A 142,777-nucleotide genomic window follows, 5' to 3' on the forward strand; every position below is an offset into this window, starting at 1 on the left:
GTTTCTAAGATCACAACAGGCTCGCACTGCAATCCTGTTGTGGGTTTGGAACTGGCAGTTCGGAACTCCCAACACCTGCGCCGTGCATCATCGTTATTGGGACACTCGTGTGCATTAGTCAGTCCTTGCAACATCTTCCCGAGGGTGGACACCTGAAACCAAGGGATGAGGAAACGCCATGGGCACAGGGAGGTTAAATGGTGATTCCAAGCGAAGGAGTGGCCTGGTTGCACATTGAACCTGGGGTCTCCAATCTTGGACTTGACCCCGTGATGCCATTCTTTCCAGCTAGGCAAAACAGAATTGTAGAGCTGGGGGCAAACCCTAAGTACAAAGAAGAGTAAGGTTGCCCCACAAGTTGCATGAATTGCTGGGTGTCGTGTCACTGGCTAATGGCAAAGCTACGCGTGGGACCGCGGGTCCTTTGCCTTGCTCCCAGCAAGCCTGCAGGACGGGGTCGTAACTCTGGGGAAGAAAGCACGTTTTCCATTTCAGATAACATTCAGAGCCACTGACCTGGCTTCTTAGAGACTGGGCAACACATGTAGAGGTGTTCCCAACTTTTGCTTATGGCACCATTCTTTCTGTAAGTATGGTTTCCTCTAACAAGCTTGTTTCATGGAATAAAAGACAAGTCAGACACAAAATAACTCCCGGACGTCTGATAAAGAAAATATTGAGGGCCTCCAGTGTTCCTTGTCTGACTTAAAATCTTCCTACTCAAAATCTAAAATCTTTCTGGTTATTGTACATCTTGCTTGGGCTTCTTGTGAAACATCGGAAGTTGTGATAGTTGATGACTACTGTTCTAGAGATAGCATGACTTTTTTCAACTAACTTTTTTCTGCTTCTCAAGGTGATTCTATCCTGCGTATAGAGGATTTGGAAACCAGAAAAGTATAAAGAAGAAAGTAAAAAATTGCCTATATTTCCATGATCTCAAAATAACCACTGTTAACATTCTCTTTGTTACTTCTTTTTCTTCCTTTTTTTTTTTTTTTCCCTTTTACGTAGTCTTCACTACCTCACAGCATGGAGCCCATCGTGGGGCTTGAACTCACAACCCTGAGCTCCAGACCTGAGCTGAGATCAAGAGTTGGACGCTTAACTGACCGAGCCACTCAAGCACCCCCCTCTTTGTTATTTTTTAATGCATATTCGTAAATACAGGCATAGACTTTTTGGCATGACTGAGATTACATATTCTACATGAGGGTCGGCATCCTTCTGTTGATTGTTTTTTAAAGATCGAGAAATTATCAAACCTATCTTATCAGCGAAGGATAATCCAATGTCATCAGCAATTTACTACAGCTCAGAATTTGAGTCAGATGCATTGGATTTCAAAGGTAAATAGAAATCTGGTTGGACAACTTACATCTTAAAGAAAAGGAAAAAAAAAAGAACAGAGAGAATGAAGAGGGAGAGAGAGAGAGAGATGAAAACAACAGTATGTTGCCCCAGGGGGAATCTTTTGATTTGCAGCTTTCAAAGGCAACATCTGTACTCATCAGTTTTGAATGGACTTGTGTTATTCTCTCAAGTTCCCTATAATCAGTCTTTAACACAGAAAAATAAGGAGAAATCCACCAAAAGCAGTGTACAACAGCACTCCCACTAAGGAAAGTCGTTCCCTTCCATACATCAGCCTGAAACAGCATTTAACAACCCGTGTTCGGTTCCTCCGCCTGTCCCCACACTCCCAAAGTCTCTGAAATCTACAGCTAAGCGATTACAAGTTTATGTGCCTTGACCACTGCTCTTAAAATACCCCCTGGTTACGAAAAGTGCTTCATAGACAGAATCCCGAAAGAACCCAGGTTATAAAGAATACTCTCTCTTCCTGGGAATAAAGCCGAGGGAGGAAATACTATCAGCCTGGCATAATCTCAAGCTAATTATGAATTTGGCTTTGGCTACCTAGTCCAGAAAGGTTTCTGCAGTTGGCACTGGTTACGCATTGAGCCAGCTGGAGTCTGTACAAGGGGGAACAGTCCCATCAAGTTTGGGAACCAGAAGGACCAGGCTGGCCTCGTTGGGCTGCTGTCCTCTAGCCTCTCCCAAATGATGGCCTTGGGATCTCTTTGTTGCCTAGTGTGGACACAGCCCTCATAGGATGCTCTTACCATTAGCACAGACACACCATTCCACCTGCAGGTGGCTCAGGTGGATTTTTCTAGGCTTTTCTGAGAAGAACGCAGGGAAGTTTTTCTAGAAGGACAGCTCTCTGGTGGAGACAAAGGTAAGTAGAACAGTCTGTTTCGTCAGTACCGTGTTGGAGAAACAGATTAGGCTTTGGAATTGGGCAATTGGATAAGTTACTTAGTTAGCCTGGATCAACTGCAGGCTTCCCATCTGAAAACGGGGAACGGGGGTGCGTAATTATGTCTACCTTTCAGGCTCATCCTGCGGGTGAGAGAGAGCCTGGGGCACCAAAGAGGGGGCTTGGAAGCTGTGGTGTGCTCAGCGAATGTTCCCTTGACTTCCCTCTCCCTCTGTTGTCTTAGATGTCCCATAGGTCTTTATACCCTAAGCGTGGGTGGTTATACCAGTGGCTCAGCGATGCCCAGCATATTTCCCCATGGGCTCATCTACGTCTTCCATCCAGCCAATACCCTTGCGATTCAAGGACAGCCATCAGGACGGCTTTTACTCTTTCGCTGGATAAACTAAGGCCGTGAATTCTCATGGTCTCTTTGCCCAAGTGCACGCGATTAAGGAGAACGCCAGTCTTTCTTTGCCCATTTAACCGGTTGTTATTGTTGTTTTCAGTGTCTGCAAGGCAGTGAGGGGAGCGCAAACATACATGAGAGTTTTCAGTCCAGTGATGGAGAAAAACCAGCTTGGTAAGCAGAAGTTTGAGTAGTCCCAACTCCCTATGGTCTGAATACGAAGCTCTGGGCAGGATGTGATACATGCATAAAAATGAGGTATGAGCGTTCAAGAATGCCATGATCCTCGTTTCACAGATGAAGAAACAGGCCCAGGGAGGTTAAGTGATCTAATCAAGAGCCCAGTTAATGGTAGACCTGGAACTTGAACTTCATTCTTCTACCCCTGAGTGCATATTGCTCAACAAGGTCTATGCCACCCTCCACTGCCCTGTCCCAAGAACCAGTCACTAGCATTCCATCTGTGACTATGTTCCTGGCAGTTCTACTCATTAGCTGAGTGAACTTGACTTCGGTGGGCTGCAAAACAGGGATAAAAACGGTGCCTGTCCCCTAAGGTTTTTCTGGGGACTCCATGATATGGCACAGTGACCGGCCCCTATTAAGTGATCGGTCGAGGTTGCCGTGGGTATTAGCCACGGCCAACACTCTCTGTGTCTTTTCCTTCCTTTGTCTCTCCTTTCCAAGTTCCTTTTCCCCCTCACAGGGTTCTTTTGCAAGATACCGATTCTGCCCTCTTGTAAACACATGGCTCATTTGTCACTCATGCGTTCAGTCACTTCAAACATGTCTTTGATGTAGTTAGCCTTGGAGGAAGCAGGGCACAGCAAGTGCTCCGGGACGAGGCTACAGCAAAGAGCCACGCAGGGGGTGGGGCTCTGGCTGTGGAATTGAGAGGATCTGACCTCACCTCCCAGTTCTGGCGTGTATTAGCTGTGCCCTTGCCGAGTACCCCATCTTCCCGAACCCCAGTTTCCTCTGCTATAAAATGGGGGCTCCAAGGTCTAGTTAGAGAGTTATAATAAAAATGGAATGGTGGCACCTGGGTGCCTCAGTCATTCGTCAGGCCTCCGACTTGGGCTCAGGTCACGATCTCATGGTTTGTGAGTTCGAGCCCCGCGCGAGGCTCTCTGCTGTCAGCGCAGAGCCCGCTTCAGATCCTCTGTCCCCACTCTCTCTCCGCCCCTCCCCTGCTCACGCGCGCTCTGTCTCTCTCTCAAAACTAAATAAACTTTTTTTTTTTTTTTTTTTTTTTTTTTAACGTTCTTAGTGCTGAGTAGATGCTCAGGGAATATTTTTTCGATCACCTAGAGCACGGAGCTTAAATGCCAGAGACTGCTTGGACGATCAGGGGAAGCTGAATGAGAGTTGTTCTTCCTCTTCTTAAATCTGTTCTGTTTTAGAAATTTTAAATGGTTTGAAAAGGTCACGAAGAGATAACACTGTGTGTACGCAGTGGCTATGTACGTCAAACGTGAGTGACGTCCTGCTTGCTTCGTTCGGCAGCACAAACGCTAAAGCATGATGACATCCACCGTCATTTAATTATACTCACAAGATTGAAAATTGGAGGGGCGCCGGGGTGGCTCAGTCGGTTAAGCGTCCGACTTCGGCTCAGGTCATGATCTCGCGGTCCGTGAGTTCGAGCCCCGCATCGGGCTCTGTGCTGACAGCTCAGAGCCTGGAGCCTGTTTCAGATTCTGTGTCTCCCTCTCTCTGACCCTCCCCGTTCATGCTCTGTCTCTCTCTGTCTTAAAAATAAATAAATGTTAAAAAAAATTAAAAAAAAAAAAAGATTGAAAACTGGAGACAACAGAGATGCCCAGCAAAGAGGGTTGGGTTGGGCAAACCAATAATGGTCTGATCGTGCTGCCATTGAAAATGTTTTAGAGGACAGCGAGCGACGTAGTCAAGATTCCAACTTTGTAAGAAATCACACGACAAATACCATGCATGTGCATATATCCCTTTTTAGAGGAAATAAATCAAGACGGTAGAAACAGCTATTGCTGGAAAGTAGGATGACAGGTGTCTCTTTTCCTTTGACCTTTGTATTTTCGACTTTTTAATAGTAAACAAACCATTTTTAAACTCAAGAACAATCCTGAATGATATTCAGATGGGCAGCCATCCACCCCACCAGACATCAATTGCTAAAGCGCGATAATGTCTCCACATTTTCTGCCTCCTGTTCCGAGCTCTGAAATCTCCCATCCTGTCCCGTCCCTGCCCAACTCTTCAGCTCAGAAAGTCAGAGAGAGACTGCCTTCTTTTTTCGATTTCTTTCTCCGGATCCTCATAATATTCTTTTGGGCATCTGAATATTCCCATCCTCTCTTTTAAAATTTTTTCAACTTTTTTTTTTAGTTTATTTTTGAGAGACAGAGACAGAGCATGAGCAGGGGGGAGGGCAGAGAGAGAGGGAGACACAGAATCCGAAGCAGGCTCCGGGCTCCGAGCTGTCGGCACAGAGCCCGACGTGGGGCTCGAACTCACAAACTCTGAGATCACGACCTGAGCCAAAGTTGGACGCTTAACCGACTGAGCCACCCAGGCGCCCCTGAAGATTCCCATCTTCTGTTCTTGGAAATGCAGTGTGTGATCCACATTTGATTCCAGGAGGCCGGGCACTTAGGCAATTTTTATCAGCTACATTGTTTTGTTTATTATTATTAGTAGTAGTAGTATTAAAACTTTTATTATGATTAGTTACATATTTATCTCTTGAGAGCTAAATTTTATTTTATTTTATTTTTTTTAATGTTTATTTATTTTTGAGACAGAGAGAGACACAGCATGAGCAGGGAAGGGGCAGAGAGAGCGAGGGAGACACAGAATGAATGTGAAGCAGGCTCCAGGCTCTGAGCTGTCGGCACAGAGCCCGACGCAGGGCTCGAACTCACGAACCGTGAGATCATGACCTGAGCCGAAGTCGGCCACTCAACCGACTGAGCCACCCAGGCGCCCCAGTTGAGAGCTAAATTTTAAGTGCCCTGAATTACCTTTTCCTGACTTTTCAAAATTTTATTTTATTTTATTTTATTTTATTTTATTTTATTTTATTTTATTTTATTTTATTTTATTGTCTTTCACCCTTCTGAGGAAATTAGTAAAGGCCTGGCATATAATAAACATTGAAAGCTTGTTAAGCAAGTATTTGCTATCACCAAAAAAGGTGCTCCCAGCTTTGCTACAATCTTTAAAAACATGAGGCAGAATATTCCCATCTGTTCTGTTCTTCAACCCTTCCTTTAAGCAGCTCTCTCACCGCCAGTCCAAGGCGTGCCCTCCAGGTTCTACCTCCAAAGTGCACCTTGCACCTGACCTCTTTTCTTCTCGTCATCTCCCTGTTCTGAGCTCTCATCCCCTTTACTCCCGTCTCCTGTAGTGGTTGAATCACACTTGTCTCCCAAATGTGTCCATCCAGAACCCCAGAATGGACTTGATTTGGAAAAGGGGCCTTCGCAGATGTATTCACAGATGTAATTCGTTAAGGATATCAAAATGATATCGTATTGGATTTAGGGTCGGCTCTAAATGCAACGACCGGGGTCCTTATAAGAAGAGGGGAGGAGACAGAGACACAGGGAAGAGAACCAGGCAAAGACAAAGGCAGAGATTAGAGTGATGCAACTACAAGCCAAGGAAGACTGAGGGTTGCCGGGGCCACCAGAAAGCAGGGAGAGGCAAGGCAAGGTCCACCCTAGAGACTTCAGAGGGAGCACGACTCTGCTCACACCTTGGTTTGGAGCTTCTAGGTTCTAGAACTTGAGACAACAAAGCCCTGTTGGGTTAAGCCACCCAGTTTGTGGCGCTTTGCTAAGGCAGCCCTAGGAAATGAACACATCCCCTTAGAGCCCAGAGCCGTGGTTCATAACACATATCAGATCACATCATCACATCTCTGCTCAAAAGCCTCCAACCGCTTCCCATTGCTGTTAAACTCCAAAACCCCGTTTCTCATACAGAAGGAAAAAGTTATAAATATGGAAAAGGAGAAAACTAGAAGAAACCCTGTGTTGCTCGATTGGGACTGGAGGTGTCAGTAATGAGCTCCTAGATTTTAAGGTGGGTGGATGGATGAATGGATGGATGGATAGATAGACAGAGAGACAGACAGATTCTTTCCTAGCTCTGTTCATTGAGAGAGCCTAGAAGCACTGAAAACATCAATAGTCCAAACCTTGACTTCTAAATACCGTTGTCCGTGAAAAGGAAGCAGGGAACCGGGGAGGAATGGGTGATTCCAGAGCTGGAATGGGGGGCAGCAAAGGGACATAATGTCTTCAACTTACTCTCAAACTGTTCAAAGTAATAATAACATATATATTATATATACAGATACAGGTATCTCTCTCTTTTTTACATATAGTCTCACCATATAGCTGTATCTATGGAGATTCCGTGGGCTATTCTATCATTTTGAAACCGTATTACAATAAAAAGAAAATCTCCCTTTGCAGGCCTCCAGGTCTCCAGTCGGTGGAAGTGAAGAGAGGGGTCCTGTTCCCCACCTCTACTCACAGCCTGGCCCTACTCTGTGCCCTGAGGCCACTATCCCTCTATCCCTGTTCATTGGGTCACCACAGGAAGCCAGAGACCCCCGGGTCAACGTTCCCTTCTCACCCCTCCTTCTGTCCATCTTCTTATCCCTCTTCAAGGGCTCAGCCCCTGTACCTGTGCCCCCAGAAACTCACATCCCTCATCAGCAAACCTTGGTGTTCCGACTCCTTTCTGTCTCCCTCACTTTCTTGTGCTGCCCTCAACCTGGCTTCCCCTGAGGCCGCTGTTTTCCTCAGAGCTCTCTCAAGTGGAGGCTTCTTTTTGACCCCACACCTACTAGCACGGGGTCTCTAGTGGGAAGTATCCTCTCTGCTCCTTCTTGCCGCTTCCAGCCGCTTCTTCCTCGATTCCCCCCCCCCCCCCAACACCTCTCCCCAGCTTTGAATCTCTGGGTGCCTCATCCAATGGAATTTTTCTGCGTCCAATGGAATAGAAACATTTTCTAACTGTGCTGCCTTCCCTAGGTGGTAGCCACTAGCCCTGTGTCTGTTGGGCACTTGAAATGTGGCTACTTATACTAAGGACTGGAATTTTACATTTTATTTAATTTGGGTTAATTTTAAGTTAAACAGTGACGCATGGAGGGTGTCCGCCATATTGGAAAGTGCAGCTTAGACGTACCTCCCGCTTCCACTTACCATGGTGATCTACAGACCCCCCAAGGCACATCCTCTTACTTCCTGAAGCGTTCAGTTCCTCCCCTATTCTCTCCATCTCTACTCATGTCTTAACACCTCGTGAGGCCACCATATACTGAAATGATTCTGGCCACACCCTGGTCTCTGGTTTCTTTGAACTCTTCTCCTTCGGTTGATGGTGTCCGTGCCTTTTACTCCTGAGGTCTTTAGCCTTTGTCATTACCACTGACTGGGACCCCTCACTGGTCTCAACCCCCTGTGTCCCACTCTCTGACCACTGTAAAAGCCAACGGTAAAGGGTCTGAACTTTTCCTATTGCCCGAAGAGAAAGAAATCTTTCCCGGCCTCCCTCCCTTTCCTTCTATTAGAGCATTTGCTGGAGAAAAGTATGTGTGTAAACCCTACCTCTATCCTTTTGACACGTATATAAATCCTGTTTAAAGCTACAGAAGCCTCTGGCCAACATTACCACCCGGAGAGGCTTTTCTTAGGCTTTAGGAGCCACCTCTTTGGAATGTAAATATCAAGATACCTTTCTGTTGCTGCTTGTCGTAGAAATATGAGCAGCTTTATTTTTTTCCCTTGGATAAAGACAGTTAAGAACACAGATGGCTACCTCAGTTACCAGGTGGATTATTGCCCCCCCCCCCCCAACACTACTACCCTATTTTCCTAGTACTTTACCTGTCCACCCCACCAGGACCAAAATACATCGGTCCCGCCATTGCCTATTACCCCCCACCCCCGGTCATGCCCTCACTTCCCTCCTTAAACTTTACAGTCCATATTGTATCTACCCCCTTGCTCACCCTCTCCGTGCTCTTGACACTTCCTTGCTGTGTTTTATTTGATGGCCCCAAATCCAACCCTGGGAAAATCTACCTCTCCACCAGCCCTGTGCCTGTATCCTACAGCAGTATGTGGCTGGAGAGAAACACAGGACCACACTGATTGATCTTGAAGGAAACCCAGAACATGTCACCCCAAGATATGCCAGTTGGCTTATTGACCGTTTTGAATTAACGGGACTTAAGAAACAGCAGGCGCAGGAAAGACACTATGACCCTTCTTCTTCCTAAAAACAGGTGAGAAAACTCCCTTGTGAAAGGTGCCCTCCCTGTATCAGGAGGAAGGGAAGATATTCTTGTCATCAGAGACAGAGAGCTGGGAGCCAAGAAATCTGTACCAACAAGCTACTTAAACTAACCCTTCTCTTCCTGGTTGCTTCTTCACCGCTTATGACACCTAGTCCGTCATTTACTATACTCCCTTGATCCATTTTGTCTCCCATTCTTCCAGACACCTATTCAAACTCTCCTCTCCGCCTATGTTCAACTTCCCTTCCCCCGTCTCCACCCTCAGCAGAGAACTTTGCTAATTCTCTGAGAAAGGGAAAAGCATCAAAAGACAGCCTCCACAAGCCCCCATTACCAGCTACAGAAATTAACTCGAAATGGATCATAGACCTAAATGAATATGCTGAAGCCATAAAATCTTTAGAAGAAAACATAGCAGTAAATCTTTGTGATCTTGGGTTAAGAAAAAGTTTCCTAGATATGACACCAAAATCACAAATAACAGAAGGAAAATAAACTGGAGAAGTAAAAATAAAAATAACCTCTGTGCTTCAAAGGATGTCATTAGAAAATGGAAAGACAACCCACAGAACAACAGAAAATATTTGCAAAACACACTCAATAGGGAACCTTTGTCTAGAATTTATAAAGGGCTCTTCTTAACTCAATGATAAAAAGACAACCGTGGGCAATGGATCTGAGTAGACATCCTCCGAAGGAGATATACAGAAGGCCAATGAGCATATTAAAAGGTATTCAGTATCACTAGTCATTAAAGAAATACAAAAAAAAAAAAATCACTATGAGGTACCACTTCATACCCACGGCTATTATAAAAAAGAAAGAGAGAAAGAAAGAAAGAAAGAAAGAGAAAAAAGGAAGAAAGAAGGAAAGAAAGAAGAAAGAGAAAGAAAGAAAGAAAGAGAGAAAGAAAGAAAGAAAGAAAAAAGGAAGAAAGAAGGAAAGAAAGAAGAAAGAAAAAGAAAGAAAGAAAGGAAGAAAGGAAGAGAAAAAAGGAAGAAAGAAAGAAAGAAAGAAAGAGAAAAAAGGAAGAAAGAAGGAAAGAAAGAAAGAAAGAAAGGAAGGAGGAAGGAAAGAAAGAAAGAAAGAAAAAAGGAAGGAAGAAAGAAAGAAAGAAAGAAAGGAAGAAAGGAAGGAGGAAGGAAGAAAACCGGTGTTGGTGAGTATGTAGATGAGCTGGAACCCTCATACACTGCTGGCGGGAATATAAAAAGGTGCAGTCAGTTTGGAAAACAGTTTGTCAACTCCTTAAACATTGAACAGTTACCAGATGACTCAGCAATTCCACCCCTATGTACATATCAAAGAAGTGAAAACATGTGACCACACAAACACTTGGCCATATGTGTTAATAACAGTATTCTTCACAATAGCCCCAAAGTGGAAAGAACCCAAATGTCCCTCAGCTGATGAAGAGAAAAGCAACATGTAGTATATCCATGCCGTGGAGTACTATTCAGCAGCGAAAAGGAATATGGTGTTGACACAGGCTTCAATGTGGGTGACCTTGGAAACATGACGCTAAGTGAAGGAAGCCAGTCACACACACACACACACACAAAAGTGCATTAAATGATTCCCTTTATATGAAATATCTAGAATAGGCCAGTCCATTGGGCAGAAAGGAGGTTAGAAGTTGCCTAGAGCTGGGGGAGGGGGGAGGCGAGAGGCGGGGTGAGACGGGTTGGGGAAAAATGGAAAGGGACAATGGATACGGAGTTTCCTCTTGGGGTGATGAAAAGGTAAACCAATTGTGGTGATGATTGCGCAACTCTATGAATATACTGAAGAAAAAAAAAACCGCAGTGAATTGCACAGTTTAACTGGTGAATTGTATGGTATGTGAATTATATTTCAATAATGCTATTCAAAAAAATAATAAAGCAGCTGCAAATACCACGTGCTAAAAAAGGTAGCCTAAAAACAAACAAGCCTGCTCAAGCACGACCTGCCCGTGACACCCTTCCAGGTCCCTGTTTGGGTTCCCATACCGCCTGGTATTTCTCATCCCTCTGTGACGGTTTGCAGCGCATGAGACTGTGGCCCTTGGTTACTCACGTGTCCCCAAGGCTGCGCTGTGAGCCCCTGGAGGCCATGAATCACTCCTCACTCTTCCGTGGGTCAACAACACCCAGCACGGTGCCTGGCACAGAGTGGGTTGCCAGGAAATGTTTGTTTAGTAAAAGTGGATTCTCGTAGTTTCTCTTGAAAAACATTACATGTCATAAGTCTATCGATCAGATAGTTAATTATTTGATACACATATATTGTTCACTTGCCGCGAATCACACAGCCTCGATTCGTACACAGCTGATACACGTTGCCGGAACTATCATTCCGAGATGCACGCTGCGCTCAACCTCCGGGGTCAGGGATGTCAGTCTCGGGGTGCTTGACCTCTCTCTTGATCTCAACATCGCACAGCCAACATTTGATAAAATAGAATGAACTAACGTGCTGCCTTTTCAAAACACGTCACGGTTGTTAAGGTGGGTTCCTTTGAAAACTGAGCAGCACCACCCTAGGGAATTTTTCATTTGATCTTTTTAAATTAAAAAAAAAATTTTTTTAACGTTGATTTATTTTTGAGAGGCAGGGCGGGAGCAGGGTGGAGAGAGAGGGAGACACAGAATCGGAAGCAGGCTCCAGGCTCTGAGCGGTCAGCACAGAGCCTGACGCAGGGCTCGAGCCCACGAAGCACGAGATGATGCCCTGAGCCGAAGTCGGACGCTTAACTGACTGAGCCACCCAGGTGCCCCGATCCTGGGGAATTTTGAATGAGCATGTTCTAAAGGAACAATGACTCTCCACGAGCATGGAAGAGCAGCAGGAAATTTCCACAAGTCTCTGCTTTATGGAAGCTTGCCGAAGCCCTGCGCAAAGTAAAACGGTTCACATTCGCACACCAACTTACAAAGTGGGGCTTGCAAGGCTTTAGTTAAACTAGGGGTGAAATCTCTAGGCAAAGTCCTTGTGGTCCAGGCTGGGTAGGAGCCTGAGCCCCGTGTCCGTGGGCTTGGAGAGGCCCTTGGGGACCCTCATTTCTTTGACCAGCCCCGTCGCACCCTGCAAACTTCCTGGTCATCCCTGCTTTCCTCTCTCCCACCTTGCTCCCTCTCCTGTTCTTTCCAGAATGCTCTGCGTCCTCCCTCTGGTCCTGAAGCCTCAGGGATCCTGGGAGCCATCTTCCAAGGCAAGTAGACAAGCCGCACGTCAACCATCCTCGTTCTCCCACCGGGGCCCTCCCCTGAAAACATTCGTGGGGGAACCGCTGCTGCCACACCAGATGCTTCCAAGACTGTGACCGCGGAGAAGCCCCTCTACTCTGACATCCGGCTGACCACCCCCCCCCCCCCCCGCCCCGCCCCGTCCCTCCTAGGAAGGGACGAGAGAAAGCAGACATGTGTCCTATGATAGGTGCTCAGGGATGACGAGATCCACCAGGCAAAGACCCTTGTCTGCCTGCTTCACTGCAGGGGGAGGCTAACCAGCAGTATTTCCCAAATGAATGAATGAATGAATGAATGAATGAAATGTGATGAGTGATGAGCGAGGGAAACGTCATCATCTGGCCCCTGCCCCTGCCTCCGAGAAAACTCGGGCATCTGACTTTGGTGCAGTATTTCTCTCCAGCCCAAGACAGCGTGGCTTGAGTGTCCCCAGGGACAACGTCCACCCCCTGCGTCTAGGCTCCTGGAGCTCCCCCACCCCAAGGCTCTTCTCTTTGTGTCTTTCAGCTCCCACTCCTGTGGCCACACCCCGCCCCTTGTCATCACCTGAAACTGCCCCACCTCTGAAATCTTAGATACCGCTGGCCCACACAGCACAGCCTACGGTCCTCCCCGCTCCCCTGCCCGGCTCCCACTGCGTGTCGCACGGCACGCGCACGCGGGCACGCTCACATGCACACACATGTGCTCACACGCACGTGCGTGCACGCGCACACCTCCGCCTTCTCCTGCGCTGTCACCTTCTTGTTTTGCTTCTTTTCCTGCCAGGCCTGACTGTCTGAACTTCCGTCACGTCTGCAGCCTCGTTCTCTCCTGCTCTGCTCTTGCCATGGATCACTCCCTCCTCCCCCCCCTCCTCCCCCCCCCCCCCCCCCCCCCCCCGGGTGCTCAGCAAACCCTTGCCTTGCTCCTCTCTAACTTCTTCACCGTCTCCACCTGGCCGCTAGGTGGCGCTGGAAGGGGCCACACAAATCTGACCCGCGCTGCCTTTGGCAGCCCGGAGGTCCTTTTCCTCGGCTCGCTGGCCCCTTCATTTATTCCACAGCTATGCACCGAGCACCTACCACGGGCCAGGACAGGTGCTGGGGACCGAGTCGTCAACAAGACAGGCCTGGTCCCTGCTCTCAGGGACCTTACCCGGTTGGGGCGGGGGGGGGGGGGGGGGGACAGTAAATCGATACATAATTGTCAAGGAGATTCAGCCAGGCTAGGATCTCCGCTCTCCGGGAATCCCTCCCTTGGGCTTTGCAGCCTTCGTTGTGTACATGACCTTGCCTCTTACTTCAAGAAAAGTGACACCTATCCCTTCTAATTCTCCCAGCCTGTGGATGTTTCACCCCGCACACCCCTTGCTCCCCCCCCCCCCCCCCCGTTTTTTCTTGTCTCCGAGGATGTGACACGTCCCTCCTCTCGGGAGGCCAGTGCCATCACCTGCCCAGTGACAGACCATCTCCCCCAGCAGTTGCCCCCCCCACCTTTCCTTATCCTCACATGCTCCTTGAACCATCCTACATGCTTGTGAGATTCTGTGTTCTTGGGCGTAGCGATGGTTTGTTCGTCTCAATTGACTGTGTTCATTGTCAGTCATAGACATCGCGTGCCGGTGACCTCGTTTCAGATTTGGGGTTATTATGAAGAATGCTGATGTGAACATTCTTGTAAGTGTCTTTTGGTCCCCACATTGCACACGTTGCATCGAGTATGTGTCTAGGAGTGAAATTGCTGGGTCCTCGGGTTTACACGGGTTCAGCTTACGTAGATAATTCTAGATGGTTTTCCCAAAGTGATTGCACTAATTCCCACCTCCCCCCCCCCCTGCCCCCCAGCAATGTGTGAAACTCCCTGTGGTTCCACATTCTCCCTGATACTTGTCAATGAGTATTGTCAGGATTTTTAGTTTTAGCCATTTGGGTATGTGTAGGAGGACAGCTCATTGTGGTCTTAACCTGCATTTCCCTGAGGAATAGATATATAGAGGACACTTTCCTGTGCTTATCGGTCATTATTATACTAATATATTTTTATTAGATTTTTTTCATTATTGAATTTTAGGCGCTCCATAAATATACTAGATACCCATCCTTTTTGGTAAATGTGTTGTGAATATTTCCTCCGAACTTGTATTTTGCTTATTCATTTCAACTATGTCTTTTGACGACCAGAACTTTCTAGTTTTGATGATGTCTAACTTATCGACTTTTCTTTTATGATTACAGATTTTTTTTGTGGCCTAAGAGAGCTCTGCCTATCCCCCAGGTCACAAGATATCCTCCTGTGTTTCCTTTTAAAATCCTAATGTTTTAGCTTTGATGTTTAGCTATATGATCTATTTTGAATTCATATCTTTTGTATGATGTGTATGATATGAAGTAGGACTCAAAGTCCATTTTTCCCCATGTGGAGATCCAGTTACCCCAACACTGTTTGTTGAAAAGATTCCCTCTCCTCATTGGCTTGTTTTGGTGCCATTGTTGAAAATCAGACGATTCTATAAATCAGGGCTTATTAGTGGGTTTTCTGTTCTTTTCCATGTTCTGTTTGCTGATTCTTACTCTAGGAGCTATCTTGATTACTATGGTACATCCTGAGATAAGGTAGTACAAGTCCTCCATCTCTGTGGTTTCCCCCCAAAGTCCTTTTTTAAAATGTTTATTTATTTATTTATTTGGAGAGCAAGGGAGCGTGAGTGGGGGGAGAAGGAGGGAGACAGAAAGAATCACAAGCAGGCTCTGCACCGTCATCGTGGAGCCTGACACGGGGCTTGGTCCCATGAGCTGTGAGATCATGACCTGAGTCAAAATCGAGGGTCAGACGCTCAACTGACTGAGTCACCCAGGCACCCCTTGCCCCAAAGTCTTTTGAAGAAAACACTTCGCACTTCTACACATTTTACACATTTTGCAATCGGGTTGTCAATTTCCACTAAAAAAAAACAAAAACGAAAATGAAAAAAACAAAACCCAAAACCCGAAGACTCCGCTGGGATCTTGATTAGGCTTTCATTGAATCTATAGATTATTGTGATGACAGTTGACATCTTAACAAAAAATTCTCATCTTGAATTATTTATCTATCTCTCCCATTCCCCCCCCCCCGATCTGTTCTTATACTACATACTACATACAGAAAAGTGGAGAAAACAGTATTTTCAACAACTCACATACCCATTCCAGAGATGAACAATTGTTAACATCTTTGGGTAAATTTCTTTTTTGCAAACCTAAGTCTCATCTTCTTCATTTGTAATATTGGAAAAAATTAAAAAAGATTTTTTTTCTTAATGTTTATTTATTTTTGAGAGAGAAAGAGAGAGTGAGATCAGGGGGGGGGCAGAGAGAGGGAGACATAGAATCCGAAGCAGGCTCCAGGCTCTGAGCTGTCAGCACAGAGCCTGATGTGGGGCTTGAACCCACAAACCGCGAGATCATGACCCTAGCTGAAGTCAGAAGCTCAACCAGCTGAGCCACCCAGGCACCCCTGTAATATTGGAAAATTTATACTGCCTCCGCCATAAGGTTTTTTTTTTTTTTAATTTTTAAGGTTTATTTAGTTTTCAGAGAGAGAGAGAGAAAGAGAGAGAGTGCGAGCAGGTGAGGAGCAGAGAGAGACACAGAATCTGAAACAGGCTCCAGGCTCTTCGCTATCAGCACGGAGCCTGATGCGGGGCTCAAACCCACGAACCGTGAGATTCTGACCTGATCCAAAGTAGGACGCTTAACTGAATGAGCCACCCAGGCACGCCCCCCACCCCCCCCCCCCACCCGCCATAAGGTGCTGATAAAGATTAAAAGAGGAAACTTGGGTAAAATATTAAATTAGAACACTTCCTGTCCACGCAGTGAACTTAGGGATTTTATTCTTATTAATTCTCACAACCTATGCTTAGTAGCATCTACACAAACTGAGACATTTTCCATGGATCAGAGACCTGAGGCTCTGTCTTGCAGTTTAGGAATCTATGGAGATATGAATAAGTAAATAAAAAATTACAAAGTCTTCAACCTTAAATAATGTTCATTGAGGTAAGGGGAAAAGACATCTCACTCTCAATATTGGCGTAGGTTATTCTGAACATTTTATTTGGAAATAATTTCAGATGTACGGAAAAGTTGGAAATACGCCACAGAGAGTTCCCATATACACTTTCTCCAGCTCCCCCTACTCTTACCATCTTCCTCAGCCACGACACATTCATCAAAAGTAAGAAGTTAAGGGGCGCCTGGGTGGCACAGTCGGTTGAGCGTCCGACTTCGGCTCAGATCATGATCTCATAGTTTGTGAGTTCGAGCGCCGCGTCGGGCTCTGGGCTGACAGCTTGGAGCCTGGAGCCTGCTTCGGATTCTGTGTCTCCCTCTCTCTCTACCCCTCCCCTGCTCATACTCTGTCTCTCTCTCTCAAAAATGAATAAAGTTAAAAAAAAAAACAAACTAAGAAGTTAACACCTGGTACGATACTATTTACTAAACTACAGATTTTATTCAGATTTTGCTAATTCTTCCATTAACGCCGTCTTCCTGTTCCAGGAGCCAAAGCAGGACACCGCGTTGCATTTAAGACTTAATTCTTCTTAATGTCTTGCTTGAACACGTACACGTAAACCCGGCTAAAGTTTATCGTGGTTTTAGTTCTCGTGTCACTACACAGCAAAACAAACTTCCGCATTATTTTCAAGCAAAACGTTAAAAGTTCACACCAGTGTAATTCAAATTAATTTAATATGGTGGTTGATACCATTTTGATGAAAGCCATCTGCCACTTTGCTAAATGAATGAGTAGCGCTGCATGAATTCTTTTGCATTCCGGGCTGCTACCTGATGGAGTTGATTCGATTTTTTTCCATCGACGTTCTCTGTTTGAACGACCGTAACACCTTCGTTCCCACGGCAGGCCATGGCATTGTCGGACTTCTGCTTGGCTCAAACTTGTCCCTATCATGTTACTTCATACCAGCCACCTCCCCTTCTAATCACTGAGGCAAGACAATAAAAGGAGTGACACGTGGCACCAGTGAACTGTAAACTTAAATGCAAACTTGGCATTGACACTGAATGGTAGTACTCTCAGGAGATGGCCAAGCAGATAATCAGATACGCTCATGTCGGGCTGTTAAAAAGACCGTCATTGAAATACAAACCCCTCTATTTCTTTGAGAATACAACTGTAAGCCCCGGTTTAAGAAACACTGCAGTGAGATTATATACAATGTTCGATGAGAAACTTAGATATTTTAAGACCTCCTGGGGATGGAGAAGAATGAATGGGAGTTACTGAGGTTTGTAGAGGGAGGGAGTTGAAAGAAGTCAGAAGAGTAGATGTGGAGGCATAAAGAGGTAAGGGGGGAGGGTCTTGTACTTTTCAAGCTGTAAGTAATTCAGCTTGGGGAGTGCAGTGGGTGAGGGGCTGGGTAGGAGAGGGGCTGGGGAGGGGCAGTATGACGTATGGCAATAGGAAGGCCAGAGAGGCCAGCAAAGGTGTGCAGATGTGTTCTTCTAGGTTTGGGAAGAACTGAAGCGTTCTGAGTTGGAGTGTGGTAGGATCCGATTCTCCTGTTAGAGATGATTTTGTCTCCCGTGGGAGACAGAGACCAGAAAGAAGGATTACGATGGGCCAGGTGAGAGAGGATGAAGGTTTGAACTCCTACAACAACAGTGGGAGTAGAGAAGAATGGGTCTGACATCTGACAAGTAGAATTGAAAGGATTTGGGGATCGATTGGGCGTGGAGGCAAAGATTGAGAGAGGGATCTTGAACGTTACTTGCCAAGTTTCTGAAATGGCAACGAATAACAAGACATGTAAGTTATTTGGAGCCTAGATTTGGCTCCTTTTTTCTTAAACGGTTCTAAATATTTTGGTTCCCAGGACTAAGTGATAATAACTAATGCACAGTTTTTACAATGTCAGGCACTGTTCCAAGTGCTTTATCTGTATTGTATTTTATTGAACCTGAAAACCCATTAGCGATAAGATGCACCATTACCTCAAGCATCACTAGAGGAGAAAACACTGTCAACTAAACGCGCATGACACACAAAACACACTGATTTCGAGGATGTTAAAAATAGGTGTCCTGGACTCAATGATTTATGGCTTATGCTCCTTTTATCTTTACAACAGCCCTCTGATGTAGGTTCTAATATTTTTCTTTAATTTTTTTTGACGTTTATTTATTATTGAAAGACAGAGAGACACAGAGCGTGAGCAGGGGAGGGGTAGAGAGAGGGGGAGACACAGAAAATGAAGCAGGCTCCAGGCTCTGAGCTGTCAGCACAGAGCCCGACGTGGGGCTCGAGCTCACACACTGTGAGATCATGACCTGAGCCGAAGTTGGCTGCCTAACCAACTGAGCCACCCAGGCGCCCCTGTGGGTTCTAATATTATCCTCATTTTTCAAATGGGGAAACAGAGGTAGAGAGAGATTAGATTAACTCTCTGTATCAAGGCTCTCTCTGGGTAGCCAGTGGTAGAATCATGATTTGGACCCGGGCAATCTGGCTCTAGAGTCCGTTCTCTTAGCTCCAAGCAAAGGCATCTAATAAGCACTTCATTCAAAATTCATCACATCCCAGGAACTGAGTGTTTGTGTTATAGATGATCCTAGAAACACCAGAGAAACTGCACAGAGCTTTGCCCTTCTGTTCTCAGTGGAAAACAACCCTAGAGTGTGGCAGGTCAAACCCTCAGGCCGGTGACTGTGGGGAAGGAGCGGTCTTGGCACTGAGGACCAAGAACACCTTGTTTTATGTTGCAGAAAACACTGTGTTCCCTCGCGTGTGGCTCCTGACTCTAAGCTCCGACATTTCTTGTTAGAGACACAAGATGTTTAATGTTTTTTTTATTTATTTTCGAAAGAGAGAGAGAGAGAGAGAGACAGAGCACGAGTGGGGGAGGAGCAGAGAGAGAGGGAGACACAGAATCCGAAACAGGCTCCAGGCTCCGAGCTGTCAGCACAGAGCCCGATGTGGGGCTCGAACTCACGAACCGTGAGATCATGACTCGAGCCGAAGCTGGACGCTCAACTGACTGAGCCACCCAGGCGCTCCGAGACACAAGATGTTTAAATGGATGTGTTTGAAACCATAATCATCTGGAATAGAGATCTGCTGTTTTTAATATTGCCAAAGGCCAAGATGTAAGGATCAAAGAATTAGGACTTTGGGTCAGGATGAGCAGTGATAAACTGATCGATTCATTTTTATTAAGGAATACTTACTGAAAGTGTGCCACCTGCTAGGCATTGGTTTGGGCCCAGAGAACCCAGAGATGAATTAGGGCTCAGGGTTGCCACCAGGTCTAGATGGAGGGGGTGGTCAGACAAGTACTTTACAGCCCGCAGAGATAATTGCCACAGAATTGCTTCAAAATTATTCAAAATAACCCAAGGATGAGGGAGTGGTGAGGGTATAAATGAAACATGATGGGTCATGTGTGCGTTGTTGAAGCTGGGTGATATATACATGCGTTTCACATACTATTACACTTTGGGGGCCCCTGGGGGGCTCAGCCAGTTGCTCGTCCAGCTCTTGATTTCAGCTCATGACCTCACAGTCCGTGGGTTCAAGCCCTGCATCGGACTCTGCGCTGAGTGCAGATCCTGCTTGGGATTCTCTCTCTCTCTCTCTCTCTCTCTCTCTCTCTCTCCTTCTACCCCTTTCCCCAGCTCTTTCACTCTGTCTCTCTAAAATGAAAAAAATTTTTGGGGCGCCTGGGTGGCGCAGTCGGTTAAGCGTCCGACTTCAGCCAGGTCACGATCTCGCGGTCCGTGAGTTCGAGCCCCGCGTCAGGCTCTGGGCTGACGGCTCGGAGCCTGGAGCCTGTTTCCGATTCTGTGTCTCCCTCTCTCTCTGCCCCTCCCCCGTTCATGCTCTGTCTCTCTCTGTCCCAAAAATAAATAAAAAATGTTGAAAAAAAAATTTAAAAAAAAAAAAAAAAAGAAAATGAAAAAAATTTTTTTTAAATCTAGCAAAAAGATATAATGGCCATCAAGTTATTTATGCAGTACAGTGAACACATAGGAGACTGAGCAAGGTGCTCAAAAGGTGAGTTTTGAGGAGTTGGTAGAATCTGGATATAAGGAGAAATGGAAGGCATTGCAGAATCCAGATTAGCGGAAGCAAAGATTCAAAACTAGAATAATGAAACCAGCACTAATGAATGAGAAGGCAAATTTAGGAGTCAGTGGGAAATCAGATTGTCTGGTGACATGGCCTCGGGCCCTTAATTATCAAAAATTAGTACAGTAGATCTATATATCTTCTATCTAACACATAGCACTAAGTGAGATACTATTGTGTTTTACAATCAATGGGCTTTTACAATACATTCTTGAAATAATAGAAGTAATCATTTTTGTACAAAAGTATTCCAGATTTCTTGGAAATCATCCTGCATATTTTGGAAAATAAGTGCTTTCTTTTTTTATGACTTGCTTAACATGCCTATTTTATGATTCTTATGAACCCATGATCTTTCTACCGTGGCATACGGCCTCCCCAAGGAGGTTTCCTGCATATTTCCTCAAAGAAACTCTCAAGCAGAAGATAGAATCTGGACGGGAACTTTGAGGACAGTTACAACAAAAACAAAATTGCTCGAGCCCCACAGAAGCCCTCGCCTTGCCATGAACTAATAAAGCCTGTGCCCCAAATGACCCACCTCAGCTATAGGTAAGGGATGTGAATACTATGTTACAATTTTAAATGGACACCTTTGACTGCTGTTAACCTACATTTTCTCCTTAAGTTTTCCTCTGAGCGGAAAATTCTGCACTTCTCACAGCTAGGCAGCAGTAAAGGCAGTTCTCTATGCAGTTGGACAATCAACAGTCTGTGAACTTTCTGAAAACGATATGTAGTGAGGGGCTGTGTCTGTCTGTCGTTGCTGTCACACGCCTGTCTCAAAAGACATCAGGTTCCAAAGCACTTCACCCTTGATGTCCACTCCTTTAAAAACAAAAACAAAACCAAAAACACACTTTTAAAAAATGTTTATTCACTTTTGGAGCCAGAGTGTGAGCAGGGGAGGAGTAGGAGAGAGAGGGAGACACGGAATCCGAAGCAGGCTCCAGGCTCCGAGCTGTCAGCACAGAGCCTGATGTGGGGCTCGAATTCACCAGCCATGAGATCATGACCTGAGAAATCAGACGCTCAACTCACTGAGCCACCCGGGCGCCCCGACCACTCCTTCTTTTATCGTTTTCTTTTTCCTTAGTTTGCCTTTTCTTTTCTTTCACTCCTTTGTGGATGAGTGTCGAACAAATCTAGACGAAAGTAACATTAAAAAAAAAAAAATGTTTGAGAGAGAGGGGGAGAGAGAAAGGGAGATTCTCCCAAGGAGGCTCTCAGAGCCGGAATCATGCATGACCTGAGACAAAATCATGACTTGGACGATTAACTGACTGAGCCACCCAGGCACCCCCGCAAGTAACATTTTTATACGTCAACTTTAAAGAGCACTTATTTGTAATGTAACATTGCTGAAAGAAACACGGTGGAGGAGAGAAGAATCCACCCTGAATACTCTGGCTTCGCCCAGGGGCTGGATGGATTCCCTTGACCCAGCCCCCCAGGCCACCGGGCGCCGGACTGCACCGCCTGCCCCGCTCGGGCGGCGACACTTCGGCCAGGACAGCGACCCCAGGAGAGTGTCAACGCACGCACTGCGCAGGGGAGACTGCGCGGCTCCCAGCCCTCCCGCACTCGGGGTGGCCTGGCCAGAGCCCCGCCCCCAGCCGCTCCGTTCCATTCGGCCACGCCCCCTCCTCCGGGAACTGGCGCAGTTCCGGCGCCGCGAGTGCGTCATCAGCCGTCGCCAGCGCCGCACGCCGCCCAGTCGCGCCGGGGACACGCTGCGGTTCGGATGCTCGCGTGTGGCGCGGGGAGAGGGGCTCGCGGGGGAACGTGGGTCGCCGCCTCTCTGTCCGGCCATGCAGGTGTCCAGCCTCAACGAGGTGAAGATTTACAGTCTCAGCTGCGGCAAGTCCCTGCCTGAGGTGAGGCACTTCGGGGTCCCCCGCCTCTCGAGGCAGCCGCCCCTCTCCTCGGCCCTGGCCTCCGTGTTAGCCTGGCCCTGGCCGGCCCCTGGCTCGGGGAGGCCCGGGGGGCAAGTGGCCGTGCCCGCGGGAGCTGGTCGGTGCCGGTCGTCGAGGACACTGCTGTCCCCGCGCCAGAAGCTGGGCGGCGGGTGATCAGGGGCGATGAGCTTCGCTGGAACTTTTGCAGAGTTCTCTAGAACAGGCGACGCGCGTCCTTTGGGGCTTCTGGGGATGTTCCCAGCTTCTGCCGCACCGAGGAGGAAAGCGCGGACAGATGGGTTGCGGGCTTTTCTCCCCCATTTTAATGTCCACGCATCAGCTGTTTGTTGGATTCCTATTGTAGGGCAAGTTCTAGAGATACAGCAAGTGAGCAAGAAAACGCACACAGAGTTTGCACCTGCAGACTTGTATGGTGTAGAGGGCAGTGTTTCTGAACCTTGCCGACCTTAACTTGATTTCATCGGGTCTTAGGACCTCAGAGTTGGAAGGAGCTGGGAAAATAGTGATTGTTTTACAGTCGTCTTCTCATGTTTAAGGTATGCAGCAGATCCAGCGATGGGAAGAGTGAGTTGTCCAAGCTCACACATCTATGATCTGCGGCTTGTTTTTTTTTTTTTTTAATTTCTTATAAGCGATGAACAAGCCTCTGTCCAGGCACTGCCAGTGGGAAGAAACTTCTAGCAGAAGCTCATTTCCATTTTAAGATTACTTGCTAGATACTGGTGTTGAAACTTGTCATTTTATAGCATGCTGGTGTTAGTTCCACTCTTGCCCTTAGAAATCTGAATAAACGAGGAGCTGTTTCTTCTTCGCTGTGCCTGCCCCGGAAAGATCTGGAGTCTGTGGTTAGAGTCTGCCTTTCTTTTCAGAATTCAGGCCAGCTAATTCCTCATCTTCCGACTATTCGTCACGCAGCATGATCTTTCTCGTTTTGGTCATTCTGCGCATTTGTTGAGAAGTAACTACGTGCCGGTAGCCCTGTTCTGAGTGTTGGGATACATGGTGATAAGTTTCCCTGTTGGGGGAAAGGCGAAGTGAGCAAACAGGAAGACAGCTTCGATGAATGGACTAGAAGAGAGCGTTGTGAATTTAAGAAACAAAATACATGAACATATGGGAGGGGGAAAAAAGAGAGAGGGGAACAAACCACAGAGACTCTTATGATAGAGAACAAATTGGGGGTTGCTGGAGGGAGGTGGTGGGGAGGATGGGCTAGATGGGTGATGGGCGCTAAGGAGGGCACTTGTTGGGATGAGCGCTGGGTGTTATATGTAAGTGAATGATCACTGAATTTTACTCCTGAAACCAATGTTACGCTGTATGTCAGCTAACTAGAATTTAAATAAAAATTGGAAAAGAAAAAAGAGTGTTGTGGCGAAAGTGGTCAGAGAATGTTTTGGATAAAGCCTTCAGGGAAGGCCTCTCTATAAGAGGTGATATTTGAGCAGAGACTTGGGTAATGAAAAGACGGGGAAAGAGTTTTCAGTGTTGAGAGAACAGAAAGCGTAAATGTCCCCAACTGGGAATGCCCTTGGCATGTTGGAGAAGCCGAAGAGGCGCGGGTGTGGCTGTGGCAAGCCAAGGGGAGACAGTGGGGGCAGGTAAGGCTGGAGAGGTGGGCCTTGTAGGCTCAAGTGGGAAGTTAGGGCGTTCCCGCCAGTGCTGTTGGAAGCTTTCATCCGAGCTGCTTTGTGCAAACAACTGTAGCCGGGGAGGCCTCACGAATGGGGATGAGGGAGCTAGGCCTCCTGAAAGACTTGGGCTTTAGAATTACGCCGTCTGCTAAATTGAGCTGCGTTAATTTCAGAAGAAAATCTGCTCCCAGAGGTGCCTGGGTGGCTCAGTCAGTTGAGCGTCTGACTCTTGATTTTGACTCAGGTCACGATCCCGAGGGTCATGGGATGGAGTGCGAGTCAGGCTCCACGCTGAGCATGAAGCCTACTTAAGATTCTCGCTCTCCCTCTGCCGTTCACCTGGTTTGCGTGCTCGCTCGCGCTCTCTCTCTCTCAAAAGAAAAAAAAAAATCTGTCAGTGAGTATGACTTAAAACCATCATTTCCGTATTATCAAGTGTCAGCTATTTGCTTAATGATCTAGTTTTGTTCTTTGTAAAAAATATGCTCGAGAAACTTTCTCCTTTTAATGGTTTGCTTTTTAATATTTGACCTAAATACAGTTGTTCCAAATATTAGTGGTAACCCTCCTAATATTTGAGGCTTATTACTTTCCCAATGAATTAGTTTTCTCTTGGGTAAAACATAGTGGTTCTAAAATGTCTAGGGGCGCCTGGGTGGCTCAGTCGGTTAAGCATCTGACTTCAGCTCAGGTCATGATCTCATGGTTTGTGGGTTCGAGCCCCATGTCCGGCTCTTTGCTCTCAGCACCTAGAGCCTGCTTTGGATTCTGTGTCTCCCTCTCTCTGCCCCTCCCCTGGCTCACGCTCTGTTTCTCTCAAAGATAAATAAACACTAAAAAAATAATAAAATGAATAAAATGTATTGTCTAATATATGTAAATATATACAAGAAAAAAAAAACCCGGGGGATATGTTAACAGGGTTGGGATTATAGAATCTTTTCACTTCCTCTGTTAATATATTCCTATAAAGTTTTAACTTTTTTAATGTGAGCACTTTGGTAAGCAGGAAAGCAAAGTAAATCTGTTTTAAAATAAAGTCTCTTCATTTTCTTTAAGTGGCTTTCTGACAGGAAGAAGAGAGCACTACAGAAGAAGGATGTCGGTGAGTATTTTTTTCCCCACCCTGGCTACGTGCACGACCTATGCAACAGTGCTTTCACACATTTGTTATCATATTTAAGTGGAGGTTGACAAAGATACAGGGCAGTTAAAAAGTGGAAAATAAACTTTTTGCCCTTTTCCTTCCTAAAAACCTTTTGTTGTGGTTGATATGTTCCTGGTGGGCGTGAGGTTGAATTCTACCTACTTAAAATGAGTTAGCCTGTTAACGATTTCACGGATAGTAGTGGAAGAGACAAGATTCCTGGGTCGGAGATGAGAACCCCAGCTTGGCACAGCAGATGGCATGAGCATCAGCGTATCTCTGCCAGCTCCCCCTGCCCCGAGTCCCACAGGGACACTCAGCACGGCCCAGGTGGCTGCAGGCACACGGGGTCTGTGTTGCAGCTGAGCCACACCTAGCTCGGGAAGTCCGCTGCTTCTGTAGCCGCAGTGAGCAAGCCTGCCGTCTGTCCAGAGGAGACACGTTCCCTTACCCGTCAGGGTTCTCGGCCGCGCAGACACCCCTGAGAGATGGCTCAGGCGAAGGCGCGACCGGGGCACGGCAGTCTTGCCGGACCTAGCAAGGTGGGCGGTGATGCGGGAGACCCGAGGAAGGCCGACTCTCCTAGCAGGGCCATGACTGCTTTGTTCGCCAGCACGTCAGCATCTTTTTCATAAAGGATAATTGCAGAAAATTTACATTCTTTAACTTATACTGGCTGGGAAGAATAGGGAAAGATAGAAGATCAGTTGTTTTTTTGAGGGAGGGGCAGATCGCAGCTCCCGGGCATCCCACCGTGTAGGCGGGTCGCCTTGTCACCTTAGGGGCGACTTTTATGCGCTCGGACGTTCGTGTCACGTTAGCTGCCAGGATTCGGGTGTCACACTGAATCGTTCTTTTCCGGATTCATAAGTTTAAGGCATTGATCAGTTTTGTTTCGAACAGATTTTTGGCAAATTTTCTCCATTACAGCTTGTCACATGTGAAAGATGATTTATCTTTCCATACATGTTGTTTAAATTAGTCTCTAAAAATCAAAGACTAAGGTGTTGGAAGGGATTTCTGTGTGTGTGAGATAAATACCCCAAGGCAAGCATCTTGGAAGAGACGGCTTTGTGTAGATAGTTCTGAAGTTAGAAAATGGAAACTTTGAATCCAAGGAAAACAAGAACTGCTCCTTTAGTAACGTTCACTGGTTCCGATTTCTTCTGACCACTCCCCCCTCCCCCACGTTCTACCCGGTGGCCTAGAGTGTAGAAAAGAGATTCAGATTACTTAGAGGAAAAACTGTTCATCAACCCTTTCTCTCAGCCCATCTCAAAACTGTCATGTGTCTTTCATATTGAGTGGGCCATTCCTACTCGGTTGGTTTGAATCTTATATTTGGGTTTAATTTAATAAGCAAGGCAGTAATGTGCCATGGAGTCATAAATGGTCCTTGCAGTAGACACATTGTGTGGATTGTAGAAGGGAGCCAGGTTTTGTGAGAGTCCGTGTTCAAGCCTTTTGATCCAGAGAGATTGCTCTAAATCTTAATCCAGCCTGGGTCCTCTTGGCTCAGAACCCTGGTGCCAACAGAGGCAAAGTCAGCTTGCCAGCAGTTTCTTACATAAACTTAGGATTTTGAAGATTTAAATTAAAAACAATTTTTTTAATGTGTGTTTTTGAAGGAGAGAGAGAAAGAGAGACACAGAGCATGAGTAGGGGAGGGGCAGAGAGAGAGGGAGACGCACAATCTGGAAGCAGGCTCTAGGCTCCAAGCTGTTAGCGTAGAGCCTGACATGGGGCTCGAACTCACAAGCTGTGAGATCATGACCTGAGCCGAAGTCAGACGCCCCACCGACTGAGCCGCCCAGGCGCCCCTAAACTTAGTATCTAGGAGGAAAAAAATGGTAAGATTTTTGTCTTAGCCGTGACTGAGTAATGATAGTGGTATAATATTTGTTGTGTTCCCCCCTTGTCTGGCTCTTGAAACTGGATGTTTGATACACCACTGTGGACATTTTTTTTTTTTTTTTTTTTTTCAATTAGTGATGATACTTTTTAAAAAGTAAAAAATACTGGGGCGCCTGGGTGGCTCAGTCGGTTAAGTGTCTGACTTCGGCCCAGGTCACGATCTCACAGTTCGTGAGTTCGAGTCCCGCGTCGGGCTCTGTGCTGACAGCTTGGAGCCTGGAGCCTGCTTCGGATCCTGCGTCTCCCTCTCTCGCTGCACCTCCCCCGCTCATGCTTGCACTCTGTCTCTGTCAAAAATAAATAAAAACTTAAAAAAAATTTTTTTAAAGTAAAAAATACTAAGCTTAGAAAGCTAAGGTATGAACTAAGAAAAAACCGTCCTGTGTGATGGGTGGGGCTGTATTCCGAGGCTTGGAGGCACTGGGACATTGTTGACCTGTTCGTAGTGACTGTTCTGCATGCTGGGCCTTAGGAGATAAAATGAGCACCTGGTCGTGAAATCAGTTATTTACTTCCTCTCTTTGCAGATGTCCGTAGGAGAATTGAACTTATTCAGGATTTTGAAATGCCTACCGTTTGTACCACTATTAAGGTGTCAAAGGATGGACAGTATATCTTAGCAACTGGTAAGCATGTTTTTGGTTATGACTTACGTACATTTCCTAGCAGGAAACGCTAGTGTGGGAAAGGTCGCTTTTTTTTAATGACCTTCACGTTTTAGTATAAAAGTTTTCAAATATACGGAAATACTGAAAAAATTGTAAGGTGAACATCCTTTTACCCACCACCTAGATTCTCAGTAGTATATTGTTGGATCATATCTGTCCATCTCTGTCCATCCATCAGTCCATCCTTTTTTTTTAATCCTGTTTTTTTTGTTTTTTTTTTTAAACATTTATTTATTGCTGAGAGACAGAGCATGAGCAGGGGGAGGGGCAAAGAGGGAGGGAGACACAGAATCCAAAGCAGGCTCCGGGCTCTGAGCTGTCAGCACAGAGCCCGACGTGGGGCTCGAACCCACAAACTGCGAGATCATGACCCGAGCCGAAGTCAGATGCTTAACCGACTGAACCCCCCAGGCGCCCCCATCCCGTTTTTTGATGCATTTCAGAGCAGGTTGCAGATACCAGTATACTTTTCCCATAAATACCTCAGCATGTGTACCATTAACCAGACTGTATTTATCTACGGCGTTTCTTTTAGGTGGATTTACATGCAGTGAAATGCACAGATCTTTTGAGGAGTTTTGACAGATGCATTCACCTATGTAGGCGAAATCCCAGTTAAGATCTAGAACTTTCCTCTCACCCAGAAACTTCTTTCATGCCCCTCACAGTCCGTCCTGATCCCACCCATGCACCGGCAACCACTGCTCTGTGGGAAACTCGATGTAACTGTAGTCATACGCTGCATATTCTTTTTATGTGAGATCTATTTTCTTAGGTCTTTGAGACTCGTCCATGCTGGCACAGGTGTCAGTGGTTTTTTCTTTTTACCAAATAGTATTTCTTCATAAGAATGTACTAGAGCTTATCCATCCATTCTCCATTTGCTGGACACCTGGACTGTTTTCATTTTTTAGTATTATTAATAAAGCACGGTGGACAATGTTACACAGGCTTGTTTTGGAGGACATTGCTGGGCCATAGGGTAGATGTATGTTTCGCTTTAACGAGCGGCCACCAGACTTTTTCCAAGGTGGTCAAGATCATTTTACATTCCTACCAACAGTGAGTGAAAGTTCCGGGAAGGGTTGCTTTTAACATAATTTTCTGTGTAATGGACTAATATTTTTTATGCCACTAACATTCTATATTAGTAATATTTATTCGTTAGTATCAAAAAGCCCTGAATATAGGTAACTTTTACATGTTATAATTTAGAAGAGCATTATCCAGTGTGTGTTTTGACTGTGATCGTGGTACCTAAATCCTGTGTATTGTGCACTTTTTTTTTTTTGCTGACTTAACATTATATCCATTTATATCTCCTTTCCAAACACTTGCTTATTTGACAGAACTTTTATACATCTATATGCCAGTCTCTTTTGTTCTGTGCTGATGATTGTCTCAGTATTAACACATTTCTTAGTCTCCAGTTCATATGTATGAATTATATATACTGTATATGGTTTAAATATGTAAACAGTTATATAATATATAACGTGTTACGTGTGTGTATATTTGTATGTTATACTGCATAACCATTAAAAAAAATTTTTTTTTGTTAATGTTTATTTTTGAGAGACAGAGACAGCATGAGCGGGAGAGGGCAGAGAGAGAGAGAGAGCGAGAGGGAGACTCAGAATCTGAAGCAGGCTCCAGGCTCTGAGCTATCAGCACCGAGCCCAACACGGGGCAAACTCACGAGCTGTGAGATCATGACCTGAGCCGAAGTCCGACGCTCAACTGACTGAGCCACCCAGGCGCCCCCTACTACATATTATTTTTAAATGAGGTCTCGGGGATTCAAGAACTACCTCATTCCTTTTTAAAAAAAAAAAATGTTTTGGCTTTGAAGACCAGTCTTTTTCTCGTTTTGATTGCAAACATGATAAACTTATAAAACATGCAAACATTACAGAATTGCAGAAGACAAAATGTGAAATGCCCTAGAATTGCACTTCACGGAGATAATCACCGTGCTTCTGCCAGCCTCTTCTGTACATAGTGCTTATGCCGCCAGTGCTGACTTATACAGACGTGGGACCCTAGGCGCCACTCTGGGGCGCTTCCCTGTGCTCTCTGCCCTGTCTCTCGTACTCGGTGGCGTGTTGTGGTGGCTTTCCCTGTTGGCACAGGCCTGGGTCATCCTCTCGTGAGCTATGTGATGATCTGCCATCATTTATTGAACCATTTCCACGTCAGTATACGTTTTATTTGCTCTCAGTTTTTGGCCAGTTGTAAACAGCGCGGCGGGAAACACCCTTTGTGTGTCTGGTACACTTGTGGGTGTGTTTCTCTAGGATAAACTTGTATCAGTTGAAATACAGATTCAAGGTGTACAAACATCACACATTTTACAGATTTGCCAGATTGTCCTCCGGAGAAGTTTATACTAATCACCAAGTGTATGAGAGTGCCTTTTTAACACTCTCACCTACACAGATATTAACCGTCTTTTAATCTTTGCCGTTCTGACGGACAGTAACTGTCTCATTGTTTTTGTCTACTTAGTCAGATTATTTGTGAAGTTTAGTAGTTATGTGTATTTCATTTTCTATGACCTGCTTGTTTATATACTTTGCTGGTTTTCTCCTTGGGATGTTGGGGAGGGCTGCTTTTAAATTCTTTTTCTTTCATGTGGTTATAATGAATCCTACTTACTTCTAAACAAAAAGTGTACTTAACCTGTCTGCAGGATATTGCCAGTGAAAAGTACCTCCTTTAGGCTTTACATCACATTAATCTTTTTTATAGGAACATATAAACCTCGGGTTCGATGTTATGACACCTATCAATTATCCTTGAAGTTTGAAAGGTGTTTAGATTCAGAAGGTAAGTAAGAGATTAAATTTGAATTCATGAAAATAGCATTTTTATATGTGGATAGTTGTCTTCTTTTTAAATTTTTTTAAAATTTATTTTGAGAGAGGGAGGGAGAGGGTGCACATGTACTAGCGGGGGGAGGGGCAGAGAGAAAGAGGGGCAGAGAGAGAATTCCAAGGAGGCCCCACACTGCTCGAACTCACAAACTGAGATCATGACCCGAGCCAAAATCAAGAGTCAGACACCTAACCCGCTGAGACACCCAGGCGCCCTAACTCTTCCGCTTTTTAAAATGGGAATGCGTTGTGTGTTAGTTTTCTTTGCTGTGTAACAAATTCCCATGAGTGTGGCAGCTTAAAACATCCATTCGTTAGCTCGTAGCCCTGTAGGTGAAGTTCATCCAGGCCGTGCCGTGTTCTGTGCTCGGCACTGACCTCTGGGTGTCAGCCAGGCCCACCTGGCTCTTACTCGGAGGCCCCGGGCAAGAATCTGCTTCGCAGCTCTCCGCTTGTGGGCAGAATGCAGTCTGTTGTGCTTGTAGGGCTGAGGCTCCCGTTTCCTGGCAGCCGCGGCCTGTGTTCCTTGCCACCTGGTTCGAGCCTCTCTCCCACTTCCCCTTCTGCCGGCAGCAGCAGCAAACTCTGATTTTAAAGGGCTCACGTGATGATAAATCTCCCCTTCGCCATCTCATGCGACGTAGTCACAGGAGGCTCCCCGCATTCATAGGCTCCGTCCACTCTGCAGAGAAGGCGACTGACTGCACCGGGGGGGGGAGGGCAGGGAACAAGCAGGTCTTTCTGTCAGGCTGCTGGGGTTTGGGGTCGAGAGAAAACAGCTAATGGGCTAAGTATTCTTCAGCTTGTTTTACCCACTCCTTTTTGAAACCAGTACAAACCCCACATGCCGCTACTAACAACTGTTTGTACTCTTTATGTTTAGTGGCTGAATGAGTAAACAGCTGCTGTTCTCTTTTTTAAAGAAATAATTTTCTTAATGTTCTTCTATGTCTGTTTTGGGCATCTCAGACAAACTGGTAGAATTTAGAAGTCGTTATGTTTTGTGAGTTTATTTAATCAGCTTCAGTTCTACAGAAAATCTGGTTGATCTGCATTGAGAAATTATAAAGCTTTTAATTTTCCATTTGGTGTTTTGGGGTCAATATAATATGGCAGCTTTCTTCTTGTTTTATGGAAGGACAAAAAAGTGGGGGGATCCGGTGTTTATATATAGTTTGTACATAGTTTTTGTGTTGAATTGGAATCTTTGCCTCAGGTTTGCATTGTTACGAAGAATGTGGATTGGTAATTGTAATTTTTCTTAACTGTTTTCTTGTTTTTCAGTTGTCACCTTTGAAACTTTGTCTGATGACTATTCAAAGGTACGCTTGATAGTATTGGGTCCTCAAGAAGTCATGAGAAGTATTTTTGTGATGTTCCTGTTGTTACATTAAAAATAGCTGTGTGGTAAAATAAAACCTATTATTTTCTATGAATATATTTTTTAGTTTGACACATGTCTGATATATAGAATATCTTTTAAAAGGACAGTGATAGCGATAGCCTTTGGTCAGTCTAATACCAAAATAAGTTTCCTGTATCGCGTATGAAACTTCGTCTGTGTTGTCAAGAATTGTTAGCGGCCATCTTTTTTAGACCATGTTAGATTGTAGATTTGTGATTTTTAATTTTTACATTGACACTGGTGTTATTTGCCAAGCCGCTTTCGTATGTGAAAAGTAAAATAACATTGTTATATGCTTAGTTTTCTTAACACTGCAAATAGGTAGTTGTGGAACAGTTCTGAGACAGCTCGAAACACAGCTAAATATATATATATTTTTTTCTTTTTTGGTCCCATTAGTCCGTCTCTCAACCCTTGGGTCGTTTTCAGTAGTTACAAAGTTGTAACTTGAGTGCCTCATTCAATTTAAAATTAAAAGTTTTTGAAAATAAAATAAAAGTTTAGTGACATCAGATGTCATCTGGAAGGAAAATTGAATTTTCTGAGCTGACGTGGCTTTATGTATTGTCCTCAGTTCGGAGACCGGAGCCCAGTTGATTCTTTTGCCTGTGGTGGTCATTAATCATGTGTTCGGGGACATGCCATTTTATAGTGTATTTTTCCCTAGATATTGATGGATTTGCTTCTAAATACCATCTGCCGTTTCTAAGATACCTTTGTAATATATTAACATTAGGTTGATACAGGGAGTTTATCAAACCCTGAGTGGTAATTGTGAGATTATTAAACTGTGTTCTTCAGGAAAGTAAGAGATTACTCTCTGAAGTTGCCAAACATTGCTCTGTGCTCTAAAGTGCTGGGGCCAGGTGCACGAAGGGCATTTGTTTTCAGTCTCTCTCAGAGGGCAAGAAAAGCTTTCCTGGGGTGCAAGAGGGCATTAAGGAGGCAGGGCAGAGGTTTGATTCTTAGTCCCGGTCCTCGGTCACCATGGACTTGTGCACACAGAGCGGGTGGGAGAGATCACAGCTTCTCCTGCTTTGTCACTTCTAGTGATGATGAAATAAATGCTTTTCCTAGAAACCTCAGCAAACTGATGTTCTTCTTTCATTTTCAGATTGTTTTTTTACATAATGATAGATACATCGAATTTCACTCACAATCGGGTTTTTACTACAAAACCAGAATACCAAAGTTCGGGAGAGATTTCTCCTACCACTATCCGTCCTGTGACTTGTACTTTGTTGGCGCGAGGTATTGGGGCTGATCACCTTTGTTTTCTCCTTTCCACCTCCAATTCTGTTCTTAAAATCGAGGAGAGGAATCAAGAGAGGGATAAGACGTGGTCCCTCAGAGGGTATAGTTCCAAAGTAACTGCTCATTTAGAAATTGACTTTTATTAGCGGCGTGCTCTGAATCTAGAGCAACATGGGTACCTAACAGCGGTCTTAGTGGTGGTGAAGTCGTTTGCGGAACCCCATCGCGTGACATTTTGAAACCTCATTTTTAAATACCACCTTCTATATGATGATAAAAATGATAAATCATTTTAGAAAATTGGGGGAATATTTTCAAAAGTATGAATAAAAAAACCCCATAATCATGTCACCTTAGTAGTGTTTTATTGTATTTCTTCTAGTGTTATATATACCTATAGATCCATTTTGGATCTTGGATTCTCTGTGTTATTTTTAAATAATATTCTTCTTAATAAGTTCATAATATTTCCTTGTCACGTGAGTTGTTTAAATCACTTTTATACATGAACAGACTCACAAATAAGGTGATTATTTTTTAGACTTAAGATACATTTTGGTGTTTTTGGAGAGAAGTAATGCCTTGTAAGCCAGAAATGTATATATGTTTGTATGTATGTATATATAGGTTTCTAAAATTTATATTTACTTGAAGCAAAGTTCATTGCCATTTACCGGATTTCTAACTTTATTCATTACTTTGCAGCTCTGAAGTTTATAGATTAAATTTAGAACAAGGACGGTACTTGAACCCTCTACAGACGGATGCTGCGTGAGTGTCTTGTCAGAATCCGGGTGTTTCTCTCGGCCAGGAGGGGGAGCCAGACGCTCAAGTTACCAGATAGCTTGTTGCATTTAAGCAGAGCTCTGGGCAACTTGGTTAAAAAGGGTTTCAATTTGTCTTGAACATAAAATTCACCAGAAGACCTGGTGGTTTCTTTAAACTTTTAATTTTTTGGCATCCTAGAAAATTTTTATAACTCACTAAGAAGTCCGGTTTATTGTCTTTTGCAGTGTTCTTTAAATTCTCATGATTTTGTTCTGTGGTATTAATCTCTCGTGGAGACATTTTGAATTAACTTGGAGTTTCATTTTTAAAATTTTATTTTTTGTGTTTTTGCTGGCAGACGTTTTCGTTTTTTCAAGTTTTCCTTTGATCATACGTTACAGTCTACATTTTTGTCTTGTTCAAAGAGAAATCCTTAAGAATACATTTGTCATAATCACGATATTGAGTAACAGTAAGGGTGATAATAGTGAAAATACTCTGTGCCAGATATTATTGAGCATTTTATATGTATTAGCTCATTTTAAACTTATAACAGTTTTACGGTAGGTACTGTTATAGACAGGACCGCTCAGGCGCGGAGAGGATAGGACCACGGTCACATAGCTGGTAAGGGGTAGAAGCTAGATTCCTTCTCCTCCAAGTGTATAAAGAACTTGTTGGGTTTTCCTTATCGCTTTGAAAAGGTTTCTAAAGGTTGGAAGGACATGTGGTGACAGAGACTAGGTGGACTCTGGCTAATTTTTTCACATTGGCTTGCAGCGCTCTTATTTTCGTTAAAAAAAAAAAACAAACAAAACTAGAGTAGCTTCATGATGTGTTGTTGAATAATAAAAAGCTAGCTGCTCTTTCGCCGCACACTTCCCTGTTTATGATGGCTATTACTTATCTGTTGAGTGTCTTGTCTGGATGCTGCGCTGCACGTTTTGTAAATTGTTTCATGTAACCCTCACACAACCGCAAGAGGTGGGTGAAGTCTCCGTTTTAAAGAAAAAGAAAAGGAAGCCTCGATGAGTCTGCCCGGCCCAAGCTAGTCTGGTCTCAGGACTGGCTTAGTGGTTGCCGGTGTTCTTTCTGCCGGGGGAGAAAACATGGAGAAAGTCGAATGAGCCTTGATTCTCATGGTGGGAGATAGTATTCCAGAGGGAATTCCTCTCCTGTCTCATCTGCCTGGCAGATTGAGTGTCCTTCATTTCTGGTGTTTTTTCACGCGCAGGTGAGTGAGGAAGAACTTGCATGTTTTCTTTCTGTACAAGACCGGGCTGTTTATGTAGAAAGTTCACCGAGTATCCCTTCCGCCTAAAATAAATAGTAAAGCTTTCCATCGTTGCTTTCCTGTTTTAGGGAGAATAATGTGTGTGACATAAACTCAGTGCATGGCTTGTTTGCCACAGGAACAATAGAGGTAAGCATATGTTGCCTTTATTTTTTTAAATATTTGTTTCACATTGGATGACGAGTGGAGTTTTACTCAAAGACAGAGTTGCTTGTGGAGCCTGGGGGCCCAGTCAGTTCAGCATCCGACTTCAGCTCAGGTCATGATCTCAGTGGTTCATGAGTCCGAGCCCCGTACAGGGCTCACTGCTGTCAGTGTAGAACCCACCTTGGAGCCTCCGTCTTCCTCTCTCACTGCTCCTCCCCCTCCCTCTCTCTCAGGGAATAAACACCGGAAACAAAAAAAAAAGACCGAGTTACTTGTTCTCAGCAGGGTGCCAGTGGAGCCACAGGCTACTGGTTGCTGCTTGTACGGAACATTGGTACCGCTCCACGGTGTTTCTGTTGCTGCAGACTGCCCCTTCGTGCATCTCGTCTGGCTTTGACATTGATCATCAGGAGCTAGACGAGCATCACCAGCTCCACGGGACCAGCGGCTGTGCGACAGCCAGCCTTTTTCTTAACTGGAGGCACTCTGTCCCGGAGTCCCAGCTCTCTGATACTTACTAGTTTTACAACAGAATTAAGTGCCCTGAGGCTTAGTTTCCTCATCGAAGAATCGGAGGTAACACCACCTTGCCAGCTTCGTAGAGGTGCTGGTGAGAACCCCGTGAGATGCGCCGTGCGGAAGCACCCTACGCTGTAGAGGCGAATGGGATTGTGATTTGTGTATCCTGCGTAGGAGCATTCAGGAAATACACAACATTTTCCTTTTAAACTGCAGTGCTTTTGAATCCATGTTCTTCATGCTTGTCAAGAATTTTCCTAGATTTGCTTTAAAAAAATTTTTTTTTAATGTTTAGAGAGCGAGAGAGAGGGACAGAGCACGAGTTGGGACAGGGCAGAGAGAGAGGGAGACACAGAATCCGAAGCAGGCTCCAGGCTCTGAGCCGTCGGCACAGAGCCCGACGCGGGGCTCGAACTCACGGACGGCAAGATCATGACCGGAGCCGAAGTCGGACACTTAACCGACTGAGCCACCCAGGCGCCCCTGGAAAAGTGGTTTTTTTTTTTTTTTTTTTAAATTTTTTTTTTTTTTCAACGTTTTTTATTTATTTTTGGGACAGAGAGAGACAGAGCGTGAATGGGGGAGGGGCAGAGAGAGAGGGAGACACAGAATCGGAAACAGGCTCCAGGCTCCGAGCCGTCAGCCCAGAGCCTGACGCGGGGCTCGCACTCACGGACCGCGAGATCGTGACCTGGCTGAAGTCGGACGCTTAACCGACTGCGCCACCCAGGCGCCCCATGGAAAAGTAGTGTTTAAATAGAGTCCTTACAGACCAGTTTACTCCTTACGATACTTGCCCTGTAAGAGAAGGTATCCACCAGAGCAGGCTACTCCCTCACCAGCTGTTTGTTAAGCGTGTCCCTGAGGGGAGACTGGACCCGCTCTTGCCTGAAGGCGGGGTTCCTGAAATCCTGGATTACCGATTACCGGGGGGCTTGACATTTGGTATGCATAGTCAGACCAGACTTCCCCAGTCACTTGTACATGAAGTTGGATATTCCATGTTGGATTTTTATTTTGTCTGTGACAGGTGTTATTACTTACTGTCAGAATCAAACAATAAGGGCTTGCGTTTTGTGCTTTTTGGAGTAGGTAAGAGTGCGGGCTTTAGCAACAAATATTCAAATTTAGGTCACACAGAGCCGTTATGGTTAAAAAAAAAAAAAGAGTTTGTATTTACTCTGGAATTTATCTGCATACCTGTTTTTTTGTTTTTGAAATGTGGTTTTTCTTTTTTCTGTCCATAAAGTCTGTTAACTCATTTTGAGAAGGCACGAAGACCAGACCACTTGGAATTGCCTGCTGCATGATTTCTAAGATTTCCTTTATTTATCTTTGTGACAGACACATTTGTAATAACACTAAATGACTCACGAGGTCAAGCCTTTTAAGGATGTTGGAGGTCTTACCTTTTTAGGGTGGTTGTTATAGTAAACAGTTTTTTAAAAAATCTTTATTTTTTTTATCATCACAAAATTGAATAAATACAGAAGAGTAAAAAGGGAGAAGTGTAGCTCCCTTTCTGCCCACCCCAATCCTGTTTCCTTATACTTCCTAAACACTGTTAATGATTTCGTTGTGTGTCCTCTCAGGGTTTTCTGTGTTAGTACAGTCATTTTTTTAAAAAAGACAGTGGGGAAAAAAAAAAAAGACAGTGGGATCATACCTTTTTTTTTTTTTTTTTTTTTTTATGAGACCGAGGGAGAGACTCTTAACCAGGCTCCAAGATGGGGGGCCTCAATCCCATGACCCTGAGATCATGACCTGAGCTGAAGTCAAGAGTTGGATGCGTAACTGATTGAGCCACCCAGGTGCCCCCCATACTATTTTCTTTAAGTAAACTTTTTTTTTTACCTGACAGATTGTGGACGTATTTCTAGTACATGCACATCTGTCATTCTTTTCAGTGATCACGTAGTATATTCTTAAATGGGTTATGCCACTTGTTCCCTTACTCTGTTGGTTGCAGTTCTCATTTGTTTTTTTTTCATGTTTTGCTTTTTTGCTATATTTGCTTAATTTTTTGCTTTTTATTTTTAAAAAAATCTGAAAACTTCACTTTCTGCAAAGTTGAAAACATAGTTCACTAATCACTTATATACATTTTGCACATTTGCTTTCTTTTGCTATAAAAACGTGCATGTGTATTATATGAAATACGTTTTTTGAGCCATTTGGAAACAAGTTGCAGACATTATGATATTTTAGCCCTAAATACTTCTGAAATGTTTTTCTTAAAAGCAGGGACTTTGGACCTCCTGGGTGGTTCCGTGGGATAAGCGTCCAATTCTTGGTTTCAGCTCAGGTCATGGTCTCATAGTTCGTGGGCTTGAGCCCCAGCACAGAGCCTGCTTCAGGTCCTCTGTCTCCCTCTCTCTCTGACCCTCCCCTTCTCACGTGTGCACTCTCTCTCTCTCTCTCTCTCAAAAATAAACAAACATTTAAAACAAAACAAAACCCAAGGACTCTCTCCTATAAATCATATTGCTGTTATCATCCCTAAGAAATTTAAATTGATACAATAATGTCACATATTAAATACTTAACGCTGATACATACAATAATGTTACATATTAAATACTTAACGCTGATACAGTATTCAGATATCCCCAGTTATATACCAAAGTGTCTTTTACGGCTCCTCCCCCATCCACCCTCCCAAGCGAACCAAGGTCCAGACAGGGATCATGCATTGCATTTTGGACTTCTTTTCTTAACCAATCCTCCATTTTCTTTTTCTTTCTTTCTTTCTTTTTTTTCTTTTTTCTTTCTTTCTTTCTTTCTTTCTTTCTTTCTTTCTTTCAATTCTAAAACAAACTCAGCTTATCATAAAACCTTTGACAGTATTAAAAAGGGTATTAAGGTAAAAAGTTAAATTCTTATCTCCCGTGAGACTGTGTTAATAAGGCCTTCTTTGGTGTTTGTCTAAAAATACTTGCCGGTAGCTATTGTGTAAAATTACCACTTTTTGTGTGTTGAGGGTCGTGTGGAGTGCTGGGACCCAAGAACTCGCAGTAGAGTCGGTCTGCTAGACTGTGCACTGAGCAGCGTCACGGCAGATTCAGAGTGAGTGGGAATTAATGTACTTTTTAAATATCCATTTGCTTATGATTTAAACGCATGTGTCAATACCAGGTTAAAATCACTAAAGGATGAAATTCTTCAGACTTATGTCTAAGGTTGTAGTTTTGTGACTATTTTAGGTAAAAATCCTTCTCTTGGAAAAGTTCACTAAGTGGGAAAGCCAGACAGAATTCCTTTCTCAGGTGCTACATAGAATGTCTTTTTTGTTAGTTGCTGTGGAATTGTATTAAAATTGATGCACTGGAGGAATTTGTATTTCCAATTCTTTACGGTCTAGTGATAGAACCGGGAGGTCGCCACTCCTGTCAGTAAGTGTAAAGGAAAGATGTACTTTGAGTTCTACCTTGGAGAGAGGCAAGTGTTTCTGAGATTTTCTTGTTCCTGTTTGCCAGTTGCTACATTTATAACAATCAGAAAAGTAACACACTTGGGCACTAAAAACTTCTAAATGCCTGAATTAAGTAAGAACTGCAAGCCCCCTGTCCTTCACTCACCAGGGAGGTTACTGTTTGGTACATGTTTTCAGACATTTTTCTGAGCTCGCATTAGTATGCAGTCTTATACTCTCTTGGTCAGATTCTTAACATGGGATTATTTGCTATAATCGGTTCAGGAACTTCCTTTCTCTGGGCTCTTGATATTTGCAGTAATGTAACTTTATTAGCGTTTATTCATTTCAGCTGGTCAAACATTTACCTGTCTGTAGCTGTATCATGTGGGAGGTGGGGTGTTTGATGAGTGGGATACAGAGAGAACGTGGACCCTCTAAATTACTGCTGATTTGTGTGTCATTTGCGTTTTTCTGGGGGAGAGAAGAATTTATATAGTTGTATCTTTTTAAAATTTTTTTTTATGTTTATTTATTTACTTTTTGACAGAGAGAAAGCATGGGGAGGGGCAGAGAGAGGGAGACACAGAATCCAAAGCAGGCTCCAGGCTCTGAGCTGTCAGCACAGAGCCCGACATGGGGCTTGAACTCATGAACCTGTGAGATCACGACCTGAGCAGAAGTCAGACGTTTAAGTGAGCCACCCAGGCAACCCTGTATAGTTCCGTCTTTTGAAAAATCAGCTTATGTAAAGCTTGACTTGGAGAAAAGTTAAGAATCACTGATCTGGAAAGACGTCTTTTTCTAATGTATATTTTTCCTGATATAAGTAAAGAATAAGTTGATTTTTTTTTCATCTGTTAATCATGACACTTAAAGGGAGTATAGGAAATTTTTGCCCTCTTGCTGAGTTTTATTAAAGTAATACTAATGAACAACTTCACTGATCACAATATGGAGTAAAGAATTTTAAAGTGGAGGGCGCCTGGGTGGCTCAGTCGGTTAAGCATCCGACGTCGGCTCAGGTCATGATCTCACAGTCCGTGAGTTCGAGCCCCACGTCAGGCTCTGTGCTGACAGCTCAGAGCCTGGAGCCTGTTTCAGATTCTGTGTCTCCCTCTCTCTCTGACCCTCCCCCATTCATGCTGTCTCTCCCTGTCTCAAAATTAAATAAACGTTAAAAAAAAAATTTAAAAAAAAAAAAAAAAAGAATTTTAAAGTGGAAAATTCACTCATTTTATATGCATTTTTTTTCTTAGAATCAGACATTTTTGTTGTGAAATATAACACACATACAGAAAATCTCTAAACGTTAACACACAGGTTACTGAATTACTGTGAAGCTCTGTTTGTCAATGGAAGGAACCAACAAAAATGCTTCTCAACATTTCATTATATTGGTATGAAAGAAAACGAATCCAATACCTGCTTATTTTTAGAAAGTAGGGAGTCAGTTGTAAGAGAAAGCTATTTACCCACTCCCTAGGAAGCAGAAAAGTTAATTTTCTCTTACTCATAAACATTAACTTGTCTTTGAATTAACATGGAGAGACTTGGTTTCTATTTATAAGCTCTGTCATCGACGATTTCTTCTTAGAAAAGTCATTTGAGGAAACAGGCCAGCGTTCTTTGTATTATGATTATGTCTTAAGGTTGTTTTTGCTTTAAATTTATGACTGTAATAGAAGTGAACACAGAAAATTTAAAGAAGGGATATGAAAAGATAATCTCTCCTGTGGTCTTTAGAAATATTCTTTTTTTTTTCAAATAGAATATTGATTCACAAATAGTTTTTAGTGGCTTCGTTTGCCCTTGGTGGGGCATTTTGTTTTTTTTTTTTAATGTTTGTTTATTTTTGAGACAGAGCATGAACAGGGGAAGGTCAGAGAGGAAGACACAGAATCTGAAGCAGGCTCCAGGCTCTGAGCTGTCAGGACAGGGCCCTATGCGAGGCTTGAACTCATGCTGTGAGATCATGACCTGACCGAAGTTGGACGCTCAACCGACTGAGCCACCCAGGCGCCCCCTGATGCAATGATTTTTTTTAAACAGAAGGATAGAAGTGTGATTTCCCCTTTAGAATTGAAGATTAATAGGGGCATCTATGTGGCCCAGTTGGTTAAGCATCCAGCTTCAGCTCAGGTCATGACCTCCCGGTTCATGAATTTGAGGCCTGCATTGGGCTCTCTGCTGTCTGCATGGAGCCCACTTCGGATCCTCTGTCCCCGTTTCTCTCTGCCCTTCCCCTGCTCTTTCTGTCTCTCAATAAGTAAATAAAAACTTCCAAAAAAGAGAATTGCAGATTAATAACGACTTTTTACTTGGAAAGTTTGACCATATATATATGGAGCATGAATATTTTGCCTTTCAGGATAAACAGTTTACCAACAATCTCTGCTTTGAAATTTAATGGAGCCTTGACCATGGCAGTTGGAACATCTACCGGGCAGGTAAACATGTTTAAATTGAGAACTTCATACTTAACGTTAGTATCTCAGAGACATGTATGTATTCTGGGAAATATTATCTGTTCGCTGTGGGAACAGGAAATGAGGCATTCTTGTTTTGGCCAGAGTGGAGTGGGTTCTCCAGAATCCTCTATTTTAGTACCTTGAGAAATCTGATTCTGGCCTTCATGGTGGGTCTGAGGGGCTGTCGAGCTGGAGGTACCGTGTGGGTATGCCTCAGGCATTCTCTTGACTGTGGTTTAGAACAACATTTTCCAGAGTGTGTGGAACAGAATTCTGTGGTCTACAGAACCTGGAATTCTGCCAGACTCCTGCTCTTGGAGGCTCACGGTGCTTTTCAATATGTATCGAAGGCTCTGAGATTCCCCTAGACAAGAAATGTGTTTAACAAGTATTTCCAAAACTTATTTGTACAAGGAACCTTTTTTCTCACCGAGCCCCACTGACCACATCCCAGGCAGTAACATACCTTAGCAGAGCTAGGCTGACAGGAATGGATTGAGCGGCTCCGGAGGGTTAATTTCATCCTTTCTTTCTTCCCTTCTTTACTTCAAGGCAGAATTCACACACTTGTAAGTTTGTTCTCCAGAGCCGGTCTGGACCCTGCTTCCAGTGGAGTTCACCTCTGTCATCAGGGTCTACAGAGGATCTGTCACCAGGGACTGGCAGCTAGCTTCCCCAGCCCTCTTGCCTCTAGTGACAAGGCTCAGAAGAGACCTGCCCACCCACTTCCCTCCCCTCCCCTCCCCTCCCCTCCCCTCCCCTCCCCTCCCCTCCCCTCCCCTCCCCCAACAGTCCTAACCTTGCCACCCCCATCTGTCGCAGATCTGCCAGGATCATCTTCATTAAGCCTTTTATTCTTATTTCTGTCAGTTGCTGCGACAGTGCTTGGTACTTAGTAGGCCTACCACATATATATTTGGTTTGGTTCACAAATGGCACAAATTCTTATGAATTTTCCTTTTTGTTCCTTTCTTAATATAGCTCAGTAGTTCTCAATCTTAGTGTGCCAGAAACTTACTTTCCAGTTAAATAAAACCATGTACTTTGGGCAGCTGGGTGGCTCAGTCGGTTGGGTGTCCGACTTCGGCTCAGGTCATGATCTCACGGTTCGTGTGTTCGAGCCCCACGTCGGGCTCTGTGCTGACAGCTCGGAGCCTGGAGCCTGTTTGGGATTCTGTGGCCCCCCCCGCCCCCCCCCATTCTCTCTCTGTCCCTCCCCTGCTTGTGCTCTGTCTCTCTCTCAAGGATGAATAAACATTAAAAAAAATTGAACAAAAAAACCGTGTACTGTACAGGTGAATTTAAGAGATTTTTCTAGAGTATTTTTGCTGTCTGACTTTAAAATCCTTGTGCCCTTTGGGGCGCCTGGGTGGCTCAGTCGGTTGAGCGTCCGGCTTCGGCTCAGGTCATGATCTCACGGTTTGTGAGTTTGAGCCCCGCATCGGGCTCTGTGCTGACAGCTCAGAGCCTGGAGTCTGTTTCGGATTCTGTGTCTCCCTCTCTCTCTGCTCCTCCCCTGCTCGTGCTCTGTCTCTCTCTCTCAAAAATAAATAAACATTAAAAAAATTTAAAAAAATAAAATAAAATCTTTGTGCCCTGAGTAAGTGTTCACTGTGCTCATAAAAAGGTAGTGAAACAAATGGTAGCCATTATTCAAAGTTTTCAAAGTTGCTTTTTAAGATAAAAATGTTTAATTTGTTGAAACAGAAATAACCTGTTTTCTTTTTTTTTTTTTTTAGGTTTTATTATATGATCTTCGATCAGATAAGCCATTGCTGGTTAAGGATCACCAGTACGGGCTGCCCATTAAGTCACTTCATTTCCAGGATTCATTAGATTTGATTTTGTCTGCAGACTCACGAATCGTCAAAATGTGGAACAAGAACTCAGTATGTACTTTTTTGTTGACATAACTTCTTAGTGTATTTTCCTGAAGATTTTTTTCTTTCTGTTGCCCGTTTTGAGTTCCGTGGGCTCTTGAGAAAGATGCCGAGTCCCTGTTTGGGAACTTAGCCGGGAGACAGGTACTTCAGCAGAGCTAATGTTCCCACTGAGATAAAGTAGTCCAGACTGCCTTCTTCCTGCTACGAAGTTTTCCCGGTTTGCTAGAACCGGCATGCCTTTTGCTTGGGTTCGTAAATCACGTTTAAAACCGTGTTTGCTTGGGTAGCGTAAATCACGTTTTAAAAACATCGCCCCATGAGAACCTCCTAGATCCTGAGGCTCTCTCACAGCCTTGGGAAAGTTTTTATGAGCAACTAATTATCTTTCCATGTCAGTGTTATTATGTATTTCAGTTTCATGCCTCTTAAAACCAATCTCAAAAGAATTGGCTTTTGGAGATGACCCCTTCACAGTAATTCCTTAGAGTGTTTTTTTAAAAAGCAGTATTTTCTTAAAACTATCTGTTGTTCTTTCCCCTCAGTTCCAAGTATCAGTGAAAAAGTAAAAGTAACAAAAGCCCCTATTTCTGGTTTTCGTCTGCCTTGTGCTTTTCGTCTTTCATTTTAAAACTTTGGAGAAACGAGTGAAAGGTTAGTTCGTCTGCAAACTGGGAGAAAATGTATTCAGTATAGCAGTTGCTTTTAAGAGCTCTTTGCATTTAATTAGTTACAAACTTTCGTGTCTTGAGTCAAAAAGCGTTACTTCCCTTTTATTTTTTTAACTCGTTTTTGAGGTGAAGAGGGTGCAGGGTCCAGAGGCTGCAGCGTTAGCGCCAGAAGACAGGCCTGGCCTGTCCCGGGGGCCCACGTGTGCCCGACACAGCGGCCCGTGACGCGACCTCATCACCCCTCAGCTACGCCCTGGGGTTCCTGGCCGCTTGGAGCGTAACTTCTGTGTCCACTCTTCATTTGGCCAACTCGCAGAGTATTGACCGTTCCTAGCTCTGTCTCGAATTAGAATTTGGCTGCAGCTTTTCACCGATGTGTGGGAGCCGTCCTCCCCGTGCCTTAACTGTCCCCTCTCCTTTGCCCTGGGAGCCTCTGGTAGCGAGTTAATAAACGTGAGAGCTGGCAGACATTTTCAACACCGGCGCTTGAAATTCTCCTGCCGTCGTTGCTGCAATAAGTTTTATTTTGGCGTTGTTGTTATGACTAAATACGCCCTCTTGACCAACACCCAGATTACTTGGTTTTGCTTGACTTGCTCTTCCTTATTTATCTTTCTCATCACCTTTTCCCATCCCCATCTTCTCCTCTCTTTTGTTTCTTTTACTTTCCCTCTCTTAATTTAAAATCTAGCACATTCCTCCCCTCTCTCCCATTGAAATAGAAGTGTGGTAGTCTTTCCTGTATAAGTAACTCATTGCGTATTTACAGGATTTCATTTTGTAAGTTATCATTTATACACATTGTCTTCCTTGATCCTCCTCAAGGCCTTATGGTATACAGATGGCAGAAAGTGTCTTCGTCCTGCCGTGTTGACTCCCTCCCAGTCTTTGGTTTCTTTGAGTACGACTTTAACTGGGGATTACGAGTTCAACGAGTTTAACTCCAGATTGTGAGAGTTTTTCTGAGTTGATGCACAACTTTATCTTAAACTTTACCCATTGCCGCTATGAAAACATTATCTGCGAAACTGTATTTATTTCCTTGGTTAAGTCGCTTTTCCCCCATTCGCCTCAGTTTCTTTGTTTCTAAAGTGAAAGCATTTGATAAATTGATAAAATGAGCTCTCTACCGTAGTTTGAATTCTTTACTTTCAATCAGGTGATTTTATTTCTTTACACAGTACCATTTACACATAACCACGTGGCAACAAACATTGCCAAAAGTTGTCTTCCTTTGACTGTTTTAATAATTCCTTTTTGCCTATTCTTTTAGGGAAAAATATTTACTTCCTTGGAACCAGAACATGACATTAATGATGTCTGCCTCTATCCCAACTCAGGTATGCGGTATGTAGCGATGGGTCATTCAGTGAGATAAATCTGAGTTGTGCTTTATTGGGTTTTAAACGCATTTCATTTCATTTGTTAAGACGGGGTTTGGCTTGGTCAGGACTGTTCTTGGATATTGTATTTACTGGAAGAATCAAGAGCAGGAAGTGGTGTGGATGATTCAGAAAATGGCACTCTCAGTGACTCAGCCCGTAGCCAGCCTAGCTATTAGTAGAAACTGGTAACAATATATAGGTAGGTGGCAGGTGAGATGCTATTTTAGTGTGCTCTTCACCCTTTTATGTGATTAGTAATAGTGTGTGGAAATTGAGGTTAGAGGTTTGAAGAAGGCTGCGATTGCCCGATAACCCACGAGGCTCATGAAGCCAGGGTTTTGGTATCTTCTGTATTGTGTACTGTTTTGCGGATTACATCGTGGATTTCAAGATTTTACAATACATTTGAGACAAGTTGGTGAAGAATTTGGGGGCAGGAGAGAAAATGGGAATAGTTCCCACTCTCAAGCAGCGTTGCGTTCTGAGGACAGACACACACAGCCCATTTTGATAGACGGATACAAGGCAGAGGAGGAGAGACCTGTCACGTGTGTACGAACAGCACTTCGCCAGCGTGTTAGAGGAGGGTTCAGCCAGAGCAACTGGGGAGGGGAGATGCCAGAGGAGATGTTTGTTCGGGTGTGTTTGGAGTGGTGAGTGAGATTTGGTAGGTGGGGCGGCGAGATGAGGCACATCCCTGTGAGGGAGCGGCGTGAGAACGGCAAGAAGGATAGGCTGTGGCAGATGCGATAGGGTCTCATTCGTGGGGCTCGTTTGGGAAAGCGATGGAGCCTTACGTGCCAGAGCCCTGGTGGCCCTCCTGGGAACCAAGGTGGAGGAGGTCCGGGAATGATGTGCTGAATGATCTGGGCTCGGTCTGTAGTCAGGACCTGTTCGGATTGTGCTGTCTGTCCTCTAAAAGTTACATTGGTTTTGAACCAAAGTTAGTAGGAGGGGATGCTCTGAGCTGATTGAGAACATAGGAGACAGAGCAGGTTTAGGGAGATTTCTTTTTTGAACATTTGAATATTAGGAGGCGATGGGACAGTGACGGTGTCTGGCAGAGGGTCTCAAACCTGGCCGCTGTCAGTATCACCCAGGGAGCTTTTTAAAAAGGACAGGTTCCTTGGCCCAGTCCCAGACGTACTGAGAGTATCCGGGCGGAGGGCCCGGAAGCGTGTTTCCCAAGTGCTCGTGAGGCCCTGCCCTGCCCCACCACCTTGCAGCGGGAGCCGAGTCAGGTGCGCGTAGAAAGTGCCGTCTCAAGAGAAGCAGGTCTGCGGTTGCAAAGCGTGGAGGCCTGTAAACAGAGCGTCTTTCAGAGGCGGGAGTGCGTGAGATCACCATGGGAAAGTGTACACGGCAGGACCCGAGTCCACTTCAGCGGGGATTGAGGAGAAGGAGGTGCCAGCTGAGAAACTGAACAGGAACGGACAGAATGGCAGTAAAAGGAGTGACCGATTTCGAAGTAGAACAGAAGCTAAGGCACAAGCGATCCAGTGGTCCCTGCTCGGCCAGCTTGAGGGCGACTGAGGTGGAGGCGGGAAGGAGAGAACAAGTTCTTAATGCTCCCGAGCTTCCGGGCTCGGTGATGACCACGCGTCGTTTAATCTTTCCAGAACCCTGTGTAGTTAGTGGCACACACGTTTTTTTCTTTTTTCTTGTCTGTCTGTCTCACGTCTTAGGAGGTGAGAACTGTTGAGTAATTGGGCCGGAGTTGGTGGCTCAGCTGGCTGTGGCAGGGCCTCGGGTAGAGCCAGCCTTTCCTGGTTCTGGAGCCCATGCCCTTTCTAGTTACGTGCTGCTCTCCCGAGAAGGATGAGGCGCTGTGTGTCTGTGGTCACGGAGAGGGTCTTGTTGCAGTGGCGGGGTGACGTCCAGTGCGGACGAGTTCAGGAATAAATTGCAGATGAGGATGCCGGGGTCCCCGTCAGAGAGTATCAGACGGTCCGAAACCGGGTCTGAGCTGCCCACGAGGAGTGAAGTCAGGTGGCACTGACGTTGGCACGAGGCTGGTGAGCGGGCGGCTGGGTTAAGGGGTGAGAGGATTTTTTTTTTAAATGTTGATTTTATTATTTTTGGAAGAGCAAGAGAGCCCGGGAGGGGCAGAGAGAGAGGGAGACAGAGGATCCGAGGCGGGCTCGGCGCTGACAGCAGAGAGCCCGACATGGGGCTTCAGCTCACAAAGCGTGAGACGGTGACCTGAGCCAAAGTCGGACGCTTAACCCGACTGAGCCACCCAGGCGCCCCTGGGAGGGGGGGTGAGAGTTTGAAGGGCAGCTAGTGCTGAGAGACGGAAGCTGCGTGGTCACGTGTGGCCGCGTGTGGCCCTTGAGACCTGGCAGGGTGACCGACCTGAACTGAGTGAGGGGTGCTCTGAGTGCAAACTGCCCGCCAGGTTTCGAACACATCGTGGAGACAAATCACGCGAAATAGACCTTTAATTTTTTATGTCAGTTACATATTGAAATGGAAACGTTTGGGGCATACTGGGTTAATAACATACATTAAAATATGTTTTACCTGTTTTTGAAATAGTTTTTTTTTTAAATGTGTCTAGTACAAAATGTGAAATCACACGTGAGCCTCGCACGCTATTTCTGTTGCACGGCTCTGGCCCAGGCTTGGGGATCTGGCCCGGTGTAGGGCACAGCTGTGGCGCGAGGGAGCTATGGAAGCCCACCGAGGGCGTGCGGCGTCCGTCTCGTCGGAGGGACTGAGGGCCGCCAGCCCGTCTAATGACTCTCGGTCTCCAGTATTGTCTTCCTTCCGGTCCGTTCCTGCGTTTCCCCGATTGTCTCCCAGACGCCGTTTGTAGTGCCTTGTTTGGAACCAGGCCATAATCAAGGTTGTGCGTTAGCTGAACTGTGGCCATCTTTAGTTTCTTTCAGTTTGCAATAGTCGTGTCCCCCCACCTGTCCTTTTTTTGTTTTGTTTTGTTTTCTTTTCTTTTCTTTTCTTTTCTTTGATTTTTCCAAGATCAGGACAGTAGTCGCATAGAATGTCCCTCACCCTGGGGGCACCTGGGTGGCTCAGTTGGTTAAGCGTCCGACTTCAGCTCAGGTCATGATCTCACGGTCCGTGAGTTCAAGCCCCGCATCGGGCTCTGTGCTGACAACTCGGAGCCTGGAACCTGTTTCAGATTCTGTGTCTCCCTCTCTCTCTGACCCTCCCCCGTTCATGCTCTGTCTCTCTCTGTCTCAAAAATAAATGTTAAAAAAAAAAAAAAATTAAGAAAAAAAAAAAAGAATGTCCCTCACCCTGGATTTGTGTGGCTAGTTGTCATAATGTCATTGACCTTGTGCCTCCAGCCCGTGTATTTTTTCTCAGATAGAAGTTAAATCTGACTGTGACGCACCGTAGGTGAGATATTGTGGCCACAAGGAATGCTGGGTCCCCTGTGTCAGACCCCTTCCCAGAAGCATCCAGGGCCAGGGAGGGGCAGCGTGGTCCCTGGGTTAAGGTGACCACCGGGTCTCCCCATTGCAGAATGTACTTTCCTGGGAGGTAAACATTGTAAGAGTGATGTTTCGAACAGAAGGACAGCTTCACTGTCAAATAACTTGTAAGAAGCGAATCAAACACAAAAAGTAGCCAAATGGTTTGTTCCCTGAGCTTTGCAAGCACAGTGAGACCAGGGCCTCGGCCGCCGTGGGGGTTGCGTGTGAGTGGGTGTGATTCACGCGCTGTGCTGCTCTCCCCTGCTCTGTTCCTCTTCCCTTTGACGCCGCTCATGATGCCTTATGCTTAATCATCAGGCGCTTAATCATATTTTAGAAAAGCTAAAACGTCCTTCTTTCTTTATCTTCTCACTTACTCATTTTGAAGTAATTAGAGCCGAATCACGGTTACTGTTTTGTAATGTTTTTCTAATACGAAGATTGCTCAGAATATTGAGAAATGGCTCCGCCTTCCTGGCTGCTGTTTTGTTCCTGCTCTTGCTCACTCGGCCGACTCCAGCGTCTCTGCGTCGGGCGCCTGCCCTGCAGGTCGGCTCCGTGACGGCGCGTCGGCGTGGTGCGGCGCCTGTCGGGCTCACGGGTGTCTGAGCCCCGCCGCCGCTGGGACCCGGGATCGCTGGGTTCGAATCACTGCTACAGAGAAAAGAAGATGGGCTTTCGACTCAGAAAGACTGAATTCAGGCTGAATGATCGTGTAAAGCACCCAATGTGGTTTCCCCAGCCGCCTTCCGGGCCCCTGTAGACGGCCTTCCCCGTTCAGTGTGCAGTCGCCTTCCCATCTGTGGCAAGTGTCCTCTCCCGACATGGGAAAGAGCAGCTCGAGCCACGTGGAAACATCCTTGGAGCCCCGTACGGTAAAATCCCAAGCTCCACAGTCACATCCGCGGTTGAGCACGTGGAAGAAGCGTCCTGGCCTTTCCTCCCTGACAGTTCTGTTCTCACAGATGCTCTGCTCTGAGCTGTTCAAGGCGGTGACCGCTGCTGTACGTTTCAGTGCAGATGTTTCTGACGGCAGAGATTTTGTTTTTCCTTTGTTTTTAAATTGCTAATCCATTTCAGACCCGATACTTTTGTAAAACGGAGTAAAAAGACATTACAAGGGAAAGGAGCACACGTGGGGATCTCCCTGCAATGTCGCGTTACTATACAGCTTTCTGAATTCTCCCTTGCCACTTCTACACTCAGCACCTGGCCGGGGGCCAGTTTGCAGGGCGGCCCTGGGAGTGGAGTGAGTAGCACTGGCAGAGCATCCAATCTGGTTTTGGAACTCTGGGCTTCAGTGAATCCTTTGGCCTCTGAAGCACGTGCACAGGAGAACCTGAATGTTCACGCTTCCTGGGAGGGGGCTGCTGATCCATCCCATCCTCTTTGGCCGCCCTGTTCGGCCACACAGGACGCTGGATACGTCACTCTACAGTGCTGTTTCAGACTGGATGTGTGTTCTTTTGACTCTAGGCACTATTGAGCTCTTCCTTCTCTTTTAAAATTTTTACTGTCGGGGTGCTTAAGTGGCGCAGTCGGTTAAATGTCTGATGTCAGCTCAGGGTATGATCTCGCGGTCTGTGAGTTCGAGCCCCGCGTCGGGCTCTTGCCGACAGCTCGGAGCCTGGAGCCTGCTTCCGATTCTGTGTCTCCCTCCCTCTCTGTCCCTCCCCCGCTCACACTGTCTTTGTCTCTCAAAAATGAATAAATGTTTAAAAAAATTTTTTTAATTGCTATTGTCATTTTAATAAGCGTCACTATAAAGGAAACTTAAAGGAAAAATAATTCATAAGCCCACAGTCTCTTCACGAGTACCATTACAATTTCCATGAGAGAAGTTCTTGTATTAATCTCATGTTTGTATGTTTTCAATCATTGACCTCATGCTGTGTGTATAGTTGTCTTTTGCTTTCCAGTTGACGTGATATTAACGTTTTTCCTGTTGCTGTATGGTGTTTATATTTGCACCTCTGAAATTTTTATTATTTGACCCCGCAAGAAGGCTTTTCATTTTATCTTAGTCGTTACTGTGGTTTTAGAGTCCTGCGTGGCACGGGCTTTGGAGTCTGTAGAATATCAGCTACTCTCCTTCCTAGCTATGTGGTGACCTTGAGCAAATTAATTTTGTGAGGCCACACTGTTAATCTGGAAATAAAGTTCTCCTCTCTTGCCCATGATCATCTTAATTTCTGCTGAACTTTCTTTCACTAGTTTGATTTTTTTTTTCCTTCTTGTTCTTGGGCTTTGTTGAGGTTGCCTGTTTCTCTCGTTCATAATCGGTTTTAGTCCTGACCTTCCCCGGTTTAGTTCGGTGGTAAGTCAGCTGGTATCGTTGTCCATATACGGCCAAGAAAGATCGTGTTCCGTGTGGAAAACGATCCGCTGTGTCCAGTCTGGGTTCTTTAGAGCAATTAGATTAGAGCCCTGTCTGTGGTTTGGTGGGTAGGTGTGATTGTGTTTCCTTGTGGAACGCTCACTGCTGAATGATCCGTGTTCAGAGTCGAGCCAGTGAAGCCAGGCTTAGGGAGTATGTTTGGCAAGAACCTTCTTTCTGGTGGTAATTCCTCAGTCCCCAGAACAACTTCTTTCACCGTGTCTAAAGGACGTAGGAGGTTTGGCTCTAAAATTCTCTGGCTTGTGACAAGGGCACTCAGTCCCTCTGGACTTTTTTCTGATCTGTAAAATAAGGATGCTGTTATCATTTCAGAGGTGTTTTGCATGTGCACCAAGATAGTATCTGCGAAGGCGCTTACCAGGTTGTAAAGAGCTCCCCGGACGGTGGCTGATTTCAGCTGCATTGAAAGTGCCGTCATTCTGGAACAGGGGCCGTGAGCACTGGAGCCGCCTCGGGAGGCGAGGGGGGGGGGGGGGGGGAGTAGGCCGCAGGTGGCAGGGGGCAGGGAAGAAAGCCTGGGACATGTGCACCCTGGTGCTGTGCCACAGAGTGACGGGGCCCTGGGGTAACAGGGGTGCCGTCGTTGAATGCCAGGACGTTTGCCCATCCGTCAGCTCTGCTTTCTTAAAATGTGCATCCCGGGAAGACTAAATGATTGACCACTCTGTTAGTTGAGGCCGTTAGGGTCCCCGACGACGGAATTATTGGGGAGAGTAAGGGCTGTGAGACCCTGGAGAGGTCTTGCTGGTGTAGCTGCACACACAGCACCCGCTCAAGTCAGTCCCTTGGTTTTCCACTCAGACGTGAGGTTTAACACAAACCTTAGGAACTACTTTGCCGTGGCGTTTGGTGGGAGATGCTTTGCCTTGGTTCTTGGATTCCTGATTAACAGAAAGAAGCCTTTGTTCTTAACTTCTTCAGTTTATTATCATAAATAGTGTACCAGAACTACATTTTGTCCATGTACTTAAATCTGAAAACTTGCACTTAAAGCTGAAAACCCCTCGGAGGATGATGGCAGGCTCTACGTAGGCCTGAGCACCCGACGGTGGGAACCGCTTGTGTACTTGGCTGGAGTGTTTCGCAGATGGGGATGTTGTAAAGAGCTTCTCGGTACTTCAGGTGCCCCATCTAGGAGGGCCGGGGACGGAAGCCCATGACCCGCCTGGTTTCCGGGTCCGGCTCTTCGCCACGCACCGTCTTCTGGGCACCTGGAGCACCGGTCCGTAGTGTAAAACAACTAGAAAAGGGCACCTTCCTTTTCCCCGCCTGTTTACGCTTCTCATTGTGCTTATTTTTAGGAATGCTTCTTACTGCCAATGAAACCCCCAAGATGGGCATCTATTACATTCCGGTAAGTAATACAAATAGGAGTTACGGTAAAAATAGGACAAGCAAAGGTAGTTTATTTTTAAACTGGGTGTACTGAGGGCCTTCGGGTCTGCCTGCGGCTGCGTAAATTAAACACAGCGGGCTCACGGGTAGCTTCGCTTTGCTTCCTGGAGCCGGGAAAAGAATGCTTAACCATCGTTTTATGGGAAACTGCTTAATATCCCATTAAAGTAGACAGGAGTTAGTCTTTGTTCTTCAGATTTACATTTGGATTTTGTTTCCAAGTATTTCGGAATCTTGAACTTTAAGCCGTTAGCGATCAGGAGGCCTGATTCTGAACCAACAGCCTGGTGCTCTTAAGTCGTGTCATTTCTCTTACAAACAAGTTACACCTAAGAAACCTGTCTCAGGTGGACCTGCTTGGTGCTGGCACACGGCCAGTCCTGGCCCTTTGTTCTTCCTTAAAGAATTCTTCTCTTGCATATGACGGAAGCTTCCCTAACTTTATGTTTCAGATTATAGTAAGAGACGGGGAAGAGGGTCCCCTACACAGAAAACAGCATAGTGCAGAGCTGGCACTCGATCACTTTATGGCCGACGAACAGCTCCGTTTCTGAGATTTGGGGAGAGGACGGGAGGGGTGAGGAGTGTGCCAGAGCAAGACTTTAGGGACGTGAATTCCGTAACTGCTGGCAGCCTCCATTTCGGAACGTTCTTCATATTTACCGTGGTTCTTTTGAAATAGCTTAACGGTGTATGTATTTCCCCCAAAAAAGTATTCTGGTGGATGTCAGCTTTTTGTGGTTTCAGGAAACCGGTAAGTTGTTGAAAGCACTTTGAGGTACTCTTGGTTGTTAGTGAAACAGGCCATTCCAGCAGCAAACTTGTCTGAGTTGTCCTTCGTTCCATTTTCCCTGGCCGCTCAGACGCCGCTTCTGTCTTCCTGTCAGTTTATCCCTCTTTCCTTGTCTTCGTGTGGTCAGGGAATACATTCATCGATTGCATCAACTGTGCGTCCGGCCCCATCTAGACGCTGGCAGTGTCACGGTGTGAGGAGGGCTGTCCCCTCCCTCAAGCAGTCCCTTGGCAGGGAACGAAGAGAGGCAGTCCAGCGTGAGGGACGCCGTAACGGGACGAAGGAGGGCGCTCTGGGGCTCGGGAGGGGAGACGCACCACCCAGCCTGGGGCTGGGAGCCGACGGGGGGCACAGAGGGTACTGAGAAACCTGCCCGCGGGGCGGACTTCCCAGGAGAGACCTGGGGAATGGTGACGTCCACGGGAAGGAGAGGGTGGGGTGCAGAGTGCGAGAGAGGTCTTGGAAGTGGAGGGAACGCTGTGCAGACATCAGGGAGAAAGTCCCCCACGTGGCCGAGCCACAGAGAGAGAGGGGTCGGGGTCAGGAGCCCGGGGGTGGGGCGTCTGGTAAGCCCGGTGGGCGTGTCGGCGGGGAGTCCTAGACAGGCGTTAAGTGGGGGAGTGATGGGATCCGATTTGCATCTGGGGAGGATTATCTTGGCTGCCACTAGGACCGTGGCTTAGACAGGCTCTAATAAGATGACGCCATAGCCACGTGCAGGAGCGACGACGGTGCCCGCGTTACCTGGGCCGGGCTTCCCTTCTCAGGGGTCGCAGCCTTTTGGGTTCTGGGATCTGAGAGGAGTCTGAACGGGCAGGCGGTCATCTCAGAGGCTTGTTGTCCTTGCGTGGCCGCACGGCGTGTCTCGGAGGCGGCTGCTGACGAGGGCTTGTGTAGATCACAGGAGATGCCTTGCCTGGATCCCGCGTGCCGTCGTCTTCCAGAGTGACAGAATACATCCGCTCAGCCCCTAAACCTTACTTGTCGTCCCGAGAGAGGTCCTCTTTGGGGTGCTTACTGTGCTTTGGCCTTTAGCACTTGCCCGGAAGGTGTTGACGTCCCGTATGCCAGAGGCATTTCCGTGTCAACCGTATGGAGACTCAACCGGTGGAGGGGGACAGAGGTCTAAGACGGAGGAGCATGGATGGCTGCATCAGGAGGCCTGCAGAAAGGACAAGGAGCTGCAGGCCGCAGAGCCCCTTAGTGCAGACCCAGGAGGGGCGGTCCTGAGCGCTCGTGCAGGAAGACCACCTTCCCGGTCTGTGCGCCGCTGGGGGCGGTGGGGAAGAATGGGAAGATAGCGCGTAGCAGTTGACGGGACGTAGGGAGTCCGGAAGAGGGAAAAGCGAAGACGGCAGCCCTGTTTCTGCTTGGGTAAGGGTGTAGATGAGGAAAAGGTTGGGGGATATTAAAAATTACTCTCCCTTTGAGGGGGGCGCCCGGGTGGCTCAGTCAGTTTAGCGTCCGACTCTTGGTTCTGGCTCAGATCGTGATCCACGGTTCGTGAGTTCGAGCCCCCACGTCAGGCTGGGTACTGACAGTGCAGAGCCTGCTTGGGATTCTCTCTCTTTCCCTCTGCCCCTCCCTTGCTCGTGTACGCGCGCTCTCTTTTCCTCTGTCTCTGAAAATAAACTTATTTTCCCCTTGGTATCATGTTGTATGCTTTATAAAGTGATCTTTCAAAGGAACAGCACACCGTTTTTTTTTTTATTAGACAATGAATGAATGTTTCTATTTATGCCAAGTGTTTTACAAAGTATAAGGAAGTAAAAACCACCCATTCTCTCTCTGTAATATTATAAACGTTGGTAGTATTGAGATGCAATAACTTTTAGTTACGATGCTATCGGTGTGAAGTCCTATTTTATGTAAAAATCTGCATCCTGGTTTCTTGAATTCACTTCAGAAGTATTAATCCCAAGGCATTAAAATTACCTACAACATTTTTAGTTGTCTCCATTGTTTTTCCTTTTATTTTAATTGCAGTGTAGTTAACACACTGTTACATTAGTTTCAGGTGGACACTATAGTGATTCAGCACTTTTACACATGCTACTCCATGTTCATCACGAGTGTACCCTCAATCCCCTTCACCTGTTTCACCCATCCCCCCTGCCCCTCCGGCCCCGTTGTCTCCACTGTTTTTCATTGCCTGGCCTGTGACATTTGTATCGTCTTAGAACTACAGGAGACCCATTCTTCACTTCTCTGTACCTCATTCTTGGGGTGGGCTTTTCTCTTCCAAGTAACGGGGATTTTAATTAGCTTGAATGATAGGGGCCAGTACCAACGAGGGGGTGACAAACTGCCTGTTAGTCTCTCTTCTAAAGCTTTTTAGTTTCAGCTTTGTAACGCAGGGTTAACAGAAGCCATGAAAAAGCCCACAGGGACCGTCCGCTCAGGGTGACCGCAGTGACAGCGGGTGCACGTCGTTCTTGCGCAGCTAAGCTCAGTGCTGGGACTTGTACTCGGCGTTCCTTCCCGACCTGCCCTTCTACCCCGCGCTGCCTGGTGTTTTACGGCGCCCTTGTCTTCACTCGGAAGATTCCGTCAGGGCAGGGAGAGAGCCCAGGGGTCTGAAAGCCTGCCATTTGTCGTAAGATTTTATCAGATTTACCAAACTGATCTTTGGCACAATGGCTTGAGGCCTATAAAAGCGGGGAAGTGTGTTTTTAATATATGATTCATGCCAAATTTAGGAGGTTTGGATTGCGATTTGTATTCATATCTTATAATAAATCAGGTATGAAAGCTCTTTTCCCCCGCTTTGGGCCTGTACTAAAAAAAGGAAGGCAGGTTAATGTTCTTTTAGCTTGTTAAGTTTTGCGTTTCTATCTGATACCATCTTTCTTGAATACTTGAAATCTTTATAGATTAAATGTAATTCCCGGTGTATACGCCGTGCCACATACAGAGCCCCTCAAGCAACTAATCTTTTACGGCCAAGGTTCCTGCAGCTCCTTCCCCGTTTTCTTAGTATACCCCTTTCTTCCCTCTCAGAGGCCAGGAAGTATTATTTTGCTTGTTTGTGTGTTTGCATTTTAAATTCCAGGGTCTAATTCAACTGCAGCTCCCGAGACTAATGCCAGGAATAGTTTTTCAGGTTTGGTTTTCCCCTGAAATGGAATTTAATCTTAGGGTAGTTCTTTATAATTAAGCCTTCGGCCTCTGTGTAGACTCTAGAGGGAATCCGAGTCTCCTGTGGCACCCCTCCCGAAACCCAGCCAGTGTGGTTAATATTGTTTCTGTTGGAAATGACCCTGAGTTCCAAGCTCCCAGTGTGTTAGGAGCTCCTGAAACCCCTCACGCCTGAATAGTTGATTACTTGTAAGCTCGAGGATATATATATATGGATGTGTCATCTTGAGGGAAAATGTAAGGGGAGGACACGTTATTATTTGTTTAGGAAGCTATTTGATTTAGAAGAATAAACGCCAAAAATGTAATTTTTAAAGCATGCAAATTGAAGCCACTATAAAGATTATATGCAGTATCACCGAACCCAGAAGTCAATATTGGCGGTTAGGTATTTTATTTTAAAACATTTCCTTAGGAAAAAAGATAACTCTATTGTTTTTATGGAAACGTTTTTACTATTTGTAAAAAATCGACCAAGCATTAAACATTTTTAGTTTCACTATTTACTTAACTTAAAATTGTGTTTTCAGTTTGGAAAGTGTTTTGGAGCCCAGTTACCTGAAAATGTGGCAGAGCGAAAACACAAAGGACTATATTTAACCTGCATTAGCACTTGTATTTTTGCTGGGAAATAGCGCTGGAACTTATCCAGCACAACGCATAAGCCCACAAAACTCTGTCTTTGCGAAGAGAGATAACGAGGTGTTAAGACTCATAAACGCTCAAGAGTACTTGCTTCACTTGAGTATAAACCACGCACGCACGCACATCCTCACCAAGGCATGTAAAGCCCTTTGCAAGGAAATGCAGACTTTTTCAGTAGCCGAACGTTGTGAAATGTAATAAAAGGCTCAGACTAAGGAAAGAACGTCTCTTCGCTTCGGCGAGTTGTCGCTCTCAGCTGCGCAAAGGTCTGTTGCAGGGCCAAGGGCTTCTGATGCCGTCCCTGGGTTCACTTGCTCCTGTCTTCGTAAGGGTTCGGTCGCTGGTTTGGGTCACACGTCCATGCGGTGGTCCTCAGAGACACAGTCAGGAAGTGCCACGTGGTTTGCGGGGGCGGTCAGGGGGGTGCTTTGGAAACAACCCGTCGCCTCCGGAAGTCGGTTTTAGGAAGTGGCATGAAACATTTTGTAGTTGCCATATGGATACTTGCATTTGGGCACACTTGGTCTGTTGCTCAAGAATTAAAAATGGGCGTAATTTTCTCATCAGTGTTTTCGTTCTCCAGGGGCTTTCGTGACCAAGACCAAAAAATTCAGTTGCAAATAATTTTGCCTGCTCTTGTCTGTGGCAAATTGGATCTTTAGCCTATTTCTGAACTCAGCCACTTTGTCAGACCGTTGTAGACGCATTTCCGGATACTTGTTCATCGCTACCTGGCTACTCTCAGATACGGCAGCATCTTTCTTTAAGTCCAGTATTTCAAATATTACTGCTCTGGGGCGCTTTGGCATAATTTTCCAGAAGACTTTTAAGAGCATAGCCATAGAGTGCTTTCTAACCATTAGTCCTTACCTCCGCCTCTTAAGAATGTAACAAATTTTTGTCAGCTATCCAGATTATAGATAAGTTATTTTACAACGGACCTGACCATGTCTGAAAAGTAAATGCCTAAAAGTCTTAGCCCTTTGCTCTTTTGCCTGTTAGTATCTTTATCATTTCCTGTATGATAAAAGTAAACGGAGGAGACCGACCAGTGGTTCTGTTTATTCAGCAAGGATACATCTTGTATGTGCTTGGAACCAGGAATGTGTTGGTGAGTGAAACCACCTTCCTGTCCTGCCTTTGTGAGTTCACGATCTGGGGGAAGATGACGGTAAACAAATGTGTAGCCAAATGCTGTGAAGGAAAGGATTGGGGTGCGGTGACAGGCATATGCTCCGGGATGGGGGGTGGTCAAAGGATCAGACCGCAATTATCAGTCTCCATTTTACATAAATATTTTATGTCTCCTTTTTTTTTTTTTTTTTTTTTTTTTTTTTAAACACTTGTTTATTTTTGAGAGCAAGAGAGAGACAGAGTGTGAGCAGGGGGAGGGGCAAAGAGAGGGGGAGACACAGAATCCGAAGCAGGCTCCAGGCTCCGAGCCATCAGCACAGAGCTCAACGTGAGGCTTAAACTCACGAACCACGAGATCGTGACCTGAGCCGAAGTCGGCCGCTTAACCGACTGAGCCACCCAGGCGCCCCATTATGTCTCCTTTCTCCTTTCTGTATAGATGTTCTCTTCCTGGTTTAATCTTAAAGTTTAGGGTTAAAGACTTGGTCTTCTTTTTGTCTCATGATCACAGCACGTATCTGTGGGCAAAATGGTGAATGACAGATCTGTGGCATGATCTCTGGAAACAAAGTGAACAGTAGAGTGAATCTGGGCCAACCGAGAAAGTGATGCATTTCCAGGAGAGCCAGCTGTACGAACAGTCAGGTGCCCTTGCTTCCTTAATATGTATATCACACACAGATCGCTTAACTTAATCTCTAAATAACACTTGGCACAGCTGACCAGTCCTCTTTGAAACACTACCTTGGCTTCTAGAACACCGTATTCTCTTGGTTTTCTCAGTCTTACTTGGTTGCTCCTTCTGTGTGCGGTCAGGGCTCGGGCCTTACCTCTCTCCTCCTGACCTCCAAATCTTAGCGTACCCAGGAGTTTAGTCCTTGTCGCTTCTGTTTACATTCTTTCCCAAGGAGCTCCTGTGTCCCTAGGCTTTCTATGACACCTGTGGGCTGATCACTTCCGAATTGCCATCTAAGTCTTTCCTTCTCGGAGCTATAGTTAAGTATCCACTAACCTACGTGGCTTCTCCACTTGGAGCTCTAACAGGCACATATATTTAATAGGTCCACAGTGGAATTCTTGATCCCAGCTCCCCACCCTCACCCCACACCTGCCAGGTGTTCCTGTTTCGGCAGAGGAATCACCATTCACCCAGTTACCGGGGCCCAGAGTGCAGGAGCCAGGAGCCATCCTTCTCCCCACCCCTTTCCACTCACGCTCCCTCCTCCATCTGTCTGCAGGCCACATCTACTCTGCTCCTGGTGGCTCAAATCCAGCCATTTCCCAGTGCTTCGGTTCCCGTGCTCTCATCTGGATTGCCAGAATGGCCTCTTCACTGCTCTTTTTTTCTTCTCTCTCTTGCAGTCTGTTTTCCATATAACAGCCCGAGTGATTTAAATATAAAACTAAAGACAAAACAAATGTAAATTGGATGATAACACTCTACCGCTTAACACCTTCCAAAGGCTTATCGCTTTGCTTGGCATAAGCCCTTTCATAACTTAAAATGACCTACATGCAGAAAAAGGCGAAAAATCCAGAGTCTCCATTTTCTCTCACCCATCGGAGAATAGAGATCTCTATAACCCATTAATCCGTTTATGGAGGTCACCAAATCCCCAGCCACTGTTGCCACCAAGGGGGAGTAACATAAATGAACCAAAACCGATACGTCAAGTTAGTAGACAGGAAAATTAAAATTAGAAAAACAGAGTTCTGCTGTACACCCCCCTGAGCTTCACCTCTGGGGGCCAAGGGGAAAGCTGTGCTCGAACCTAAGCAGCCCACGTGAGGTGCACGTCTCAGGCGGTGGGGGTGTGCCTGGCCGTCAGGTGTATCCATTGCGCTTCTTTTAAATTTTTTTTTTTAACATTTATTTATTTTTGAGACAGAGAGAGACAGAGCATGAACGGGGAGGGTCAGAGAGAGGGAGACACAGAATCCGAAGCAGGCTCCAGGCTCCGAGCTGTCCGCACAGAGCCCGACGCGGGGCTCGAACTCACGGACCGCGAGATCATGACCCGAGCCGAAGTCGGCCGCTTAACCGACTGAGCCACCCAGGCGCCCCCCATTGCGCTTCTTGATGAGACTTCCGAAACTTAAAAGATCATTTCAGAAAAACGTGAAATCATGACTCTCACGTAGATGCCAGATAAACGTGTTAAATTTTTTACTTAGCCTGTTAATTAAATGAGGGAACCGGACCCAGTTATACCAGATCAAAGGAGGAGTCTAAAGAAAGCACAGATCTACGTGGAATAGAGTTGCGTTGAATTGGGTGCGTGCAGATGGGCACGGATCGGATTTGTCAGAGGTGTGGAGGGTTAATTGTCCAGGACAGAATTCACGCGCAGGTCTGGCATTTTGCATTGCTGCCAGTTACCTCCATTTACAGACTTGGAAGACAGATTCCATAAAATCGGAATCGCATCAGCTCGAAGGGGTTTGGCAAACTAAACACCAGCACCTGCTTTTGTAAATAGTTTTGTTGGAACACAGCACACCCATTGGTGTACGTGTTGTCCTCGGCAGCTTTCGGACTAAAATGGCAGAGCTGAGTAGTTGACACAGAGACCGTATGCCCCACAGGCCCTGTAAGAATGTACCAGGCCCAGAAAAAGTCTGCTGGCCCCTGCTTTAGGCAATGCTATAGTTTTCCATGAACACATACTTTCCCGACACTTCTTTATCTACTTCAAATATTTATGTATGTCTTTCCTCCTTCTAATACAAAGCATGGGTTTCGGGGGCACATTTTGGCCTTTTTACTGCTACACTCCCAGCACCTAAAGGAGCGCCTGTTTGTTACACGGCAGGCATCCAGGTAGCACGCGGTGAAAAATGAATAAAACTAAGATGTGGGAGAGTAACCCGATGACTGTATTTGGAGAATCTTGGATAATGATTGTCGGCTTCCACAGTGGCTGGTTGGCAATGCTAATTTTTAGCTGTCCTACCAAATTCGAATTTTCCATTTGCCTTTTTCTGCTACCACTATTGAATGACAAAAGTACAAAAAGAAGAACATGGCTTCTAAGTGCCAGAGTGTAATTTTTATACAGTAGGATAAGGATCAGTTCCTTTGCTCTGACAGTGCATTCTAATCAGCCAGATCAGAACGTCTTGGAGTGATGCAATCTTTGTATTTGGGAGTGCTGACAGATTTATAAAAGTAATACCTTGTCCAAAAGGTTTAATGGTGATGCTGGTAAGAGGATAAAGTCTTTCCTAGAAGAACACAAAAGGAAAATATGAAGGTAAGGGCATTTAGCTTTTGTGGGACCCTTTTTGAAATTTGTGCAGAAGTTGGCTTTTCATCTGGGTAAGGAAGACTTATCTGTTTGAAAGATTGGAAACGGTGCCTTTGTTTTTCTTCCTGTGCATGCCCGTGCTTTGAAGTAGGAGTTGGCTGAAAGTGCTATGCAGCCTCCTGAGACGTGGGTTTGAATCTGGACCACGATTGGTCCGGTGGATCCATTTCAGTTCCAAGCCAACACTGAAAGCCCTTTTGTGTCCACTGATTGGATATTTGGAAATTCCCCAGATGTGAGATCTGTCTGGCCACCTGGTGTATGGTGAAATGGCCTTGAATATACTGGTGTCCGAGTATAGTCCTCAAAGTGGCAGATCACATTTTCACCTAAAATGCTCATTCAAGGAGAGAGCCGTTAGACACAGTGACAGAAGTAGATTTTGTTAGAAATTCCTGTCTCAGAATGCCAGTAGCAACATATTCTCTTGGTTTAGGGAGGTAGTGCCAGATGCAGAGAACACCATCCCCCGGGGAATTTGCTAGCATACAGAGGATGTACAAGACAGAACGTAAACAAGCAGTTGCTGAATTGTTTCCTCACTAAAGGAATTTTCAGCGTGCTGTAAAGGAAAAGGGAAGCTTTTGAAGCACAGAACACGACAGAAGGAAGGGAACTTGGGGGTCACCTAGTCCAACTCCTTAATTTATAGCTGAGGAATCAAGTTATTTGTTCAAGGTCAGATGACAAGGCGGTGGGCAGGGCTGGCTCTACAAGGCATGTCTTTGGTCCGAGTTACAGAGTGGAAAGACATCAGATTGTGTAATTAGTCTCACCTGACCGAATACCAGCTTCGTCACTTAAAAATGTGGTGACCTTGAGGGAGTTACTTACCCTGTCTGAGCCTCAGTTTCTGGAACTGCGGAAGGGGAATGAGGTAAGGCGGTCGTGTGGAATAGATTTATCACGTCATTCATCACAGTGCCAGGCACGTAACAGATGTCCAGTTGATGATGACTGTTACAGCTTTCCTACAGCAGCAGAATTCAAGGAGCCCAGTGGCAGAGAGCATCTGGCATTATGTGGCCTTCCTGTTGCTTTTGGAAGGAATGTGCTTTGAGCAAAACAGATATACTGAAACGTTTGTGACAAAACCGTTAAGTACAGACTAGGAAGACGAGTTCAGAAATAGGGCTTGGTATTGTTCGGTCTGTTACAGATCATATAAAATGCAGGCTGAGACAGAGCATTTGAATGCCATGAGTTTTGCTGCTGTTGAAACAAAGCAAGGGGTGCCTGGATGGCTCAGTCGGTTAAGGGTGCGACTTCGGCTCAGGTCATGATCTCACAGTTCGTGAGTTCGAGCCCCGAGCCGGGCTCTGTGCTGACAGCTCGGAGCCCGGAGCCTGCTTTGGATTCTGTGTCTCCCTCTCTCTCTGACCCTCCCCTGCTCACGCTCTGTCTCTGTCTCTCAAGAATGAATAAATGTTAAAACAGTGAAACAGAAAGCAGTGATGAAATCTGGTTGCTAAAATAAGAACTCTGATTTTTAAAAACTGAAGTCCATTCCCCTTCCATTTTATCATCAAAGCATGCTCTTTATAGAATATGGCAAATAGGGGCGCCTGGGTGGCTCAGTTGGTTGAGCGTCTGACTTCGGCTCAAGTCGTGATCTCACAGTTTGTGAGTTCGAGCCCCAACGTTGGGCTTCGTGCTGTTGATAACACGGAGCCTGCTTCGGATTCTGTCTCCTCTCTCTGCCCCTCCCCGACCCACTCTCAAAAATAAACAAACATTAAAAAAATTAAAAAACAAGAAAATGGCAAGTAAAGATAAGTAGAAAACTCAAATACCTTTCCACCACCCAAACACAAACACATTAACATTTTACTGTATTTTTCCCATTGTTTTAATCTGAAACATTGTTTCCGGGGTCTCATATCTTGCTTTCTCCCCACGTCCATATAAACCCCTGGAGATGAGTAAAAAGTGGGTTTTGTGTGTGAATATAAGAAATAATGTAGAGCTATTATTAAAAATGTTGAAATATCAGAAAAGTGAAAAGAACACTCATAGCCTCACTAGTCAGACATTCTTGCTAACATTTTGTTATATTTTCTTTGTACTTGGGAATATTTTAGTGGCCATCGATTAGGTTTATAGCACAGTCCTATAATTAAGTTCACTTAGCTTACATAAATATAAATGGAAGTCCTGTGAGGTGCGGAGGGCTAGTGTGATAGAGCACACGGTGTCACTTACGTGGCGGCTCATTTCGTGTGGTGGACGCATGTCCTGGACCGAACTGCACGGGGGAAGAGTCTTTTGTCAACTAAGAAAATTCAGTCCTAATCCCTAAGGGGTCCACTGTGTGTGATCAGTTAGTTCCCTTCTGTGCACTGAGGAAGGTACTAGTTCTGTGTCATTCTTGGGAGAATAGAGAAAGTAGTGTGCTATTTTTCATGTCACGTGGTTGAGATGAACAACGCCGTTAGAAAAAGGCTGCTTGAATCTGTCATTTGCCGCAAAAGAGGCTTCCCGGGTATCTCTCGCGGTGCTGCCACGCTGAGTGTGATCCTGATAATTGCAGGTACGGGGTTTGGGGCATGACACGGCCACCAGATGCAGGTCACGCATCGTATCTGCCCTGTTCCAACACTGAGAAGAATGTGCTCTTTCACTTACTGAAGGGTATCCCAAAGGGATTTTCAAATTTTTGTTTCTGCTCGTACTCCGTTTAGTCTTTTTTTTTTTTTTTTAATTTTTTTTTTAATGTTTTTTTATTTATTTTTGAGACACAGAGAGACAGAGCATGAACAGGGGAGGAGCAGAGAGAGAGGGAGACACAGAATCGGAAGCAGGCTCCAGGCTCTGAGCCGTCAGCCCAGAGCCCGACGCGGGGCTCGAACTCACGGACGGCGAGATCGTGACCTGAGCTGAAGTCAGACGCTTAACCGACTGAGCCACCCAGGCGCCCCCGTACTCCGTTTAGTCTTACCTGCTTGATGTTAGAGCCTGATCTCCATATAAGAGGTTAAACCAAGGAAATTGAACTTCAGAAATATTACCGTGTGGTGGATGGAGTGAGAGAAGGGAAAAGATTTTGAAAACACAGTTAGCAAGTTCAGGATGGGCAAGAGGGCTTAGCAGCAGCCTCAGTGGAAAAGAGATCTGGGAATTCTCTCCAGCTGTAAGTCCGAGGGGCGGGTGTTAAGAAGCAGAATGTTGGCCGTGACTCCACATGTGAATAGGGCAGAGGAGGACAAGGAGGTGCAACGAAGGGGTGATCTGGGGCCTCTTAATGTGGGAATGTTCATTGAGAAATCTTTTGCAGGCTGAGGGTCAGAGCAGGCTCAGAAGAGAGTCCAGGAATCGTGTTGTCATGCACATGCAGAGAAGGCGTGTTTTTAGGATGTAGGCAAAGAGGAAGATCATGGAAGAAAGGCACGTGTGTGAGGCAGAGGAAATGGTGGGGTGTCGGACTGCAGGAGAAAATGTCTATGACTCAGAGTATGGGAAGAGCTGTCGGAATGTGGGGGGAAGTGCAAAGAAGAAAACGACAAATTTGAAGGAAAAACACCGTTCATTGTACACTGAGTTCAGTTTTCAGATCAAGATGCATGTTTTTTAGGTGTCTTGATTCATAATAATGCAAATGGAACATATATTTAATTTTGTTCTCCAAGAAAAGCATTTTAAAGATAGAGCTAAGCCTTTAAGATCTAGAAGGGTAAGGTATCTTATGAAAAATAAAAGGCCTAATTTTATGGAGAAAAAAATGTGAGGCACATATAGGTTAGTGGAAGGGTTAGATCCAAAGCGTGTGTATTTTCATTACCTTTTCCCGGCGAACAAAAGGAGAGGGATGCAGAACGGATGCCCCCTTTACTGGGGGGTGAGTTTCCTTTCCAACCCAAGTTTACGGCAAATCTGTCATAATTGAACTTCATCTTATGCACGGAATTGTTTTATAAGGCGTGGTATGCTGTCTGTAACTTTTCCGTTATATATTCGTGACTATGAAACGGGAAATAAAGACAAAAGTCAGGCAGCTGGCTATAAGGTATTCTGTTCTAACACAGACAAGTTGTTTGCGTCTTTACGACGGGGAAGTGTGGGCTTCCTATTTTAATCTGAACACTTTCAGGCAGCAACATAGTATCTGAGGCATTTTCCCCGACAAGGGAAACCCTCCAAATCATTTCCATTTTTGATGACAACTTATCTGGTCGTAAGAATGGCAGACCTGTGGGAAGCATTAACGTGCATCACTCGGGAAGTCCTCTTCCGAGCGTCCCGTCACATTTGCAGAAGTTAATTGCAGTTCTGGTTGGGTTAAACGCATGTCATTTTCATGTGGACATACGTGATGTGCACGTGACATATGCTTTATTATGTTAATATGTCAGACGATGCTTAGTTTTGCTCATATAGTTACATGCCTGCATGCCCACTTTCTTGAAAATAGACGACAACTTCCTATTCAGGTGCTAGTGACTCAGCTTGAATCAGATATTGACCAAAAGGCTTGTCTCCTAGAGAGACAAGTTATGTCTCTTGGGGCTTACCACCTTGATCTCTTTGCCATACTTATTATTTTGGGCAGGGTAGAGTTGGAAGTAGATGTAGTGTGCCAGTGTCCTGTTGGTGTGGCCATGTAGGTGGTGGTGATGGGCTAGAGTGTCCACAAGCAGGGATTGATTTTAGCTTCTGAGTGTGCCTGACTCTTTAAATCATATGTCACTTTCTTCAGTTAACATGCCCATTGCCTGCTCTGGTTTTTTGGTGTGTTCTGTTTTCTCCTTAAAAATAGAAGGCGAGCCGGGGCACCTGGGCGGCTCAGTTGCTTAAGCGTCCATCTTTGGCCCAGGTCGTGATGCCACCGTTTGTGACTTCGAGCCACGCAGTGGACTTGCTGCTCTCAGCACAGAGCCCACTTGAGATCCTCTCACCCCCTCTCTCTGCCTCTCCCCTGCTTCCGTGCTTGTGCTCTCTCTTTGTCAAAAATAAATAGTAAACATGTAAAAAAAAATACAAGGTAAGTTCTACAAATAGGCAAGAATTTTGGGCCGCATTCTTTTACATTCTGTTTGCTGACATGCACAGAAAACAGTAAGAAAGGTCTAGGACTCGCGCAGTCTTTACTTTGACTTCGTGTTCTCAAATCCCAAGAAAGTTGGTCCCCTGCTGCCACGTTCTCAGATGTAAGCTCCACAAGGGCAGGACTTCTGTTGTTACTTTTTGTTGTGGCTCTCGTGCCTAGAACAATGGCTGGTGCTTCACAGGCTCTCACCGAATACGTGCTGACCTGAAGGAATGGATGGTATTGACTTGATTTTGAAAATTTGATTCTGGAAGAATTTCAAATATGCATAAAAGCAGAAGTATAGTGAACCCCCGTGTGCTTACCTCTTTGCTTCGGTATTTTCAGCTGTGAGGAGAAGTGGGGGTCGGATCGGTTTATGTTCCTAGCACTTCAGGCTGCTCCAGAAGGTAGTTGTTAAAAATTGTTAAACGGAGGGGTGCCTGGGTGGCTCAGTCGGTTCATCAGGTTATGATCTCAGTTTGTGGGTTCGAGCCCCGCATCGGGCTCTGTGCTGACAGCTCAGAGCCTGGAGGCTGCTTTAGATTCAGTCTCCCTCTCTCTCTGCCCCTCCCCTGCTTGCACTCTGTCTGTCTCTCAAAAATAAATAAAGCATTAAAAAAACATTCTTTTAAAATTGTTAAATGGAAATGAATAACTTGACCTTCACCTTGGCTCATATGTTTTATTAGGTTATGTATTTACCTGCGTGAAGAACGGAACATTATTGTTGGTTGGAGAGAAATCATGCGTAAATGATAGCGAGGCATACTGAAAGGAAGGTTCCGTCTGCCTATCCGTGTTTCTTGCGCATCTGCGCATGGCCGTGTCATTCATTCATTCACTCATAATTGTACTTTTTAGAGCAGTTTTAAGTTCACAGCCAAATTGAGTTGAAAGGACAGAGAGTTCCCACACACTCCATACACACATTCACACACGATACCCTCTCCTTCATTGTCAGCATCCTGTAGCGGGGTGGTACGCTTGTTACACTGGGTGAACCTGCGTTGACGCTACGTTACTGTCCAAAGTTGTTAGGGTTCACTCCTGGAATTGTTCGTTCTGTGTGTTTTGACAAATGTAAAATGACGCGGATCCACCATCATGTATCGTACCGTATAGTTTGCACTGCCCCCTCCCTCCCGAAAATCCCCTTGTGTTCCACCTTGCGTATCCCTCCCAGTGGCTCTCGCAAAGCCCCTGGAAACCACTGAGCTTTTTACTGTCCACACAGTATTGCCTTTTCTAGAATGTCATAAAGCTGGAATCGTAGACTACGTAGCCTTTCCAGATGGGCTTTTTAAACTTAATACGCCTTCGATCCCTCCGTGTCTTTTTGTGGCTCAGTAGCTCATTTCTTTTTGTTGCTGAATTCTGTTCCGTTGTCTGGATGAACCACCATTGGTTTATTTTTCCACCTGTTGAAGAGCTTCTTGTTGCCTCTAGTTTGGGCATTTATGAATAAAGCTGCTCTCGATATTTATATTGAGCATCTGACTCTAGATTTCGGCTCAGGTCTCACAGTTTGTGGGATCGAGCCCCGTGTCGGGCTCTGTGCTGACAGCGTGGAGCCTGCTTGGGATTTTCTCTCGTGGGTGTGCGCACGCGCTCTCTCTCTCTCTCTCTCTCTCTCTCTGCCCCTCCCCCTCTGGTGCTGGCACACATACCTGTGTGTGCATGCTCTCTTTCTCTCTCTCTCTCTGTCAAATAAATAAAAATAAACGTAAAAAAAAAAAAATGTCAAATCAGATTGTCTTGAAATTCTTTCTCCCATGTGTAGGCGTTAAAACTCTGGAGCTTCAGGTATTATTGGGCTAAAGTGCTTCCTGGGAAGAAGTTTTGATCTTTTGGGTTTTTTTGATGCATCTCCGTGGAAAGGATCAAAGGTTGTAAGTGCATTAGGTTCTTGAATTTTCTGGAAGAAAAAAAAACTCCTCAAGGTCTTATCTCCGTCCATATCACAAATACCAGTCCAGGTGTTCCCTGAGGACCTCAATCCTGAATGACGAGCTGGGCTTCGGTTCCTTTGTAAAGACTGTCAGAGTCAGTTGGTGTTTCAGTTCGCTGTTGTAGGGGGCTTGCTAACCCTTCGTACCTGTATCTGCGCCTCAAGTCCTTTGAGGGGTGCTGTTTGCTTGTCTTTAAAAAAAATGTCCTAATTAAAAAAACAAACGTAAAAATAGAGACTCTAGAAAGGAAAAGTTCTTCCCGATCACCCCTCCAAGTACCGTTATTCACAAGATGGGGTACAGCTCTTTGCGGGGTCAGGTCAGTTCTCTACCTTGCTCAGCTCCCTGGCCCTACACACGCAAGCGTGCGTACTTGAGCAGAATTGGAATCTCATTATGCGTATTATTATGAAAGGTTTTTTTGTCCTTTAACAGTGTATCATTTTGATCAGCACGCAACTCAAACCCATTCTTTTTGATCGGTGCCTGGTATGTCATTTAGAGAGTGGTGGTGGTTTATTTACTTAGCTTCCTATTCGTGGATGTTTATTTATCTCATTTCTTTCAATTTTGTAAACCAGCACGGTTCAGTAGAACATTCTGCAATGATGGAAGTGTTCTAGAATGCTCGACCCACCATAGTAGCCACTACCCATATGGGGCTCTTGAGCATTTGAAATGTGCTTAGTGTGCCTGAGGAACTGGATTTAAAATTTTATTCCATTCTAATTAAACTAAATTTAAATAGCCACACGTGGCTAGCAGCTACTATATAGGACAGCATGGCTCTAAATGATTCCGGAGTCAAGTTAGGTCGTAACACCGTTTGCTTGGATCACATAACTTTGGCCTTCATAAACACAGCTTAATGGTATTTGATGTTTAACACTCCTATGACGTGTATTTTGTAAACCTCTTTTAAAGAAATATTGTTCAGTATTGGAGTCCCTTAAAGAAAGATCTCTTACTTGCTTCTTGAGTCTAGTTCCAGGAGAGAGTTTCTATTTCTAGACACGTCAGTATCAAGTAAATGGTATCTTTTTACTTTACCCTGGGTGTCTTTCTGGCTTGGTTGGCAGGGAACCCAGAGGGAAAATTTTGGTCAGCTAACGCGGGTCGTATGTTACCCTTGCCCACTCCCCTACCAGACTGCATAGCTTTCCATTCATTCTGAGCTTACAGATTTCATGGTGGATATGGTTTTTCTTATAAAGCCTCCTTCTTTTTACAGATAGATTTTACGTGAAGTTTTTAGATCAGTCCTGACTTCACTGAAAAAAAGCTTAATGCTGTGTACACGCTGCTTCCCTCTCACAGACTCCTCCCCCAGCATCGATCCTAATCAGGTCTTTAATAGTGTCATGTGTATCATGCCTGTTTATCATCTCGGTGGGAAATACAGATATTTGAACTCTGAAGTAGACGTTCTGCTTAGGGTTGTAGAAAGTTACTTAAATACGTAGCGTTTGGCCACACATTTTTCAATTATGAGTCCATTTTGGGTTCGTTTACCCTCTTTGTTCGCTCTGCCGGCATAATGCTCTCTGTGGGCTTTTTTGAAGGATGTATGGGAAATCTTACTTTGCTTGAATTTAAAATGTTTTCAGGATTTCCTACTTCTGTGTGTGGCACTGTGTAGGTAAACGGTAACTGCAAACAGGGGACAAAATGTTTTTTGATCCTCGTGGAATAGCGGTGTTGAGGCGTAGGACCTCGAGAAAAAGCGTACCTATCATTTTCAAACATTTCCTCTTCCTTCGTTTCTGCCAAGGTCCCATTTCTAGATATCTTAAAAATATTAATATACCGCCAGTCTTTACGTAGACTTCAGAATTACAAATTGGAGAGCATAAGAATGTGCAGAACAGTTATAAATAAATTCTTCTGCCTGCAAGGAAGTGGGATGGAACCAGGAAACTAGTGATGTGGTCACCAGGATAACACAGGACAGCCATCTGTGTGAGCCTTGGCGGGAATCGGGTGACAAAACAAGATCTGGGGGAGCGCGCACTGCCAGGTGTGTGATCAGAAAGATAAATACATTCTCATAGGATAGAACTGGCGTGGTGCCTTCAGCCCGTGGGGTGTGTGTGTGTGTGTGTGTGTGTGTGTGTGCAGACCTAGCCGTCAAGGTTGAGCATTTTTAGCGTGGTTAGGAAATTGGGAGAGGCGGAGGCTGAAGTGGCCAACATTAACACTGCCTTGCAGGTATTGTCACTGCGGACCCTGGCTGTGAGCTCTAGGAAACTTGACCCGGGGTTTCAAGTGTCGTGTGATGGTAACCATGAAGTAGGGGCTGGGGTGCGAGGCCAGGCTCTCCAGGACAGAAGCAGTGGGAGGCCTTCAAAGAAACAGATGTTCCCTATTTAACTAGCAGTGGACTTCGAAGAAGTTTGGGACTGTAGGAAGATACTCTTCCTCTTGAGAATTTAGGGCCTTGTTGGCAATTTCACGGAAAGCAGAAGCAGAAGGCATTTTAGCATAAAGTAAGAGTTGCTTAGGTTTGCAACTTATAATGCAGTTTTGACTGCTTAAGAGAGAAAGTTAAGAGATTTGTGTTATTGAAGGGATTTCATGGTTTGGAATAAAGTGTTTGCTCTCTTAAATTGCAGTGGTTCGCTTGAGTGTGATTCTGTTCCTAAATTTAGCAGAAATACTGGGTTTTCTCTAAGCTTCCATGTTCTAAATGCAGTCAGTGCGTGTCCAGTGGATATATGTGTCCGGTTTTCAAAAAAAAAATGGTCACTTTGGTTTCCCAGAAGCTTTCTTGACATTCCGGCACCTCAAATAAACGTTGATGGTTTTAAAAACGAAGAGAGCGGACTGAGTTTGTGTGTCTGTGCACTTGGTGAAGTAAGGAGACAGGATCGTGTATCTGCAGGCACGGTCTTGTCATAGAAGTTCGCCGAAAGGTAATTTCATGATAACAGCTCCTTTTGAAAAGAACTGAAGTGTGTCCCTGTCTTCGGTTTTACTCATCTTTCCACTTGATTTGTGTATGGTGGTGCGGGAAGAAGGGGAGGGAGGGGGATGGGTACAGTATTACCTGCATCTTTCCGGTCTCTCCCTCTGTAGTCCCAGTAGCCCCTCTGGTTCGTGGGATCTGGTCCCCAGATGAACCCTTATCGGGCCCCCTTTCCTGTAAGCTCATTTTATACCCCAAATCCAAAATACGAAGGAAAAAAAAGTGTAAAACACATGAAGCACGTGACATTACAAATAGTAACCATACAAAGCCAATGTTGCGGTCGAAATAGCTTTAAGAGTTGTTCTGGCACCGGCCAGCGGTGCATCCTCGTTGGCAGTGTTTAACCGAATCTGACTCTGAGAAACGGTCCGTAAGATGTGGAGACCTCTCCAGATCAGCTGGCCTGAACTCGGAACGGCAGGAGGAGCTCTTCTAGCTTAAGGGAAACTGAAGAGGCATAATAAGCTAGTGCAACGTGTGATCCTTAATTAGGCTTTTAAAAATAGCGGCTTCTTGGAGACACAGTTCACAAGCCGTAAGTTATAACCCTTTTGAAGCGTACAATTTAGGAGTATTCAGTGTATTCCGAGTTGTGTAATAAGCACCACCGTCAAAGTGCACGTTGTAGCACACCAGAAGGAAGCCCCATACCGGTCACTCCCTGACCCCTGACCCCCGTCGCCACTCCCTGGCAGCCACTATTCTACTTCTGTTTCTCTGGATTTGCCTGGAGTGTGGACATTTCACAGAAAAGGAGTTCGAGAGTATGTGACCTTCTGTGTTTGGCTTCTTCCACTTAGCTTCATGTTTTCAGGGTTCATCCGGGTTGTATTATGGATCAGTGCTACGTTCCTTTTTAATTGCCGAATGACGTTCCCTTGTATGGGAATCTTGTTCGGGGATCTTCGTCTTGTTAATCCACTCATCAGTCGATGGACGTTTGGGCTGCTTTCCCTTTTGAAGTAAATGTTGCCGCTCCTACACGTAATGCTGCTGTAAGCATTTCGTGTGGACATGTACTTTTGGTTCTCCTGGGTGTGCATATTTAGGATTACGCTGGCTGGACCGTATGGCAGCTCCGTGCTTAACTGAAGAGGCCACGCTGTTTTCCACAGTGGCTGCGCCATTTTGCATTCCCACCAGCAGAATAGGAGGCTTCCAGTTTCTCCACGTCCTCAGCATTACTTGTTGCTTTCCATTTTCTTGAGTATTGCCATTCACGTGAGTGATGTGATACCTTAATTTGGTTTTGATTAGCATTTCCCGTTGACCAATGGTGTGGCACCTCTTTTCTTTTTCTTTTTTTTTTTAAGTTTATTTATTTTTGAGACAGAGAGAGACAGAGCATGAACGAGGGAGGGTCAGAGAGAGAGGGAGACACAGAATCGGAAGCAGGCTCCAGGCTCTGAGCTATCAGCCCAGAGCCCGACGCGGGGCACGAACCCACGGACCGCGAGATCGTGACCTGAGCCGAAGTCAGACGCTTAACCGACTGAGCCACCCAGGCGCCCCGTGGCACCTCTTTTCATTTGCTTTTGGCCGTCTTCAGATCTTTGGAGAAATTATTCAGATCCTTTGCCAAGTTTTTTTTTTTTTTTTAATTTTTTAAATGTTTATTATTTATTTTTGAGAGAGAGAGCTCGAGCCAGCGAGCACAGGGGAGGGGCAGAGAGAGAGGGGGACCCAGCATTCGAAGCAGGCCAGCTGTCAGCACAGAACCCAGTGTGGGGCTCAAACTCGGGAACCGTGAGATCATAACCTGAGCCAAAGTCAGAGGCTTAACCGATGAACCACCCAGGCGCCCCTCCTTTGCCAAGTTAAGATAAATTACTTATCTTTTTATTGTTGAACTGTAAGACTTCTTTATCAATTCTGTCTTTCCTTTGTTTTCCTTTCTGGAGTGTAGAGATTCTTGTTTGTTTTATTCCGTGCTGTTATCTACCATGAAGAGACAAATGTCTGATATAACTATTTGTGTAATAAACGAATGGTGATCTTAGGCGATCTATTCTTATTTAAGAATGAGGCACTAACATACCAATTGGAAGCTCTTTGTATGTGGTGGTCTTGTCTACTGTAGTTTTCATGCTGACTGTTGAGCTAATGACCGTAGGGTGATCTTTCACTCCCTGCAGAGAAGCATCCCCCAGTGTCTTTCTTTTTTTCTTTTTTTAAAATTTCCATCCAAGTTAGCTAGCATATACTGTAACAAAGATTTCAGGAGTAGATTCCTTAAGCCCCTTACCCATTTAGCCCATGCCCCCTCCACAACCCCTCCAGTAACCCTCTGTTACATGTTCTCCATATTGAAGAGTCTCTTCTGTTTTGTCCCCCTCCCTGTTTTTATATTATTTTCGTTTCCCTTCCCTTGTATTCATCTGTTCTGTGCCTTAAAGTCCTCAGATGAGTGAAGTCACAGGATATTTGTCTTTGTTCTCTGACTAATTTCACTTAGCATAATACCCTCCGGTTCCATCCAGGTAGTTGCAAATGGCAACATTTCATTCTTTTTGATTGCCGAGTCATACTCCATTGCATATATAGACCACATCTTCTTTATCCATTCATCGGTCAATGGACATTTGGGCTCTTTCCATACTTTGGCTGTTGTTGATCGTGCTGCTATAGACATTGGAGCATCCCCAGTTTCTTTATGGGAACATGGGGGGCTCAGGCTGGCAGCAGCACCACATCGGTGGCTTTTGGTTTTCTGGAAGATGAGAAAAGAGCTGAGGGTCCCACTGGTGGACATGCAGACTGCCGCCTAATGAAGTGATTTCAGCCCCACAGTCAAGTCTCCACGCCTGCTGCCCTCTCTTATGGAGCTGTCTCCGCCTCTCTCTCTCCAGAGAATCATCCTCTGGTCTCCTAAGGGCTGGTGGGAACGTAGGCGTTCGTCGTGTCCATCGCCTCCCCTCCATTCAGACCTAGTTTCCCAGATGAAGTCCTGGGTCTCAAGGACTCCAGGGAAGAATTTACTCCCCTTTTTCTGTTCTCTGCCTCTGTAGGCCCCCAGCATTTACCACGTTAAATCCCTCGACTGCTGCGTTTTCTTCTTTTGTTCTTTTTGTCCTTGAAGGTTAATGCCTTTTTATATTGATGGACTGTGAATTTTAACTAAGCTTGGGAGGGAGAGGAGACAAAAGCATGTCGTTATTAGCAAATCCCGGTTGTTGTCACTATCGGTCTTAATTTTGTATTTAAATATTTGCTTGGGGTATCCCGTCTCCCCCAGCCGTGGGGTGTGACAGGCCTTCCGTATCATGCTTGTCTGTACTCCCAGAGCCTCTCATACAGAGACCGACTGTCGGTTTGGTTGGCTAATAGTGAGTAGACTGCGGCATGAGCAATGTGACGTATTTGTTCCGCCTGGCCTTATTCTCTTCTCATTTCCTTCCAGTGTCTAAACTGCTTTTTCAAAAACTAACTCAAAATGCAAATCATGGCAGGTAATAATTTTTCTCCTTTTGGAAATCAACCTTTTAAAATGTTGAAATTCAACTGCTCCTTTGCTCATCTGATTTTTAGGAAGGAGAGGACAAAGCACTATGAGTACCTGTAAGTGACTCATAATCACTCACGCAAATGCATGTAAACTTGGGTATGCAATTAGGCAGCTCATTATGTTGCAAATGCAATTACATGCTTAAATGCATGGCCACTCCCTCGGCTCACCCAGCTGTCTCTCTGGTTTTGGGCTTACCGTCGGTTATTATTAAGCCCCAGCTGTCAGAATTTGAAAATACATGCTGGTGCCGGTGGTGCCTTTCAACCAGTAATGCAGGAAAAGTTGGAAAGGAAATTTTCCTTTAAGTGTACGTTTTGAATAGTCGGTCTTAGTTGGCAAAATCCCATTCTGCCCCTAGAGATGCAGGCTATGCAGCTCGAAAAATTAACCATCATAATATTATTTATGTATTTATTTATCATTTTATCTATAGTACAGCATACCTCTGTTTTCTCTGATCCACGGTTCTGCGGTCCATGAACCCCTGAAAATTTTTTTATAATTCATTGGTGGGAAAACCTGACTCGACTTGCTTCATCGAGACTCAAACCTGCCATGTAATGATGAGGCTTTTTTTTTTTTTTTTTATCCCATATCACTGGTATGAATATGTATGGATTTTGCTGCAGAGATAGCAATGTGTCTGAATATGGACCGTTGACCCAGACCTCACCAAAGATTTTATATAACATACGGTATGCGTACCACATTACCTTTTTCAAATGCACAAAAAATCTGAACTTCAAGTTCTTTCTGGACCCAGTAGTTTCTGATAAAGAGTGACGGCCTCATAACAGATTTCTGGTTAAATGCGACTTAAAATTCTTAAAGGGGGATGAAGAAACTCTCTGTTTGCTAAAGTGATTGTTATTTTTGCTGTTCTTGATAGGATTTTCATCATTGCTCTAGTTCCAGAAACTGCTATTTATATGTACTTTAGAATGTCCTGAAAACAGTTCTCTGACAGAATCTTCTAATAGATAATTTACTTTTGGTTGTTAGGCAGTAAAATTGTTGTGTATTCACACTCTCCATTGTTGCTTGTAAGTGTAGTGCTTATCTATTCAGTGGTGTCATTATAAGATAGAGTTTAAATTGAGGTTCAAGGATTAAAGTAGTATAAGGTCACTAAAAGGTAAACCGATAATTCTAACTAGGCATCTTTTATATAATGCATAAAATATATATTAATTTTGGTAGCATTGAATTTAAAATATTGCACACGTTAGTTAAGTTTTACTGGACATGTAATAACCTCATCGAATTTTTCAAGGCCTAGCTCAGAGGGCTTCTTAAAAGCTATCTTCAGTTCCTGCCTCAGTAAAGGAAGGGCTCCCCAACACCATTTGAAAATCTCTCTGCTATGATGCCAGTCACATTTATATGTTGTATTTCATTGGTTTCCAAACTCGTTTTACTTATATCTGACATTTGGCACTTGACCTTTGGTAAATGCTCACTCAACCTTTTGAATGAATGAATGAGGCTGAGGAAATTGAGAATCACCTAGTCCTTCCACATAAGTATTGTTATGTGTGAAACTCCTTTCCTGTGGGGTTTTATTTCGCTCCCTGATTGTTGTTTCTGTTTTTTAATTTTTGAATTATTTTTGGCAGAGTGAGCAGGGAAGGCGCAGAAAGTGAGTGGGAGGATGAAGGATCGTAGCGGGCTCTGTGCTGACAGGGGAGAAGCCGATGGGGGGCTCAGACTCAGGAACTGTGAGATCATGACCTGGGCCAAAGCCAGACACTTAACTGACAGAGCCACCCAAGTGCCCTGCTACCTGTTTTTATGGACTGGAACATAATAAGCATGGAACTCAGTAAATACGTGACGAATGAAAAATGAATTAAGATCTACCTCCTGACATTTATTGGAGCTAGTGTTATTCTCGTAACAATATACTTAAGTCATTTTTCCATGTGATGTGATGCTCTCTTATACTATCATGATTCTTTTTCCAGTTATCATTAAAAGATACCCTACTTCACGCTATGCTGCAGTGCATTCTGAGAATTCTGGAACAGAATATTTTTAAAAATCAACTGTTTGTGCTGGGGTGCATCCTGTACTTCTGTGTGTGCTAATGTCAGTTGAAGTCTCCCAGCTTATAAGCCCGTTTTGGTTCAGAGTTATTTACTGTCTGTGGTATAGTTCTCCCAAGTAGAGTAATTAAGAATTTTCTCAGTTGCTAAAGGTTTTTTTAAATCATTAGAAATTCAAGATACTAATTTCAGGGAAAAACGATCAACGAGATACGACCTCACACCTGTCAGAATGGCTGAACTGAACAACACAGGGAACAACAGGTGTTGGCGAGGATGTGGAGAAGGGGGACCCCTCGTGCACTGTCGGTGGCAGTGGAAACTGGTGCAGCCGTACGGGAGAACGCTGGAGTCTCCCCCGAAAGTTGAAAGTAAAACTACCCTATGATGCAGCAATTGCACCACTAGGTATTTACCCAAATGATACGAAAATACTGAATTGAAGGGACACGCGCCCCCCAATGTTTCTCGCAGCATTATCTATAAGAACTAAATTACGGAGAGAGCCTCAATGTCCAGCACCCGATGAATGGATAAGGAACACGTATCTCTACACAATGGACTATTACTCAGGCATAAGGAAAGCATGAAATCTTGCCATTTGCAACCACGTGGATGAACTAAAGTGTATTATGCTAAACGAGATAAGTCAGAGAAAGACAAATATATGATTTCACTCATGCGGAATTTAGGAAACGAAACAGACGAACGTGGGGTGAGGGGCAGAAGAGAGACACCATAAAAGAGAACAGACTGAGGGTTGTTGGAGGGTGGGAGTGGGGGATGGGCTAGATGGGTGATGGGCCTTAGGGAGGGCACTTACGATGGCACTGAGCGTTAAGTGTAAGCGATGAATCACTAAATTCTCTTCCTAAAACTAATATTACAGTAGATGTTAACTAATTGGAACTTAAGTATAAAACTTGAAATAAACATAAAAGAATTTCAAATTTAACTGCCGTTATCAGTTATTTTCTTACCATTTGACAGTAGGAAGATGATGAGATTAGTTGTGCTCAGTAGCTTTGTAAGTAGATGGAAAAAATGATGAGATTTATACTGACCTACTAGTTTGGCTCTTTGTCTCTAATAATAGGAATAATACTTTGTTGTTGTTATTTTAACTGTCCTTAATCTGTTAAAAACCACCCCTTTAGAAAACTCTCAATCTTCATTTCTGCCCCAACCCAGCTTTGGGATGCGTGTGACACAGTGATTTTTCGTAAGCAGGGTGTGGGAGGGCCCTCTTCTGTCAACTCCATAAGAATTTTAATAATCCATTCTCTTTTCTCCCCACTCTGTCATTTTTGTCCACTACCTGAATATATGAGAACTTCGAATTTTAATGTTTATTTTTGAGAGAGAGTGTGAGCAGGGGAGGAGCAGAGAGGGAGACCCAGAATCCGAAACAGGCTCCAGAGTCTGAGCCGTCAGCACAGAGCCCGACGCAGGTGTCGAATTCATAAACCATGAGATCATAGACCTGAGCCGAAGTCGGAGCTTAACGGACTGAGCCACCCAGGCGCCCCACGAGAACTTTGAATTTTAAAATTGAGCTTATATAAGTAACGTCTTAAAGGAATTTCGTAGTTGTAGAGACAGATGATCTTGGGCACGTAGCGTGTGTTTTCACGTACTTTAAAATCAGTTCTTCTTGCCCACGTGGATGAGAGCAAGCAGGTACTTGGCTGCATTGGAGTTGAGGCCTTCCCAGGGCATGTTGATCAAGATTGTTTCCCATTCAGGAGGACCACATGTTTCTGTTTAGATTCATTGATAAGATGGTCATTAAAGTTGCTGAGGGACCCACAGTGTCCCTTAATAGCTCACAGAGTCCCTTTCCGGTTCTCTGCTGTATTGACTTGTGACTTTAGGAGATTCTTACAAATTCAAAGTAGGAGTTCATTAACAGATAACAGAAGTTCAAAATAGAACAGTCTTCACCAGCTTTCTGAAACAAAACTCTTAAGGTGCATAAAAATGTAGGTAAGCAAGCAATAATCCGCTGTGGCGGAAGTATGGAATATAGCAGTCTAACGACAGTACAGAAAACCTAGAAGTTTCGATACATAGAGTAGTAATAGGACACCAGTGGTTAAAAAGGAAGCTTTCTTCAAGTTGGAAAGCCTGAAATGTAGGAAGTGAATGAATATATTTTTAAGGATTAATTGAAGGCTTAACATATTTTGAGTGAAAGCAAGGACTTTTTACACATTAATTAACATTGTGGTCATTATGGGTACCCCGGAGAGTTGTGCATATGGTTAAGTCCTCCAAAAGCCAACTGCTGCTTTTACAAACTAATGGTAGACCTTTGAGGAGAGCTGTGATTTAGGTAGACCTGCAGTTTAATGCCAGTTAAATCATTAATTTCAACTTTGTTATGGTTGTTCTGATGGTTTTGTTTTGTTTTTTTCCTGAAGAGGAACTAGGGAAATGTGATTAATAAAATCAACCCACCCGATTAAATTTTGTTTTTGATGGAAATATTTCCTCCTGTAAAATTTAATGGCCACGAATTTGATTGCAGAGTTGATTTACCGTAACCAGATCTGTCCCGAGAGGCCGTGTAGAACAATTCCATCAGAATCCAGTTAACTAATCAAGATGAATGTCGTGGAACATTATAAAAAAGGACTTTTGTGAAAATAAGTTCAGATCTGGGATGATATTTTGATACTCCTGCCCTTCACCACCCTCCCTCCAGAAGAGTCGGTTAGCACAGTATAATCTTACTGTCTTTGAAGCCCATGTTTATCACTGATTGAAGGTTTTTAAAGGTGAAACTGCTTTATTATGAGGTTATTTGGTAACCATCGCCCCCTCGCATAGGAGGCAAAATAGTCTGACTTTCACCAAAAAGTGTTCTCACATCCAGTAGTTTTATGGAGAAGTATTTGAGTGTTTTTTTTTTTTTTCTGAATAAGGAAAATTAAACAATTTAAAAAATACTCGTGCCGAACAGGACCCTTTAAGTCTTTTTTCTTTTTAATTTTTTTACATGTTTATTTATAATTAAGAGAGAGAAAGAGACAGAGTGCAAGGGGGGAAGGGACAGAGAGAGAGGGAGACAGAATCCAAAGCAGCTCCAGGCTCTGAGCCGTCAGCACCGAGCCCGACGCGGGGCTTGAGCTCACGAGCTGTGAGATCATGACCTGAGCTGAAGTCAGATGCTTAACCGACTGAGCCACCTAGGCGCCCCAGGACCCTTTACGTCTCAGTACTTTGTGCACGTGGAATTCACGAACACATTCATACACGATGTAAGAATAGATGTATTTGTGAAATATGTATTGAAAACAGTACTACTTGGCAGGCAGTATTCTAGGTACTCGAAATTCAGCATTTAGAACAGATGAAGTTCCTACCCTCCCAAGAGGACCGTGTCTTGGGGATCATATTCTGGAAAAGCGACCATAGGGTGCATTCTTTCTGTCTAAAAGAAGAGAGAAGTTTCCCGTCTCAGGTTCTACTCCAGCAGATGGCAGAGCTTTCGCTTTATGCGTTTGCTTTATGAATGATGGGACGCACATACCCTGGAGCGTAAGTGCCCAAGCTCTCTCTTGAAGGGGCTCACGATTTTCCCAGCTTACTCAGGAGTTCGCTCCCACCTGAAGTCCCTCTGTACGTGCTTTTCGGGGTCCCAGCCTGCCGTTTATTGCAGCCCCCACCTGTCTTCCCCGCGGACTCCGTGCGATCTCAGTCTGTTGCTTTACACGACTGAATGTTGTGTGCATGTGTTCCGCTAGATTTTCTGCTCCAGCCAGGTTTGATAAACTCTTCGGTTTTAGCACAGTGCTTTCTATGTAGTAGCGTTTATCATCGACATTTGTTGACTTCGAGCTACTGTCCTAAAATTGTTGAAAATCATAGCAGTTTCTTTAAAAAGTGTCCTGCATTGAATTGTTTTTAATGCCTTGCATTTCTTGAAGGTTTTATCTTTTATGGTTAGAGTCAAACCACTCAGAGCATCAAAACCTTTTTTTTTTTTTAAATTGCATAGATTATGCCAATATGAAACTTGTTGATAGGACTCCTTTTATGCCCATTAAACATTATTTTTCATGTTGATGAGCGCCATAGCCTTTGGGGCTTGGGGGGATCACCCTTTCTAATCGAGCACAATGACACTATGCCAGTGTGGCCGTATCTAACATTTACTATTTTGTTGAGTGCAGATGGTATTAGGCGCCGTTGTTCCTTGTTACGAGTCTCTTCCACCTTCCCTTCTCCAGAAAGTTTAAGCTAGGTTTCATCATTTCCATTATGATTTCTGTTTTTCTCCTGTTGAGTTGATAGCTATCAAAATACACAGGGAAGTAGTCACGGGAAGTTCCATTTTGTCAGCCCAGGGTCGTTCTTCTGAAAGCCTGTAGTTCAGCGGACCCTTTCAATAGCATAGCCTTCCCGCTGCGTAGCATTGTTTCATTTGGGATAAGCCTTGACCTCGGCCGGTGAGGCGTCGTGCTGGGAAAGATCTGGATCAACAGCAAAAAAGTAAAGGGCAGTCACATTTTATGGAAGCAGTTGGATTACAACTATGAATCATGAACTATTCATATTGTATTAGTGGGTTATAAATTGTATTCAACTTTTATTCCTCAGCCTATCATTGGGATTAACTTGTGGGTCCTGGTGACCCATTTTAGGTTAAAGTCTGAAGGATTCTATATAGAGAATTTTAATTTTTAATGAATTAAATGAAGTGGACCACACAAGAGCAAATATAATTATCAAGTAATTAGTTGAAAACCTCTGAAAAGAAGATGATTTGCGGGGTGCCTGGGTGGCTCGGTCGGTTAAGCGTCTGACTTCAACCCAGGTCATGATCCCACGGTTCCCAGGTTCGAGCCCCATGTCAGGCTCTGTGCTGACAGTGTGGAGTCTGCTTGGGATTCTCTCTCTCTCTCTCTCTCTCTCTCTCTCTCTCTCTCTGCCCCTCCTCCATTTGTGCTGTCTCTCTCTCAAAATAAATAGGCTTTAAAAAAAAGAAAGGTGATTCTCATTTTAGACTTTTGTCTTCATGAGAGGTGGACTTAAAAAAAATCTCTTATGCCAAATATGCTTTTGTAGATTCTAGCCCTCTTTTGAATGAAAGAGATGATAAATGGATGGATATTATTTTAAGTACCTGCATTATTTATTTGTATTTTGATAGTGCTAATGTAAGAACGTTCATTAATATCTTTGCATCCCAGGGGCGCCTGGGTGGCTCAGTCAGTTGGGCGTCCAACTTCAGCTCAGGTCATGACCTCGCGGTCCGTGGGTTCGAGCCCTGCGTCAGGCTCTGTGCTGACAGCTCAGAGCCTGGAACCTGCTTCGGATTCTGTGTCTGCCTCTCTCTCTGCCCCTCCCCTGCTCAAGCTCTGTCTCTGTCTCTCTCAAAAATAAATAAACATTAAAAAAAAAAATTTTTTTTAATATCTTTGCATCCCAGACTGAAATTTTTCCCTCACAAGCCTAAATTTTTCCTACTTTATTCCCTTCCAGTATATACTTGTTGATTACACATATTGTAATTAGTTTCCAACACTTCTGATACAAACAAGGATTTTTAAATTTAAGAAAATCTGGTTGTAAAGTAAGTCACCGTTAGTTGATGTGGCGAGAATGTACATTTGCTAACCTTTTAATCAACACCGGTAGGTTTTGGGCCCTGCTCCCAGGTGGTGCTCCTTCCTGGACAACTTGACAGAAGAACTAGAAGAGAATCCAGAAAGCACAGTTTACGATGATTACAAATTTGTCACCAAGAAAGACCTTGAAAATTTAGGTAAAAAAAAAAAAAATTATGATAAAATATTTATAAAATTGTTGGGGAGGGGGAGTTTTGAACATTGGGGCAGTAGAGTCACGTTTTATCTGATTCTCTGCATCTTCTTTTTCTGCCAAAGCAGGTGTAACAGTCTACGTACATTGTCAAGTTGGTAATCTCTGCTTAGGACAGATTCAGATAATTCAACCTCCCCAACCTTTTTTGTATCTTAAGTGAGGAGTAACTTTCTTGAGCACACTAGCTATGTATAGAAAAATGTCAAGAAAGCAGTGATACATTTTTTTTAGTATTGCTTTGAGTAAAAGGTTTTGAAAATATCGCAGAGACTGCACGTAAATGATTTCTGGCTCCCTTTAAGCTTGTAGAAGCCCTCATCCAAAACTTAGAAACCCGATTGAATCCTCAGATATGTAGAACCTTAATACTTTAGGCTTGAGGGTCACAGACAAGAAATGCCTTTTATCAGTGGTAGCCAGCACTCGTAGGGCTTATCATGTGCCAGGTAACATTCTGCACGTTCACATACAGCTCTTAATCCTCGCCGCTCCGTGGAGTGGCTACGGTTATGACACCATTTTGTAGACGAGGAAACTGAGGCCCAAGAAGGTGAAACGAACTTGCCGAAGACCCCAGTGATCGTGAACGTGAGGGTTTGGCTTTACACCTGGAGCACGTGCTTTTCACCTAAACCATACCGCCCCTCAGGGGAATGCGTGTTGCTCAGGTGACTGGTACTACCCTGTAGGATAAGGAGAGCAGATCGTGCTGATCGAGTCGTGTCGTTGGAGAGAGGCCGCGAAAGAAATTTGCATGGAGAGCGGGCAAACTCAGAGGACCCATTCTTTACGAATGCAGGCAACTTCGGTGTCTGTGGAACAGATGGGCGTACAGCCGCAGTTAAACGTTAAGAGAAAATAGAGTCGTGGCATAAACAAACAGAGAAGTTATTAAACCTTATTTTTAAGCTGTATTTGTTTTTTAATTAGCTCTAGCAGAAGGGCAGAGGGAGGGAGGGAGAGAGAATCTCAAGCAGGCTCCGAACTCAGTGTAGAGCTTGATACAGGACTGGATCCCACAACCCTGGGATCATGACCTGAGCCAAGATCAAGAGTCCGACGCTTAAGCAACTGAGCCACCGAGGAGTCCCTTAAGGTGTATTTCATAGCACAACTAATCCAGGCAGAACTCATTTTCTGCCAGTTCTCACCAAAGTAACTCTTTAAATGTTAATGTTTAAAGAGGAAAGACTTGTAGTCAGCTTTTTAAAAATGATCCCTGAATGAAATATGGTGAAATAAGATTTTCCTGCTTCTGGGCCTTTCTAAGCATTTTCAGGGTAATTTTTATACTTGTGTCTGTCACACTCACCTCCATTCTTAACATGGGAGGGGAAAAGTCATTGTTGTTTTGCAGGGTTTTAAAAAGACTGTGTTTAGTTCATCTTGGGTGCTTGTTTAGTCTCTCTTACTGTGTTTACTTTGGGTGAGGAAGGCAGTTATAAAGCATGGTATTTCCCAAAACATGTTTCATGGAATATTGTGCCAGAATGCTGGACAGAACGCACGGTGACTAACACCGTGGGCATCGGAGGAAGGCTGACGGGTACACATCCCCCTCTTCTGCTTCATATCCGAGGGACTTGGCCAGCTTGTTTAACCCTGTTAAGCCTTGGTTTTCTCATCTATAAAATGAGAATAATGGAAAGAACATGCCCTTTCTACGTTATCATTGTGATAGCGTGCTTTGTGTTTGGAAATTATGGAAGATAATGCCCCCCGACCCCACCACCACTGCTCCTTCCTGGCACAATGAAAGTTGGCAAGTTACTGTTGATGCCAGGAGTATTTTTTAAATTAAACTGATCCGTGGAATCCAAAAATCTGAGAACCATTAGTATTAAGGATCTTTCTTTAGCAGTCTTTCATAGTTCACAAAGACTTTTTGTCACCTTTATGCTTAATATGACATTTAAAATAAGTAAGAGTGACACTGCTTAGAATGGACTAGATTTTCTCCATAGTTTTTGAAAATTAGTGGTTCCGGTCTCCAGAGTAAAATCTTCTGATAATCAATCAGAAGTGAAATTTTACTATAATCCAAGAAAACCTGTTTATTTTTCATCAAGATTTCATAAGGACCTGGGGCACCTGGGTGGCTCGAGTCCGTGAAGCGTCAGACTTTGGCTCAGGTCATATTCTTACGGTTCATGAGTTCGAGCCCCACATCGGGCTCTGTGCTGACCGTTCGGAGCCTGAAGCCTGCTTCAGATTCTGTCTCTCTCTCTTTCTGTCTCTCTCTCTGCCCCTCCTCTGCTCTCACTCTGTATCTCTCTCTCAAAAAAAAAAAAGAGTAAACATAAAAAAAAAATGGAAAAAAAAAAGATTTCATAATGACCTGCCCTCTTGTGATTAACTCTTTCCAGGGCTCACACATCTAATTGGGTCACCATTTCTCCGGGCATATATGCATGGATTTTTCATGGATATAAGACTCTATCACAAGGTAAATAGAAAACTGCCCTGATTTTATGTGATTAATGAGCCATTTCTTTTCTATTTACTTGCATTTTGCAAAACATACTTGATTTGTAAGACAATCTGTCAGCATAATAGTCATGGTGTATATGAAACATGCTCTTAAATATGACTTTTATTTGTGAACTTTTTTTTCCACTTTGAAAAGGTGAAATTGATGGTAAATCCATTTGCTTATGAAGAATACAGGAAAGATAAGATCCGACAGAAGATAGAAGAAACACGTGCACAGAGAGTCCAGTTAAAGGTAGATATTGTGCTCACTGTTGAGTTTACCAGGGGAAAGTACTTAATTTTCATTTTGTGTGTTATTCCAAAACAACCTGCCATCCGTTTCTTTGTCTTCCCATTTTTAGTTTACATCTGTTTGTAATAGTTTTGGTGTATCTTACTGGTCATGAGGGTGGACACTCTTTACAGGTTGATCGTAATGGATTCTGTGGTCATGACGTTGTGGGAAAGGATGCCGGAGGGACTGATAGGGGCGGCCCTTCTAAGAAAATGTGATGGAGTTTTCGGATGAGTTTTCAGTGTTTAGGGTGTCGAGGCTTCGATAATTCCCATTTCTGACATTTGGCAGTACCCTAGGCTGTCTGCTTGGATCAGGGCCATCAGACTATGTCACATCAGGCCACCTAGTTACATTAATAGAATTCAACGTAAAGAATTGTCAGCCAGGTGTTAGAGAACTGAGGCATCTTGATACTGATATGGAATAAGGATATTGATAAGAGAGGCAGTGGCTGCAGGAAGCAGGTAGCACGGCTGGGTGGGGGGCGGGGAGCACCAGGAAGGAGGCGGGCCCTGAGGAGCTGGGCTGCTGAGGCTACCGCTGGGACCCGGGCTTCCCAGGAGGGCTGCAGCCGGGGCTGGCGTCCTGGGGGGTGGTCAGAAAACCACAAACTGGAACCCCAGGCTGTGCTGACCATCTGTTTGCTGCCAGGGGGAAGAACTTTTAACTTTCGATGTTGGCCCATCAGCCAGCAGGCAGGGACGCTGAGGCCCTCTGCTTCCCATTCTCTCTATTGCCCCGCTCGTTTGTAGCTGAACATTGGTGATAAATGAACACACAGATGCATGCATGTGTACAAATACGTACATTTGCATAAACACACACGTATGTACACACACTCAGTACTAAAGACGCGTGCATACGTACATACACATACGGGTGCATAAACACACATATTTGCACACAGTACTAAAGATGTACATACGTACATATACATGCATGTGCAAAACACGTATGTACACACACTGAGTACTAAAGACACATGCACGCGTACATTTACATACGTGTGCACAAACGCGCACACAGTACCAAAGACGTATGTATACGTACATACACATACGTGTGCACAAACACACACGTGTACACAGTACCAAAGACACATGCATACGTACATACGCATAAACACACATATGTACCCACACTCAGTACTAAAGGCTAGTCGCTGGTATTTCCTTTTTCCAGATTACTTGTTTTTTGGGAGTGTCAGATGTGTGTGGGGGGGCAAGGGGGAGGCTGGGACATGGAGCACTCTTGTCCCCTTCTTTGCATTACTTGTCCAGTTGTATTTTACAGGGGACATAAGCACTAAGTGGGGAACAGTAAAGAGCTCGCAGCTTTGTCCTGAGAGCTGTCAGACTCACACCTAGAACTCCCCTTAGAAATCTGCCACTGCAGGAGCAGGAGATAGTGCATTTGGCATCATTAGTAGCGTTTTAGGGGTTCCCTGAACCCCAGCCAGAGGCCGCAGCGGCAGGCCTGCTGGCCTCCCGTTCACAGTGAGGGCCTCCCCCGGTGCGCTGACCCCCCGACACTGCTTCTCCCAGCTGGCTTCTCCATGCACAGGAGGGGGCCGTGTGAGCTCACGCGCTCCCGGCGCTGAGGGCTCTGTCCCTTTGTGCGTGCCTGATGGCGTCCCCTGTGTCCGCATTCTTCCCTACTCTGGGGACGACGAAAGTTTAAAAATGAGAATTAGACATCACCTGTTGGTGAGATTGTACTTCTTACAGAACTGTTAACTTTTAAAGCTAAACTGTAGACATTTCATACGCTTTTTTTTTTCCTGCTGTTAGAAATTGCCGAAAGTTAACAAAGAGCTGGCACTTAAATTAATTGAGGAAGAGGAGGAAAAGCAAAAATCTACCTGGAAAAAGAAAGTTAAGGTAAGATTTTATAAGGCAGTGGAGAATTGGTAAATTGTTTCTGTATTTTCTTAGTGGTAGCTTAAAATTATCTTTTCCCTTTATTCTTGAAAAATACACGTAGCTTCATTTCCCCCCTGCTTATAGGGTAGTATACACTCAATATGAGAAGTTTGGAAAATAGAAAAGAACGTAAAGCGTGTCACTTATGTAATTCTACCCAAAGAGGGCATCATTAAGATGTTACCGAATTTCCTTCCTGTTTTATTTCTCCTGAAATTCTAAGCTATGATGGCGAGATAATATTGTATACATATTTATCCGGGTTGTATAAAATGACACAAGTGGTTTCCCATTTTATTAACAATTCTTTGTAAATTCTTTGGAGAGCTGCATACACTCTCCTAAGGATGTATCGTTTACTTAATCCTTTTGCTGTTAAATACCTAAATTGCTTATTGTTTTTCTTTGTTCTGACTAGGTCTTTTTATAATTCCAGAAGTAGCGAATTTTTGTTTAGACTGGGCATTGTCAGGAGGTATGCACACTTCTGTGTAAGTGCAGCTCGACTTCCGTGACTAGTGTGAAAATGGATGAAGATTAGCCCTGAAATAAACGCTTCATGTAGCTGACATTATCGAGACAGGGGGAGGTTTTTCTAATCTTCCCAGATACCTGAAGACTTCCTCATCACCTGCTTCGAGCAGGCAGGCAGATAACTCAGCCTTGGCTCCTTACTAGAATGAGTTGTAAAGGTCACATCTCTCAGGAGCCTGCGGGACCCGACTCTGAGCAAAGGGCCTAACCTTGGGACTTTGGGCCGGTTGTGTTATGCTCTCGAGCGGTTCTTGTTTGCTTGTTTATTCTTTCTTCTCTGGGTAGTTTTTAAAGAGGTGAGTGAACATGAGATGAGCCAGCTCCTTGTGTGTTTATTTTTGTTCCAGTCTTTTCCAGGAATTGCCAGTGGACTACAGACGAAGGGTCACGTCGCTCACTAGTTTCTTGCTCGCTGGTTGGGTCCTTCTGGGTGACCCTGGGCTTCACTGGGGCATAGTTTTTTCTTCTATAACGTGCAACGATGGGACAAGAGGGGGGCCTTCTTGGAGTGCTGTGATTTCTAAATGGAGTCACACTCACTGCTTACCCTCTGCCTCCTCATCCTTGTGCGCCTTCCATCCTGGCCTATTACGTTGAAAAAAATTTTTTTAAGTTTATTCATTTATTTTGAGAGAGAGAGAGCGAGCGAGCATGAGTGGGGGAGGGGCAGAGAGAGAGGGAGGGAATTCCAGGCAGGCTCCACACTGTCAGCACAGAGCCCAACATGGGGCTCGAACCCACAGACCGTGAGATTATGACCTGAGCCGAAGCCGGACACTCAGCCGACTGAGCCACCCAGGCGCCCCGCTACATTTTTTTATTATATTATTTAACTCTTGATTTTCAGAAGCCCACCTTAAGTAAATACGTAGATGATGTTTATGCTTCCATTTTCAGTATGTGAAAAATAGGCCAACATTGGAACAATTATGTAAACTTACTACATACGTTTATATGCACGTGCTGTATCTACGCACCCTCCTAACTAGCATCAGGGCGTTAAGTGTGTACGTGTATCTTAAAGCACTGGTGACGTGAGTGCTCCCCGCGCCGCTGACTCTCCTCAGGGCACTCTCCTGGGTTTCCCTGTTAGCCCAGCCTGAGCCTGACTAGGGAGCTAACTTCTCAGCTTCATAACGTCCGATGTCATTTTGTAAGCTAAATGGAAGTGATCTTTGGGTTACAGGCCCTAAAGCTTCAGGAGGAAGAGAGTGGGGCTAATGGAGGATGCAGATATATGCTTCCTATCAATGTTTTAGGCTTATGGGTCTTTATCTATGTGATACATATGTAAATATTACAGAGAGGAAGGCTAAATTGCAGTTTTGATACCTGTGCAGTGTGGCATGCTCAGTTCAGACGCCTTTTAAAAAGGCCCTTGTGATTATGAAAATGTGGGAAAAGGACCCTGTCCTTGCCCCGCCATCCCCTTTCTTTCATTGTGTTTGGGGGCAGCCAGAGAAGGTTCATGACACATAGTGATGGTCCTCACTATGCGGGGCGGGCAGGGTGGTAAAAATGACTCTGTGAACTGAAAGCAAAATGAGCATAAGAGCCAACGGGAAAAACCACGATCATGTGTGCATTTAAAATTTGTTGTGAAAACAGTAAGAGGGTCATCCTGTGAGGAACCCTCCATCAGGCTGTGTGCTGTGGGCAGGCTGTGTGCTGCTTCTGTCGCGGTGCAGAGAGGAATGGCCTTCAAAAGTCTCATCCTCTCTCCTCAGACGGCCTTGTGTCTCTAGCTGCTGGAAGTGCTGTCCTTGTAAAAGCTGTGCCACCTGATAAAATTCTGCTAGAAAGTGGTATTTGTAAAACGTGCCCCTGATTTGCTTTTCAGTGGCTTCCTGACCCATTTTGGGGCCCATTATCAGGGCTCAGTTTCCTGCCAGAAACTCTTGAGTACAGTTTTCGAGAAATCTGAGGCTGTTCTTAGACAAAGCTTATACGATCTGCTGTTTACGTTGTCATCGAATTAAAATGAAGACCTTCAAAAGCATTCATGAGCCGAGGAGAGAACCCTTCATAACGGGCAGAATACTTAAAAGGTCTGTTGTATCTGTCAGCAGCTCTCCAAACCCTCAGGCGCTCGCACAGCTCTGGGAGCTCCTGATTGGAAAGTCAGTATGGTTTCGTTCTGCCTTGGCCCCAACTGGAATTTCTTGGAGGCGGACAGTGAAATATGTTCCCAGATATTGCCGCCCCTCGTAACATAACTAAAGCTTAATAAGGTGTGTACTGTTCAGTTGATGACGGACCTGCGGTGGGAAGGGGCCCTCCCACCGAGTGGTTAGTGTCAAGAAGCGTTATCGCCATCTTAAGCCAGACGAAGGCGCTTGGGGGCGTTAATTGTAGTTAAGTGAGAGTCGGTCCATCTATTCTCTCAACAAGTGCGAATTGACTTCCGGTGTGCACAGGCAGCTTGGAGAGGTGTGGCACCGGTGAGTAACCATTTGATCGGAAAGGGTTTGAGCCATTTTCCTTACAAGTGCCCTTTCCTGGCTGTTGGCCTCTTCTCCCAGTTGCTCGCTGTTGCCGCAGAGTCTTGTGTGGACGTCCTTCTGCTGGATTCCACGGCGGTTTAGTCCCGGGTTGTCCTGCAGCACATCTTGGCCCGGAGCCGCGGGGCGGTGTCTTTAGCCTGGGGGTTATTCCATACCATTAAGAGCAGGTCTTAAAGTGATAATTCATCTCTCTAGGGAACAGAGGCAGCCGGGCTGGATCAGATCGGCTTTAACATCCCAAATACTATTTGTAAAGTCTTTACAGTACCAGTGAAAAATTGCTCTTGGTTTTTCTTACAGTTTTACACATGTAGTTTTAGAAACTAAATATTTCTCCAGGGTTTGTTAGGAACGGTGGCTCTCCCTCTGTCCTTTTCCTCCTCCACCTCCTCCCTCATTTTCTCCCGTCCTGAGATACTTTTGCCTTTTCAGCTAATTATTTTGGTGTTAGGCTCCCTTGTGTCCTAATACTGCCCATGCTGCTCCCCCCTGACTTTTAAATGCCAGGCCAGTCATCTTACCTGTTTCGATGACCTTCCCTCCCGCTAAGTTCTATTGCAACTTGGGACGCTCAGCACCCAGCACTTGCGTCGGGACCATGCAGGTGCTCTTTCCGCCCGAGGCCGAGTCTGGAGGCAATTCATGGTTACATTTCCCGTCCAGCCTCCGTCTTCCCTGGACTGAGTGTTGACTTTTTGTTTGTTTTCTGTGTGGCGATCACTAGTTAGCCCTACTTAACTAGCGGTAAACTAGTTAACCAGCTTGCTGGCTCTCTACATCTCCTCGCAGGAGGATATTTATACGAATATCGGTTTTTACATTCATTTTTCTTTTCCTGACGGAGCGTCTTCTACATGTGTCGGCCCTGCTCCGTTCCGGACTGGTCACCTCTGAATGCTGGTGCGCTGCCGGCATCCTGGGGATACGCTCCGCTTTCTCCCCATGTTGCATACAGGACCTTTAACCTTTAGCTTTCTGAAGGAATATTCTTTCCAACCCAGACAAGCAGGCAGTCAGTGTAAGGGTATAGAGTGAAGAGATTGTTCAGACATGCATGCTGTCAGCAACAACCACACATTACATTTACGTGCTTATTTTCCTCGGGAAATTCCTTAGGATTCTTTCCTCCGAAATAAGGGAGTCGGGCAAGGAAGAGGAAGACTGGAGAAAGTGCCCACGGAGGGCTGATCCTGCACCGGGGACTGCCTTCCCTCTGTTAACCCAGCCCTCAGTGCCGGCCACTGTGTGGGCCCTTTGAATCCAGAAACAGGCTCTTCGGTGCTGGCGGAATTTTGGGGGGAAAAATTTTTTTTAAGTAGTTTTTCCTCATGTGACCTCAGGTCATTTGTTTATATTTAAGAGTGAAAGATCTAAAAAGCTGAATGGAAACTCTGAGGTGGGGAGGCAGGACTCCCCACGCACTGTGTGGTGACCTGGCCACGCTGTTTACTCGGGGAACCTCCCAACAGCAATGTCTTTTGGCCTTTCTCTTGGCTGGTCAGGTTCTGCTGCCTGGAGGGTGACGCCCGGCTCCTAGCATTCTGAGAACCCTAGTCACGATGGCTTGGGGGGAAGGGTGACATTAGTGTGCAGCCCCTTCGTGCCACACGCTCCCCTGGCCCTCAGGGTCCTGCTGTCCCAGAGGACACGCCTCTTCCCCTCCAGGGAAGAAGCCTCTCCGTGGACAGGGCAGGTTTGAGGCCTGCCTTTCTTCTTTCCAGAATCTCACCGCTCCTGTTTCCTTTTTTGTCCTCCTCATCCTTAAGGGTCGTGTCTTCATTTAAAGTCCATTTTCTGTTGTTTTAATGGAGTTGGCAGAGATGAGAAGGAGATGCGTGTGTTCAGAGCATCTTTACCCAGAAGTCTGCATGATAGCCATCGCGGCATTAATTTCATAGATATCATAGCATTGAAGGAATTGACTTGTTTTAAATATGAAGCATTCCTTGTATGTTACTGTGTTGGGACAGAATATTCAGAATAAACATCCTACTCAAATCTTGGAAGCAGGGCTAGGAATAATGATGCTTCAAGGTGTTTTCACCTTTGAATGGCAGATGGTGAGCATATGTACATGTATCTTCCTAGGGTAGATAGCTGGCCAGACACTTACAGACTACTGTAGAATATCACTCATCTTATCCTACTCCTTTTTTTTTTTTTTTTAAGTCAGCTGTGAAAACAAACAGACTAGGAAAAATCTCCAAGGAAGATATTTTTATGACTAGGTCCGAAGAGTTGGTAGTTCATAATTGTTCATCCAAAACATAACTTGTCTTTAGGCAGTACAATTTATTTTTTAAGATTAAGAAAAAAAGTTAATGCTAGCAGCATATTCTTTTTTTTAAGCTTTTTTAAACTTTATTTTTGAGAGAGAGACAGAGTGTGAGCGGGGGAGGGGCAGAGAGAGAGGGAGAGACAGAATCCGAAGCGGGCTCCAGGCTCTGAGCTGTCAGCACACAGCCCGACGTGGGGCTTGAACTCACGGACCGTGAGATCGTGACCTGAGCCGAAGTTGGACGCTCAACCGACTGAGCCACCCAGGCGCCCCACAGTATATTCTTTTTTAACATGTTTCTCTGGTACTAAATATGATTATTTAATAAATACAGTAGGATGAAAAGGAAAATATTTCTTTTAGGGTTCATTCATTCATTCATTGTGTAAATGCATAATAGGCTAACCGCTATTCATTTGAAAATATTTGGATCTTTGGCAATGTCACCTATCCTATATTTACAGGTAACTCTAAAAATGTGTACAATTTTGCCTCCTTCTCTCACTTGAGACTGCTGCGTTGTTCCCAGACATCTAATGGTGTTCATCAGAAACCAGATGACATTCTCCTTAAAGACTAAATTTTTTTTTTTTTCAGAACAGTTTTACGTTTACAGCAAAATTTAGGGGAAGTCACAGATATTTCCCATATGCCCCCCTGCTCCCACACATGCACCGCCCATCCCCCACTCCACATCCCCCACCAGAGAGGACATTTGTTACAATGGATACACCTGTGCTGACACACCAGAATCCCCCAAAGTCCACAGTTGACATTAGGCTTCACTCTTGGTGTTGTCCGTTCTGTAGGTTTGGACGAATGTATAATGACCTGTTTCTACCATTAGAATGTCATACATTAGAATGTATTTTCACTGCCCTAAAAATCCCATTCGTCCCTCTGTTCCCCGCGCCCCAACCCCTGGCAACCACAGACCTTTTCACCGTCTGCATTGTTTTACCTTTTCGGGAATGCCATATAGTTGGGATCATACATACGAAGTCTTTTCAGAGTGGCTTCTTTCACTCAGTAAAATGCACGTAAGATTTCTCCGTGTCTTCTCATGACTTGGTCGTTCATTTCTTTTTAGCACAGAATGCCGTTCAGTTGTCTGAATGCTCCATGGTTCATCCGTGCACCTACTGGAGGACATCTTGGTTTCTGGAACATAACTTCTCCTCCTTCGCTCCACCTACACCTTTTTCTGATGATCTTCAGTGATGGGTCCCCACTCCTGGTAGCCCTGACTTTCCAGTCACTTAAGCTAGACTTCACACCCTGCTTTTCACTCTCCCCCCTCCCGGCTCCTCTGTAGCTGCATCTGTCCATTCTGATGTGGAACTGTGTCTCATGGTCACCCTTCCCTCCAACCGTACTTGTTCCCGCCCTTAGATCCCACTGCTCTAAGATAGGCCCCGTCTCTTCTCTCGGTTTCCTAAAGCGGTCTGGTAGTCACAGCGTGACTGGTTTCTCCCTCAGCAGTCCATCAGGCACCGCGCTGCCGAGGGCTCTCCGTGCAGAATTCTCCTTGTCACCCAGGGGTCCTGGAGCACACCTCTGTCACCTCTTTCCTCCTCCGCCTCCTCCCCTCCCGAGTAGTCCCCTCACCTATAGAGTAAAGGGCACGGTCTTACAGCGTTGATTTCCGTTACAGTCTGGCCTGATCAAAACATGCTTTTCCAAATTTTGTCATTATTCTTGTGTCATCAGACTGGTCACCACTCCTCAGTGGGCTGGACATGCTTTCGGCTTTCCGTCTGCCGCATCCCCGACGAACCCTTCTCATGTGCCTCCTGTTGGAGTTACCCTTTACCTCTCGCTTTCAGAGCACTTGCAACTCTGCCTAGCATCCTTCGTAAGGAGCCTTGCGGCGTCCAGGCTTTTGTTTCTGTTACAGTGTTTCTGTTTCTCCTTAGATTACCTTGGGATCAGGAACTGGATCTTACCTATCTTTGTTTCTTCCTTGAACCTAAATCTGTCTTGGAAATGATATTTAATCAGGGAAGACTTGTTCGGTATATCTTAAATACGTATTCAGTGTGTCACAGAAATTTAGCTTAAGCGTTTATCAGATTTTAGGTGCCTACCAGGAACAAACAGCCAAAGTCCGTCAACATCTCACGATTTGGCAGATTTTTGTGTAGCCATATTCTGCGTACCACGCTCAGAACCCAGCTGTTTCCCCCCGCCACGAACGGGTTAGCCCATTCAGCCCACGTTCGGGCTATTTACTTTACAGACCGTATTCAGTAGGTTGATTTATCTGGTTTCCAAACCTATAGCGGATAAAAAACTATAGGAGAGCCCTGAGTGTAGAAGATTGTCTTCTGTTTGCATGAACAGATACGTTTATGATACGTTCTAGAAAGGTTTCTGTTCAGAACCCTGAGCTCTTCAAATGAGCCTCAGTAGCAGTTTTATCGTGTCAGGTTTACTCTGCGTCCGTTGTGAACCATTCAGTGGCCTACGGAAAAAATGAGGAGGCCATCCTCTAAGAGGTGGAAGCTTCCCTTACATTTCCAAATCACTCAGAGTCAGGAAGCTTCGACCGGCAGCTCCCACCATGTTAATTCTTCTTAGTATTATTAGTATTATTCCCTTCGCAGTTTTCGATGAAGTTGGAAGCATCACTAATTTTATTTCAGTATAGTAGCTCTGCCTAAAGAGCTGTGTTTCGAAACATGTATTTCCTTGAAGAGTGTTGTTCATGAAAAAAATGTTAATTGAGGAAAATTCTGTTCAATATATTAAGCATGAAGTTAAGCCAAAGAGGTTTATTCTTAGCTCATTATGTTGAATGACCAAGTATTACATACCGTCTGAAATGGATTAATAGAATTTGTTTGTGAGTAGGAGATAAAACCCAAGGGCAGTTAGAAAGTTCTGGAAACGAGTTCTAAAGAAGTTCCCTAATAATTAAAGTAATGCCTCATGCAGCTTATTAACTTATAATTGACAAATATCTTTAGGCCATCTTTCTGGTCAGATTTTATTCATACTAACTTTACATTCGTGCATTCTTTTTCTCATAGAGCCTTCCTAATATTCTCACTGATGATCGATTTAAAGTTATGTTTGAGAACCCTGACTTCCAGGTGGACGAAGAGAGTGAAGAATTTAGGCTTTTGAATCCACTTGTCTCAAAAATTAGTGAAAAAAGGAAGAAGAAACTAAGACTCTTGGAGCAACAAGAACTTCACGAAAAGGTAACGTACTCCTTGTCCTTGTGTTTACTCGTGTTTCATTAATAGAGTTTTCTGTGCGAGTTAGAAGAGCCTTTCAGACCCTTGCGATGTAATTTGCTTGACCTTCAGCTTAGAAGTCGATCTTTGACGAAAGGCCTTTTCTCCAATGCGCGCGATGTCACGTATCCCAGTGGGCGACTGCTGGTCACCAGAAAATAACAGGTCGGGGTTTGGCCGGGGGAAAGGAGCTGCCGCTTACTATTTTTATTTTCAGGAAGAGGAGGAAGAACCGGAAGGAAAACCAAGTGATGCAGAAAGTTCTGAGAGTTCGGATGATGAAAAAGACTGGGTCGAAGAGGTCAGGAAGCAGCGCAGACTTCTGCACCAGGAGGAAAAGGTGAAGCGGCAGGAGCAGCTCAGGGAGGACCGGCAGACGGTCCTCAAGCCCCAGTTTTACGAGATCAAAGCAGGCGAGGAATTCAGGAGCTTCAAAGATTCTGCCACAAAGCAGAAGCTGATGAAGTAAGTAACGCTGCTGTCTGTGGTGCCTCGCCGAGTTGGCCGTGTGGCCTGGGCCTTGCTTTTCCTCTCCACCCGTGTCGCCCCAAGGGTGGCGTTTGCATCTTTGGAGTTAATGTCAGGGAAGCGCCATAAGGCTTGAGGGGAAATAACACTGTCTTTATTGAGATGACTTTTAACAGCTTTTTGGGGTGGTGTTTACATACAGTAAGACCCAGGGTCTAGCCCTCTGGGTAGTGGCCAGTATAGTGAGAACACTTGTCCACCATAAAAGTCACATTGCTTTTGTTGTCCTTGTTTTTTCCCCGTTTCCCCAGCCTGCAAATACCCATTTTATTCTCTGCCCCTCAGTTCAGTAGTCTTCTGTACGGTGGTAATTAACAGGTAACACATTCTTTCCCTCTTAAAAAAAAGTTATTTTTTTAATTAGAAGTGCAGTTATATTTATCCCTCTCTCAGCTTACCTGATTACTGAAAAAGTCACTTGGACAACTTGGCAGAAATTTTAAGCCTTTTGTGAGAGAGCTGAGAGACGAGCAAAAGTGGTATTCTAGAATAGTCAAATACATAGAGACAGAGAGTAGCATGGTGGTTACCAGGGGCCGGGGCGAGGGGGAATGGGGAGAAATCACTTTATGAGTCGGGAGCGGTGAGGAAGTTCTGGAAATGGATAGTGGTGATAGCTGCACAGCAACGTGAATATAGTTTACCACAATAAAAAAGTCAACATGGGAAAAAAAAAGGGTATTATTTGGACAGTTTCTGTTGTAGGACATGACAACAGAATTCTGTTGTACGTATTATAGGACAGTTTCTGTTGTGTCTAAGTAAGGAACAAGCTAGGTCCTCAGTTCTAGATTGTGTACGAGCTGTAAGTTGTGTAAGTCTCTGCTCTGAGGATTCTTGGGCTGAGTATTAATGTGTAAGATGAGAGTGTGATAGATGGTCGTGATAGGTGATCTCGAAAGAAGACCCCAAAGGTGTGGGGAGTCCGCCGGGGGAGGGGAGCCACATGGCGAGGTGTGAGGCCCGGCTTAGTACCACTTCCGTACCTGTGCTTCTCCAGCTCCTGGCTTCCCGTTTGGAAAATGTGGTTTTTCAGAGGCAGGAAGTAGGGAAAGGGTGGAGAGGACATCGTTGGACAGGCTGAATTGTTTCTGGAACGGAGATCTGGCTAGTCCTGTTTATCTCACCAACTTCTAGCTAGCATCTGAGACACCGGATGTTAAGGGACTCCTGTAACGTAGAATATCCAGGAGCATCTCAAAATTCCGCTTCCGACAAACAAAAGATCTGTTGGTGAACAAAGAATCTAGTAATAGGGTTGATACCATTTGAAGATATCTTTACTGGCCTCACTTTTTTTTTTTTTTTTTTTTTTTTTGGTAACAACTTCTTTGAGATACAATTTACATAACCTCCAGTTGACCTACTTAAAGCGTGCAGCTCACCCGTGTCTAGTACAATCACTGAGCTGTGCAGTTATCCTCACAATTCATTTGAGAACGTTTTCCTCTCCCAGATGAGACCCCCACCCCCCAGTGGCAGTCGCCGCCACCTGCCCGCAGCCCACCCCGTCCCCGGGCGACCGCTGTCTGCTTTCTGCTCTGCCATTTCCGATAACGGGGACCACGCGAGTCGTGGCATTTTGTCTGGCTTCTTTTACTTAGCGCAGCGTCTCCCGTGTTCATCCGTGCTGTAGCGTCTGCCAGCACCTCCTTCGTTTTCTCGCCAAATAATATTCCGGCGTGTGCCTAGACCGGCCCGCGTAGCCGTTCACCCGTTCACCCGGTGGCGGACGTTTGGGTCGCTCCGCCTTTCGGTTGTTGGGAATGATGCCGTCGCGAACATGTGCGTACCAGGTCTGACACGGACGTGTGTTCATTTCTCCCGGCTGTATTCCTCGGGGTCACGTGGTAACGCGATGCTTAACCTTCCGAGAAGCTGCCACGCGGTTTCTCAAGGAAGCCGCTGCATTTCACGTCCCTGCCGGCGGCGCGTGCAGCCTGGCCCCGCGTCCCTGTTATTCTCGGGCATCTAACCTGGGGTCCGCCTCAGCAGCGGGAGGAAGGCTAGCCGTTCGTAGTGTTCCGATTCCGGGGAGGGAGTTTCTTTGTTAGACTATCTGCTGCTTTGGTCTTGCTTTGTTTACTCTATTGCTGGCTTCTGAGTCAGTACTAGACCCAAGTAAGCACTTGACGAACCTTGGCGGAAGGGGACCTTCTGTGCCTTGGCCACGTGTCGGGCATCTCAGGGAGTTACCCTCGCCAGGGCTGCTGAGAAAGAATCATTTACTCCAGCCCACCGGCCAGGGAGACCTGGGAGCGGCGGTCTCTAGCGTAAGCCTGGCAACGTGGTGATTTGGGGCCGGAGGCAGGAGTAAACCTTCTTGACATTTTTGCTCTGCCTGTGGGTTGTGGCAGGACATTAATGTGAGAAACAAACGAGATGGAGTATTTAGTGGATAAGTAATAGCCAGGTGAATACACTGCAAGTAAACATTTCTTTCTTTTTTTCTTTCTTTTTTTTTTTTTGAGTAGAGAACTATGTAAGTGACAGGACTCCATGAGCTTAAAAGGAGAGTCCCGTAGCCGAAAGTAATAACCCTTTGGTTTGAACAGCCTGCAGTTGGCTGGGCGTTTTGGCACAAACTGCTTATTGAGTTCTAGTCTTGACTGGATCATTTTGGCAGATCCCGAACTTGCAATATTTTAATGTTATTTAATGAAGCATTGAACCGTTGTCCTTGAGAACACCAAAGCGAACGCCTTCCGTTTATTCTCTCAGTTACCACAAGGCAATCAATAAAACACGGCATCAAAACTGAGTATGTTGTGTTTTCAGTGTTCTCTCGGACCTGCCCGGCTTTAAAACTGCTTCTGTGAAGGGAAAAGTGAACGATGAGTCCTAACTCGGTACTTGAGTGAGTCCCTCTCTTCGCTTGGCGTAGTGACACGGCATCAGATAGATACGTACGTCTGTCGGCACACATTCACGTGCCTTGCGGTGTGCTGTGCGTTGTGTTTATTCATCCGTCCGTCAGCCTCTCTCCTCGCCCATTCTTCAGGCGGATGTTCGTTGAGTGCCTGCCTAGTGTGAGCAAAGTGCAGTCCAGAGCCGGGGGATGGAAACACAAGGCACAGCTCGCGTCCTGGAGCCTTCACATTCTAGCTGGTCCTCCGTGAGCCGTGAAGAGGCGTGCGGAAAGCACGGAAGACCGAAAGGGATTGAACTTTTGGAGACTTAGGAAGTCTTGATAAGAGGTCATAGCGAAACTGCTCTTCTGAGAGGCAAAAAGATGAGCCCCCAAAGCAGGGTGGGAGGGATGCTGGTCCAGGAGGAGTGGCGTGCCGGCACAAGAATGCTGTGTGGAAACGGAGAGAAGCGTGATTGGTGCGGGAGGGTGACCGGGGGGAGCAGCAGACAGGCCCCCCCCCGCCCCCCCCGGCCCAAGCACGGGAGCCCGGGAACGTCGCGACGCTAAGATTAACACCATCAAATCTGTTTCCAGCCCCTCCACCCCGTGGTGTGCGTGCTTGTATACAGTAAAAGCAGTTCGTGTTTGTTGTAGAAAATAAAAATACAAAGTCCCTCTTTCTCAGAAACTATTAATGAAATATCTCAGTTTTAGGGAGAAAAGGCAGGGAGTAAGTGGGCCCCCAAGATCAGCTAACAGACTATACAGTATCCCAGTCACCAGTGATGAAGCCTGAACTGGGGGCAGCGAGAACCGGGCCGACTTCGAGCCACGTCACTCACAGACGGTCTAAGAATGAGAAAGGAAAACGGGCGTATGCCACGGTGTTGTTCCATCACTAATTTAATGGCAAAGGAGAAAGGAGTAGTCGGGTGATGTTGAACCGTGTGGCGGTGTTACCACTGAGATACGGAATACGGAATGAAAACCGGGTTTCAGGCTGAAAGTACTGAGCTGGGTATCCGCACGTCAAGTGCGTGGTGCCCAGGTGTCCTCTGGGTAATGTTCAGCAGACAGAGGGAAATGGGGGGGGGGGGGGGGGCGGCGAGACACAGGGCTGAGATCCCAGCCTTTACCGTGTGATCGAGACCGCGGTCGCGGCATGAGGAAGACCAACGTGTAGAGTGCGGGAGGGTGACGAATGGAGCCCCTTGGGAGCAACAGGGGTTTTCTCTTGAGTCCACGAGAAAAAGCATCCACCTCTCTTTAGAAAAATGCAACTGCAAGCAAAATGCTGCATGTAAATTTAGAGATGGCACCGAACACACCAATAGCCGAGGGCGAAGAATTCCGATTTGGAGGACAGGCTAAGGGGAAGGTGGGTAGTAAAAATTACCGAGTAGTTTTCAGAAACGGAGGAGGAAAAGCGGAGAGAGCCGAGCGGGGAGGGTGTGGCGCGAGTGTCAGATGGGGCCGGAGGCCCGTGAGCCGGAGGTTTAAAAGGCCGTTAGGACGATGTCTTGCTGGGACTCGTTTCTGAGGCATCAGCCCAGATGTCTGATTGCGGTTGATTGATGAATGAATGGAGATAATAAATATTGTGAACAGTGCATATGGATGATTCTTCCAAGAAGTTTGGCAGAAAAAGGAAGGAGTCAAAGCCAATAACTCGATGGGAAAGGTTTTTTAGGCTCGAGGGACAGAATGTGTTAGTAGGCGGCGGGGGGGATTGACTGGCAAGCACACAGTGACCCAGGAGACGTAAGTAAATTGACAGAGCTGAATTCAGTGAGCAGTCAGGAGGAAGCGGCCAGGGCGCGGGTTAAGGAGACAGCCTCAGAAAGGACAGGGGGTCCCTCCTCAAAGACCCGAGGGGAGGCTGGCGGGATGGGTGGCAACAGTCAGGTTTGTAGCTAGAAAGTGGGGGCGTTCGTGCTGCCGGCCCCGGGCCGGGGTCTGGGCGCACCACGCTTTGGTGATCAGGGCGGTAGGGTCTCGGGGAGGCTCTGGAGGGGGGGTGCTGGGAGGCGCTGGAAGGGGGGACGGGGAGCCTGCAGGGGGGAGCTCCTAGAGCACAGCTTCCTCACCCCCTCCCCTCGGGGGAATACATATTCCCTGCCAGGCGGCCCTTCGGTAGGAAAGAAAGTGTTCTTTGAAGCACCCGGCCTGTGGTCTGCCTTGGAAATTCAAAGGTTTCAAAGACATTTCCTGCCTTGGAGGAATTCACCTTGTTCACCAGGTGCTTTTAGTAGCTCTTGGGAAGCCGCTTATCACACCTACGATTTTGTCCACTTTGTGGACGGACCCTCCAGCTCATTTCCCTCACTGGTCGTGGATGAGAGCGGAAGGCACGCGCTCTTCTTTCAATACAAGCATTTTTTAAATCTGATTTTGAAAGTGATTTCATTCCAAAGTTGCACTTGGTAAAAAGAATCTTACTCAAGTTGATAGGCACTCAGGTGATACATAAGCACATTTTCATTGTGATACTTAAAAAGAGTGTAGACTAAAAGGCGAATCTCCCTTTGACCCACACTCCCTCCCGGAGGTGACTGCTGTCACTCACGCGTGGTCAGTGTTAGCTTTTTCCTGGACGGGAATGGGCCCTGCTGTAATCATATGGCGGTTGGACTTCTCACTTCATGCAGCAGGAAGTCTTGAAAATGTTTCTTTGTAAGTACGCGTAGGCCTACCTAGAGCTGCGTCAGTCTTTCATAAGGCGGATGGGCCATCACATGGGTCACATTCCCGGATCCGGGATGGTTAGGTTGTTCCTTGCTTTCCTCTTCCCTTTTCCATGGTGATAAATATATACACACGTGCCGGAATTCCTTTAGAGGCTGTATGACCTGGTCATGGAACTTGCTGGATCAAAAGGGGTATGCGATAGATACGGCCATATTGCCCTCAAGAAAGGCCTTGAGCTCTTTGCGTTCTTACCAGAGTGCCTATTGCCCTGCACTTGCGACAACAGTGGACGTTAGGAATCTTTTTAAAGTTGAACGAAGCTGATGGATGAGGTATCCAGACACCCTGGTTACTTCAGTTCACATCTGCGAAGATAGGGGCCTCGAAGGAGCACCTGCAGACAGAGAGCATCAGACCGTTTTCAGCCACCCATACGGTCTCTGTGAGTATCTGTCAGAGTCATTTGTTCTAAACAGAGTACGTAACGTCTGCCATTTATCTGTAGATTCCGTTTCTCCACTGCCGCCCTATTCCCTTTGGTGTAGACTGTGGAGGAATGAGTCCTTTGTTTTGAGTCAACTCCTCTCAGTGCTGTACTAACTAACACGACGTGCCTCCACACAAAGTGATTTTTAAAAACTCAGTTGAGGTGCATTAGTTCTGGGGCATACAATAAATATCTGATCTGATGTTTCCCCTTGTACTTTGTGCCCCCCCCCTTTTTTTTTAAAGATCGCCTTGCTGAGAATTCTGGTTCTTCCCCTCATCGCCCTGTCTGTCCTGTGCTGAGTAATTTCTTTCTTTCAACCTTTAAAAGCCCACATCTGTCTTCCTCACCAGTCCCCACACATTGGTGGGGGGGGGGGGAGGCTGTTCAGCTTGTGACAGTGAACTTTTTTTTCCTGAAATTCTTAACCTTGCTTATTGGTGACACACGGTGTGGCCCTGTGCATTTTGTTCTGTTATAGTAGATGGTTTTCAGGTGTCTGTCTGCTTCTTGAATCGTCTCTGACTGAATTCATTCTCAAGGCGCTGGCTTAGGGGTGGCTGGTTAGAGCCACGTACCGTAAACCGACTTTCAAAGGGAGGGCAGGGGCGCTTGCTTTAATGTAGAAATCTGCACGCTCAGTGCCTGTGTCTGATCTTGTGCCACGGCTCATTCTAAAACTCCGCTTGTCTTTCCAAGCAGCCCAGACAGAACAAGTTTTTACAAGTGCACATTGAAAGTACATTGAGAGGAAACCAGGATTTATAGACCCTCTCATGGAGGAAATAAGGTCATTCTTAAAAGAGTAGTAATTGCCCACAATTTACTTGAAAAGTCACTTTCTGCCCAAATTAGCGTTTTCCGTGTGCCACCCTGTCTCCAAGGCTCCGGAGCTATTCAGAAGCCCCGAAAGGAAAGAACAGAAAACGGCACGAACAGGCCGAGGAATGTGCTTAGGCCAACATCACTCCCATCCACGCTGGAGTCCGTGTATGCTTCACGTCGGGATTCTTGTTAAAAAAAAAAAAAAAGTAAACTAGATCTTAGCTCTGTTCCGTTTGTCATGTGGAAGCTTGTCATTTAGGAGACCCAGTGGACACGTTTCCTACACAAAACTTTACAAATCGGGTCTGGTGTGGCACACTCCTGGAAACCAGAACTTCTCAAATTGGAATCCTGGCTTTTAGACTTGAGTCCTTGTGTGGCCTGGGGCGACCAGTTAGCTCCTCACCTCCCTTCTCGCCATCTATAAAGGATACATACTTGTGTCTCAGGGATGTTGAAAGGATTAATTAGTTCGTCTGTAAAGCGCTTTGAAGATGAAAAGTACTTTAAAAGTGCTTCTTAATAACATTATTGCTTAGAAAAGAGTGCCACTTTTATGCCAACCACTTCACGTCTCAAATTATGTAAAGAAGACCTGTTTCGTACATCACTACCAGTCGTAAATTGGAGATAAATCTCTCGTGGTGTGCACATCAAACGTTTCCTTCAGAATTTCAAAGGAGCCTCACTTTATCTTACGGGGCGTTTCGGAGCAGTGTTCTGCCCAGTCATTAGTGATGAAGATCGTATTTCAGGAAAAAGAAAACCCTGCACCCGGTTCAGCCGTCTTCCAATTCAGTCAGGTCGTTCAGTATTAACTTGAAAGGGAAGTGCGGTTACTTTTTTCGAGGCGGGAATAGAAGAGAGAACCACGTTCTTTCCTTCTTTCTTCCTCTGCTCCCCGCACCCGTTTCCATCACAGGCACCTGAGGGTGTTGCTGCTTTGCCGTTTCTGCAGGCGTTAGAGCTAATATTAAAACTTACGGGAAGTTTTTGTCTTTAAGCCTAACGCGGTTTTTTCCCCTCCGAACCAAGTTAACAAAAAGGGCCGGTGTTGTGATTTTCTAATAAAACGTTACAGCAACACGCAATGAAGCGTCACGTGTGCAAAATACAAATGGAACGTCTTGATCGTAAAGCCGGGGCACAGCGATGTTAATTATGCAGACGACAGAGAATTACGGGGCACAGCCAACCGTAACGGGGGCAGGAAGTACAGAAAGAGACTCTAGAAAAGTTTGGAATATATGATCGAGAAATGAAACAAAATTTACATTTGGGGTAAGGTGCTTCGGGAAGAGTAATTCAAGTAAGAGATTGGAAGGAAAAGTCACCTGGAGAAATAGCAGTGAGCGAGTGGACTGAACCGGATAGAATTTGCCCTCGTCTGTGGTCAGACCGGTTCGTGGTTCGGGTTGTTCACGCGACGGGTGGTGAGTGTAGTCCAGGGAGCTAAGAGTGAGCGAAGGAAAAATCAGAATTCGCGTGGCCCTCCTCCAAGCCTTGATCTGAAGACTCGATCCGTGTGTTCGCTCCCTCGACGAGGTGAGGGAAACGCTCTCCTACCTTGTGCGGGCTTTAAATACGACACGCTTCGGAAGCCTACGTGCCGCTGACCATTACAGGAAATTACAGGCTTCAGAAATAGTGCTCCTTGGATCTTGGCTTCAGAAATGTGATTTAGTAAGATAAGCGGCGATCATTGAAAATCTATTTGGAACCACCACTTAAAATACTAAGTTCGTGGCCGTTTGGGCAGCTGTTGTTTTTACCGCGTATCTACTGGGTGTGGGCAAAGGCTGAGCGCCCCTCATTCTTCCCGCGGTTGTGTTAAATGAGTGCCATTTTCTGCCTTTACCACAAGGGTAAAGGATTTTCTCCATGTGAGCAGTGCTCATTAAAACTGGTTTCAAATGCTAAATCAAAACGTAATGCTAATTAACGTATCATTCTCTTAAATTTCCCACAGTAAAACGCTTGAAGATCGGTTGAAACTTGAGGCAAAAAATGGCACGTTGAGTATATCAGACACCACAGTTGGCAGCAAACAGTTGACGTTCACGTTAAAGAGGGTAAGTTTTTAGTGTTACGTTTTTTCATTCAAGAAAGGAAACTAGGCTTCCAGTAGAGCTGTGTGTGTGTGTGTGTGTGTGTGTCTGACCTCAGAATTGCCCTCCCAGGCTTTTCCCCTCGGAGGAACCGTGTTCCCGCTCTAGGACTTCTCCCGCAGCCACAGCCCCTCCTGGGTTCCTGGGTTCGGGGCAGGCACACAGCTTGGCCGAGGCAGAGGCAGGCGGGTCCCGGGGTCCCCGGGGGGACAGGGCAGCAGTGTGGTGTCTGGGTCACTGGGCTCATTCTGGTCTCTGGTCCCTGGTTTCCCTGTAAAGGGAAAGTCCTGACTGTCTGGGGCTTACACAGTTCGTGCGAAAATGAAAATAGGATGGCTCTGAAATTATGACTATGATTGTTACTACTATTTTTTTTTTTTTTTTTTTGGCTAAAAACAAAAGCACTAAGAAAGACCTAAAATGGCCCCATGGTTGAGTCAAGCAGAGGCTGTGAAACTCTTTTGGGGGATGCATCAGTTAATACTTGATTTATGCCAGTTGTATCATTTGAGAAACCAAATTTTAACTTATTAAATCTCATTTTTACTTAGGAATAATTAGGGATCTGTGTAGGTTTTAATAGAAATCTCTGTCTCTACTAGGTGTGTGATATATTTAGGTAAAATCTCAAGTTTTCCCAAGACTTATATATATGCTTTAAAAAAAAATTTTTTTTTTAACGTTTATTCATTTTTGAGAGACAGAGAGGATGAGCAGGGAAGGGGCAGAGGGAGGGGGACACAGAATCCGAAGCAGGCTCCGGGCTCCGAGTTGTCAGCACAGAACCCGACGCGGGGCTCGAACCCACAAACCGTTGAGATCGTGAGCTGAGCCCAAGTCGAACGCTCAACCGACTGAGCCACCCAGGCGCCCCATTTTTTTTTTAAAGTAAACTCTGCCCACAATGTGGGGCTCGACCTCACGACCCCACGATCAAGAGTCACGTGCTCTACCAACTGAGCCAGCGCGGCGCCCCTCATGTATACTTTGTAATATGTGAATAGAATGGAAGGGGAAAGTTCGTGCTTTCATATTATTTAAAATTGTATAGGGGCAAAAGTAGGATTAGGTCCCAAATCCAGTTTTCGAATTTCCTGTGCCGTAGTTCCTCCCTCATCAGATCCTTGGCGAGGCTGCTCCGTGTGGTCTCGCCTGCGCCCGTGTCCCCCCTTTCGTTGGGCCAGCCTGCTGGTGACTGTGGGAGAGCAGCCGGGGCAGGACCGAGATGGAGAAGGAGAGGAAAACGTGGAGATGAGCTACTTGGCCCATAGGTCGTAAGGGGCTGGTCACGTGGTGTGGACGTCTTCCAGGACGGCCTTTCGGAGAGAGGCTGGTGCGGGTCCCTTTCTGGATGGGGCTCCGTCTGCGGGACAGTCGTGGCTGCTTACAGACTCCTCAGGAGGCTCCTGCCTTGGTGGGGAAGGCCTGGCAGGGCCCCGTGCAGTGTGCGGCTGGAGAGGGAGGGGTGCTCCCGGAAGGGTGCTCTTCCGCCAAACCCGTAGGGAAACGCCTGGGACGGATGTCCGTGTTGAAGCTGCAGAAACACACCTAACTCACACGCTCCAGCGCACCGTTTACCTTTACTTGGTTCATCATTTCCCGAAATTGTTTGGATGAGACACTTTCGGGGATTCTTCTTAACATGAAGAAACAAAATATTAGATGCCCAGTGTTGACTGACTCTTCAGGGGTCCTGATCCTGTTACCTGGTGTGCCGGTAGGCGGGTTCCCTCGGGTTTTCTGAGCTTACCGTTAACAAGAGCATCTCAGATATCCGCTCTGGGGTGTGTGCCCGGGATACACAGAACAAGACAGATGTGGTCCTCGCCTCTCCAGTTCTCAGTCTGTCGAAAGAAGCACACCCCCATCCTTGTGGTGGTGGCGGGGACCCCGGCGGAAGACAGAAGTGCGGTGAGAGGGTCCGCCGGGGCCTGACCTACACACGGGGGCCGGCGGGGCTCCAGGCTCAGGGTACCACCGAGGCAGAGTTCTTGCCTGAGGAGGGAGGCAGTCGGGCACGCTCGAGGGTGCGGACGAGGGCCCGCGTGTGTAAAACGGGATCCCGGGAGGAGTGGCGCCGGATCTGGCCGGAAGCACAGGGGGCCTGGTCCTGCGGGGCCTTGTGAGTGGGCCGTGGGTTTCTCCTCGGACCTAAGTGGAACCGTGGAAAGCCGTTGACAGGTATTAGCAGAAAACTGACCGTTTGTATTTCTAGAAACTGAGTGTGGCTGTTTTCCGAGGAGTAGTGGGCCGAAGGGGCCCGGAGCAGAGGCACGGTGGGTGCGGAGGAGCTCGGGACACATGGGACAGGAGCGTGCGGCAGGATCGATTTGGAATGGGCTCTGGGGAAACAGTGGTAATCAGAGAACTCAGGGACTCATTCGGAGCCCCCGTCTCGGAGGTTCCCAGAGCAGGGGCCTCGACGCTTCGGGTCGTCTCTGCTTCCCCACCACTCGCCCACCTCTCAGCTCTGGTCGGGAAGTACCGAGTCGTACCAGCTGGGGGTGAGGACAGAGACTTCCCTTGAGGAGCAGAACACAGAGGAGTGTTCTCGGGGCGGAGAGCAACACGGGCCACCGTCAGGCAAGCCTCGTAGGTGTCTGTGAGGCGGCGCTTTTCAACTCGGAAAAATTAGGTCCCGGCAGCGCTTTCTCGGTTTCCCTTTTGTGCAGTCCCACCAGCTGAGAATATTTTCTGAGCTTTGCATTCAAGAGTTGGTACTGTCGGGCCCGTCAGATGTGATTTGGGAACCACACGGCTCTTCCCTCCACTGCGGATTCTGCGTCGAGGAAGCGCCGCTGAAAGCAGTGGGCCTCCCCGGGGGCCGGGGCGCCTTCGGCGCGGTCGGCGCGGTCGGCCTGCTCGGCCCGCCAGGAGCTCGCAGGCCACTTGCCCGCCCAGCCTTTGTCGGTGGTTAACGGTAGCAAATCTCTGGCTTCCGAGGGGAGTTTGACTCTTGGGAAACAGCCGGAAAATCTTGGAACCAGTTCTGGCAGATGATACTTAACCGTGGGTGGGTTGAAATACACCGTTAGTACCTATAAGTATTGTTTTGTTTTGGGTTTGGGGCAACGTAAATACGTGTTTTTGGCTTACGAGTAGGGCAGCATTGTGGGGGCAGAGTCCAGGGGCCAGACCATGTGCCCCGGGGTCCCGGGGGCAGTCTTTCCAGAGCCCCGCAGCGGGGCTGTGGCCGTTGGTGGTCTGCCGGTTACAGAAAGGGGGTATTGGGGTTTTCCTTCCTTCTCTCTCACTTCTCTTCCTCCTTCAGTCTGAACAGCAGAAGAAGCAGCAAGAGGCTGAGAAACTGCACCGACAGGAAAGGAAGACGCTGCGTCGCTCAGCCGGTCACCTGAAGTCAAGACACAGACGGGGACGGCCATTTCACTGAATCTGGGAATGACCCTACGTGTGGTGCGGAAGGAGCGCCCGGACCGCTCGCCCTCGGGGCGCGTTGCAGACGGGGGAGCGCGCTCCGGAGGTTCCCGTGATCCCTTGGCGCCTCTGCAGGGTGAATGGCGGCCTGTCCCCGTGCTTCCGCGTCAGACTCCGCAGCCGCCCCCGCCCCCGCCCGTCAGTGCGTCGCCCCCAGGCTGCCCTCTGTAAGTCGTCGTTGCCGCAGTCGGTCTTCCCCGGGTTTTAATCAGGTGGAGCAGGTGGTGGTTCTTCCACGTTGTGAAACGTGTGCCGCGAGATGGGAAGTCACCGTGGGCTGAAACTGTAGGCTCTTCGTGGTCCCGGGACTTTCCTCCCTGCAGCACCTGCTGCCACTCACTGGTGACCCGCCCCGTCCCACCCGGTGCCCGGTGCCGGCCGGCTTCGCGGTCAGACGTTCGGACGCTTGTGGCTTGTACGTGTGTTAGTCTGGGACTTTTAAAAAAACATTCGTGTACCAAGAGAATATAATTTAGCAGTAACAACAACCTAAAACAGGAAATGGAAGCTACTGGGTATTCTTTTAACTGTTCACAAGAGTACAGATTTTTTTGTTTGTTTCTTAAGTGCAATTTGAGATAAACTGGCTGGAGAAAACATTTGTAAAAATAAATACTTCCATTTTAACGGCTTCTTTGAGACAGATCCGTTCTTTGAATTAATTTGAAAATTAAATTTGGTTTCCCTAGTTTTTCAGGTACTCGTGGGATTTTGGAAGCGTGTTTCTTTTTTTTTTTTTTTTAATTTTTTTTTTTTCAACGTTTATTTTATTTTTTGGGACAGAGAGAGACAGAGCATGAACGGGGGAGGGACAGAGAGAGAGGGAGACACAGAATTGGAAACAGGCTCCAGGCTCTGAGCCATCAGCCCAGAGCCTGACGCGGGGCTCGAACTCACGGACCGTGAGATCGTGACCTGGCTGAAGTCGGACGCTTAACCGACTGCGCCACCCAGGCGCCCCTGGAAGCGTGTTTCTTTATGCACAGCTGGAACGGGGGCTCTTTGGCCCACAAATGACAGAGTCTTTCTGAAAGTGCTGTAAGCACGAAGGTAAGGTGGAACGTGCTGAGGGCAGCAGGCTGCAGAGTGTGTAACTGGCCTCGGGGCCCCGGACTCAGCCCACTCTCCCCGCCTTCCTTTTCTTCCTCCTGTTGCCGCACGGTTCCTTATCCCTCCGGGTCTCCCCGGCTCACGTTCCTGGCCCATCCCCCGTCCCCATCACATCTCTGTTGCTTCTGTGCAGACAGGTGTCCACTTCTGAGGCCCGAGAGGTGTGGTCTGCTTCCAGAAAAAAAGGTGTCTTGTCTTTGGCGTGTGAGTCCGTGTTGTGTGTATGTGTGTCTGTGGTGCGTGTGTCTGTGTGGTTTACGTGTGGGGACAGACTCTTCACCGGACAAGAGTCTTATTTATTGCCTGCACCCAGCCCAGCTCGTGCTCTGGGACCAGAGGCTTCACCTGTTTCCATCCCTGGAGCCACTGCTCTCCTTTTCCAGCTTTTTATCCCCTGAACCCCTTTTATGAACCACCTCCTCCCGAAGGAAGGGGCCTCAGCTTTTCTGCACTTCCTTTTCTCTGTTTCCCGTTGATCACTTCCTCAGAGAGGTCTCCAGAAGTGAGGCAAGGACACTGCTGGCTGCGGGTTTTCCCCCCAGGGGGTTGAGCAGACCTATTTCCTGGGGCCGGGTGCTTTCACACCTATACCTGGCCTTCCCAGGCCTCTCTTTCCCTTCTTGGGGGACACTCCCTGGGGGTGGGGAGCCAGTGTGCCACGGGGGCTCTTCTAAGATGGGGGGGGGGGGGTCGGGGCCTCCCCGGGGTGAGGAGCTGGGGCGCTGGCCACAGAGCTGGCCCGACCGAGGGTTCAATCCCGACCCTGCTGCCCACCCACTCGGTAGCCTTTGACTGTTTATTTAACCTCTTTGAGTCTCACTCCCTCCTGTAAAATGAGGTTGGTGCTTCACGTTTGTGGGAATTAACTAAGTACTTGTGTTAAGGTGAGCATGAGCATGGGGCGAGGTTCTCGAATGCCGCCCTTCCCTCACCTCTGCACACGTCCCTGTGGACTCAGCCGAGTTCTTAATACCGAGGTTTTTCCAGGGCAGGGCTGCCCCTCGCTCAGCTCTTGTCCTGGGGGATCCCCGAAAGGGCAGAGGGATCTGTGATGGGTGTTCAGGGAAAACTTACTCAGCAGGTCGATGTACAGATGCCCCCTGCAGGCCCCGGGGCCCCCCTGTCAGGGCCTTAGAATAGCCCCCTCGCTTCCGGGTTGAGATTCTTCAAGTACCTGCCACAATCTTCTCCCTTCTTCGGAATGCAAGTTTCATACTTGGTAATTGTTTGGTTTGTGATGGATTACTTTCCAGCCCTACGTTGTGGGTCTCCACCAGAGAAGTACATGCAGGGCGTTAGGGAGCCGGGCACAGCCTAAAGATGGGGGCTTGGTTTCCACACCAGGACCGTCCCAGGGGCTACTGAGCGGTGATTTCTCCCCTCGTCCTGCTCCAGATGCCCCTCAGTCTCTAATATCCCTGACCTGATGCCTAAATGTGGGGTTTTTATATTCTTTTTAATGTTTATTTACATTTTGAGAGAGAGAAAGAGCACGACCGGGTACAGGGCAGAGACAGAGGGAGACACAGAATCCTGCGAAACAGGTTCCAGGCACAGAGCCTGATGTGGGGCTCGAACCCATGAACCATGAGATCATGAGCCGAAGTTGGACGCTTAACTGACTGAGCCACCCAGGCGCCCCTGTTTTTTGTTTTTTTTTTTTTTTAAGCTTATTTGTGTATTTTGAGAGAGTGAACAGGGGAAGGGCAGAGAGAGGGTGAGAGAGAATCCCAAGCAGGCTCCACACTGTCAGCACAGAGTCCAGCGCAGGGCTCAATCCCGCAAACCGTGAGCTCATGACCTGAGCCGAAATCAAGAGTCAGGTGCTCAACTGACTGAGTCACCCAGGTTCCCCTTAAATATGTTTTTAAACAACTATTTGAAAGAAAGTGAAAGGGGAAATTGATGGGCACACAGTGGGCACGATAGGGCATCTGGGCTCTGGTTGGTTCTGCCCCTTAATCTGAGTGGTAAGCTACTACCCTCACGACTGGTACACCTTTCTGTATGCATGTTATACCCCAATTACAAAATCTTATTAGAAAAGAATTGTATCAAAGTCACCTGTACCCATTATAACACGTTAGTCCCATCTGATCCCCCGAGATCACTCCTGATGCTCTAAGACACATTTTTTCAAATATTCTTCCGTCTTATAAGCAGCTATATACACATTTGTTTTGGTAATCAAATGGGGTCATACTATTTATGCTGTTCCTCAGCTTGATTTTTAGAACTAATTTTCTCAAGTGAGGACCTATGCAGAGAGATGTACTTCATTGCTTTTTATAAACTTCAGACTGTTTTACTATATGGTTGATCCATAATCTGACTCTTCCCCTATTGATGGTTATGCCTAAAACTACGGAAAGAACCTTTTAAGAAGTCACATCTGTGGTAAGTGTAACCCAACTTATTTTTTCAAGAGACGTACATAGGTAACTTTCTGGAACACCCGTGCGTGTAGCAAAGCACTGTAAATGGCAGTGCTGCTCTTTCTTCTTTTTCTGTATCTCTTTTTTCTGAGATTATCTCTCTTTTTTTTTCTGAGATTATCTCTCTTTTTCTGAGATTGGAGAGAATTCGGTTCTCTAGTTAGGCTATTGTTTCAGCTTTATCCGTGGGACTCACCATCTGTCCTAAGAGCAGAAGCAGATATTTTTTTAACATAATTGGGCTACCCTTAATGACATTCTTTTCCACACTGTTTATGGAGTGTACTGTTAGGCCTCCAACTATAATTATTACAAAGTTCCTCAGACAGTTGTGCGGGTTTTCATCTCTCGTGCGAGACCCACACCGTGTGTCCTCTGGCCGCCATGAGCAGCACAGACCTGACCTGTGAGTGCACAGGCAGGGGCACCGTGGCACTGACCTTGCTGCTTCTAGAACACTCCGGGCATTCCCTTTAGCCCAGATGCGTTCTCTTTGCAGGTGCATTTCCTGTGCTTGGAGTGCTTTTCCTCGGCCGGCCATTGGCCTGTCTGTCACACTCAGGGAGCAGCCAGCCGATGTTAAATGGTCACGCCCTTGCCCCCCGCACACCGCAATGGATACCCAATACGGTGTGCTTGTAAAAGACTTTATTATGGAAATTCTGAAACATGTACCGAAGCAGAAGACAGCGTAATGTGCTCCCCCATACGTACCCATCACCCAGCTTCAGTAATTAACAACGATCTGATGTCATTTGACCGTGAACTCCTACCCGCTGGCCCCATTACTTTGAAAGATTTTGATTCCAGATATTATTTTATCCATAAATATTTGCGCTGCTTTTTTTTTTCATTTATTGTTTGTCCCCCACCCCCATCCCACACCAGAACGTACCCTGAAGAAGGACAGGGATTTTTTTTTTTTTTTTGGGGGGGTCTGTTTTGTTCACTGCTGTATATCCAGCATGTAGTATGATGCTTGGCACATAGTCGCTGTTTAATAAATTTGTATTCGATGAATAGTTGAGTTAGATGGAACTTTGAATTCAATACCACAGGGGCGATTGTCTCTTGGCAAGAGCCGTCTCAGGGCAGAAAGGCCTCACTGGAGTAGTTCAGGAGGGAGTCGGCAAAAGGGAATCAGAAGGAGGGATGGTGGGCAACACTTGGAGTTTTGGGACATACGGGAACAGAAAATAGGACGTGTGCGATCAAGAGACGGTTTTCTTTAAAACGAGAGAAATCCCAGCACGTCTGCATGTTGCTGGGAATCATCCAGGGGAAGGAAAAAGTGATGATGGCAGAGAGGACCATCTCCAGAGTGACCGCATCAGTAAGTGTAGTAGTTATCTACTGCTGTGTAACAAGTTACCTCAAAGCTTAGCGGCTTAAAATAACAGAGTCACCTAACGGTTTGGGTGGGTCGGGAATTCAAAAGCAGCCTGGCTGGGTGGTGCGGATGCAGGGCCTCTCCTGAGGGTGCGGTCAAGGCGTCAGCCGAGGCTGCCGTCGTCTGCAGGCGTGACCTGGGCTGGAGGGCACATCCCTTCCACACCCAGACACACAGTTGCAGGAGGAGGTCCCAGTTCCCCGCCACCTGGACCTCTCCATGGGGCTGCTGAAGTGTCCTCAGGACTCGGTAGCTGACTCCCCGGAGCAAAAGATCCAAGCGTGAGAGACCAAGATGGAGGGCACGATGCTTTCGAGCATCACCTGGTGCCAGAGGTCATGCGTCAGCACTTCCGCTTTCTTCCGTTTGTTAAGAGTCGCGAAGTACACCCCACCCCACCCCCCACCCCCCCACTGCTCAACTCAATTAGGTGCCGTCTTCTGAGCGTAAGGAGCATCGGTAAGGCTGCCAGATAAAATACAGGACACTTGGTGAGATGTGAATTTCAGATAAGCAGGTAATTTTTCAGAGTATGTTCCGCATATCGGATGGGCCATCCTTACGTGAAAAACTTGTGATTTATCCAAACTTCAAGTTTAATGGATGACCTATATCTTTATTTGCTAGATTGGGCCACCCTAGAAGGACTGCGTAGACGTAGTTTAGAACCGGCACGGTAGCAAAGGAGGGAATGGGGTGTGGTGCATAGATAGACGTAGTGACCTTGCATAGACACGCAGGCAGATTGTAACGAGAGAGAAGGCGAAATACACAGGCAAGTTCAGGTAGGTAGGTGACGGATAGGCAGATAGGGAGAGGGAAGCTGGTGGGCACTCCCTTGAATTGCTTCTGTTTCCTTCCTGAATTAAGAAGCAAAGCTATGGGCCGGAGTGAGCTTCTTCCCCTCAACTCCCCTCGTCCTGAACTTCTGTGCTTTGCACACCAAGCTCACTCTTGATTCAGAGCCTTTGCTCTGGTTGAATCTCTTAGTCCCCAGTTAACTGTGCGTCCTGATCCTTTTTCTCCTTCCTACCTCTCTACCCCGCCATCATTTTTGGAGAACAACCGATTGCTTCTTCAAAGTAATAAAACCCAAGACATCGAGTTGAGAAGCATGGGCTCTGCTTTTTCTTTTCCCCTGGTTTTATTGCCTCTCTGGGTTTCCTAAATTCTACCTCCACTGGTTTCCAAATGTTTCTTACTTTGCCCCACAGTAAGAAACACATTTGACATTGTGACCCAGAACACATGCGTATCAAAAGTGATACAAACTGTAACCTATTAAGCTCCCTGCGATTGTTCTTTCTATCCTATTCCAGTTTCCTTCATTTCCCCCACCCCCCACCCATCCACGTAATAAGTTCACACCCATTAAATTGACTTCTCAACCCACTATGGTAGATCCAGCCCCAAGTTGAAAATCACTGCCTACCCGAACAGGTGGATTGTATGGTTGCATTCCAGAAACTTGGTGCAAAGCCCACTGAACTTCATCCCCCAGAGGTGTCCTTGTTGCCACAACTTGTAATTGTGATACATTGTGTGGTGAGACATTTTGCCTGAGCTTCTAGAATTTTTTTTTTTTTTTTTTACTAAATGTACAAGATGAATATTCAATTCTTTTTAAAAGCTCTGTCAGCATCATTTAAATGCAAAACATATTTCAGGGTGCCTGGGTGGCTCAGTCAGTCATGAATCCAGCTCTTGATCTCGGCTCAGATCATGATCTCATGGTTCGGTTCGTGAGTTCAAGCCCCGCGTCGGCTTAGGATTCTCTCTCTCCCTCTCTCTGCCCCTCCCCTGCGTGCACTCTCTGTTTCTCTTTCTCAAGATATAAGTAAGTAAAAACATTGAAAGAAATAAATGCAAAGCAGATTTTATAGAAGAAAGTTTTCGTGGCTTTATAAAGAAACGTGAAATATTTTCTAGTTCTTAGGCGAATTTTCAATGCATTAAAAAGCTGGGTTTTTATTTGATCAATTTTGGTTTTGAAATGATTTTCAGCCTTCACTTTACCTTTGTAACCATGAAGGTGAAACAAAACTCTAGAGGTTTTGAGCAAATATAGATGGTGACCCTCACATAACCATTTAACTCTTTGTGACAAAGACCAGTTTCCACATTACATATTCAATAGAAAACTCGTCTCTTCTTTGCATTTGAGAATACCAAAAGTGTATTTTAGTCCAAGCAAAGTCCAAAGTAAATGGATGTGTTGGGTCTTGGGATGACTGAATTCTATTTCATACTTTGAAAGAGAAGGACAGAGCATTAGAAAACAGTGTGTGTGTGTGTGTGTGTGTGTGTGTGTGTATACACATATATATGTAGATACTTGGAGATTTTATCAACATTTCTAAAAAGTTTACGTATCCAAGTTGGTATAATTTTTTTTTCTTCTCCTTGGGAAATTATGGAATTGTCTTATATCTGGAACTTCCTTATATTTAGGCATATATAATAACTTGATTTAGGATACTACATGTCTCCTTGAATATGCGTGGAAAATTCCAGTCCTCGTAATTTTCCTTCTTGAAAATCGGTTTTTATCCCGATGTAAATTTACCTAAATTAATGAGTGCAATACAAACGGTCTAATAGTTCTACTTGAATGAACTATATGGGGATTAGGGTGCCGTCCGCTACTCCAAACATTTGTCCTTCATCACAAACGAGCACATAGCGGGTGAAAAATTTATTAGAAAATCTGTGTGCCGCCCTGCTCTCCCGATGCGGGGGGCGAGTGATTGTGGCAGGTTCCAGAGGAGGAACTTCAAGGTCGTAGGGCCAGATGCTTTCCTGCTGGGTGGGAGAGAGGCCAACTACTTTTCTAGTGGCCTTGGGTTTCTTTCGGACCAGGACAGAGTCATGAGTCCCAGACTCCGAGGATTTGAAAGAATCTTTAAGTTTAGCAGCAACACCTGCCTGCGTGGGTTTCCCATATCACATCCCTGGAACTCGCTGTCCTCCCGATGACAAACCCAGTTCCCAATTCAGATGCTCCAGTTGTGGGTTCAAAATTAGGGAGTTGAAACCTTCCTCCCCGTCCGACCCTCCTCTCTCTCCCTCCTACCCCTGCTGGTTCTGCCGCCCACGGTTCTACACAGCTGGTCTACACAGCCGATCTACACGCTCGTTGACTGCCTCCTCCCTCCTCCTCGTGGCCCCAGGCCTGCGTCCATCTGCCCGCAGCCCCTCCTTCCGTCCTCCACTCTCGGACAATAGCTCTTAGGCCGGAAGCTCATCTCCAGATTTTGCCAGATCTGAGGCCAGACTTCTCTGACCCCGCTTGACTCCCCTGTCCTGTCGGATGCCTCGTCCTCCAGGCCCTCGTCCTCCTTGGTCTCACTGCCAGCCCCTTCCCCTCACCGCCCACAAAATGCTGATACAGTCGGGGACTTCTTCTTCGGCGAACCTTTCGTTCCCCTTCCCAGGGGTCACCACCTCCGGATCGCTGCGTCACCTCTTCCTGGGTGTCCCGGAGCCACCCACCAATCAGCTGCACCTGTCGCCTGTGTGGGGGCGTGTCAGGCTCGGCGTGTCCCAAACAAGACTCGTGGCCCCCGTGCTCCACCCCCCCCCCCCAAACACGCTCCTCGTCCTCATCGTTCCGCTCACACCCTGAGTCAAAACTCGAGGCCCGTGTGGATACTGAGCGATCGCCCCGTGCCGGGGACCAAGCAGAGGGCGCTGCGCCCCTGGGGCCTGCGTGGTGGGTCACGGGGAGACGGGGATCCCTGCCGAGCTCACTGGAGCTGAGGCACGGGATGGGGGCCGGGGTAGCCGCCGCCGGGTCAACCAGGCCACGTGGGGACAGGCACGGGGGAAGAAGTGAGCCTGGGGAAAGGCGCTTTTCTTTTTTTAAGTCTATTTATTTATTTTGAGAGAGAGCTAGCGGGCAGGGGAGGGGCAGAGAGAGCGAGAGGGAGAGCGAGAGAATCCCAAGCGGGCTCCGTGCGGTCAGCACAGAGCCCCACGGGGGGCTCGAACCGTCGATCACGACCTGAGCCGAAATCAAGAGTCAGACGCTTAAGCAACAGAGCCACCCAGGCGCCCCTGGCGGGGGGGGGGGGGAGGTCTGAAAGGACATCTGTGGGGGGGAGCATTCCAGGCACAGATACTGGAGGAGCCCCCAGATTCCAGGGGTTCCCACCATGGCAGCCGCTGCTGATCCGGGCCCTGCTCGGAGGGCCCCTGGGTCGGAGCAGAAGCCCCTGAGGCTGCGTCTTGCCTGCGTGGCCGGCGCTGAGGGGCAGACTTCTCCCGACTGAGGCAGGTGCGCCTGGGAGTCGGCTTGTGGCCCCGCGGCCGCGCCTCCCCCCTGCCAACATCAGGCCGAGTGCGCGGCCCCCAAGGCCCGTCGCTGACTGTGCCACACGAGGCCAATGGAGCAGTGGTTTCCTCTGTCCCCCGCTGCGCTCCCTCCCTCACCCCTGCAGCACCCCTCTGCACTCGGACGGTGGCAGGGCACGCTGTGGGAAGGTGAGCCCTTCGGAAAGAAGGGCTCTCGGAACCCAGAAGGGAGCCCGGTGAGCAGAGACAACAGAAGGCAACAAGAGGAGGCCTGGGTCGGGCCCAGACTTGCTCGCGGCTAAGCTGCCAGTGCGTGGCCAAGTCGCTTAACCCGTCTGTGCCTTGGTGTCTCTGCCTGTAAAATGGGTCTAATAGTATCTGTCCCCTGCAGACTTCAGAGGATGTTTGTGAAGCTTAATGAGTGGGGTCCATTAAACTCCTCAGAAGAAAGGTGTAACTACACATAAAGCACTATTGTAATTAGCTCTCAGGCTCTTTAAGGCAGGTCGCATCTTGTGTTAAGAGAGTTACCGTGACAACGGGTTTGTTTGAAGCACACATAAGAAAAGGTGTGGCCGCGTAGCTCACGATAATAAGTAAATTTACCCTTGCTGGTTTCTGCCGTAATCAAGAACCGAGTAGCTCCCGACCGACAGCGAGTCTGGTACCTGCGACCTTCTCGTCCCCGCCGTGGCACGAACCGCGTGGTTCTTTCTCTTGGGCGCAGAGCGGGCACTTCAGCGATTTTGAGCGAATGTATTCACAGCGCCTGACACGCCGCAGGCCGCAAGGAATGGAGATCTAGTCCCCGCTCGGATAACACTGATTGCACTAGGTTGTCCGGGGAGGACCCGCAGACTGTAGACACGTAAAGCGACTCACTGCGAGGGGTTGGCTCACCCGGTTGCGGAGGCCGACGGGTTCCCCAGATCCGCCGTCAGCCAGCTGGAGACCCCGGAGAGCCGACGTGGCGCCCGTCCGAGTCCAGAGGCCCGACTCAGAACCCGAAGATGCCGTAGCTCCGGCCAGGAAGCCAGCAGCCTGGAGACTCCAGAAGATTCGGTCTCAGTCTGAAGGCCGGAGAGGCCCAGCGTGCCGTCGGTGCAGGCAGGCGGGAGGAGCTCCCTCTTGCTCTGCCTTCAGGCCTTCGACTGCTTGGGTGAGGCCCACCCCCACCGAGGAGGCCCATCTTTCCTCAGTCTACTAAAACGTTCATCTCAGGGGCGCCTGGGTGGCTCAGTCGGTGAAGTGTCCGACTTCAGCCCAGGTCACGATCTCGCGGTTCGTGAGTTCGAGCCCCGCGTCGGGCTCTGTGCTGACGGCTCGGAGCCCGGAGCCTGTTTCGGATTCTCTGTCTCCCTCTCTCTCTGCCCCGCCCCTGCTTACGCTCTGTCTTTCTGTCTCCTTCAAAAATAAATAAAACAAAACACGAAAACAAATTTTTTTTTTTAATTCGTCACCAACGGGGAAAGTGAGGTCTGGGTCTGAGACGGGCTGTGTTCCAAACTCCAAGGATCGGACTCCGTGGCAGCCGGGTTCTTCTTCAAGGGGCAAGAACTGTGCTGTCTGTCCGTGACTTCACGTGAGAAAGCAAACCCTCTCCGAGGCCTGAGGGCCTCCCTGGCGGTCCCACAGTTCTCCGTGCTTCTGGAACTGCCAGGCTCGGAGGTCAGCGTACGTGGCCACTTAGGCTCCTCCCTCGTGTTCTCTGGAGCAGAGAATCTGGAACCCTCCCCCCCCCCCCCCCCCGCCAGCAGGGCTCTGCGCACGGCCGACCGTGGAGCCACAAGTCCACGGCGACGGCAAAGACTTTACTCCCACACTTGAAATAAACCGACCGAGGCCTCCTGGTGGCACGGTTGGTTAAGCCTCGCACTCCTGGTTTCGGATCAGGTCGTGGTCTCCCAGTTCGTGAGTTCAAGCCCTGCATCGGGCTCCAGGCTGACAGTGCGGAGCCTGCTTGGGATTCTCTCTCTCTCTCTCTCTCTCTCTGCCCCTCCCCCCTTGCACCATCTCTGTGTCTCTCAAAATAAATAAATAAAAATTTAAAAATAAATAAATAAAATTTAAGGTATCAAAAAAAGAAAGAAAGAAACTGGAAAATGCCACGTCTGGGGGACACGCCGCATGTGGTCAGAAGGGATCGGATTCGGGAGAACCAGGCTCTGCGGTGGAAGATAAGGAAGGTGTGGAGGTGGGGGGAGGAGCGACGGGAGGGGCCGAGGCCGGTCAGCCGGAGCTCCAGGCGGCACTGCAGGGACGTGGCTTGACCGAGCCCATGTGAACCTGTGACGGCCACTGTCGTGAGGAGGCAGGTCCCGGTGGGGACAGGGAGCGGGCTGGTGAGCGGCAGGGCCTCGACCTGAAGGCGGTGAGGCTAACGGGCCGGCCCTTGCAGAGACGGAGGGGACGGAGGGGACGGAGGGGACGGAGGGGCCAGGGGGACAGAGCTGACTGAGAGCCACGGGAACACAGCCGGGGTTCCCAGCGGAAGCTTCTTGCAGAGGAGAGGCCGGTGGGGCAGCAGCAAGAGGGAGCGAGGAGAGAGAGCGACGAGCAGCGGACCCTCCGAGGCCTCCTCCTGGCCCGGCTGCCAGGCGGCTCTCATTAAGGGTAGATTGTTCCAGGCCCGTGGGCTTCTCTGCGCCTAAGTGGGGGGAGGGGTACTCCTCTCGGCAGAGGGGGGATGGGGGGGTGCATCTTTGAAGAATCATTTAAGAAACGTCTGCTGGAAAATAATTATTCTCCCTCAGGGTTTGGCCTAGCAAGTGGGGTCACTGCCTTTCATGTAGGTGAGCTCAGTACCACATGAAGGAAACGCCGCGTGTTCTTTCTTCACGGAGACCCGGGTGGCAGGCGCTGTGTGCGATTAGATGGAGAGAGTCAGGTTTTCTTTGTGTTTTAAAGTTTATTTAGTTGGCGAGAGAGAGCGCGTGTGCGCACACGAGTGGGGGAGGGGCAGAGAGAGAGAGAGAGAGAGAGAGAGAGGGAGGGAGAGAATCCCAAGCAGGCCCCATGCTGTTAGCGTAGAGCCCAGCTTGGGGCTCGAACTCACGAACCGTGAGATCATGACCTGAGCCGAAACCAAGAGTCGGACGCTTAGCCCACTGAGCCACCGAGGCGCCCCCAGAAAAGTCAAGTGTGGGGGCCAAACTCTTCAGCTCGCCCTCAGCCTCGGGGAGTGTTCAGGGGCCACACCATCCAGGGGTTCTGTCCCTCTGGCTCCTAGATTGCTCTCTAAATCCTAGCTCTTCAGTTTGCAAGGCCATCCATCATTGTCACCCTTAACCTTCCAGCCCCGGGAGGCCCCGGTGCGGGGGGGGGGGGTCCGCGATGTCTCTTGGTGCAGCCCTGTCTCGACTGATACAGATAAAAGGGGAGGGTGCTGGGGCAGAATACGCCGTGTGCCTCTGCCCACATCTGGCTCCCACCAGAACCTGGTGACAGAGGTGACATCGGGCAAGGCCGGGGACAGGTCTCGCTCTCATGGAGCTGAGAGTGCCCTTCAGAAAAGGGCCTGACTGACAGGTCTGCCCCTTTGTGAATTTTGGCAAACATGGGGATTGGAATCCTTCCACTTACCGGTAACCATAGCAACCTCCTCCCCGCCAGAAGGGACCCTGACCACAACCGGGCCTGCCGTGTGCAGAGCATCAGGAACCACACATTCGGGAGAAACAACCAGATTTACCATTTACCATAAGTTGAAAACTTGGAAACGTTCCTAAAACGTCCTGGATTTCTTCACCTGTAGAATGGGCGTCATTGTTTCTACCTCCCAAGACTGGGGGGCGGTGCATTTAATGAGGTAAAGTGTGTAAGGCACCCGACAGGGCCTGGAAAATGGTAGGTTCCTGGTGGGTGTTCAGCATCACCCCGTCTCTGCCCAGCCTGGACCAGCTTGGCCAGAGATGTGGCATAGTGGGGGCGGGGCGGGGTGGGCCGGGAGGGCAGGGAGCCTCATTCTGGTGGGTTCCGCCCACGGGACGGTTATCCATATCACAAGATGGCCGCACAGTGGAGACTGTGCTCCAAATGAGGTCCCAGACCCTGTGTCCGTGGCGTGGGCTCCAGGCTTGGGCCACAGGCACCATTACCCCGGAAACAGAGTTCTTGGAGCCCTGGGGCCCCCTCCCCACTGCCTGACCCCACTTGTCCCACCACCGTTTTCATCAGTCAGAGGCCAGATCTCTGATAGATTGTGCCTCCCTCTCCCTGATACAACCTGCCGGATACATTCCAGCTCAGAAGAGTCATCTCTTTGGATCAAGAACAGAGGAGAGTTACTTCCTGGAGGTGCTGCTTCCTGCCTCGTGCTGCCTGGTGGTCTGCCGTGGCCTTGCTTCTCGTGGCTCAGGGAAGGAAGAACCCCCCCGAGAAATCGAGTGAATTTCAAGAATTTCACTGCCTTCACCCGCCCCTCCCCCGCCTCCTCCCTTTGATTTCGGAATCCCAATCTCTTGGGTTTCGAATTATTGGCCTTTTTTTTTTTTTTTTCCAAAAGCAGATCTGCGGTTTCCATCACAACCTGCCATGCGCGGGCCTGACTTATAACTCAGTCATTCTTATGAAATATTTCTGGCGTTTCTAGGCCGCACAGTCTCCAGTGGCGACATCCCACTGCGCGAGCCCTTGCAAGCTGCGTCACGGGTGTGTGTTTCTGGACGATCGGTGTGGTGCGACTGGGGGGGGGGGGGGGGTGGAGGGAGGGAAAACGGCTCAGAAGAAACCCTCAGACTGCCGCCCGCAGCTTTCAGGGACACGCAGGGCCTGGAGACGTTGACTCTGTTCATACGACCGCGTTCCCAGCTTCCTCTATTAGGACGTGATCTCCAACCGGGACTTGGGACTCCAGCAAGTGATGTCAATCATACTTGAAAATAGTCTTAGACTGTTCGGATTGTTCTTCAGATTCTAGAAGGAAGCCTTTCCCCCCGGTGCTGTCCCCACAGCGGACGGGGGTGGGCAGGGGGGGGCGGGGTGTACGAGAGTCAGGGAAGACCGGGGCCCTCGCTCCAGTTCTGCCTGGAGAGACAGGACAGGACAAGACCATGACCGCATGGGGTGGTCCTAAAACTCCAGGCAGGGGGGGGCCAGCCCAGGAACGAGGGTCGGCCAGCAACAGCGCCAGGAGGCGGCCAAGGGCTTCCTGTGGGTCCTGGGTGCCCCGAGGACCCGCGCCTCCCTTCCTGGAGCGAAGGTGCTGGGCAGCTCTTGAGCCCAAGGCGGCTTGGCCAATTTAACCCCCTGCTTTCCCGATCACCTCCTCGCCTTGCCTTCTCCGGAGGGTTGCTCATCAGCCCAACTTCAGTTCTTTTCAGAGGCGGGGGCTGGGGGCCCGACACGCCTTAGGAGGAAACGGGGTGGCTCTGGGCCCGTCTCGTACCCTGCTCATCCTAGGCAGACACCGGCCTCTTCGTGTGGGAAAATGTCCACGTCCGCCTGCCGTGCTGAGATGACGAGCAGGCTGCCCCGCCTCACTGCTGGACTTTATTTTATTGTTTCTTTTTTTATTTTTCAAAAAGTTTACTTATTTATTTTCTGGAGGAGAGATCGAGTACGAGCGGGGAGGAGCAGAGAGAGAGAAGGAGAGAGGGAATCCCAAGCAGGCTCCACACTGTCAGCGCAGAGCCTGACTCAGGGCTCGAACTCCCGAACCGCAAGATCGTGACCTGAGCCGAAATCAAGAGTCGGACGCGTAACGGACTGAGCCACTCAGGTGCCGCTATTTTATTGTTTCGAATCGGAAGAGGCATTCATGCTGATTATTTAGAAAGACTCGATTCAACATTACAGAAATGTAACAAGGAAAGCGAAATCCACCCTCCCCCCCCATCGCGGATCCCTGTCTTTCCAAAGACAACGGTGTTGAGTCACTTGAACTCACATAGTTTACCGGTGTTTTGACATTCGCTGGGAGAGAGGGCGGGTTCCTGCTTCAGCCCCTTCCCTTCATCCCCGGCCGAGCACTCGAAGGGCAGAGCACAGCTCTGGGTGCTGTGTGGGGTCCCGGCTAACGAGGTAGACCACAGGCCCCGGGAAGCCGCCCCAGCCAGGGAGACGGGAAGACCGGACGTAACTGTGTCCTAGGTGGGATCCTGGGACAGGGAAAGGACGGCAGGGAAAAATCAAGGAAACCTTGGTTCACGAATCGTAACACATGTTCCAAAGTAATCTGTCCGTCAGGGTGGAAGCTGGGTGCTGGGTACAAGCAAGCTCCCTGTACTCTCTATTCTTGCTTTTTTCTGTAAATCTAAAACCGCTCAGGGGCGCCTGGGCGGCTCAGTCGGTTGAGCCTCCGACTTCGGCTCGGGTCATGATCTCGCGGTTCGTGAGTTCGAGCCCCGTGTCGGGCTCTGTGCTGACAGCTCGGAGCCTGGAACCTGCTTCGGATTCTGCGTCTCCCTCTCTCTCTGCCCCTCCCCCACTCATGCTCTGTCTCTCTCTCTGTCAAAAATAAAAATAAACATTAAAAAAAAAATTTTTTTTTAAATCTAAAACTGCTCCAAAAAAAATTCAGTCTAACTTTTAAGAATTAAGTCTAAAGAAAAGACCGGAAAGCAACAAATTCAGGCAAAACGGTCAGTGGCTTGTGGAGGCTCAGTCTGTGCGTCCTCCTCGGGCCGGAAGGACCCTGGAGGGCGGCCTTCGAGACGGCTGGCCTCCCAGCACGTGGGGGCAAAGGAGCCGAGGCTGATCTTTCAGGAGAGAGCAGGCGGGGCCCCCTCTGGACACCTGTCCTCATCCTTCCCTGTCAGGGCCCTGGGCAGGTCGGAGCGGCATCCTTAGTCCTGCAAATACCACAAGAGGAGAAGGGGAAATTACTGGAAATTCGGAGGCAGGAGGCCGGGCCTCAGCGCTCTGGTTCTCGGCCTCCACTGCCAGCCACGCGGGAGGGTTCCTCAGGTGCCCACTGAACATAAGAGAATGGGAACGAGCCGTGCGTTTATTTCTAGATCTTCTCGGAAGGGCCGCATCAAAGCAGCCAGAGAGTAGGAGCCCCCAACTGTCTTTCACTCAGGATGAGCGGAGTCTTGCCGAGGCCCAGACGCTCGGGAAAGCCCTCTTGATCCGCATTCCATTTGACTATTTTCTAGTTACTGGAGTCAGACCTCAGAAAGTTTCTGAGCCCCAACGCTTCCTGCCCCGAGCTCGTCCCCACAACTCCCTTCCGGCTCAACACCTGAGGAGGGTCTCGAGCCCAGGGAATTGAACCGCAGGCCTGGAGAAGCCCCGTTCCTTCTGGTTCCTTCCCCTGGACGTGTGTTTGTGAAGGTCTCCACAAACACGACTGTTTGGAAAAGTCTTGAAATAGGAAACAGAGTCCCGGCCGAGCGTCTAGGTGACACGAGAGTCTAAAAAAAAAAAAAAAAATTACGATCATTTCCTCCGAGGTTGCCAAGTTTGGAGGTCCTGTCCGGATCTGGACATCCTGCAGATGAGTCAACTTGAGTTTCCCTCCCCGTCTTCCACTCTGGCAGTGTCTGCACCCGAAGGAGCGAGCGGCCCGGGGCGGGGGTGGGGGGGAGCCCCGGGGCCAGCCTCACACTCTGTCCTTGTCTCCCTCTTTCCCCGGCCTGGGCTCCAGCTCACTCGGCTCCCCGAAGCAGGTGCTGAACTGAGAATAGCACTCTTCATACCAGTAAAAAAAAAAAACACGCCTGTCCCTTCCGTGGGGGAGAGGGACTCTGCTATTGTAACCGTTTGTGAGCACACAGTTCAGTGGCTCGTCATCCCACACAGAAACGCTGTGCCCATGAAGCGTTAGCTCTCCACCCGCCCTGCCCCCCCCCCCCATCAGCCCCTGGAAACCTCGATTCTACCTTCTGTCCCCGGGAAGCTGACAATTCCGGGGAGCTCATGTAAGGGGGGGTGGAAATCACACAATAGTTGCCCTTTTGTGTCCGGCTTACTTCGCTCACCATAACGTTGTCAAGGTTTACCCGTGCCGTGGTAGCATGTACCCAGATTTCGTTTCTCAGGCTGACTTATCGCCCATTGTACGCGTGTGCACATCGGGCTTCTGCAGTCATCCGTGGACGGACACGAGGCTTGCTTTCGTAGCTCGGCCGGTGTGAACGAACAACGCCGCTGTGAACACGGGTAGCTGTTTGCGTCCCTGCTTTGAGTTCCTTTGAAGTCAACCGAGGGCGGCTATGGCCCCAGCCGCCTGAGGACAGGGTGTCCCTGCCCTGCTCTGTCCGTCACACCCGGGGGTCAGGCTTGCTGCTCAGGAACACCCCCCAGCTCCCTCCCTGGGCGCTCAGGTTGCCTCCTTCACGCCTGATCAGCCGCTTCCTGCACCCCGGGTGCCTCCCTGTGCGCTGACTCATCGGTGCCCTTCAGCTCCAGGGTCAGGAGCTTTGTCTATTGGATGGGTCCCTGTGGAAGCAGCCGCATCATCCGGGGAAGCAAGCAGCGTGGGTTTTAAATAATACTGATACTGATGGAGGGGCGCCTGGGTGGCTCAGTCGGTTAAGCTTCCGACTTCGGCTCAGGTCACGATCTCGCCGTCCGTGAGTTCGAGCCCCGCGTCGGGCTCTGGGCTGACAGCTCAGACCCTGGAGCCTGCTTCCGATTCTGTGTCTCCCTCTCTCTCTGCCCCTGCCCCGTTCATGCTCTGTCTCTCTCTGTCTCAAAAATAAATAAAACGTTTAAAAAAAATGATAATAATACTGATGGAAAAGGAGAGCAAAACCCACGCCAGGATTATGACACAAGGTGTGATGCGTTTGAAGGACACGGTCGACTTACCCCGCCGAGTCAGACCCGATTTATTTGTCACATGCCTCAAATCGTGCAAACGGCCCAATTCCTCATCTCATGGGCGTTCGCCACCCCCGGCCAGGCTCCAGGGACTCGTGCCCTCCTTGTCACTGCTTGGATCTGAGTTCTTCTGGGAGCGAACACCGCAGACTCCACGGGAGCTGGCGAGCGAGAGGTAGTGAGTGGCACGTCAGACGGAAGAGGCAAGTCAAACGCGGTGGGCCCCATTCCTGATCTGGAGTGCGGAGCTTAACACAGCTCGGGAGCTGTGATGGAGTGTCCACACCCGCCAGGAGTGATGCCAGTTCCGTCCCTGTGCCCAGCCCTGCTACATCAGCAGGATGGGGCTGGGCCGGGCCCCGAGCCACCAGGCATAGGTGCCAGGACCCTGTTCCCCCCAAATCTCTGCCTGGTCCTGCTAATTGCCCCTCGCCTAATTGCTGGAGAGTCGCCTAATTCCCCTGAGATCGACACTATAATTTCATATCATAGCTGTGGTCGAGCCCGTCTCCTCGGCACACAAGAACTTGGGGCACGTTCTAACCACACCTGACACTGTTGGTTTGGATAACTTTCCTGCCACTATCCCTGGCGGGCTGTTGACCACAAGAGAAAGTCTGGACTTCAAGAACCAAACAGGCTCGGGGGCGCCCGGGTGGCTCAGTTGCTTAAGCGTCTAACTTTGGCTCAGGTCACGATCTCGTGGTTTGTGAGTCTGACCCCCGCGCCGGGCTCTGGGCTGACAGCTCGGAGCCTGGAGCCTCCTTCGGATTCTGGGTCTCCCTTTCTCTCTGCTCCTCCCCTGCTCGTGCTCTGACTCTCTCTCTCTCTCTCTCTCTCTCTCTCTCTCTCTTTCAAAAATAAATAAACATATATGTGCGTATATGTTTAAAAAATAAAGGAGCCAAACAGGCTCGTTACAGGTGCACTTTGCTTTGCCTCTGAGCATCTCAGTGGAGAAATCTCGGAGCACCAGCATGCTGCGGCCACACCGGCTCCCTGTTCATGACTGTGGGTACCTGGGTGTGGGGGGGGAGCCCAGGTGAGCCTGCCAGGTGCAGGCCCCGGTTCCCCACGCACGGTCCTGCTGAAGGGAGGCTCCGGCCTCCAGCCTCCCATCAGATGGGCTGAGGTCCCCAGCTCTCTCCTCCCAACGAAGGAGATGTGCGCTTCCCCGACGGGACCGAGGCTCAGAGAGTAGGTGACTGGGCCAAGATGGTCCTAGGACCGGGGCTTGGAGGTGGGTCTCTTGCTCACCCACCTGGCTTGCCCCTAACACGCCCAGGAGTGCAAATCCGGCAGGGGTCCAGCCTCCTACTCCCCATACTGACCCTCCTTGTCCCAGCGTTAGATGGGGATCAGACACAGGGTTTCTGCCTTGTCTGTGCAGATGCTCGTCCTTACTCTAATTGCCTAATATCTCCAGAGGCATTTGCTATTTAATTTTTTTTTTTGACATTCGTTTATTTTTGAGAGACAGAGAGAGACAGAGCACAAGTGGGGGAGGGGCAGAGAGAGAAGGAGACACAGAATCGGAAGCAGGCTCCGGGTTCCGAGCTGTCGGCACAGAGCCCGACGCGGGGCTCGAACTCACAAACCGCGAGATCATGACCCGAGCCCAAGTCGGACGCCCAACCGACGGAGCCACCCAGGCGCCCTGGGATTTGCTATTTAAAGGCATCTTATGATTAATCTTTTCATAAAGAAAAGAATCAGCCCACTTTTCTGTTGAGGGTATCTGAATTTTCATGGGGGGGTCTGCTTAATGTAAGGTTTGCCAGTTGGGAGGGAGGGAGGGAGGGAGGGATGACAGGAGGGTATAGGATGCTTTAGTGAGATCTGAATTTCAGAGAAACAACAAATACTTTTTTAGCGTGAGTCTGTCCCGACTCCTGCGTGGGACACACTGAAATTCACATGGGACTGGGGACCCGTAGTGCATCTTCTGTCGGGGGTTGTGTCCCCTAAAATCCACACGTGGATGTCCTAACCTGCAGTACCTACGAGTGTGACCGTATTTGGAAATACGGTCACTCAGATGATCCGGTCAACATGAGGCTATTAGGGTGGCCCCGACTGTCCTCGTAAAGAGGGGACATTGGGACACAGACACGTACACGGGGCGAGCTCCGTGCGAAGATGAAGGCAGGCAGGCGTCCCCGTGATGCTTCCACGAGCCCAGGACCACCAAGGATTGCCAACAAACCACCAGCGGCGGGGGGAGAGGCCAGGACAGATCCCCCCCTTCGCAGCCTCGGAAGGTACCAAGGCCACTGACTTCCGGCCTCCAGAACTGTGACGATAAATCTCTGTTGTCGAGCCTCTCGGGGTGTGGTGCTGTGTCCTGACGGCCCTGACGGGAGCCCCCGCTTTGGGAAAGGGGGGCTTAGGCCCACGAAGGTGCTTCTGCTCCTCTCGTCCCTGCCTCCCTGGGCCCAGGGGGCTCCACCATGGTCCCGCAGGCTCGCGTGGCTTTTGTGATCTTGCCCGTGGCCCTCGGGGGTAGTGGCAGGAGAGATCGAGTGCCTGAGGGAGGCTTGCCTTACAAATCAGGCCGGAATAAAGGGTCCCCGGGCAGGAGGGAGTCCCAGCACCTCAAAGCTGGGGTGTGACCAAGGCCGGGCTTGGTTCAAAGGGAAGCCGAGGCCGCCCCGGGGGCCTGCCGCAGGTGTAGTGTTTGAGGAAGGACGCAACGCCTCTCTTTCATGGCCTGGAGAATAAAGCGGCCGTGAAATCAGTGATGCCACATTATTGCTTCCTGGTCCCGCGGGTGGGGCTTCCTTCCCGTGACCAGCAGGCCCCCCCCACCCCCCTGAACCCCCCCCCCCACCGAGCCGCAGCTCTGTCGCTGGAAAAAGGCTGCAGACACGTGTATCCTGGACAGCTGGGCTTGGGAGTATTTCCTCTTCATTGTTTGAAGGACACTCAGGAGTAAATATGGAAAAAGCCACAGGGTGCACGCAGGCCGCCTGACCCTGGGGTCGCGGCGAGGCCTTGGGGAACGCGGCCTGCCCACCACAGGCCCGGGACCCAGCCTCCAGCTTGCAAATGCCTGAGGACTGGCGTCCTACCCACTCGGGCCTTTTTGTCCCCACGGCCTATAGAGCTGTTGTTCCCGATGGAACAAGGGCAGTGTCATTTCAGGGGGGGCCTGGGGGCTCCCCACTGCCTCTGGTAATGTGGGGGCCTGGGGGACCCAGCTGGGGGGGCGGTGCCTGCCCGTCCACTACCCTCGGGACAGAGCAACCGTGTTGGATTTTTGCACAGCTTACTCTGGGGCTGGGGAAAGGGTTTGATTGCTAACGGTGGTTGGCTCTCTCCTCTCGGGGCGCCCGCCCTGCTCACCCACAGGGCACATACCCCACCCCCCAGGCCCAGCACTACTGTGCACACATCAGGAGGCCCGTCAGAGGGGTCCCCCCAAACTGGCACAGAACCTGCGCTCCTTCAGGCTGTTGCATTAATCACTACCTCCTACAAGTTGCCAGCGGGTTTAAGTTCAAACGGAAGGAGAACCAGTTAAGTCAAAGAAATGCCAAGTGCCTCGGAAGGTAAGGACTGCCTGTCGCGGGGGCCGTTCCAACAGAAAAGGGGCAAACGCATGACAGGAAGCTACGTTCGTCATCACCGGGGCCGAAGGTGTGGGAACCAGTGGGCCTCCAGGGCCTTTCGAGCAGAGATTCTAAGAATCTTTATAACTGACTGAAGCACACGGGCCCCACGGTGCGCATTAGACACGGCGTGGAAGGACCTGTGAGCCCAGCGTCTCCCCGACACCAGTGATCTCCAAACCACCACTGTTTCCTCTAGGCTTTGGTGTTGCAGACCCCACACCTCTCCTCCCCTTCTCCCAACAGGAATCCTAAATGCTGACACATGACCCCTGGAATAGACTATACTTCCCAGCCTTCCTGGAGCTAGGTGTGACCACGTCAGTCGGTTCTGGACAAGGGCAACATGGCAGAAGTGATAAATGTCACTTCTGGGAGTCACTGTTTCTTAAGAAGGGACCGTCCCTTCCAATCTCCTGCCTCTTCCCCAAAGGCTGGAATTTTAGCGCAATGACCAGATTCCAGCAGCCATTTTGGGCTGTGAGGACAAAGGATACACGCCAGGGATGAGCCTCGGAAAGTCTGTTAGAGCACAGATCTCGGTGATCTTGTGGAGCTCCCAGCTGGTCTGGACTTCCGGAACGTTGGAGGATGCCGCTTTGGCTCTCTCTGCGTCGTGATGCCAAGTGGAATGACTAATACGTTCAGTCGACAACAATATCCACACCTTTGAATTTCCTTACAGGGAGAGACTGCGTTGTACATTTCTTTGTATTCTTTTCAGCACATGGCACATAGAACATGTTTTGATTTGATGTGATTTGATCCGACCTTTTAAAGTCCTGTTAGCCGGGGAGTGACAAAATCCGCGCGGCGACTTCCTGCCTTGTCCGATAACACTTCCCGTGTTCGTGCTAAAAAGTACCTCTTTTAGGCTCCAGACGGGCCCCTTTTGAGGGATGACGCGCTCCCCCTGGACCCAAGTGATGCCCATGACAGGTCTGGCTGACGTCACTTCTTAGATCCAGTCTTTCCAGACAGGAATTTCCCTCCAGTGGCTGCTGAACGAAGCCTTTGACGGAGGCCGTGTGCAGGCCCGAGGAAGGGGGAGGAAAAACCTCCAGGAAGGAAGGGCCGGGGTCAGCTGTCCGGCTCAGGGCAGACCCTGGTGGTGGGGCAGACCTTCCGGTATGTCATCGGGACCCTGGAGCTGGAGGGCCGCACCGGCCGGAAACCACCCTTGCTGGGGACACGTGCAATGGGAGGGGTGGCAGGGGACAGAGTGTCAGGAATCGTGAGGCCGGCTGCCGGGGGTGGGCTCCAGAAGTGAGCGAGAAGTGGTTCTTTTTCTGACAGCAACGATTTCTTTCTGGCAGGGGTGGCAGGGGAACGTTTGATATCTTCCTTTATGCGCATCTGCATTGCTCTTAGGTTTTCACAGCCCGTTTGCTACTTCCGTCATTGAAAAGGAAACATTTAAGGAGCGCCTGGGTGGCTCAGTTAAGCGTCTGACTCTTGATTTCGGCTCAGATCATGGTCTCCCGGTTCTGGAGATCAAGCCCCTCGTTGAGATGTGTGCGAACAGCACAGAGCCTGCTTGGGATTCCCTCCCTCTCTCTCTGCCTCTGCCCAACTCGCGCTCTCTCTCTCTCAAAATAGATACACACTTTTAAAAAGCAACAGATGAAGAGAAACATTTAAAATCAATTCTTTTTTTTTTACGTTTATGTATTTATTTAGAGAGAGGAGGGCGGGGCAGAGAGAGAGAGAGGGGGAGAGAGAATCCCAAGCAGGCTTCACCCTGTCAGCACAGAGCCCGATGTGAGGCTCGAACTCACGAACCGTGAGATCCCAACCTGGGACGAGACCAAGAGCCAGACTCTTAACCGACTGAGCCCCCCGGGAGCCCCTAAAATCGATTCTTAAAAAAGAAGCCATTAGCAATGAAAGATAAAACCCAGGAACGCCCATTCGCAGCCTTCGTGGGGAATGGGACTCTTTGCCGACCGTGGGGTCAGCCGGACGAGGGGTCACGGGTGAGAGAAGCTTCGGGAATTCCAGATGCCGTGAGGGCACGGCTCTCGGGGGAATGTCAGAACGGAAGCAGGCAGCCAACGGTTCTGACTGAAAGGCTTTGGGACACCCCAGTCCTCTGGGGCACCCGGTGGGTCCCCGGTGCAGGCACGCTCCCTTATCCCCCCGTGACCAGGAGCCCAGCCCCGCACTCAGTCTGGTTTCCATTCTTTATTTCTCCAAAATAAAGAGTCTGGCAGCAGCGGTGGGCATGTGGTTTGGCTGGGGATGATGCCAGGTAGTGACAATGGTCAGGGAGCCCGGGAAGAGCTACGGGGACATCTAACGGAGAAAGGACTCGAGAGAATATCTCGATTTCCACACTCAGTGTGTTACTGGAACCACTGAGCTGGGCTCCCGTAAGAAGAGGCTGAAACCACAGAGCTTTGGGGCTGGCTTCGTGGGAAGGACCCCAAGACAGGGTGGGGAGGGGGAGGGTGCCCCCGGGGCTTGAGACGGTACCCGGGTACCTCACCCAGGGTGTACTTCGCAGCTTTAAGAGCTAGATACTGTGTAAGACGCGGCTCACACTGACCCTGGTGAGCCCCCGTAGCGTCTGCCCATTTCAGAGATGAAGAAACTGAGGCTGACCAAGGTCCCACAGCCCACGAGTGGCCCAGCTGGAACGGGTGCCTCTGGGTCTCCAAAGCTGAGCCGTGTCTACCCCAACTGGGCTGGCAGGCACCGGAAGTGCCTACTGAACCGATCCCAAAGTGCAGGGGATACTTAGGACAAATTATACTACGCTTCACGCATTTTCATTTCCTTCTCCGGCACCCGCTAGGCGCCTGGCCTGGTGTGGAGCTCGTCAGAGGGGCCAGGGAAAACGTCATGCCAAGTCTCCCTTCAGGAGCCGGCTGTCTGGCTGAGAAGCAAGGTGCACGCAGAAGATAATGCCCAGAAGTGCTTCCCGAAGCGAGTCGGATTTGAACCAGAAGATTCTATTTTTTTTTTATTTTTTTTTTAATGTTTATTTACTTTTGAGAGAGACAGAGACAGAATGCAAGTGGGTTAGGGACAGAGAGAGAGGGAGACACAGAATCCGAAGCAGGCTCCAGGCTCTGAGCTGTCAGCACCGAGCCCGACGCGGGGCTCGAACTCACAAGCTGTGAAATCATGACCTGAGCTGAAGTTGGACGCTCGCTCAACCGACTGAGCCACCCAGGCGCCCCAAAGATTCTATATTTTTAATGACTGTGTTCAAAGTTCATCAAACCTCTTCACTGGTACAGTTTTTAAATAGGTTAAAGAACTATGTTCCCCCAAGTTTTGATTTATTTTAATTAATTAATAAATCAATTAATTTTTATTTTAGAGAGAGAGAGAGACCATGAGCACAAGAGGGGCAGAGGGCGAGAGAGAATCTTAAGCAGGCTCCATGCTCGGTGCAGAGGCGGACATGGGGCTCGATCCCACGACCCTGGGATCATGACCTGAGCTGAAATCCAGAGTCAACGCATGACCGGCTGAGCCACTCAGGTTTTTAAAGCACGCGGATACGAAAGCTCTGTAGTTGACACATTGCCAGGGGAGCCTCCACCAAAAAAATCACACGACAGTCTCCTTTTCAAACGTAGTTTCCGAAATGCTCAACGGGACAATATAAAGCACTTTCTTAGAATTATTGGAACGCCACTTCTGCCCCGAAGGCCCAGATGGCGTGCACGCCCGGGTGCGTGTGCCTGTGCAGCCGCGTCTTAGACACCTACCAGGCAAGTGCATCAGACAAAGGGGCAATAAATTGGGACACTTGTTTTTTTGTTTGTTTTCAGCTCAGTGGGCCTTTTAACTGTTCTGCCACAGGATCGCGCTTGGATCTTCGGGGAACAAAAGATTTTCTGCACTCTTGTCACCGCGAAAGCTGGACGAGATCCTACTCTGTTTAAAGGTTTTATTTTTATCAGAGTAACCACCTGTCCCTGCGCGCGCTTCTTTGCATTCACCTCTTTGCCTTCCTCAAGGACAGCAGGAGTGAGTTCCCTGCCTCACTCTCTTTGCAACCTGATCCCGAATTCTTTCTTTAAAAGAAAAAATTCCCAGCCGAAGGCAGCTCCAGTAGCTTGCAGAGTTTTTCAATAAACACATTGTTTCAAAGAGGTCACTTACGGTTGAGAAAATGCCTTCCTTTAGGGGCTCATAAAAAAAAAAAAAAAAAAAAAGTAGTTCTTTGTGCAAGTCATTTATTGAAACGTGATCTTTTCCAGATATCGTAACAGTATCTGTGGTTTTATTCAATTGTACAGCATGCTTCCCTCTGAGTAAAGGGTCTCATGATCGCTCAAATCTCCACTAGTGTTTTCTAGGCATTTCCCTCTTGGAAAATGTATTTGTTGGCGAAGGAATGTATTTGTGTTGGTTGTCACCTGCTATTCCATTTTGTGGCCCATTTAAGTGTTTGCCTGCTGGTAATACCTCTTAGGCTTTTTTTCTTTAATGTTTTTATTTATTTTTGAGAGCGAGAGAGAGACAGAGCACGAGCGGGGGAGGAGCAGAGACAGAGGGAGACACAGAACGTGAAGCAGTCTCCAGGCTCCGAGCCATCAGCACAGAGCCCGATGCGGGACTCGAACCCACCAACTGTGAGGTCATGACCTGGGCCGAAGTCGGACACTTAACTCCAGGTCTGGAGGGGCCTGAAGCATGGAAGCCTTGTTCCCATGACACGGAAGTGTGCCACCCTCCCGGAACGTGAATGTGTTCATCAAGCCCCATCATTTAGGGGTTTTTAATGGAGGCTTCATTACGTAGGTATGATTGATTGAATTGTTGGCCACCGGGACTGGAACTTAATCTCCAGCCCTTCTCCCTTCTCTGGAGGGATTGAAAGTTCAAACCCCCTAATAGTGGCTGGATCTTTCTGTTGACCAGAACCCACTTTGGAACTTTCTAGCACTTTTGAGACCCCTCACTAGCATATATACAAAACACACTCTTATCACCCCAGAGATACCAGGGTTTTAGGAGATCTGTGCCAGGAACTGGGGACAAATACCGTACTTGGGCTTATGTATTAGGATTATTTTCAATTTTAGGATTTTTTTCCTGAATCATTTTAAAGTCGCTTCTCCATTGGAAGACAGTTACTTTAATTTTTTTTTTAATGTTTATCTATTTTTGAGAGACAGAGAGAGACAGAGTGTGAGCGGGGGAGGGGCAGAGAGAGAGGGAGACACAGAATCCGAAGCGGGCTCCAGGCTCCGATCTGCCGGCACAGAGCCCGACGCGGAGCTTGAACCCACGGACCGTGAGATCATGACCTGAGCTGACGTCAGATGCTCAACCGACTGAGCCCCCCGGGCGCCCCTGAAGACAGTTACGTTAGTTAAAATCAGACGATGTGTAATCCATGTATCCATAATGACTCTTCTGACTACGAGTGATCCGCTAAGGTCACACAACGCTAAGAAGAGACAAATGTGATGCACAACGTGGGTGAGGGCTCCTTGGACTTTGCACACAGGAGTGACCTCCCAACAGTGTCAATCTGAGAAATGAATATTTGTAAATCTTACTCTCTTGGGATAACTGAGTCAGTGAGGATTCTCGAGGCTGAGTGATTCATCCCACAAGCACGAACGGGGAGCTTCCTGGGCTTCCGAGGCTATGAGAAGTGCAAAGAGACAGTTGCTCTGAAAGCACGCGGTTCAGTCCTCAGTCCACAAGGGCAGACAATTCTCCTCTCAGGTGTAAGTATCACAGGGTGATGACCGATGTCACCTACGTTAGTGGTGAGTCTCAGGGAAAGGGTCAAAGATAAACTTTCAGGAGGAGGTGATACGTGAGCTGAGTTCTAAAGGTCAAAGCAGAGATGACCAATGTTAGGACAAAAAGCTTCAGGAAATTCGAAGGAGTTGGGTGAGGCCCAGAAAGAAATTTCCTGAGGTTGAGCTGGGCGAAAGCGAGGTCAGCAAGAAGCCAGGTCACAGGTCTTGTGTGGGGGCCATGGCCTCTTGACTCTCCTCCTGGGGTACAATGGGAGCCAGTGAAGGGCTGAAGGGAGGTGTCAGGTGATATTTGAGTTTTAGGGGGATCTCTGTGACAGCAATTTGGAGGAAGATCTGGAGAGAAGAAGACACCGGAGGCAGGGGGTGGGCACAGTAACTGTGGGGACAGCACCTCAGGAATGGGAGCTCCCTGGGGTCAGCCAAACTCAAGGTTGAGGGTCCGTCTTCCACAAGATGGGCCTCACCTAAGACACCAACCACAAGCTCAGGGATCCCTAGGACCACTGACATTTTAGAGCCGCCGGCTACAAATTTGGCAGTCCCCGTGGATCCCCTCAGGTTTGATAATTCCCTACAATGACTCATAGAACTCAGGCAAGGGTTATACTTTATGGTTACAGTTGTATTATAGCTAAAGATAAAAATTAAACCTGGCCAAAGGAAGAGGGTAGAGGGTATAGAAGTCCAGAGGGTTCGGAGTAAGGAGCCCCCACGGTCACTGGGGTCGTGGCGTTCGACTGTGACGTTGTCCACTGGGGACGCTCACTCGAGCTTTGGGGTCCGGCATTTTTACTGGGATCTAATTACCTAGGCACAATTGTGGAACCATTGGCTATGGGATTGACCTCAACCTCCAATTCCTCATCCTGCCCCTCAGGTCGGCTCTGATACCGTGTGGCTTAAGCCCCAACACTCTAATCACTCGGTTGGCCTTTGTGGTGTGGCCAGGCCCCCTCCTGAGTCATCTGTTACCATGAACTCTCAGGACTCCCTCATCACCATGAATAACAAGACGCTCTCTTACTCAGAATCTCGAGGGCTTTGAGGCTTGTCCCAGGAGGTGGGACACAGCCACCGGTGCACAGGACACTGTAGGGATATGTGGAGTCCGGGGCTGGGAGATGGGACGTGCCCGAAAAGGAAGGTGTCTGAGCGGTGGGGGTGGGGAGGACGGGGGGGGTTGGTAAAAGGTGTCTATGGTCAACAGAGGGGGTGGGACTCAGGAAACAGAATCGTTTTATCATTTTTTCCCTTAGAGTCTGTGCTTTTGGGGTCTTGTTTAGGAAGCGTTTTCCAATCTCTAGGTTACATAGCTTTCCTATGACATTTTCCTTCTGCAGGCATATCTCAGAAATACTGTGGGTTCAGTTCCACATTATTGCAAAAAAGCCAATATTGCAATAAAGTGAGTCAAACGAATTTTTTGGCCTCCCGGTGAATATAAAAGTTATGTGTACATTTTACTATGGTCTCTTCAGCGTACGATAGCACTGTGTCTAAAAAACCAAAACAAAACAAAACAACGTGCAGACCTTAATTAAAAAGTACTCTATTGCCAAAATATGCTGGCCGTCATATGAGCTCTCAGTGAGTCATAACCACTGACCGCATAAACAGATCACTGATCGCCATACCGAATAGACTAATCGCGAGAAAGTCTGAAATATCTACCAACTATTTCGCGACCGATAGGTGACACAAAGGCACAACGCGAACAAATGTTGTTGGGAAAGTGGAGCCCAGAGACTCGATGCAGGGTTAGCACCAAACTCCGATTCGCGAAGAACACGGTGTCTGCCCAATAAAACGAGGTACGCCTGCATTAGGTTCGTAATTAAAGCGATTACTTCATCGTGGAGTCTGCTATTTAAGACGTGCTCTGAGGTACAAGAGCCCGCTTCATTTTACACGTATGAGGAGTCAGTTTCCCCTGGTTTCCACGGGGCCATCTTTACTGGACGCCGAGTGCCCGAGTGAGTATACCCGGAAGCATTTATGAACTCTCCATTCTGCTGATTCGTTTCCTCATCTATTCCTGACCAAGTACCAGACTGATTTTATTTCTCTCTACTAAGTCTAACAGAATCTGTTATGCTGAACTTGCACCGGCTGTGGGGCTGATGCCTCCAAGCTGGCTTTGCCCGGGAGGGCCGGGTGGGAGGGGAAGAGGGGCCCCTGAGCCGTGTCCTTGGGGCAAGCCGCCCACCTGCTCTGAGCTCCCTGAGCCCCTCTCTGCAGACTATAGGCCTGGTGTGGCTGGGGGACTTTGGTGCTAAAATGGCCCCAGGCAAACCAGCACCAACTCAATCAGGAAACGAAGGAAGGAGGTCATTGTCGTTCCAAGAATCCCCTTCCCCACGATCCGGCTGGCCTGCGTGGCCTCTCTTCTCAAATACTCTGCCCGAGCTCAGGTCGCTGACACCAGGATAAGGGGTAAAGGTTTTTCCAGATGCAAGATCAAAGCTAAAAGCCAAAAGAGTATTAGGTTCCAGGGCAAGGACTTTCCAAACAATGAGGCTCCATTGTTTGCGTGTCTTCCAAGGTTGTGATAGGGAAGGCCCTTTTCTTTTTTCTCTGGACTGCCAGTCGAAACAAGACTAAGCAAAGAGCGGCGCGAAGTACCCAGCAAATATGGATTCGTGACCGAGCCATCGCTGGGACTGGACTGGGGTTGGGGGGTGGGGGAGGCCAGCTCTGCCTTTAATGGCCGAGGAGGAGTCGGGCCCGAGGCGCCTCTCTATCTAGGTTCCAGGGTGCAGCGGTGCCAGATATGAGATGCCAGCCCAGACCGCTGACGAGAGGGCACGCTTCGAGGCCTGGGTGCCGTGGCCCAGCCCAACCCCATCCAGCCCAGCCCGTGCCCACTCTGGGAGCCACTTTCCCACATGGGGAAGATCGCATGTGCAAGATGACAATCAAAAACACAAAAAAATCAGGTGATCAGGCTTTTTGTGTTTATGAACCCGGGCAGAGGGCTGGTGAGCGTTCAGGAGACCTGGCCTGTCATCCCTCCCGCTGGGTGCCCAGTGGTGGTCTCTCAGTGCACTCGCCAGATGACTCGTGTCCCTGGACGGAGGTTCAAAGTGCCAGGAGGGTCCCTCCAGGTAGCAAATCCAGGCCCCGGGGTCTCCTGCCTGGAGCGCAGCCCCCCGTGGTGGGGAAGCAAAGCCACGGGCAGATGCTCTGATGTTCAGTCGGCCTCCTCCCCCTGGAAACCAGCCAGCAGCCTCGGTCCGACCCTCAGGGTTGAGTGTCCTTCGAGAAGCCAGATCCTTCATTTTCTCTGCCAGCCCTCTGGATGTTTGACGGCCACTCCCTTCTCTACGCGTGTCCCATGTCCTCCACGTTAACAAACCAGCCGGGCAGCAGGTGCTGACGTTGACGAGGGCACTCACCCCCCTGGCTTGGGACCAGTTGTGTAATTTGGAGAGATTTTAATAATTTAGGAACCCCCCCCCCATCCTCCTGCGTCTCCTCTTTGCACACTGCTGCTACCCCCAACATTCTGACACCAGAGGTGTGGGGTTCGTCCCGCATCGGGTGATTCCTCGACACCAGCCGGATGTCCTAGGATTGAACTCAGTTCTGACACCATCCACCTGGAGACAGCGTCAGATCCCACAGGTTAGGGGCTCAGTCCCACGGGACAGCCCCCGACCTCCCCGCCACCAACTTCAGACGTCCATGGCAAGTCCGGATCGGCATCTGTGCTTCCGATCGTCTGGCTGTGAATTGCAGGTTCCCACGACCTCCTCCTTCGATTAATTTACTCGAGAGGCTCTCAGAACTCACGAAAACAGGGGCGCCTGGGTGTCTCTGTCGGTTGGGCGTCCGGCTTCGGCTCAGGTCACGATCTCACGGTCTGTGGGTTCGAGCCCTGCATCGGGCTCTGTGCTGATGGCTCAGAGCCTGGATCCCGCTTCGGATTCTGTGTCTCCCTCTGTCTCTGCCCCTCCCCTGCTCACACACACACACACACACACACACTCTCTCTCTCTCTCTGTCAAATGAATAAAAAAATTATTAAAAAAAAAGAACTCACGAAAACAGATGATTTACTGTTTACTCATTTTTTTCTAAAAGGATCAGACAAAGGAGACAGGTGAACTTCCAGTCGCAAGAGGTGGACAGGGCAGGGTTATGTGGGAAGGGGCTTCACTCCATGCCCAGTGCACCCCCAGCACCTCCACGAGCCACCAGCCTGGAAGCCCTGGGTCCCCCGCACTTGAGGGCTTTTTAGAGAGGCTTCATCCCCTAGGCATGATGGATCATTAACTCCATCCCAACCCCTGTCCTCTCTACGGAGAATGGAGGGTGAGGCTGGAAATTCCAGCCTTTTAATCACGGCTTGGTCCTCTGGTGACCAGTCCCCTCCCACAGCCCGCCGGGACTCACCTCGTTAGAACAAAGACACTGCTATTACCCAGGAAATTCCGAGGGATTTAGAAGCTCTGTGTCAGACTGCGGTCAAAGAACAAATATTGGAACAGAAATGCTCCTAAATGCTCTTATCACTCAGGGCATCGCAAAGGTTTTAGGAGCTCTGGGCCAAGAACCAGGGGCAGAGACCAATATACGTATTTTCTATTATCTATCACGGGTGCAAAATAAAAACGTAGGGCCCTTGTTCAGAAATCATTACATGTTTCAGAACGGCAGCAGCGGAGCGTTAAACCGACTCCGGGCCCTGTGTGACGGCCCATGACGACAGCCTCGTTGTGGTCACTCCCTCCCGGGTGGCCTCTGGGCTGTCAGTGCCCTCTCTAAAGGGCAGGGGTCAGGCTCACTGGGCCTGGGCAGGGTGGGCATCAGACCTGGTCAGGTCTCTCCCTTGTCCAGTGTTGCAGCCTGTGGTCAGAGATGAGCCACTGTCCCCAAGCCCTGCGGGCTGCCCAGAAATGCAGATTCCAGGCCCCCCCAAGTCCCCTGGGTCAGCATCTCTGGGTACGAGCTGAGGCCTCTGCCTTCTGAACCTTCTCCCCAGCTCGAGCTGCCGCAGTCAGGAGGGCTGAAAGTCACTGAGTCACTGCTGGCCCCGGGCCTTTTTCTGCAGCCTCTGGGAGGTGGGGTGGGGGTGGGGGGCGGGTGCGGGGAGGCTGGACTGTTCGCAGAGTTGACTGTTAGCTAAATTTCTCATCCTTTTCCAGCCCCGTCGCCCCATCCTTGGCGCGAGCAAGCTCTTTCTGACCTTCTCCTTGCAAGAGCAGGCCTGACCTTACATCACCCGCCAGGAGGGAAGCAGAAGTGACAGGCGGGAACACTGCCCAGCTGCCCGAGGTAGGAGACGGAGGGGACTGGGGCTCCCTCAGAGCTCCTGCCACGGGTCCAGGGGGCCAGCGAATGAGCAAGGCCACCAAGGTCCGGGACAGCTGGCAAGGAGGCGTGGATGCCGGAACGTGCCTTGGAGGGAGGGCCCGGAGGGAGGAGACACCTGTTTGCAGCCGTAGCCATGAAGCTGGGCAGGGCCCCCCGCCCCGACGACCATGGCCTGTGACCGAGTCAGCTGCCGTCTGGCCTTCCTGCCAGGACCTTCTCTTTCCTGGACCCCCCTCCCCATCCTGGTTCTCATTCTTATTTCCCCATGCCAGCTTTCCTTTCGGCTTCAGCAGCTCAGGGCATGAAATCTGTCTCCTGGGGGCTCCTGGCGCTCACGGGGGGCAGGGGGGGGCAGGAGGTCAGAGCCCGGGGCTCAGAGTCGAACCGAGGTCCATCCGGGGCCAAAGTGCAGAGTCAGAGGTGAGAGAGGTGCCTCAGGTGGCCGCAAGTGCTGGCCTATCTGCCTTGTTGGGAACGTTTGAGGAAGGACGCCGGTGGCTGCGACCCATGTCGCAGTATGATGTCGTTGCACCCGGTTGTCTGGGGGGCATCGTTTCCAGTCTTTCGGGAGCAGAAACTGAGTCTTCCCACAGCAGGTGGTAAAGCATTTATAAGGCAGGAGGGGGACGTGCCCGAATTTCTGGGAGGAATGTTGCCTACGTACCTGTGAATGACTACAAAGCAAACCTTT

General features: G+C 47.6%; 1 protein-coding gene and 1 long non-coding RNA gene across 3 annotated transcripts; one reads left to right on the forward strand and one right to left on the reverse strand.

Annotated features, from left to right (window-relative positions):
• The first annotated feature begins 22,043 nt into the window (after positions 1 to 22,043).
• On the forward strand, positions 22,044 to 110,052 carry NOL10 (nucleolar protein 10). Its single transcript, XM_042933684.1, has 21 exons — positions 22,044 to 22,189; positions 24,925 to 24,970; positions 27,454 to 27,552; positions 30,346 to 30,423; positions 31,755 to 31,792; positions 32,990 to 33,126; positions 33,835 to 33,900; positions 35,260 to 35,320; positions 38,838 to 38,923; positions 41,641 to 41,719; positions 43,480 to 43,629; positions 45,565 to 45,631; positions 52,816 to 52,868; positions 83,070 to 83,196; positions 85,622 to 85,701; positions 85,882 to 85,980; positions 87,816 to 87,905; positions 96,296 to 96,469; positions 96,723 to 96,970; positions 105,854 to 105,956; positions 109,264 to 110,052. Exons 1-21 carry the CDS (start codon positions 22,124 to 22,126, stop codon positions 109,381 to 109,383), a joined length of 2,067 nt encoding a protein of 688 aa, XP_042789618.1. The 5' UTR covers positions 22,044 to 22,123; the 3' UTR covers positions 109,384 to 110,052.
• LOC122216626 lies at positions 81,394 to 99,045 on the reverse strand. Of its 2 annotated transcripts, none has more exons than XR_006201003.1 (5): positions 98,827 to 99,045; positions 98,020 to 98,260; positions 83,938 to 84,067; positions 83,050 to 83,123; positions 81,394 to 81,901 (listed from the first exon to the last, which is right to left on the reverse strand). It is a non-coding gene; the product is annotated as an uncharacterized LOC122216626 (long non-coding RNA). The 2 variants fall into 2 exon arrangements; XR_006201004.1 differs by having other exon boundaries at positions 98,020 to 98,203; positions 98,827 to 99,043.
• Positions 110,053 to 142,777: the final 32,725 nt, after the last annotated feature.

This window comes from Panthera leo, chromosome A3 (genome assembly GCF_018350215.1).
Source record: "Panthera leo isolate Ple1 chromosome A3, P.leo_Ple1_pat1.1, whole genome shotgun sequence".
Classification (NCBI taxonomy): Eukaryota; Metazoa; Chordata; class Mammalia; order Carnivora; family Felidae; genus Panthera; species Panthera leo.

Coding starts and splice junctions, on each gene's coding strand:
- NOL10 (XM_042933684.1), top strand. CDS start 22,124: ATGCAGGTGTCCAGCCTCAACGAGGTGAAGATTTACAGTCTCAGCTGC. Junction 38,924..41,640: donor AGCGTCACGGCAGATTCAGA/GTGAGTGGGAAT, acceptor TTTGCCTTTCAG/GATAAACAGTTTACCAACAA. Junction 52,869..83,069: donor TGGGCATCTATTACATTCCG/GTAAGTAATACA, acceptor CAACACCGGTAG/GTTTTGGGCCCTGCTCCCAG.